Below are 144,179 nucleotides of genomic sequence, written 5' to 3'. Positions count from 1 at the left end.
AAAGAGGCAAGGGATGGGTATTTTTTTACAATACATCAATGAGAAGGGGGAATCAGAAAGCCCGGGTAGGCTTGGGATTCTTTTCTAATTTCTTCGGGAAGCACTCACTAAATAATGATTCGAACCTAATATAGGATGCACTGATTACAACCCACACTTTGTTTCCAAGCCTTAATTCACATACCTGAATGTTTCCCTCGTTAGCTGCGCGCATCACCCTCTCACTGAATCAGCAGAATTTAGCAAATTCAGACATCAGCTGTTTCTCTCCTGTATTTGACAGGAAACCTATTGCAACCCAGTGATTTCCCAGGGTTTATTTTTTCACAAGTGCCAGAGCAGCACCACACCAGTGGGATCCGTGTTGGGAGCATGTGCCCATAAAAACTGGTTTCTTTTTGTGGTCACTTTTATGTTGAATCGGCAAGTGAATGGGGCTCTCATTATCTTTGGAGGTAGAAGTCCATTACATTTCACTGGGCCTGTGTTATTTTGCTAATAAAACTAATACAGCCCAAGAAACAAGAACGGTGGAGGGTGGTAGGGTTAGTGCTTTCAGTGATATTCCCAGAGGCCTCCGAATCATCCTCCTATAAGCGACCAAATGGCCAGAATCCAAGGCAAGCATGGGGTCGAGTACAAAAACGGGAGAACCACCAGAGAGGGCAAAAGTAGAGAAGACTCTGGCCAGGGGGTGAAAGCAGGTAGGAGAATGTGTGAACCTAGTGACCCAGATTGGAAACAGGGCATCCCGTGTCACTCTTAAGGCAGGAAGCTTTACAGTGAGTGTCACGAAAATCACAACATAATCATGCCTTCTCGGTCATCTGCAAAGGACTTTTACATACAGCAGCTCAGTTCATCCTTACTGAATCGGTGAGAAAAGTGAAGCTCATAAAGGTAAAATAACTTCCTGTAATGCATATCAGAGGCAGTATTCGAAATCAGGGCTACTGAACACAGGACCGGGACTTTCCCACCAGCCCCAGCAGTATTTTACAAATGGTGTAAATTAATACCGGCCAAAACGTGGCCTTCACCCTCTTATCTACAGCCGTTGAAGTTCCCACCATTGGCATCCCCTTCGGGGTTAAAGAGGGAAGGAAACAAACTCTATATTGTATAACCCAGGTTAGGCAGTGACAGCGAAACAAAATAGGGACCAATTTTTTCTGGAACTTTCATCCTGGTTGTCATCTTGGAAAGCCACATTACCGTCATGGAAAGTGTGATTTATTGGCATTCAACCATTTGTTCATGCACTCATTCGTTCAAAAAGTGTATATTAAATTTCTGTTTGCCAAACACTGTACTAGCTACTGTGTGTTCAGCGGTGAATAAAAGAGAGGTGGTACTTGCTCTTGTGGGACTAAAAACATGGCGAAAGGGACAGACATTCAAGAAGGAGACAAAGGCCTAAGCATCTAATGACTGATTGTGAAAAGTGCTGCGATAAAGATAGGGTGTTTTACAAACAAAATACAGAGGTGGCTTCTCCAATTTGAGCAGGCCACTCTAAAGTGATGGGTGACCTGACCAGTGAGAAGGGATGCTCTATGTGAAGAGTGAGAAGAAAGAGCTTGAATAGAGCCCTGGAAGGGAGAGAGCTCTGTCCGCTCCAGGAGCTGGACCAAGGCCCCTGGAATTGGAAAGAGGTGAGGGAACAGTGAGAGAGAGGGTGGCAGGGATGCAAAGGAGGCAGGAGCACCAAGATCCATCCTGGGCTACTTGGTATAGCCAACAGCAACAGGTGGGTCTGGCCTCTGGGTGGAGAAGGGAGCCACCAGATGGGCAGGAGACACCAAAAGGATGAAGGTGAACTTCAACTTTGCCCTGTTCCCAGGTGTGCAATTCCAGGTGCTCATGGTGAGACTGACGCCTCCATTGGTAGTTTATTCCCCTACTTTGAATCCTCTGTCCACCACTAACCCAACTCAAGGTGCCCAATGCCACCTCCGTATCTACGTTATGGTAAATGGCCTTCAGTTCCACATGGAAACAGAGGAAAAGCACAGGCTGCCAACTAGGTGTGTCAAAAATATTTTCCCAAGCGCCAGATGGAGACTGTGCCCTAAACCGGAAAGTTTCTGGCCACCTGTGAAGGCTGTTCTCTGGTGCCAATCCCACTTTCTCCCACCGGCTCTTTGGGGCTGAGGAAATGCTTCATCAGTGCTGGGCGGAATCATTAGAAGTAACTGATTAACAGCGTGGCTATCGAAGTTCTGGAGTTTGTTTTTCTGCAACCTGAAAGGGTGCTTGCTTTATGATTTTTTAATTAGAGTGTAAATATTGCAGGTCCATAAACCTCTTGATTGATTGCTGACAGGTGTGAAAGTTTGCATTTGATGGAAAAGGCCCCGAGTCTGCTGTTATCTCCAGCTTCTGTTTTCTCAGGCTCCCCTGGCAGCTGGCTGGGTTGACACACAGGGCAGCACCCAGGAAAACTGCCAGATGGAGGGCTTATCCTCTGAATTCCCCAATATCACCTTGGGAGCTTCTTCCTCCCTATCACATCCCCCCCTCATCTTCTTTCAAAAATCACAGTGGGACCTCAGCCTGGTGAAGAAATCCCCACAATGTCTCCACTGTTTGAGTCATGCCCCATGTTCTGATTTTCCTTCTGACCTTACCACGCATTCTATGGCCCTCACTTCTTGAACTACCAAGAAACAGAAATTAATTTAAATACTTATTCATGGGTTCGTTCAGTGAACAAATATCAAGTGTATCCACGGCTCCGGTACACACATTATTTCAGGTGCCCGAGAGACAGCATGGAGCACACTAAAGTCCTTGCCATCACAGAATACCTTTTACAAGCGGGAGTAAAAAATACACACATGACAAAGTTTAAAAGATCATTTCGAACACTGATAAGTGTGATGGAGATGATAAAATTGGGACACATGGAAGAGAGTCAGTGGGAAGATGCTTTGGCCAGAAGAGCAGGAGATTCAATTATTTTTCTCCATCTTTCCAGCATGAGCCCCCCACTTCTGTTTGTCTTGGAAGATCTGTTTTATTCTTCTTGTTCTCACACCATATTGACTTCCCCATCCATATGACCAAAAATGACCATTTTATCTCTCTTTTCACGTTGATTCAGTACAAGCAATCAATGAAGACCAGTCATCCTCCCAGGGTCCCTACTCCTAAAAAGTATTTAGAATCTGATTGGTCCAGTTTGGGTCAGGGTTCCTCTTGGTGAAAATCATCTTTGAGCAATCTAAGCTGTGTCACATATGAGTGTGACCTAAGTCCCCATTGTTGTGGGTAGAGGGGCATTTATTATAGAGAAGAGAGAGAGCATGGCCTGGGAATATACCAACTACTAGTAATCTAGCTTACAGATAGTTGTTGTATTGCAGACCTATCCATTCCTACAGAGAGGCAGTAATCCAGGAAAGAAGAGATGGAGTCCTCAACTGAAGAGGGAGACTACGTGAAATAAAGAAACAGTGGGGTTTTTAGAACCAACATGTTCTGATATGCTGAACTAAATAATACAACTGCCTTTGCAAGCTTAGAATTTGAAACCTGGGCATCTAGAGAAAACTCCTGAAAAAAAATCCCACGGCTATTTAATATACTCTTAAAGTCCTCCAGAGAAGGAAGTCATACTGCTTTTCAAACTATTTTGAATTTTAAGACTTCTCAGTTTCTATAATCATGAATTGTTTCATGTCTAAGGCAAATGCTCCAATGTTAGGTGACAGCATTTACCTGCACCTGCAGTGTAATCATTCATAGTGCACCTTTCACTCAAATTACGGTCCAGTTTGGACAATAAATGAAAAGTCATCTTACTCCTAGGGCAAGCTGGATAAAGGAAATTATGTCCATTATTATTGCAAACATCACGAAACAAGATAGGACAACTTTAAAAACCATCTGAGGTAGAAGTTTCTAGGTGACCTGGAATTTGTGATATTAAGTCATGTGTAAGTTTCTAGGTGATGACAGTCACTCCTTACAGATTTTGAAGATATTAAAAAACTCATTTTGTACAGTGTTGGTGGTATAGTGGTGAGCATAACTGCCTTCCAAAATTCTTCTTATATTATTATGCTTCCTCTGATTCTTTCTCTGTCAAGTAAGTGGCCCAATCTTGATGCTTAAGTTTCTATTCCCAAAGCAAAAAAAGGAAATAAAAATTCACCATGGCCTTTTGGTAAAATGACAGTTATTACTATCTTTGGCCAGAAGAAACATATTTTTGACAGCAAACCAAAGACTGAGCAGGGTATTATCAGCTTTTCAAACACTAAAGTGAAAAAATAAATGGGTAGAGGATTTGTGTGTCATTCAGCAGAGTTTTAGTGTCAGTCATGACAGTTCTTACTGGAAAAATGTTTAATACCCTCTACTTAATCAAAACTAAATTCCTCATAAATGACTGTTTGATAAAAGGAAAGAATTATCTGTGAGTAACTTATCCTACAATGTAGAATTGCTCCCCAATTCCAAAGAATGAAGTAAAGCTGATTGAGAATATTCTAAGTACAGTGTTAGGGTTTTGATAAACACAATAAAATCTCAAATACTGAATTGCTCAGCCAGGAACAACAACTGGATAACCTTGGATAAGTTGATCCCCACTGATTATTTTTTCCCAGAAGCTTAAAGTGTGAATAAAATGTTCTGGCATTTCACTATCTCATCAATTTTTACATACTGGGGTTTTCAAGTTTCTCATATCCTTCTATCCTATTATCCTCCTTTATCTTCTTGGAATCTATTCCGGGAATTACTCATGCATAAAATTATGTGAGAAGCCTTCATCTCTAACGCCTTTTTCTAATTGTCAAATTTACAGTAAAAAGATAATAACTATTGAGTATCGATTGATCCAAGTTTTCATAAATGCTATGGCAATTTCTAGACACCAGGAGCAATCGTAACATATTTTGCAGTAGACTGCCCTAATTAACGACTAGGTGCTTTCCAAATTTTTCAAGAAAAAAAGGAGCATATCTAATTCTGTTCATTTTGATAATGGAGGGCAGGAAAAAATGTGTCTCATTGGAAATGCAAAGCTAGTCTTCAGTGGAAACAATTTCTTCATTCTCTTCATTGATTTGAGCTTTGTCTCCTCTTTTGAGTCACAGGCCACTCCTGAGGTTAGAGGTGATGGCATAGCTTAATGGTGAAGAGTGAATATAACAAAAAAGAAGCAGACTCACAGATATAGAGAACAAACTAGTGGTTACCAGTGGGAAGAGGGGAGTGGGGAGGAGCAGTATAGGGGTAGAAGATTAAGAGGTACAAACTATTATGTATAAAATAAATAAGCTACAAGGATATATTGTACAACACAGGGAATATAGCCAATATTTTATAATAACTGTAAATGAAACATAACCTTTAAGAATTGTGAATCACTATATTGTACACCTGTAATTTATATACTATGGTACTGCAACTATATTTCAATAAAAATAAATCAATAAATATAAATAAATAAATAGGAAAAAGTTTTTAAAAATACACGAGTTAGAGTTACAATGCCTAAGTTCTAAATCCTAAGCTTTGCCACTTGCTATATGGGCCAATCTCAACAGGATTCTTAATATCTCTTAGTCCCAAATTTTAATTTGTAGTATAGAGTATCCATTGTACCTATTCCTGTGAGTAAAATGCATATTAAGCATTAGCACAGAGTCTGGCATAGAGTAGAACCTTAATAAAATATCCTATTACATGAAAGAAAAAAATAACTAGACGATAAACAAAGAGCTTAGATAAACAGCTCCTAAATAATCACAGACTAAGCATTTCTCCTCCAGCAGATCTTGGTATCTGCTGACAACCTCTCTTTAATTCGTGGTACATTCTCCATCTACAAGCTTAAAATTCTCTATCTTTTTGGCACAGACTGAATATCAATCAACGAGGAGATTGTTAATTCATTCAGGCCAATGGAAAGCAATCATTATAAACAATTCAAAGTTCCCTTCGGACTTCCTCTGGGATGTGGATACAACCACTCCTTTATTATTTCCTAGATAAGGGCGACATCAACCCTGGTAACATATTAGGGTTGACCCGCAGTTAGAAGGAAATGTTTTCACAGTTACATTTATGACCACTATATTCATATCAGAAAGCTTTTCAGACACAGTTCCTTATGGTTCACTTTACCATGTATCTAACAGACAAGACTGGTTTGTGGCGCAATAGTTCAGCAAGTCCTACACTCCAGAATCACATTCTAGAATGTGTTCTTTTGATTCACTGAAGGTGATTGCTAACTCAGTTATACACAAGTAAACTTGTGGACACACAAATCTTGATCTATTTACATTGACTTTCAGTCCGGCAAGTTCTTTCCAATGTGGTACTGGCAGAGTTCTGGTTTTTACAAGCATTTCTGGGTTCAAGCCAGTTTTAGACTTAGAATTCTTAAAATTTTGCCCCAATGAAAAAGAATATCAGTCACTCTCCAGAGCATGAATTCTTCTGTAGATATAACAGCTACTGAAATCTAAGAGGAATTCATGCTTTTTTAAATTTATGGCATGACAGTGCTATGACACTGGTAGTTTTCGACAGATAGCATTTTCCATCTAGCTTCTAAGAATACTTTCTTATTACAGTTGCTCTTCTCTACAAACCCATCAAATTCCTCTCTGAAAAGCCAGATCTCCTTGTTCCTCTTGGGCAAACACTGTTTTATAGATAATGCAGGAAAGGCCTGAGTGATAACTGCCCTCCCCAAAACTGTGACGTGGTCAAATGTCTATTTGGGGTCTTTTTTTCACAAAGTCTATCAAAACTTCCTTTAAAAGTGTGGCTTTGTCCATTTTGCCTAGTATGCAAGAGGTCTCTTTCCTAGAAAGACTTCCAAAGTTACTCTAGCCTTTGAAAACATGAATACTATTCTTCCCCTACCATTTTAGTTCTATTCAACAAAATCAAGACTTTGGAGAGAAACATGAATATGTCTAAGAAGATTAGTGCAAGACTCTCTCCATGAGTATCAGTCACACACTAGGATCAGTGAGATAGTAGGTAGAAGACACTATTTTCAACGTGTCTTTATTTCATAAAGAAAGAAGAGTGCTGTAAAGTGATCGTGTACTTCTATTGCATTTTCCTGAAATCATGCATAAAAAAAGAGAGAGAGAAAACATTAGATCAAGCCTCTCAGGATGTTCTAAGTGAAAAGAAAGGTTTTTTGTTGTTGTTGTTTTAATCTTTCTGCTGACTGCCAGAAGAGTCACTTGATAGGGCACAATTGCTACCAGTAATAAGACTGTGCATGAGAAAGCTCATTTTTGGCACTACACTAAAGATGAAAGTAGAACAAGGGTGGGGGGGGGGATCACCTTTGTCAGACAGAAGGTTAGATGTATTAAAATAAAATCTTAATGGAACCAAAGTGAAGACCTGTATCATGTCCAAGATTTCTGGTGGAAAATTTCAGCAGTAATGAGCAACTTCCCAAATGGGATAATTAATGACCAGTGCAATATTTCACAATAGAAACAATATACTTTTGATAGACCCAGAGAGACACGGGAATATCCTTCACACCAACTCAAAGTGGTCAAGGTTTGTACTTGTTTGTTGCTTTAAATCCTTAATCTACTCCATCAACCTGGGAATGTCCAAGGAAGGAAACGGTGCAGGGTCTGAGAAGTTAACTGAAGAAATGACTTTTCTCTTTGTTACTTAAGTGCATATCGTGAAAAATTGCCTAACTCAGGGGGTTGTTTCTGTGTATTTCATTGAAATAAATCAAAACCACTTGCTTTTTCTACTTCTTTATTTCCTATTCACTGGACAAATCCTTTGAGTTTATTTTCAATCCCCCTGAACTGAATTTTCCCCTGTCAAGATTATCAACTTCATCCATGTGGCCAAAGACAGTGGTAGCCTTCAAGTTCTCATCCTAGTCAACATCTCAGAGGTAGTCAATACATCTGATCATTTCTTCCTTCTGGAAGCATGTGTCCTTTTGTCTTATCTGCCTCTACTTTCTCCTGGCTTCCATTTAATTTATCAAGTTGTTCCAATTCAAGCTCATCCTCCTCTGCTCTCTTCTATGTGTTCATTGCCCCAGGATCAATCTTGACCTGAACTCCTCTTTATCTATACTAAGTCCCTATGCAAATTCACCCCATTCTGTGACTTAATCTATACGCTATTCATTCAACTTTAGCCCTGATCACTTCCTTGAGTTTCAGGTTCATATATCCAACTGCTCCTTAACCTCTCCAGTTGTATGTTAATAGGGATCTCATCTTTGACTTTTTCCAAACATGTCTATTCTTTCCCTCCTACTCACCTTTTAACATACACACTCACACCCTACTTCTCCAAATGTGCTTCTGTCCTCAGTCTTCTCCTACCTCAATCAAAAGTGTACCATCCATTCAGCAGTTCAAACAAAAGCCTTAGGAGTCATATTCAATTCTTATCATATTGTCCTCAATGACTTGGCCCACCATGATCCCAATGCAAACCACCATCATGTCTTTTCTGATCCTGTAATGGCCTTGTTTTTAATCTTATTCTGCACGTAGCATACAAAATGATCTGTTTTAATGTAACTCAAATAATGTTACCCTTCTGTTTAAAATCCTACTGTGCCTCTGATCACAGAGTAAAATCCAAAGTTCACTGTGGCCTATAGAGCTTTTCATGATCTAGCTGGTGTCTAACTCTCCTCCCTTAACTCATACAATGTCCTATACCACTTATTCTACTACACCAAGCTTTTCCTTCAACACAGCGAACTTATTCCTGTTTCAGGGCCTGTGCACTTACACCTTTCCTTTGCCTCTGTGAATGGCTGTGTCTTGTTCCTTTAGATCTCATTATGAGTGTTACTTTCTAAAGTAGTCAACCCCACTCCACTCCCTCTGTTACCATCAGAATAATGGTTACCTCTGGGAAGATGAGAACAGAGAGTGCCTAGAAAGGTGAATGAGAGAACTTTGGGGGTAATGAGCTTCTGTCACCATGTTTGTGCATTTGTCAAAACTCAGTGAAGATCTGTATATTTCATTGTATGTAAATTTAATTTCAAAAGAAAAATGTAAACAAATATAAAACTCTAAAGCCATAAATGATGAAGTCTATAGGAGAAAATGTACTGATATCTGCACATCCTTTAGAAATATTTCAAAATTCAATGTACATTGATAAGTGGAAAAAATGTATAGGTGAAAAAATATGTGATAAAGCAAGTATAGTACAGTGTTAATGGTAAATCTAGACTGTAGGTATATAGATGTTAACTCTAAAATTCACCTCTGCTATATGCTTGAAAATGTTATAATTAAACCTTGAAAAATTATTTTCTTAAAAAATTTAAAGATAAATCAACTAAAAATGATTGGATCTGATAAGACAGTTCGAAATGTGGCTGGATAAAACATAAATAAACAAACAAAAGCTTTCCTTTATAAAAACTAAATGGAAAGTTAAGACTATTCCCAATAGTAACAAAAGCTATAATATACATAGGAATACATTTGACAATGTGTGAGAACAATACGAAGAAAATTATAATACTTTACTGAACTGTATAAAACCTGACCTGACATCTCATACATCTCATTGTAAAATAAGAGATATTTATGATAGAATATAAATGTTACCCAGACTACTATAAATTCAATGCAATTTCAATGAAAAAATCTAGTGAAACACTTATTAATATGAAAAATTGATTCCTAACTATATTTGGAAAAGCAAATGGGTAGGAATAGTCAAAATTTGGAATAAAAATTAAAATGGGAGGGAGAACACTTTTGGATGTTAAAGTAAATCATAACATTTTAGTAATTAAAACAATGTTGATTAACCAAATAGATCAATGGGACAAAATAGGCAGTGCAGACTCTTATAAATATGACAATTTAATATGTCATAAAGATGTCATTTTAAATCAGGAGGCATAGGATTTAATAAAAAAGTGTTGGCACAATTACATGTATACGGAATATTATAAGGTTTAATCTCTAAAATACATTCTGGATGGATTAAATTTCTAATAAACAGTACAAAATAATAAACTTACTAGAAAAAAGGAGAATATTTTCTATTATTGTGGTAGATTATGTCTTTCTTAAGAAAAAATGGATGAGCATAAGCCATAAAATTTAATAAAACTGACAAGTCTGACCATGTACAAAGCAAAAATCTCTCTAAGTAAACAGACATTATAAACAAAGAAGAAAACAAAGCACAGAGTGAGAAATTTATCTGTGACATAGATATATAACATAAATAGGGTATAAATAGATGAAGCAAAGGAATAGAGCTATTTATTGCATATGTAGCCAAGTTTTATCCCTAATATGTTAGGAGTGATTTATAAATGAATAATAAACAAGAATAGATGCTAAGTCTCATTAGAAAATCAGGAAGATACACATTGGGACAACAGACTATCTCTTTTATTACATTTAGTCTATAAAAATAAGGAAAATGAAATTTGACAGAGATTTGATAACAATTTGTGTTAGGAAAATTGAGGAGAAAAACATTTTTTCATATATAGGTGGTAGGAGTATAAAAGAGTTCTGAAAGGATATTTTGTAAATCTATCAAATTTTAAAATTTTCTTTTAATCACATGCTCCAAGTCTAGGCATACATCTTCTATACACAAGTACATAAAGATGAATGTGCAAGTATATTTATTGCAGCATATTTAATAATACCAAAAATTGGAGAAAACCTACGTTTGCAATTATCAGTAATGGTTAAATAAATGATACATTCATAATATAAAATACTATATATAAGTTAAAAGTTCTGACATGGAAAGAGATTCACTATTTATTGCTGAATGGAAAACAAATAAATTATAAAACAGTATGTGTCTGATTACTTACAATTGTTTAAAAAATATGTACTTTTTAAATGTGCAGAAAATGGCCCAGAAATATAAAAATTAAAATCTCAACAGTAGTTTCCTCTAGGAAATATGTGTATTGGAGGAGTGTAAAGGGAGGGAATCCTTTCACTTTTTTATATTCCATTTGGGAATTTTATATATTCCCCATCCCCAACTCCCAACACACAAACATTTTAGAAACAGTGTGCAATGTATTTCTTGAGAAAATTTTATTTTAAAAAGAGGTATTACAATGAAAGAAAAGGGAAGAAAGGAAAGGGAGTGGGAAAAACAAGGAAGAAAAGAAGGAGGTTTTAAAAGAAGGATGGATGGGAAGAAGGAATCAGTGTACCATGGAGAGGAGGAGAAATAGTGGATGTTAGAAAGATTTGGAGAAGGAATGGTAAGGCAGCTGAGTAATGAGATGCGAGGATGGCCAAACCTTCCTAGCTAGTATGCTTGGACCCTGGAAAGAGGGCCTTACCCTGAGCTCCACACTTAAGAAGGACAAGCATGGGCTTCCCTGGTGGCGCAGTGGTTGGGAGTCCGCCTGCCGATGCAGGGGACGCGGTTCGTGCCCCGGTCCCGGAGGATCCCGCGTGCCGCGGAGCGGCTGGGCCCGTGGGCCATGGCCGCTGGGCCTGCGCGTCCGGAGCCTGTGCTCTGCAGCGGGAGAGGCCACAACTGTGAGAAGCCCACGTACGGCAAAAAAAAAAAAAAAAAAGGACAAGCATATCACAAACACACACATATCAAATATGTTGAGGGACTCATGGGCATTCTGCTGCTCGGGATCCGGTGTCCAGTACTGGCCCAGCATGACCCTAAACATCCAATATTGCAACTACCATTGCTGAAGCCCTGGGGCGGGGAACAGTTCTCCACATCTATTCCTATGTCTTCAAAACAAAAAGCAGCTTGCATCTGAATGCCAGGAAGGTTTGTGGGCAATACTGTTGCTGACCTCAGAGGAGATACTGCATCAGATGCAGGACTATTTGAGCAACTAAAGCATTTAGTGAAGAGAAGGTAAGTTAATTAATTTGTCATGTCCTTCTTCTTAGACAGGATGAATGGCATATATTCTCACATAACAATGTGTCATTTTCAAGCATCCATTTTCTTATTTTTCTTCATTTTCCAATTTCCAATTCTTTCAACTTAACAGTTTTAGAAAAAGAGTGCAGCATTTGGAAGCTTTTGCACATCGTGATGGCTGAAGGAACACTTTTCAGCATTAAATAATTGACAATTTTCTTAAATATGTGTATGTGTGTGTATGTTCCTACATGTACCACGCATGAGATATTATACCAATTCCTTCTATTAGTGTGTAAATCTAGGTAATGTTTTAAAAAGTGATGAAAATTGCAATATGTGTTAATAATCTGTGTGAAGAAGCTAAGATAATTTATAATAACTTTTGATAATAATAATTTATCATAAGCAATCCATTTAAATGTTCAAACATGATATACAAAATTCTTATTTTATTTATAAATCTAAGTGTTGATGTAAGAATTTTATTGGCAACTTAAGATGCTATTGCCACAGGAGAGCAAAATTTCTAAAACTGAAATAAATGAAACACTGAGATTAATAAACTGAAATCAACTGAAATGAATAAAGCTACAATGACTCACAAAAGGCTGTCAAATTTGGCATTAGTACATAAATTATGCAAAATTCTTGATTATAGGAACATAATCAGTGATTTTGCTGAAATGAAGGTAAAATATATATTTTATGAAAAATATATAATAATTTATTAATTATGTGTTAGTATCATTGCTTATCCAATATCACTGTTCCATCGATAGAAGAGCTAGACATTAAACAATGATTGAATACATAGTCTCTTCTATGTTGCCAACTTTCAATGCTATAAAAACTTTAGCTTTACATCTTTCTGTTTTGTGTTATAAATGAATATAGTCAAAGATGGAGAGGTTTAGAAGAAATATATCTTTTTTAACAGTCTGCTAACTTGATTCAGATCCTTTAACTATTTACTCATAAAGTATATGGTTCTCCATTTGTAGTCCTGCCCAGGCCCTGCAGATTTTAGGTGTGGACTCCTTGCTAGTTTCTTCACAGTTGAAGCCCTCCAACCAGCCTTCTTCCTTTCCTCTGCCATTGTACATTGCACACAACCAACTGAATCATTAATCTACTAATGCTACAACCACTGGGCTGGATGATTTACAATTCTATCTCCTATTACCATATTAACTGCTGCAATGCGTAGGCATGGCAAGATCGTGACATCGGGCAGATAAAGTCCTTTGAGAAAATAACTGAGGTTTCTTTTCTGGACTACAGATTTATTGCGGGAGAAGTTGAGCTCTTTTCCCCTTAGCTTCCCCAGAAAGACAAACAGGAATTTGTATTCTGTTTATCTGGGATTTTTCCCAAGGAAAAGTTAACAGGCTATTGTTTTTAAGGTCTAATATCACTTAGAAAAACTATTTTCTAAACGTGGCCCTGTTGCCCGTATTCTTCTGCAATGTGATTGCTTTAACTACTGAATCTGGTGGAAGTGACACCGTGCCATTTCCACACAAGAGACCTTAACTGGCCTGGCAGCCATTTCACTGGTTGGTCTCCTGTCTCTCGGAATACTCAATCTCAGAACAAAGCCCCCATGCCGTGAGCAGCCCAAACCACGTGGAGAAGCCACACGTTGGCAGTCTGGTTGACAGCCCCAAGTGAACTCCCAGCTGACAGCCAGTATCAACTACCAGCCAGGGGGGTGAGTCATCTCGGACATACAGTTCAGCCCAGCTGAGCCCTCAGTGCTAACAGCTTTGTCATCTTTTGAGGGCAACCACATGAAAGACACCAAGCAGGAGTTGTTCATGGGCCTCGTCAACCCACAGGACCGTGAAAGAAATGAACATGTTGCTTTTTTAAGTTTTGGAGTGGTTTAAGCCATGCCAATAGATCATCGTATCACGAGGTTTTAACTGAGTATTGGAGTTAACCTGCAAGATGGGTTAATATTGAGTGCAATGGAAGGGAAGACTTGAGGCTGTTTCAATGGAACAATTCTGATGGCAAACCATTGGAAGCGATATGTACACAAGAAGCCAAACTATGTTAGTCTTAGGAAGGTAATGAGATTTTTATCAGCACAATGATGGGAAGAGAAAGCTTAGGTGGGTGATGGCTGGAAATAGGCGTGGCTCAAGAGCTGACCAGGAGCACCTCAATTGCAGAATGAGCTTTTGGTTTCACTTGCTGAAGGCAGAGCCGGGGATAGTTGGGTCTGACCCCCTGTTCCCTGTCTGCCGCACAATTTTGCCAAAGGCACAGCTTACCCGGAGAGAAAGGCTGAAACCCACAGTGGAAAGAAAAGATGAAAAAGAATGAGTTCATCACATAGGCATGTACCTGAGGCTTGTCATTCAAGGATAATTAGACCTTGGTGAGGGGGAATGAAAGGCAGGATCCTTATCGGACTGCTGTGGGTTTTTCACTAGAATTTGGTTTAGGGAAGAAATGTGACCTCTTCAAACTAATATCAACCGTGCTAGCATCTCTTTCAGATACGTAAATACCAAAACGAAGGGGAAAGACCTCAGGGTAGAAAAAATGCATAACATGTCATAGGGGATTATTTCCTTTTCATTTGTAAGAAGTCAGACATGATTAATATCTGCCTTAACCCAAAAGGAATAGTGTTAAGGAAGGGCTCTCCTAATTCTCCTGATCCTACCTGAGCTAAACAACTTTTCTGATGGACACTGATAAGGCCAAAATACATTTCTCTGGAATGTGAACCATTTTAGCTCACATCTAAAAAGTGTATGAGGGCTTCCCTGGTGGCGCAGTGGTTGAGAGTCCGACTGCCGATGCAGGGGACACGGGTTCATGCCCCGGTCTGGGAAGATCCCACATGCCATGGAGCGGCTGGGCCCGTGAGCCATGGCCGCTGAGCCTGCGCGTCCGGAGGCTGTGCTCCGCAACGGGAGAGGCCACAACAGTGAGAGGCCCACGAACCGCAAAACAAAAAAAGTGTATGAAATATGGTCTAAGAGGAAGAACAGTATATCCTTTAAGATGATGACAAGGTTAGGTTTATGTTAGGGTCTCACGCTCTTGCCTGAGGGGAAGAAAGAAAAGAGGAAGATGATATGGAAAATTTATCTGATTCCACTGAGGCCTTAACTAAAAATTCAATTCTTCAGATTTTCAATATGTGCTTACTTTTGTCCTCTGGATATTGGAGTGTGCTCAACACTCAATGAACATTCTTTGGTGTTTCATGAAATCTTAGTGACCTAGGTAGGATTGGTCCCCATCTCAATTCATTTGGAAGACTCGCACTGCACTTTATTGTGAAAATATCCTCTTATTTTTATTATTCTCATGGCTATATTTTTTAGGGAGTAGAAAATTTAATTTTACCTTCCCCTCCCCATGTGCACACGTGCACACACACACACGAGTCAACTCTGGTAGGGTTTGTGCGATATCCAAAGAATATGAAAGCAAAAATCTTTGGGAAGAAATATTCTACAGTGTATGGATGTGAACAACAGTATGATACAGTAATAAAAATATTTTCAAAATCAAGTGTTAACCCTCTTTTCCCCTTGTCTTTGTGCAAATGTCCTATCATTCTTGGATAGTGATTAATTCTAGTTTTGTCTAATTGACTGCAGAGCTAGGTTGCAATAGCTTAAAACCGATCTATTGAGCCAAATGGTCAATAGGAAGACGTCTCAGTCCTGGACTGAGCAATTTCTAGAAGAGTATTATTTAACTAAAGGTAATGAAAACTTCTTAAAGATATGAGAGTTATTCACCTATAAGCTATTTTATAATCTATTATACCACATTCTGTAGAACCAGACTGGAACACAACTGATGGTGTTTAAATCCCAGAGGTTACTAGATATATAGACTTGGGCAAGATATTTACTGAAACTCTCTGTGTCTCGGGTTTCTCATCTGGAAACAGGGGATGAGAATGATAGTACCAACCACGGAGTTCTGTTACATGGATTAAAATGATGACTGTATGTTTAGCATTTGGAGCTCTGTCTGGCATATAGCAAGTGTTATATGTTTGTTAAGTAAAAATTATACCGTGTAGAATTAGATAAATAAACTCTTGAGTGCTAAGAATACTGCCTGACATATAGTAAGTTCTACATGCATTCACCAATATTACCAAATTAGAAAACACTTCTTCCAGTAGCCACTCATTGCATTGGTGGGAGAGGGAGGGGTACAAAAAAATGAATACGATGGAAAATTGACCTTTATTTTGCACGTACTATGTTCCAGGTGCCTCATTATGCAACGATATTTATATTGTCTCTGCCAGTTTTCTCTAGAACTAAATATGGCATAACTGCAGCAATTTTACATAAGAGGAGATAAAACTCAGGAAGGTGAACCATAAGATGACCCATAAGAGCCAGAAGCAAGGGAGGCCTAGAGAACTCAGTTTTGTCAGACGCCAAAATTCAAACTTCTTCTGCTAGATTTCACTGTCCTTCAGAGTCTGGGTTTTCAGGGAGCTAACAACTTACTACAGTAGATAAATACACACAAATAATTATGGGCCTGTGTGATAGTGACAAATGTCTGAACAAAAATATAAGAAGTATAGTGAGCAGAGTGAGGGGAGGGGCATCTAATTGGAGAAGACAGAAGGAGGGCTTTAGAGAAAATATGGCACTTATTCCCAACATTATTCCAACCAGTATTCTTCCAATAACCATGCACTGACTACAGAGCATGCTCAGCTCTGAGCATCAGATCCCACAAAGAGCAGGATGTAGCAGTAAATATGGTCGGAGTAAACGCCGAACCTGGGGGTAGTGGACAAGGGAAGGGAAAAGACGAGGGGAAAAGCTGGAGGTCATTGTGGAAAATAACCACCAACATACAGCTCTGCCTTGGAATCCTTAGATATATATTTAAGTGAAGTCAGTCACACAGAGAAAGACAAATCTCATATGATATCACTTATTTGTGGAAGCTTAAAAAAATGGTACAAACGAAATTATTTACAAAACAGAAATAGAGTCACAGACATAGAAAACAAACTTATGGTTACCAAAGGGGATAGCAGGGGGGCAAGGAGAGATAAATTAGGAGTTTGGGATAAACATATATATACTACTATATATAAAATAGGTAAACAACAAGGACCTACTGTTTAGCCCAGCGAACTATACTCAATGTCTTGTAATAACCTATAATGAAAAAGAATCTGAAAAAGAACATATATATGTATAACTGAATCACTTTGCTGTATACTTGAAACTAACACAACATTGTAAATGAACGACGCTTCAATTTAAAAAAAGCCTTGGAGAATGGTGCTGAACACAAATTGCGTGTGCTTTCTCAGACTCAACTGCCTGCTTCTCTACAAAGGTGTGACTTGCCTCCCGGCCCGCCATGGTCTGCCTGACTTTGCTGGGCTCACTGAGCTGGCTGTAGTCTGAAATGAATGCCCAGGATAGTGTGGCCTTTCACCCCTCAGGCCAAGCCCCATCAGAGTTAGCATTCCATGGGGGAAGCATTGACCAATGAAAAAAGAGGAGCTCAGGGGAGTGAAGCAATTCAGTTCCCTTTCATACTGTCCTTCCATGGGCTATTCTGAGCGGCAGTTTCTTCTGAGGGCCTGCCAGACATGCCGAGGAACCTGCTGTGTCTCATTTCAGTTCACTGGGAAGCAGATGTCAACTCCGCTACTCATAGCATTGCATTGCTTTGCCTCTGCCCTTGCCTTGTTTCTCTCTTTCCTCTCCTCCACTGTGGGCTTCTGCCTCTCAGATATAAAGAACAAGCACTTTAATCTTTGCCTCAGGCTCTGCTTTCTGGAGGACCAGGGCTAAGGGAAGAGCAATGTGTTTTCCTCGATATCTGTATACCCTTGTATCTTTCATTCTCCGGTACTTCTTAGCACACCCTCTGAAAATCCTGAAACGTTTTGTAAAGATTGTTTATTAAAATTCAACACTTTGGACCAAGCCACAGAGTCGTCTGGAGTGTTCATGCACCACTTGATTCAAAACGCTGGTTAAAGATACAGAGTTCACAACTGAAGATGCTAATACCATTCTTGAGAAGGACCATAGTTAACCCTCTGTTATTCGTTTTGTTAGTGCTTTTTGTAGTTACTTTTCGGGGAATACAAACAGATTCACAGATTTATTCACTCATTCACCAATAATTTGTTAAATTCTTAGCATGCACGAGAACTACCCTAAGTATTGAGTTAGAGGGGTGTGTGTGTGTGTGTGTGTGTGTGTGTGTGTGTGTGTGTGTAAGTATGTGTGTGCACACACATGCATGCACGTGCTTACTTATATGCCAATCCTAGGGAATTTATAATCAGACAAAAACTAAAAAGAAGACATCAGTTCAAAATCTACATATAGGCCATGTAAAATCAAATCGTTGTTCATAACCTTAGCTTTTATATTTGCTTAAAAGTGGCAAAAGCAGGTACCAGTGATACTGCAGTTGTAGTTCTACCATTACAACACCAACATCATCAACTAAAAAGGGAAAAACATTCGATCACTTAAATGATAGTTAAAGAACATGACAGTAAGTTATGTGTCTAATTTCTAGCCTTCGTATTAGCTGATGAGTTTGAACTTGTGCAGAATCTTTTGTCTATACACATATATTTAGAGTATTTTTCTCTTTCCCCTCTTTGGAAAGTAGAACTCAGTCCCCTTGACTTGCCTCTCTTGATCGTCACTGAGTCTTTTCTGGAACTAATAAAATCAGATTCTTTGCTTTATCTTTTGTTTGTATTGCTAGCTTCCTGGCTTTGTGTAGCCCGGAATACTCTGATATTGCCACTGATCAGGTTATTATTACATTTACAGTGATTTTGCTAGAGGAGAAAAATACCTTTGATTCTAGAGGAGGAATGGGAATGAAAAAGACTAGCTCTGTTTCTTTTTGGGTAGGATGTGGGTTTCAAATCCACAGGAAGGCAAAATCATGAAGGCAGTCTCCCGAAAAAAATGATCTTGTCCATTTCAGACTGCACTTTTCTTTCCCTCTGTGAGTCTCCCTCAGCCTTCATGGAAAGGCTTGGGCCTAATGAGAGGCAAAAGTAGCATTAAAACATGTCAATCAACCAAGTAAAACAATAAAATACGAAATGGAACTACTTGAGGATATGTACCATTGTCCATTGCTTCTCAGAGTATGTCTGTGAACTATTCCTTAACAGGTGTGGTTAGTTAAAGAACCTGGGTCAGAAAACAAATCAACTATGTCACCAAGCATGCTGTTTGGTTTAGTTGACCTTTTTTCATGGTAAGACTTTCTGGAAGTGAGTAGCATTCTGATTTATATTCTGACACAAGCATCTTATTTCATCAATTACGGTGGCTTACCGAGTAGCACCAACTTAGCACATTAGTCAAGATTGTCTTTGTTACACTGCAGTAACAATCAACCCCCATATCTCAATGGCTTAACCTAACCCAACTGCAATTTCTCAATCATGCTACCATCCCAAGCAGGTCGATGGGGCTCAGCCCCAAACAGACTAGTAGGGATGGGCTACTGGAGACTCTACTATCTTATAGCAGAACTTTCTGAAATATATGGTCTCTTCATTTACCATGACAGGAGAGACAACAGAAAACGTGCAAGGTCTTGACTACAGATGTGACCCATGCAACTTCCATTTGCATTTCTTTGGCAAGAACTAGCTATGAGGTCCTACGTAAGATCAAAGAGGATGGAAAATGGAATTGTGGGGACAAACAGGATGGCTGGTGAGCATAGGATCTCTGCCATGTCCTCCATCCCAAATTATAGAAGGCTGGAATTATAAATTCACGAGCCATAGCTTTCACTTCATACGTTTGAATGTGGCCCTAAACAGGATTAGAGAGGTGTCTAGGTTACAGCAATTTCTAATTCTTTTCCTTCTTTTCAATCTCAAACTAGTAGTGTGGCATTCTCCATTCTTAAAAGCATTGTTGTAGATAGAAAAACTCATTATTGTGTTAAAATTTGAACTAACTCAATCGTGTCCATTGATGTAACTGCGTTCCCAAAGAGGAAAAATCCTCCTTGACCTCGTCTCTTGCCCAAGATCTTTCTGGACCTCAGCTAGCTCAAGGAAACCCCTCGAGTCTCAGGAGGGCAGCTCCATTTTCAGTGGACTCCTCTCCTCTAATATAGTTTTGATAGGCTGAGCATCACTGCGCAAGCCACCTGACTCCTCGGCCTTGTGCAGAATTTGCATTTCTAAAGATCACTCTGTAAGCTATGGTCCATTCGCCTTGGCAAATACTGTTTAAATATAGCATCCATAAATAAATGTTAAATAATTCATGAACATAATTTTGTAAATTCTGCTAAGCCACACCTCTCTGGGGGCATATTTATGAACATGCCTCAGCCTGGAATCAATGTGTCTGCCAAGCTCCTTGCCTCTGAGGCAGAATTCCCACATCTAGCCCAAAATGCTGCAAACAGCTCGGATTCCCCTTCAGTCGTCATCCATCATACTGTCACTTTAATTCAGATGCTGCTACTTGTTTTAATAACATACATCTTACACAAAGAATATTGCTAACACAAGAATCTTGGGGTAGATTTTTACAACCTCATAAAATGGTGTTAACCCTCTGATCCCTGATGTTCTTTCCACGCAGCACAGACCTCTGGACGCTTCCCTGCCTCCTCTACTCCCTTCAATCTCCCTGATGCTTATCAATAACCTCCGTTCATGGTGGCTATATAGCACCAGGACCTGTCATCAATCACTGCAGTAAAAATATTATTCCTCCAGCATTGCCCTGAAGAATTATGGAAAGGATAAAAGTGTTATTGCAGGAATTATTTAGCAAACAATAGATGGATAAAATGTATTACGGTAAGTGTTAAATTATATCACCTCATTATGAAGAGCTGACTTCAGTTAGCAGGAAAGTGGCTCGCTGCCTTCGCTAAGTAGTTCAGGAGAACAATGGGGATGACCACAAAGGATTTCAAAAGGCAACACCAGTCTATGAAGACTAGTATATATACTACTGAAGAGAAATTTGTTTGGGGGAATGATCTGGAGTAAAAACCTCTTCTTGGACTGTTTTCAATATTAAGCTGAAATTTACAGAAGAGCAATGGGGGTTTATACTCCGTTGTTGAATATAGGTTGCTATTCTAGGAAAGAGATTCTTTAAAAAAAAAGAAAATGGATGTGTGGTCTAACCACTCCCCAGCCATGCACCCTGTCCTGTAGCTCCTACACAGTCCTCTAAGCAAGGGTGAGGGAGTCGTTTTCATTGGTGAAGGAAATCTACATCTTGCCACACTTATGTTTCTGTCAGTTCTAGAAAAATGTACCATACCAATATCTGTAGCCTTTGCCAGGGCTGGAAAATAATGTACCTGAAATGTCAGATTAAGCCAATTCCTAAAATCAGGCTTGCATTTTAAATACTATTAAGGATACCTAAACAAGGTTGGAAACCATGTGTTTTTTTTTTTTTTTAACTAAGTGGTCTTTTATCAGTTAATGTAGATTTTTTTTCTTTTTCTTTTCTTTTTCTTTTCTTTTTTTTAGGCATAATGTTACACTGGGCTCCTGGGATTCATTTGATCAACATGATTAAATTATTTCCTTACTCAGCTAGAAGGAAATTACTAGTTACCAGACATTATGTGTCTGTTAATTATGTGCAATAAGGCTTTCTCCTATCACACCAGCTCCTGCATTCATGTTCTGTGCATTTTAAAAGCATTATCATTAAAAAAAATTTAAATATTGAAAAGGGACAGCTATAATTTTGTTTCATCTATTTAATAAATAAGTAATCTGTGAGATCAGTGGTACAAAGTGTCTCTTTGCTCTTTGTGTCAGCATAGACACTCTTAAGAAGAACATACTGAAAGATCCTTTTGATTTCTATATTCATAAAAGAATACTTCCCCATCAGCTTTCTAGGGCAACGGCCAGGTCCTCTATCACCGAATAGAATGAATATGAGCATTGCCCCAAAAGCAATCTACGATCACGTGGCGCCTCAATGCAGAATCTGCTCACCTGGGGCGGTGAGGGCTCCAAATTCACCTTCCCTCTTACAGCTCAATCTACAATCAAATGTTTCAAAAGATTTTTTTTTTCAAAAGAAGAGACAACATGTGGTAGCTGAGAGGTCTTATTTTGCCTCCTAATGAAATGATGTGCTTCTGTTTCATATTAAAGTGTTAATCGGTCTGAAATTAGGTCTCGCAAAAAGAATAGTGCTTTTAAAATGCTTAATATGATTCATTTTCCTCAGTCAAAACCAGATGACTTTTATTTTTGTATCAAAAAGAGAAAATGGAAAGCCAGCTCTTCGTCCACTGATGCCCCCACTTCCCCCGTCTGCCCAGGCTCCGGACCCAGATCCAATAACCGGCTTATAGAACAGAAAGCTCTTTAGAGTCGGGACTTGCGCCGAAGCCTAGAAGGTTTTGTTTGAGTTTGAGAATCTTCATAGGTTTATGAAATCTCAACAAATATTTCAAAGAAGGAAGTTTCACATTTGAAGTAGGTGATCCTATTAGGTGCTGAGAGACGGCGCCTTTGTTGTGGGCGCAGGCATCATTTTATGTGAGATAGAGCCGTGTCCCACTAATATGCCAAGACATCACTTTCATGCCAGAAACAGATAGGGCTGAACTTGTTTCATGCGCTTTGGCTTTCATTGTTAATAATGAATGACGAAAGTTCAGAGGAGAGGAGCTAAGTGGATACTTGGCTTTAAAAGAATGAATTTTAACTAGCAACATGCCAAACTAGTCAGAAACCACTTAGATGGGCAGGAAAGACAGCACAAAGAAAGAACTCATCCTGGAGGTCTATCCACAGCCATTAATTCCCGCAGAGCCCACAGGGAGATTGGTGAGTCTCCTTCCAGAAGATTCCAGCGGCTTCGGGAGTCACGTCACTCGTGCGCCACCAAGGCCTGAGGGTTTGCACCAGTAGGCGCAAAATAGGAAACTCTCATACTGTTTTCGAAGGAGATGGAGATAGAAACGGGGACAAGAAAGCTAACTAATAAAATCTTAAACCTCAATGAATACAAATATCGATTCAATATACTAGAGCCTCTTTTAAGTCAAACCAATACTTGAAACACCAGAATTTTTTAACAGCCTTCCTTGCTTTCCTCTTCCTTCTTACCTTTTTCTTCCTTCCTTCTTCCTTCTTTCCATTCTCATTCCTTCCCTCCTTTTTTCCTCCCTCATTCCCCTCCCCTTTGCCTCCTTTCTCTTCCTTCCTTCCTTCCTCTCTTTCTTTTTTCCTTTATTTTACCTTGCTTTGACTTTCTGGAGAAAGACCTCGTTAACAAGAAAACACACTCTGAAGCTCATGCATACAGTATTCATTTTTTCATTCAACCAACATTCATTGAGTGCTTGCTTCATGCTGGACTAGTAGGCACCCGGGATAAAAGAGCGAGCAAAACAAATCTAGCCCTTTTCTCATGCAACACAGAACCTAAGAATCTTAGAATCTACACTACTGGGTTCAATCACTTTTTTTCACCCCAGTTATCTACATCATCTACAATCACAACTCAGCAGGTTGAGAACTGATCATGCGTTCCATCAGCTTGATCATTAAAGTTTCTAGTACATTCTTTGGATTTGACATCTAAAACAAGAAAACAGATCCATGAGAAACTGACACTTTAGAAAAGATTCTCAATGATAAGGAGTAAAAGCATATGACTTGGGAGTTTAAATGAAGATTTGAATTATCCAGAAAGTCAAACTCTCTGAGCAAGGCATTTGAGGTTTGCTTATCTATGGATAGAAGGAAAAAAAAGCCCTGTACTAGTAATCAGGACAAGACAGCTCTAGCTTGTCACCACCCGTGTATTCTAAGTGACCTTGACCATGTCCTGTCTATGATCAATTGACTGATCCACCATAGTGGGTGTTTTGTTTTGTTTTTTAATTAATTAATTTATTATTTTTATTTTTGGTTGCGTTGGGTCTTTGTTGCTGCAAGCAGGCTTTTCTCTAGTTGTGGCGAGCAGGAGCTACTGTTCGTTGCGGTGCGTGGACTTCTCATTGGGTGGCTTCTCTTGTTGCAGAGCACGGGCTCTAGGTGCACAGGCTTCAGTAGTTGTGGCTTGGGGGCTCTAGAGCACAGGCTCAGTAGTTGTGGCACATGGGCCTAGTTGCTCTGCGGCATGTGGGATCTTCCTGGGCCAGGGTTTGAACCCATGTCCCCTACATTGGCAGGCGGATTCTTAACCACTGTGCCACCAGGGAAGCCCGCATAGTGGGTGTTTTACCACCTGCTTTCTCTACTTCACTGGGTATAGAAATCAATACAAATTCTCTACAAAGAGAATTAATTATGCTAGCATCTTCTGATAGTCAAGAGCCCTGCAAATTTAAGTTCTGGGCCTTTAAAGTCAAATTTTAGAAAAGAGCTCCTTGATCTTTGATCCCATGCAAATTAATACATTCTTAGTTTAGGAGAGGGCCCTAATTCGGGGCACTTCCCTGAGATGCTAAAGCTGTTATTCTAGCATTCAAATCAAAGCATTCTTCTTGAGAGCAGATTTTCTGGGAGGGAAGATTCCACTTGAGTTGCCAGAATTTGCTTTTGAATATTCTCCCAGCCTCATCCAGTCCATGGTGGACCAGCCTTACAGAGAGCCACACTCTCATGATTCCTAAAACTGTGATATGAAACTGACATAATCCTTCCATCACCTTAGAAAGTTAGGCTGGTACAGATGGACTGGGAACTGATTGTTAACTTGGACTTGTTGTAAGGCTATAAAATGTGGATATAACCCAGTTTGGCTTTGTTCACCTGTTAACTGAATCAACCAGTTACCTCAGTGCCACATCTGTAGAAGTGCCCTATAAGCCTTGCCAATTGTGCCTTTTACTTGTAAACCCACTCTCCTTTGCACAGTTTGATGGCTGAATGTCTTTCTACATCTGAAGTTGGCCTTCCAGTTCAAGCTTCCAGAAAGCAGGACTAGGTGCACAAGAATGCTGCTTTGTGCAGAGTCATTCTGTCCGGTGCAATTGGGCTCCCAGGTCGTCCCACCTCACATATCTTAACCAATCCTAGAGAGTCTTTCTCCCTGGCTCATGTATTTTCTGTCCTGTTTGGAATTTGGGATCTCGTGGTTCTCCCTCTCCTCTAGAGATTTATCTTGGAAATTTAACTGGAAAGTCCCTTTGTTTCCCTTGTTTGGCACATAATCAGATCTCTGTTCTCTTTGAACCATTTCTCCCAATTTGGAAACTAATTATAGTCCTTGAATTTTTGCTTTACAATCTTAAAATATCAACCCTTCCCTTTAAAGAACACTACTGGTAATCCTTTTTCTGTCCCTCTGCTTTTTGGTATCTAGGAAATTCCCTCAAGTTAACCCAGCCCTTAGTTGAAGATTCTGTTTATTGATTTTTAAGAAACTAAGAAGCTCTCAGGTGAGTGAGGGGGAGGGGACGAGACAGCCTCATGCACTCCTGGTGGGAGTATATATATATTGCGCAAACTTCCATGTGGGCAATATGCATTAAACCTGAAAACCACACAGGCCCTTTGCCCAAGTGATTTCATCTCTAGCATTATCCAAAGTAAATGTTTCTTCAGTGTTCAGAGATGTATAACCTATACGAAATAACATTTGTTTATAATAACAAAAATGTGAAATTTAGCTGTTTATCAGTAGATTAGTAAAATATTCTATATTAATGTGACAGAATAGTAGGCAGCAATCATTATATGTACATCAATGAGTATTTACTGACATTGAAATATATTGAATTAAATAAATGACTGCAAAACACTTCTCTGTGTTCATGTATTCAGTCTAGTATCTATCTCGTTATTGACATGATATCTACCTTTTTTTTTTGTGGTACGCGGGCCTCTCACTGTTGTGGCCTCTCCCGTTGCAGAGCACAGGCTCCGGACACGCAGGCTCAGCGGCCATGGCTCACGGGCCCAGCCGCTCCGCAGCATGTGGGATCCTCCCGGACCGGGGCACGAACCTGTGTCCCCTGCAGGCGGACCCTCAACTACTGCGCCAACAGGGAAGCCCATCTACCTATCTTTTTATCTATTTTGTAAGAGCAAATAATAGTTACTTATAGATGACTGAAGTATTTTATTTTGTGTGCGTACGATATACTTTCTGATCTTCTAAAATGAGTAGGCATTGCTTTTGTAATTTTTAAAAGAAACAACAAAGGTTAAAGGAAAATGAGAAGACCCCTGGCTAGTGCAGGTCTCATGGGCACCGTGGGCAATCACACGAAATCTTGACTCACTCAGCAATGACAGTAGGTCTCACCCAGTTCCCATGATTATCCTTTCAGGCACCAGGTACTCTATACACAATGTATACCTTTTGATCAGTTTCTTATATGGAGGAGGTACTCCATTAATGGTTACTGAATTAAAATAAATGAAACTATTTCTCTAGTGCACTTGGTACCTCTGTGCCATAGAAGTTCTAAGAATAAAGACTGCATCATTAAATGAATGTTATAGCTTAGGTCATTAACACATACAGTAGATTGAATTATGGTTCCCAGTTCTCCACCACTCACACGTCTGCACTGCCTGCCATATGAATGCACAGTTCCTCTTTTAGAGACAGAGTGCACATCTCTACCCATGTGACCATATGTCTTTCCTATGGGATATTAGCAAACATCATTTACAATCATCTACAGCATAAGAGCTGAGGCTTGAAATGTTCTTGTATAGTTCAGTTTTCTCTCTTGACCTTCTGTCACCACCATGAGAAAATAATGTCTTGGCTAGTTTACTAGTCCAAGAAAGATGAGAAACACATGGAGAAGATTTGAACCCAATCTATGATTTGGAGCCAGGTCCAGCTGAGCACAAGCTAGATCAGTCAACAAACCACCTCCACCCTCTTGCCAGACCAACAGCAGATGCATGAATGGGAACAAATGGTTGTTGTTTTAATCTACTGAGTTTGGGGATGGTTTGTTACACAGAATCAGTATGGAATTAGCTGACCAATACAGTACACTTACTAGATGTTAAATTATATTATAGTAACAGTTAGGCTTGAAGTATTAATGGAACTTGATACAAAGTGCACAATTCCAAGTATAGCAATGATCTCATCATTAGCTTGCAAGGGAAGTCAACAGTGATTATACATTTTGGGAAAATTGACAAGTCTAAAATTTAAGAGCAAAAAGGAAATGAGGAGCCTTCTGGAAGTCAATTTAGGCAAGGTGGCCCCCTCCCTCCCATTAAGTTTTAATCCTCAGAGGCCAAGATCAATTCTAAATAGAGTATGGTGTTTAAAACATGCTCACCATTTAGTCCTACAGACTCACGTTTGGGTCACCGAGAAAGAAGGTAGAAGCCATAGCAGTGCCTGGTGACAGACTGAGTGGAACACAGGGGAAGGTAACGACCGGTAATAACTCACCATGTTTATGTGGGAGCATATATGAGACACCCTCTAAGGTTTCCCCAAATTTTGAGACAGAGAACACTGCAGAAGATGTGCTTTCATACAAATGGTGTCAAGACGGGGGATGAAATGTGGTTTATTATTGTTTTACATGACTCTATTTAAGATGACTCCATTTGTTCTCATGGCTGAGTGAGGCATCAGGAAACACAAGTTATATGGGTATTGTTTCACACCAACAAGTGGAGACAAGACCTCATCATGTTGCTGCCAAACAGGGTGTTCCACTTGAGTTTAGAGCCAGTTCCAAACACCCAAACAGGCATTCAGGAAGTTTGAGCCAGTGAAATTCTCTTTTAATGATTTTTCAACCTTGCAATGAAAATTGCTGTTCACAGGATCATAGTGACTCAAAAAATGGAAAGTAGCATAGGGTAGCCAGAGAGAGAAATCAAAGTATCACTAAAGGTGTTCCGCATCTGAGAAACATCAAACTAAACATGGAAGAAAATAGCTGTCACTTTGGTCCATAAATTAAAAACAGATCTGATCTTCTCTATTTTGAAACACTTCTTATAAAATAGTAGCAGTAGACTGATTTAACATGCTCTCGTGGTTTCTACTGAACTCCTAATTTCCGAAAAGCAAAATTCTGTTTGCTTTTCGTATGATTTGAATGGGTCATAAGTATGTGGACACCAGAAATTAAAATGCTACTTAAATTTTGACCAGTTGTTTTAATATGCGTCAAACAATGTGCCTTCATTCTTTTATAGTCTTTTTGACCTACCCTGTCTGTGTCTTAATCATTTTCTTGTTGGGCCAATATTGTTTGCATAACAGTAGGTTTATAATTTATGTTTTTTATTAAAAGGTGTCTGTGGAAAAGAGATTTACCATGACTCTTCCGAAAATTATATTTTTAATCTGCTGTAGAAATTCATAGTACTTTCTACATATGGGGCACCTTATTACAATGATCCAAACAGACCAAAGTCAACAAATAATCTTGTCTGTCTATTGTTAATTCTTAGAAGAACAAACATATGTTTTGAGCATCGTTACTGCTAAATTAGCACCAGCAATCAGGCACTCTAAAAGAATAAAATAAAAATGCAGAGCATTATAGTATAATTACTATTTGCATTTAAATTGTGTGCTATACGTTCCTAGTACCGTGTAGTAATAGTAAAGCCTAACACTTAACGGAGTTTTTGTCTGTGTCAGTAGATAAGAGTATTTTCTCAGTTAATCTTCACAATAGCCCCATGATATAGATACTATTATTGTCGTATAATATTTTGTATATGAAGAAACTGAGGCTTGGAGAGAGAAAATCTCTTGCCCCAAGTTGCAGAACTACTTAGCAGAAGCAAAGATTCATGGGCTTTATCACCCATATTCTATGGTATGCTTTTATTATTAATCAGGTAATGTTAGGCTTACATGTTAATTTTGACATCACAGAGTTCAAGTATATGACTAGCAGAGAAAATCCCATTCTTTTGAAGGAAATAACTCTTCAGGAAATACTTCATGAATAGATTGTGAAGGGAGAAACAAAGAATTTATCTAAAACCAAATATATCATTTGTATTTTTCACCAAAATAATGATCATGGATATGCATATTGGCACCCCAAGGATTACTCTTTCTTTTGTCATTTAACACAAAAACAACTCTAAGAGGCAAGTGTCATAGCTTATTGGTGTTTAAATTTCCAGAATAAGAAGTGCTTGATTGATATGAAAAATACATGGAATGAGGAGAGGTACAAATTGCAGGTCACATGTCACAAAGCCTGAAATGCACATATTCATTCATTCATTCTATGGATATTCATTGAGCACCTCCAATGTGCATTGTTCTTGATATGAAGATACAGCAATGAACAAGTCAGACAAAACTCTGCCCTCATGGAGTTTACATTCTAATTGGGAGACAGAAAAACAAAGAAATGTTCAAGTTCTTATTGTACTAAATACTATGATGAAAAATAATGGAGGTGAAGAGATAGTGACAAAGGCAATAAGATTGTAGCTACTAGGTGAAGAAGGCTGTGATGTTAAGCCCCCTGTTAGTTTACAGGTACAAGCAGAGCCGTGTAGTGTCTATCTCAGTATTATCCTTATCCAAGGTGGTGCAGGTGTTTTAGTTGATTGACAAATCACATTATTAATTGATTTCTCCCTGTGAATGAGTATGTATAACTACTAATAGAATTCACAAGCCTTGCTCACACAGAGCTTACTAACAAATTGGAAGAAATAAGATACACATATACTAAAGTAAAAGGAGGAGGAAAGAGCATGTTTATTGTACCCATCTTGAAAATAGTGTTCAGTACTGGTAGGCAAGGCAGGCTTCCTGGAGAAGGAGAAACTTTTAAATTTGGACTTTAAAAACTGGTAGCATTTGATTAGGCAGAGATATGTTATCTTCTCTAGAAGACCCTGGGACTCCTGAGAACAGAGTCTACTATGTCTGACTTCTTACTACCGTCTGTTCATATCTATATTGCAGCAATTATCTTCTGTTGAACTGTAAGCATTTTCAGAGCTCTTAGAGCAGGCAGAGATATAAGAAATGTGATAAGACAGAGTCTTAGACTAAGGGCAAAATGTGACGTTTATGTTCCTTCTGGCCACGGGATCTTGGACATGGCACCCAACCTCTCTGAGCCTCAGTTTTTTTCATTTGAAGAAATGGCACAACAGTTATTGCTTTGCCTCCTGCTGAGGACTATCATGGGATTTAAAGAAGAAAAAGTGGAGATACAGAAACGTTCTTAGTAACCAGAAAATGCTATACACCACTGGGGGCTAATAGACACTCTTCCCTAACAATAAGCAACAAAAAATAGACATGCCTTACAGCAGTTTTAGAACTCACATCATCCACTTCCTAAATTCTGCACGGTAGGGAATCTCAAACTCAGGGAGGTTAAGGGACATTTATGAGATGACATTACTAGTTAGTGGAAGAAACTCCTTCCCAAGTTTCCGGACTGCCAGTGCATTCCCTACCATACTCTATCGGTCGGGCCATAGTACTGCACCAGCACTAAAGGAAAACTCTGCATTAAAGGAATGAAACCTGCAGAAATGCCTACTAGTTTAACTGCAGACATACAATTAGTTTTGTGATCCCAGCTGAAGCCCAGGACCCTGTTTGCTCCAAAGATAGTATTTTAGCCAGTGCCTGCGAGGTGTCACTACCTCCCAAACCAAGCACTTTCCATGTGGCAAGACAGTAAGACTTATAGCAGACTGAACTGAGAGAGTGTTAACCTACTTAAACTGTTTTTCTGACTTAATAAGAATTTTTCATCTACATCAAGCCATTTTAAAATATTGTCTATACACAAACAGTCACTCTGAATAATAGGTCTGCACACAGTAAATGTCACCTCTCTAAATCACACAAGACCTCGGCGGCAGCACAGCAGAGGAGGCTCCGTAACAGTTTAAACTTCTGCCTCGCATTTATTATGGATGTGTTTATAAATCTCAGAGGGCACTCTTCCTCCTCCTGGGAAATCCAAAAAACCGTGCCCTTGTTTGTCAGGGTGACTTGTCCAGGATGTTGAGGTCTCGGCCATCCTTCTTACATCCAGAGACCATTTGGTTCCAAAGTGGGTCAGCGAAGGTTGTTGTCAAAGATGCCATTTTCTCATCTTTAATGACAAAACCTCCATTCCAGAAAAAGTATAGGGGACTTTGAAAACTGGGGTTTAGAGAATGGATATAGGAGCTTTCTGTCTTTCTTTTTTTCTTTTTTTCTTTACCTTGAATAAGTGATCTTCTCTACAAAAGTGCTTTGAGTTTCTCACATGAGGGAAGCAAAAGACAGCTTACACAGCAATGGCATTGAAAAACTCCTTAGCTGCTCCCATTCGTCTTGGTTAGTATGAATACTCTAGCATTAAAGTGGAGAAAAGGAGAATCCATCAATAGTTAATAACTGACCTTAAGATGAGAATTCAAAGTTCACCACAATTACACCCAAGTGTCAGAGAACACACATGGGACATTATCAATATATTTGACTACAAGAGCCTGGGATGGCAAATTTAAATACCACCAGAGAAAGAAGTGAGCATGATTTTTAATGAGAAAATATTGTTACCATATCCAGCAGCCCGTACTAAGATACTCAACACCAAAATTCTCAGTTAGGAATGACTGTGGAAAGGTAAGCACAGTCTAAAAGGGCAAATACGAGTCAGGCTGAAATTCTGTCATGTGGTGAAGATTGTAAACAAAATGTTTCCTAGATCCAAAGGGAGGCAATATTTTAAAGTTGGAAATGAGATCAGGCAAAAGGTAAGAGAAAATATGCTTGTGCAAAGATTCTCCACATGGCTTGTCATCAAAGAAATGCAACTTAAAACCACAAAGATTCATGTCTGCACTTGAATGGCTAAAATGCAAAGGACTGACACACCGAACGCAGGACCACTGGAATTCTCTTATACCCTGCTAGTGGGAGTATAAAACGGTACAACAACTGCGGAAAGGTATTTGTCAGTTTCTTAGTTAAACACAAACATACCTTATGACCCAGCTATTTCATTTCTAGGTGTTTACCTTGAAGAAACTGAAAATATATGCTCATAGACAGATTTTTACAGGAATGTTCTTAGAAGCTTTATTCATAATGGCAAGATTTTGGAAACAACCCAAATTTCCATCAAAACGAGGAGTGATAAATATTATGTCAAATTCATAAAATGGAATACTACTCACCAATACAAAGGAATGAATCAGAGGTTCTTACAAGTGCATGCATGAATCTTATTAACGTTATGTTAAACAAAATAAGCTGGACACAAAAGAGTGTGTATTGTATGATTCTATTTATATGAAATGCAAGATCCAGCAAAACTAGTCAATGGGAAAAGAAATCAGAATAGTGACTCCACCTTGAAAAGGGACGAAAGAAAGACATGTGGAAAATCTCTAGGGAGAGAGTGATGCTTGGTGTTGGCTGTTAGTTACACGGTGCGTATATACAAATTAAACTTCAGACTAATTTCTACTCATTTTAGTATATGTAATTATACTGCAGTTGAAACAAAAAGAAAGTATATGTGGATTAAGAACTCTGAGGCTAATTATCTTCCTGGTAGTCACTGTTATAAAGCCTTACCACTCAAAGGGTGATTCACAGGGCAGCAGCATCACGTGGGTGATGCAGGAGTGCAGAATGTCAGGCCCCAGCCCAGATCTACTGAGCCAGAATGTGCAAGTTCGTAGGAAGCCCAGAAGAATCATGTACACATTAAAGTCTAAAAAGCATTGTAATAGTGGCTATCTTCTTTTTAAAGAAGACATACACATCTAATCATCTTATTTAAGGCAAAAGCAGCACACTTTGGGGAAATCACCTCACCTCCATTTGTATAGTCCTGAGGTTGCTGTTAATCAAACTGCACACCCTAGCCCTCCTTAGGCCAAGAAGTGGGCGCATTCCTTAGCAAGGCCAATCAGATTCTCTTTCCTTGAATGGAGGGAAGCAAACATCCAGAAACTACTGAAGCTCATGCCTTCATTGACGGTGGCAGATGAAACTGTTGTCTGGTTCCTGCCGCCATCATCTTTCCACTTCCCTTAGATTTGTCTGTTTAGGGTCTGGTTCTCCATTCCTGCTTTAAGCTCTAAAAACTACCTGATATTCTTCCAGTAAATTCACCTTTGGTTACATTATCTGGGTTTGGATTCTGTTGTTTGCAACCAAAATCCCGAACTGATGTTCTGTGCTGGAGCATCCAGAATACTTGAGGAATCTAAATGTAGCTTTTCATTGCACGGCAAAAAACTTTTTGTGCTTTTTTTTCTAAAGCCCAGAAAAAACGGATTTATGGGACACCGTAGGCCAATACAAAAGATCACATTCAAATTTATTCCCATGTCATCGTATTTTATTAAAATTATAGAACCCTCAGGAGCTTGAGTTCCCAAAAGTCTGTCCTCCATAAAATAATTCCACTGGGTAAGGCCATTTATATGTACTGTTCTCTGCATTTTGCTCTACACCCAAAAATGACAAATGGAGAAAATCAGTAAGAACTCTTAAAAAGTCAACTGCCACGAAGTAAAATTAGTTTGGAATAGATAGACTGACCAGCAGTTATCTGAGTGGCCTGCTCGTATTTTAAAATAAGACTCCTGAGGAGAATATGACATTGGCTAGATTTGGGGGGAACAAAATAGAAGACTCATCATTGTGTGACAGAAGTCCACAGATGACTTTCCATTTTTTATTGCACGCATAAACAATAGAGATCTTTACATGTAAAAAATAAAAGCTCATCAGCAAATTACTTTCATCCAAATGAACATTGGCAGATAGTAAAATGATTCCTCTGTTATTTTAATTCAATGAAATTAATTTTGTGAAAATCCATCTGATCAGTTTTTACAAATATACAGATGATTTTAAAAGAATGCCTAGACTTTTTTTTTTTTTAACATCTTTATTGGGGTATAATTGCTTTACAATGGTGTGTTAGTTTCTGCTTTATAACAAAGTGAATCAGTCATACATAAACATATTGACTAGACTTTTTGAACTTAGTGGTTTTCCATTAAATATAGTCTCTTGTTAACTTTGTATTCAGAAAAACAGCAGAAGTGCTTTTCTTTTCACTTTTAGTATCATCTAAAAATGGGAATTATTTTTAAAAATTTAAATGAAATTTGCTTTGTGATAGATTAGTAGGTATCAGATTGGATAGGACTTGGCCATCTGTCAATCAAAGCCATTATTACAAAATGAAAATGAATTATTTCTGTATGTTGGAGGGGCATGGCACAAAAATATTTTAAATAAAAGAGAAATAATGACATGGCAGATACTACCAGCTGTCTATTCAAAATCCATTCTTCTTCTCTTTCTTACTAATAGAACCTGGGTTTATTCTTGGCCACAATGCATGCAGTTAAAATACTCTACTAGAACCTGGGTTTATTCTTGGCCACAACGCATGCAGCTAAAATACTCTATTTCCCAGTCTCTCTCGCAACTACTGATGTCAATGAGATAGAAACAGAATTCACTGTGTGGGGATTTCTGGAAAGCTCCTTAAAATACTGACTTTGTAGGTGGTTCACACTTTTATCTCCAGCCCCCATTTCTCTTTCTGTGCAGAACATAGATGTGATGGCTGGAGGACCAACTGCCATCTTGAACAATGTCCTTTGAGGCTGGAAGCCCTCTGAGGACTACCAGTCCTGGACACAGATACAGATCTCTATTCTGTGTGGGGCTTTCCTGTTAGGTACAGCTTAATGTAATTCTAAGTGATACAGATGGGTAAAAACAGGCATCTATTTAGGTAGATTTACAAGTCTTTAACATTTCTTTATATCTCCTGGTTTGAGAGTCTGGCCCTTTAGAATCATAAATTTTAGAGCTAAAAGAAATCTTCGAGAACATCTAGGCAAAATCCCTCATAGTATAAGTCAGACAAGGCCCAGAGAGTTTCAGTGATTTGCCCAAGACCCTGTGAGGAGTAACTTACCAAGTATCCATTATTATCAGCACTTACCAAGTACACATAGTTATGTTTTCAATGAGACACTTGCCAGTATCCAGAAGGTCAGTCTTCTTTCCAGGACACTTATGTGCCTCTCGACACATTGCCTTTCCTTACGTAAATCTATAAAGAAGTATAGATCTAATATATACTTTAATAACAAAAATACTAGGGAGAGACGCTTGTCTTTTTAAGTTCTACCATACCTCCCATCATAAATACAGGCTGACAGAGAGTCAATGATCATCGTGATTCCATTCCTGTGTGTGCCTGTGTATGTGTGCGTGTGCGTACAGCAAGGGGAGATAGTCATAGTGTGAAAGCCATTTTTAGAGAAAGCATCTCAAGTTGCTGAAGGAGGATGATGCCTGACAAGCATTTTTTTAATTGAATAATCCAATTTACAAATGCTTCCAGACAGACTGAGGGGACTTGACTAGGTTAAAAGTATGAAAACCACAATCAAAGTCCTGATGGAAAGGGTGCAATGAATGATAAAGGTGGGGACGAGAAGGTTTCTCCCCAGTGAACTCAGCTGTTTTAGTAGATCCTCTTGTCTTCATATATCAACGTTCTCCTTTATAGCTAAATCCCATCCAGGCAAAAAGGAGAGGCTTGAATTGCTCTAAGTGCTCTGCAAGATCTGCCACTCGTGTGTTTTTGGAAGGTTCCGAAGCACTGTGGCCTGGGTGCAGACTCACAGCAGAAAGTAAATCATGAGAGCAGTTGGGAAAAGGCACTGGAGTAGCCCACTTGCCTGCTTCACAGATCCTTACAGGGTATTATAGGCATGCTGGGGCATTTTTGTCTTTGCAATTACTACTGAGATTCACCATTGCAGCGATCCATGGGGATTCGCTGAAAAGGTTAATGGCATCTCTCAGATTTACAGGGTACAACAAGGAAGTTGGCACATTCCCCCGATGCAAGGTGTGACGTCACCTGTGTGGGCTGAGCAGTCCACACTCATTACCATTCACTGGCCAAATGGCTTGGGTTTTAACCAGACTTGGAATGTAATCCATCAACAGTTGAGCATTCATAGAAAGAAAAGTAGCAAGGAAGACTCTAAGAGAAAAGACAGCAAAATTGGTATATTGTGCTATCAGCTGATGGACCTTCTGAGAAACTTGAGAGATCGGTGCCTGCAATGAAAAGCTGAGACAGTGTAAGACCAAGGTGAAAACAAATATCCAGACCCTTAATGCAACTCTTTTAAATATAACTTCATTAACACACCCACAGGCATCCTACTCTGTCTCTGTGTAAAGCTGTTGTTTCTCATCCATGCATTCTTACACGGAGTTTTCAAAAAGCTGCTCGGATTTGTGTAAATATGTGACTATAATTGGCTTTCCAATTTCACAGCTTATCAAAGGCAGAAAGGGAGGGCTTGCTGACATTTCAAAGACAATAAGCACATTTGATGCAATGGTCTATGATTCTCCCCAGCGTTTTTAACCCACGATTGGAAAAACAGATGGTTAGATTTTCTAGGAAGCTTAAAACAGAAGCTGAGCTAATACAAAACTGCTCAGCTATCAGACGGGGCAAATCCATTCTGTCATCCTTTTTTTTTTTCCAAATCACAACCCATCAGAGGAAGGATTTAGCTTCACAAAAAGATATTTACCAGGAAGCTTTCTGCAGAAGAGAAGGGCATGCTTTGTTAAATCAGATGCATTTTATTTTTCCTGGAAACAAGATTTATGAAAGCAGTATGTTCATATTTCTCCATATACAGTAATTGGAACTCATTATGCTAATTGTATTTCCATTATCACTAACTAACAATCAGAGTGACCTGACCCACAGTCTAATTTGTCTTTAATCTGTTTTTGTATAGGGAGTTTTACCCTGTAATTTCAAGGTGATAATTCTATTCAGTGCAACTTTATGTATTGCAGAAGGTAACACTTTTGATGCTCTGTGCAATCCCCTTGAACTGTTTGGTGTAGAATGGGGAAGCAAATAGATGTACCTGCATGTGCCTGTGAGAAGAGTATCCTTTATGATTCTTGCTCAGATTCAACATCCAGTCAAAGCAATGGTAGGGTTGCCCATACTCAAACTCCAGCTTCTCAATTTACAATACGTCGTACATTGTCTAAGAAGCAGTTGACATTTGCTGTTATCAAGAAGGAAAATGGGTGTTCCCAGTACCTTCTAATGCTTAGTTAACACCTTATAAAAAGAGAAGTGACAGGTTTGGATGATCATGAAACTTCCTTTTCATAAAAATGAGATATTGAAGGGAGAGATGAGATACATTCATGGTATTCTCTCTCAAAGGATATTATTATTTATCGGGCAAATATACAGCAGTGGGATGGTACAGGGGAAAGGGAACTGGATTTGGAGCCCAAAGTTCTGAGATCAAGTTCAATTCCATGGCTTATGGAAAGCACCACTCTCTCTGAACTTCAGTTTTCTCTTGATCAAAATTGAGATAATACATATCAGGCAAATCATTGAGACAGCATCAAGCAGTGGGCAAGAGGAAAGACTTGGGAATTAGACTGAGTTTAAATTGGGACTCCATCATATATTAGCAGGTGACCTTCAGGAAACCTTTGGTTTCCTAAACATACTTTTAAATGGGCATAATAATAGTTCCTTCTTCATAGAGCTGTTTTGAGATGAACTAATAAAGATTAATGCATATAAAATGCTTTGCCCAATCGCTGGCACATGGTAAGCATATAACAAAGGCTAGCTCTGATGTGAGAGAAGTAGCAAACAAGAAAACATTCTACAGGGATGGGGTTGTGATGACTGCCAATCACTGAGATGTGTTGTTTCATTCTGGGGATTGAAGTGATCATTATCACCCTAACCCATTGGGAAGAAAAGACTTCTGTTGAGAAGAACTGAAAATCAGAGACAGAGGATAAAGGAGAGTAAGCAATACACCAAATGGCTTCTAGTCTTGTGGGTTCCATCAGATCTATCTTCTTAGCCTGATTGACCTAGAGTCCCTTTGTGTGTCTTTCAGAGTGCCACTCAAGTCAGCAATTTTTTTCAAAAAAAAAAAAAAGATGCCAATTTGTGATATCCTGCTGCCACTGGTACCTAGTCCTCTGCCAACACTTGAGAACCAGTTGGATCACCATGCCTCTTCTTCCACAGAATGCATAGAGTTTTCATATTCTCAGGAAGCTCTCTTTCTTAACCTGGCCTCCTCTTCTGCTTGACAGGGAGATTTTTCCAAATCCAGGGTCAGATACAATTGTAGCTCTATAGCATACTCTGACTTCATACACTCCAAAAAAGTATTTGATTTTCTTTGTCCTAAGCATAAATCATAGGATATCACCTAATCAACAAAATAATCTTAATCAGGGCTTCACCGTCTGGCTTTCCATAACAATCCCAACTCTCTGTTGACATTTTCCATCTTCCCTTCTGTTAAACCAGATGGTGCATGTTCTAGCCTCTTTATTATCCTATTCTGACCATTGTACTCTGTCCAAAGATCGTTGTAGGAAACCCGCCACACTGTCGGCAGCAGTGGCCCTGCCCTGACTGTTAAATGTTGTGATGGTTTAGGCAGCCTTTGCTAATGCCTATCCTTTTCTAAATCTGAGCTTTCTTCCAAAGTCACTGACTTACTAGTCCATAATTTTTAGATAACACAACCACTTCGGTTTCACACGTCAAGTGTGAGCTTTTTTTCTTCAGTAGAAGCAAAGTCTAACTGGAATTTTTCCCACATGTCATGAATCTCTCTCACAAGGAGAGTTTGCAATGAGCGTCCACCAATAATCACAATGTCTTCTTTCCTATTGTGCTAAGAAAGGGAAAGGAACCATCTTCCCTCCATGCTGAAGAAGCTGGACCATTAGGTTTTTCTCACACACAACATGATCTCTTAATTATATAAATCTTCCTAGACCTTTACCCTCCATTTATCTTTCTATATGAACCATGCTGCACATTTAAAAAATTAAAATATCTGAACATCAGCGGCACTGTGGCTTGAAAAGAAGACAGTTGGGAGTCAATTAAATCTGTAGGTCATTTTAAACAGTGATCATCAAACCAACTCTTTTCCTGCCGTGTGTGTGTGTGTGTGTGTGTGTGTGTGTGTGTGTGTGTGTGTGTGAGTGAGAGAGAGAGAGAGAGAGAGAGAGAGAGAGAGAGAGAGAGAGAGTGTGTGTGAAACTACCAGGACCAAATACCCAATTCATTCCATGATAGCAATAACCGTTTTATAGAAATCATTTTAAAAATCTTATCGTCAAACAAGCTGGTTTTCTGGACTTTATTCTGGTCTCTCCAAAACACAAATTCACATAGTACAATGAGTAGGAAATATAGCAGATACATGGAGTTGAAAGAAAGCATCAGTATCTAAATTCCAAAGAATAAGCATTGGTCACGGAGTGTATAGCTATGCTAACTTGGCACCATTATTCTACAGTATCTGAAAGAACTGAAAATCACAGCATGGAGAGATTTTATCACAAAGGATTTTCAATTTGTTGTTTAGGAAGATAGATCGGCAAGTATCCTCTTTATCCCTAATGACTACAGAATGTAAATAATCTTGTTATAACCATATTTCATGTAAATTTTATCTTTGGAAGAGGTAGATTTCCTTCTAGGCAAGTTCTTTTATTTTTTTTTTTCTCTGACCAACCAGCAAGCACAACATGAGCGTGGTCCCCTGTTTAAAATGGAGCCCAGTAAACCCACGACTTTGCTCCTTGTAAGCCATCTCATCATGGGGACACATCAGCTGTATTGTCTTCCCAGAAAACATCTCTCACCTTTCCATCCTGACTCCATGTAAAGAATTTCCTAGAGCACCCATAATCTAAGATTTCCCGCCCTTTTTAAAAATTAATTACTTAATTTTTTATTGACGTATAGGTGACTTACAATGTTGTGCTAGCTTCAGATGTACAGCAAAGTGATTCAGTTATACACACACACACACATACATATATTCTTTTTCAGATTCTTTTCTCTTATAGGTTATTACAAAACATTGAGTATAGCTGAATCTTAAAGCGTCTTCCAAACCACAAACAAAAGATGTAATCATTAGGCTATTGCTAAAGCTTCCCATTTTCCACTTACCCACATGATCGTAACTCAAGTACCTAAGGAAAAATAACAACCAGGGTTTTTTTCTCCTCTCCAGAAATTTAGGCCAATACTGTAGAAGGCAAATTTTACCCCAAGCACTCTATCAATAGAGGCTAATGTGGTTAACTGCTTCCCTAAGTCTTAGCGAAGACTTTACATAATTCTTACTTTACCGGTGAGGTTTCTAGGATTTGGGACACTTTTAGCTGTTCCTTTTCTGTTCAAGAGAAGGAATGGAAATGTTTCATGCTGCAATTGCTGAGTGTATAACTGCTCTCCATTTGCATACTGTCTGATGATTTGCATGTGGGGTCAGCCAAAAGGTCTCAGAATCATTTCCCTCTAAAACCATTCCTTTGCTGATAAGGCTTCCCATAAGCATAGCTAAAGAAAATGGGTCACACTGGATTTCTGAAACTGTTTCAGGAAACCTCTTCCAGATTGAGCAATACACTCCAGGCTTTCATAAAGCACCTAAAGGGCTCATTTTCCTCAAGCCATACACGAGAAAAACTCCAAATGTCTCCCCTTTCTCCTGTTCTCCCTGATATCTGAGCATGGCCTTCACCCTGCACACCCTCCGTGATCTTGCACATAACTATAATGGGAACCCTTCCAAAAGACGTTTATTGTCCTTCTTTCTTCTCTTTTTTGTTTTTAATTGATGTACAGTTGTCTTACAATCTTATATTAGTTTCTGGTGTACAACATAGTGATTCCATATTTTTTATAGATTCCACACTGTACAAAGTTGTTATAAAATTTTTGTCCTTCTTGATCTTGTATACACACAAAGTGTAATTGCATATCATCTTTTTTTAATTCCATTTTTAATGTTTCTTTCAATGTCATTCTTACTTTAAGTAGAATGAGAAACATAATTAATTGACCCAAGATTTCAAAAGGTTTTTTAGATATGGTCTATAGGTTGTTTATAATTCCAGATCTTTTGTGCTTTTTATGGTTTCCTTCTTACCCAAAATAGAAAGCAAAACTGACAAGTAATATAGCCAGGACCTCTATTTTTGCAAATCCTGCAGTTTCCATGTTCTATTTAATACGCCCCTTTGGAATCTTATTTCTTGGGACCTTCCACCCTTCCTCTCTGCCTTGCACATTGCCTATGAACCCTGATCTTCCAGATTTGAAAACAGGGTGGTGTTAGGGTCTCCAACATGAATCTCATGGGATGGTGTGTGGTGTGTTTCTAAAAAGGGTGGTTGATTTCAACTTCACTCAAGATTAGCTGGTGCTAACCTATTTGTGCCTAGTGAATACAGGTGTTTGTTTCATTCTCTCATTCATTTATTCATTCACTAATTTCATATTTATGAAATAATCTCTGAGTTAATCCCTTTGTAGGCTCTTAAGATATTGGGCTGATTAAGATACAGTTACTGAGCCCAAGGGACACATAGCTGAGATGAAGAGACCACACCTAAATGACTGAATATAAGTTTATGGGAACAGAGACTTGTCAGTCTTAATAAGCAGCTGTCACAATGCCTAGAAGTGCCTGGCACATCAAAGGTGCTGGGTGAATGTTTGTTGAATAAACCAGTGACTAATAAGGCATAATAATGGCAAAGGCTTACTACCTTTCCACTGTTACATCCCCAGCACCTAGAACAGTGCCTGCTTATAAAAAGAATTCAATAAATGTTTAGCACTAGCAATGTGACTGGTTTGTAACTAGTGTATGCTGCACTTACTAAGTGCCAGAACATGTCTGAAAAAGTTAATTGAATCTTCATAGCAATCTTCTGAGATAAGAACTATCCCCATTTTCAGATGAGGAAAAGTTAAGTGACTCATACAAGTCACAGAGCTAGTATTTATGGAACGTAGATTTGAAAGCAAATGGTCTGCTTCAAAAACACAGCCTCTTAAATACTTTACTATCCTGGCCAAGGCATGTTTGCTCAATTGATTTGGATTTAAATGTGGCCAGACTTTTGAAAGTCTTGAATAACAGGATAAATGGTCTAAATGCTATTCTCTGTTTTTTTTCTGCTATTCTGAATCCTACTACTCCTATTTCTCTAACACTTCACAGCTTTAACATAGATTACTCCATAGAATCCTCGCTTCTTGAATATTTCTGAGATATATTGTAGGAGGACGACTCCATCTATGGCTTGTAAAAGATAACAAAGAAGGAAAGAACTAAAAACAAAAGAGCAAGTAAGAGTCTGGAGAAATAGCTTAGTAATAGGACTTCCCTGAACCAAGGTGAGAGGAGTGGGAATAATGTGCTCAGTCACAGACAAAGATTGTCTAGCTATGGACAGTAAGGAGGGAAAGATCATGCCAATGGTTTAAGCACTGCTGACTATGGGACTCAAGGTACCATTAATTGAAATTTAAAAATTGTCCTGGAAGATACCATTTAGGGAGGCACAGTAAAGTACAGTTTTTAAAATGTTGGCTCAGATGCAGGAGTCACTGAGCTACAAATCAGGGACCAGATTAGGCCCACCACTTATTTTTGTAAATAAAGTTTTATTAGAACACAGCTTCATCCATTGGTTTACATATTGTCTATGGCTCCTTTCTGGTTATAAGAGTAATGTTCAGTAGTTGCCATAGAGATCATGTGATGCCCAAGTCTCCAGTATTATCCCTGCCCAAAAATAATGGTTAAATTCAACAGACTTAGAAATACTATACTGGATCCTATGTGCGTGTCCTTGATCTGTTTTTGAAAGTGTGCAAGTGTGTTTCTAAATGTTTAATTAATTAATCAATGTTGCTGAACTCTGAAACTGAGATACACACTTTCAAAACAAATCCCGTGACACATGAATTACCCATACATCAACCTAACCTAGGCAGGGTCCCAAGGCACCCACTCATAATTGAATCAATTTAGTTCATGACGACTCAAAAATATTTATTTAACACTATTCTTGGGGTTAAATGGACAGTGATAAGATGAGTGCAGACAAAAACGGTAATTGGAGGAATGAAATAAAGTCGTGGCTATAACATCATGGAGATATTAAAGTGGCCAGACAAGGAATGCCATCAAATCAAGCCCATTTTCCTTCTCCTACCATATTCTCAGGTTTCTTCCCCTCTTTCCTCTCTGACCTACCCCTAAAGTCACCTTTAAGTTCCCCTTTCTCTACTGAATAAGGTGGTGTGAAAAAAGTACTTCCATTCTGGCTCTTTTTATCACTTCCTGGGTGATCATACTTGTCAAATTATTTTGCTTCCCTGACTTCCATTGTTTTTTTCCTGTTAAGTGTTGATAATTTCCTACAAGTTAAATGGCTGGAGGACTCCTGCATTGCCTCGGGAGATCATTTTCAGGTCTAAGATCTCCATTGCTAAGGCCTTAGCCTTATTTTGACATCTCACCTCTCTGATTCCTTTGAAATGTTATATTTACATTAATATATTATGTCGTGGGTTGACTGTGTAACCCAAAAGATATGTGGAAGATGTGATCTTATTTGGAATAGGAGTCTTTAAAGATGTAATTAAACTAAGGATCTCAAGATGAGATCACCCTAGATCAGAGTGGACTCTACATCCAATGACGGTGTCTGGATAAGAAGAAGAAAAGGAGGAGACACAGACAGACCCAGGGAAGAAGGCCACATGTAGACAGAAACAGAGATTGGAGGGAGGTGTCATTAAGCCAATAAACATTAAGGATTGCCCACAGCCACCAGAAGCCAGGGGCATGGGACAGATTCTTCCTCAGAGCCTCCAAAAAGGAGCCAACCTTGCCAACACCTTCATTTTTGAATTCTGGCTTCCAGAATTATGACAGAATACATTTCTGTTGTTTAAAGCTACCAAATTTGTGGAACTTGTTATGGCAGCCCTAGGAAATTAATATACCTTATTAAATAATTTTGGTTATCTAATTCTCTATGCCACTCAACATGGGCCATTGCTATCTGCTGCTTTATTTTTTCCTGCCTTATGGACTGCTATAGTATTTTGGAATTATCTGTTAAGTACTAAGTCCCAGACCTTGAGGGAACTCTATTTCCCCCAAGAATTCTTCTTTCTTTCTTCTTTAATGTAAGTTCTGCATTTTCTAGAAAATACAATTTTAGAGCGGAAAATATATATTGGAAAACACATCCCAAAGCTTCTATGAGAAAGCTTCTATCCACCAAAATGTTGTGTATTAAACACACACTTGCTTTTCAATGGATACAGTTAACGTCATCTACTTTGTTTCTGGACTCCAAAACAAAATGATTCGTGTGTTCAGACATTTTTTCCCCCTTGGAATTAGGGTCTTTAAATAAGGTTTTTTCCTTTTCAAAAAGAGGCTGATGGCTGGCTTTATTTTGGACTTTAAAATGCACAGAGTTTATGGATGTTAACTCACATTTATTAGCAAGATTTCATCAATTATGTAATGGATTGCTGAATGCCACTCTTGTGCTTTATTTCCAAAGTAACTACATGCTTTATGCTTAGGAAAATATCATATAATTATAAAGTAATTCTATGTTCTAGTAGAATACTTAGTAATTATGCTTAATACTGTAGTTCCAATAGTGATTACTATGAAAGCTCATTATAAAAGGCAGAAATAGTCACATATGTATTCTTAATTATATCTGCCACAATAGAAGTTAATGTTAATTGAAGTGAGTTATAGTTATTATGGTAACTCAATTAAAAGCATATACTAGCAGTGATAACCAACCTTCAAAAGAACCTAGTGTCAAATTAGTGTCAGAAAACTTAAAGGAGAGTCACCCCCAACATAATTCTGTTTGGTTTTCTTTATTCAGGAAATGCTTCCACCACTTCCTTCCTATGAGCTTACCCATCTTTATCTCGCTAACACCTTGGACTGTACTTGTCATTTGAAAACACTCCATGAGTATATACTAAATGAATGAATAAATAACTTGTAATATTTATTTTCACTCTTCTAAAATTAAGCGATGAGATTCATCTAAAATTATTTGCAAGTAGCTCGTGAGATTCTAAATTGATGCTCTTAATATTTTAGGGTCATTGACCTCTTTGAGAACATGATATAAAAGTGCCTGCCCTTCCTTAGTAAAGTGTATATAAACACAAAGTTTTGCAAACATTTCCAGGATGTGCAGGGATCCCCTGAAGGTCATTTATGGAGCTCAAAGTAAGAACAATGGCTCCCAATGAGCAGCATTTTATGAACCGTACTATTGGCCAGCAGGATCTGGAGCTAGGCGCATTCCTGGAGAAGCTGATGGTAGACGGCTTTCCTAGTTTTTCCTTTCTCCACTATTTAAAAAACAGTATGCAGAATATTAAATCATGATTTCACTCATAGTTTATTTTGCTTCACATTCATTTTTAAATTGTTCAGCATAAGAAATTATACAAAATCTATTCCTTTGATAGGAGACAACAAACAGCATACATTTCTAAACACAAATACACAGCCCATTAAAAAGACAAGTGTGAGATGTGAAGTTTCCGGTTCACAGGAGATATTTGGCCCTACTACTGAAAACTTGTTCATCATACCCTCCTAAATGCAGACCCCAGTAAGATGACGCTAGTGGTAAGCCATCATCCCAAATAATGGGAGTCCTGGAGCGCTCACGGTCTACACAGTCCTGGGTCAGAGCTTGAGTGGACCCTGGAAGTGCCAGACAGAGGCAACACCCTTGAAAAGAAACAATGACCATGCTCAGAAAATACCACGTGGCAGTATTAAAGTGCATGACCATAAATGCTACAGAGAACGCAGAGAAAAGACATGTGGAAGGTGGGAGTAGTTGATCAACTTCAGAGTCAAGGTGGCAAAGAAATGTTTTCTATTCCCCAACTTTCTTTCAATGTAGACATAAGAGTGTGACTAGGGGCAAGAATTAAATTATTATAAAGGTCCTACTGAGATCTGAGTTACAAAAAGCCTAGGAGAAAAATGTAAGAGCATATCCTGTTGGTTTCAAGAGGCCTGAAATCTTATGTATTTTGGAATTTCTCTGACAAGCCAAATACCTGAGCCCTCAGAGCATTTCTCATGACCTTTCCCCCACATATTTGCATAGGACCAAGGTGTGGCCTAAACTCTAGTGCTGAAGAGTTAACTAAGAACAGAACACACCTGTCATGTTATTCTTTATATCAATAGTGAATTTATTCCCATTCCCCATTCCTCAGCAGTACAGAACACTTCATGCATCTTTCCTTATCTACGTAATCACTTGTCAAGATGAGTGATTTCTATCCACTTGTCAATGTTGCTGGTCTTTTTTAACATCCCTGAAAAATCGGTTTAACCTATTTTAACTGACATACTTTTCTGTGCAACTGGATACCAGGGATAGATATATTTGATAGTCATTTCTCCCTGTCTCCACTCCCCAAATGAGTTCAGTGCTCATGAAATGAGCTGAATTGCCCTAGAGAATTAAATTCATTACATTCTTGCCTCACAGATGTGGGTGATGCCTAGATATACAGGTAACCCTACACAAACTCCTTCACCATACCAAGGAAAGTTATGGTGAGAGGAAAAGAAGTCTGTTTCCATTGCTGGCTATGCAGCTTAAGACATTTCTTCATCCCAAAGTAGAATATTTTGTAAACCCTTTAGCCACAAAACACCAAGAAATTATAGAAAAAATTGATAAAAGCCAATTCTTTTAAAAATTGTTTATGGTCATCTCTCGACCCAGTGGTGAATCATAAGACAGCTTAAAAGTCAAATCCAAAGGTACTCTCTTGGCATTTGACAGGGAGAGAGATTTATGAGTTACAGTCATAGACTTTTATTAGAAATGGAATTGTAGACCAAGTGCAAATACATTTCTCCTCTTTCTATTTTTTTTTATTCTCATGTTGGAAGTCCTACGGCTGTTTTGTTTCTGTTTTAGTTCTAATTTCATATTATGATATGCTCAGATCAAATTCCTAAGGGCTTGAAGAATACATTCAAACTTGTTCAAATATTAGTTTCTTTAAAAAAGCAAAATACCTCCATGCAGGGAAAGAAAAAAACACCCAGTAGAATCAATCCTTCTTCACCTGCTCCTCCCCCAAGATACAGTCAACATCTTCCTCCAATTGTAGTTTTTTCCTGCCCCAGACAGGAAATGTGCCTAAGACACATTTAAAGGGAAACCCCCCCCCCCAAAAAATACAAGTAGTTCCTCTGTCCCGCAAGTAGAAATCAGAATTTGGGATTTTGGCAGGTCCTGGATAGTCAGACAGTGTTTTCTATAACCAACCCAAGGAGTGACATTTGATTTCTAGTGGATGAAAAATATTTTCTGTCTGTTTTTAGGTTAAAAACTGTTGTCAAGTTAAAGTGAACATTTTGGTTTTTTGAAAAAAAATTCTTTCTCATTCTCCCTGGACTCCGTACTTAACAACTGAAATCATGTGCACAGTAGTAAAGTTTCCTGAATTCAATTATCCAGTAAGTGCTCATTAGCACTTAGTTGGTGTCAGACTGAGTTCTGGGCACTGGAGATGGAGCAGGGAACATAACAGAGAGGGCAGAGCCCGAGGAGGGCATAACATCTGAATGACGGGACTAGCCCAGCAACACTCCCTGAGAAACCCATGGTCTTGGTTTCCAAGGCCAAAGAAAACACAAATTCTGGGGGGAGTTTGTCAAACTAGAGGTTTTTGATGAAATGACTTTGTTGCATGTTTTCCTTTAGCTAAGAAAGTCTCCATCAATATGTACATTATAAGTTCTTTTTGGTTTCATCACTTAAATATTTTTAAATTTTAAGTAGGTAATACTTTCATGTGATTATATAATATGGAAGTGTTCAATCAAATGCTTTCCTCCCACCCAATCGACTCATTGCTTCCCTATTCATCCAAAGAACACTGCCCCTCCTCCACTGTTATTGTATATCTTTTAGAGTTGCTTGTCACATATATAAATAAATACAAATATATTTGTAGTTTTTCTGCCTCTTTCCCTTTTTTAAAGAAAAATTAGCATTGATACATACTGTTCTACTGTTTTCACTTATTTCTTATCAAGAAAGATTTCTTGAAATCTTTCTATGTCATACATAGAGAATTGCTTTATTCTTTCTTAAAGCTGCATAATATGTCATTATATGGATGTACCATAAATAATATTTGCTCAGCACCTATTTATGGATTTTGGGGGTTTTTTAAGTCATTTGCTATTAAAAAATATCACTGAAATGGGTAAACTTGGCATATGTCATTTCTTACATGTATACGTATATTTGTAACATAGATTACCATTGTGAAATTTCTGGGTCAGTGGGGATATTCATTTGTAATTTTGATATATCAATAAATTATCCTGCATAGAGTTATACCAGTTTATATACATAGTATCATAAGTGCCTGTTTCCACACAGCCTTACCAAAGAGTACTTTGTCAAACTTTTATAGTTTTTTCATTCTAGCGATTAAAAATGTTGTCACTACAGGGTGCATCTTTCTTTTCATGAGAGAAGCTAACATTTCTTTATATATTTAAGAGACAATTGTGTTTAACTTTTGATCAACTTTCTTTTTCCCCTCCTCCTAGTGGATACGTGAACATTCTCTTAATTTTTAGGAGCCCTTAAAAGTAGAAAAAATAATCCTTTGTTATCAAATGAGTTGCATATATCTTTTCTGAGTTTGTCACTTGTCTTTTAACTTTCTTTTTTCTCTTTTCATCTAAAAAATTAACCTTTTAACTTAGAATCGTTTTAGATTTACAGAAAATCACAAAGAGAGAATTCCCATACACCTCACACCCAGCTTCCCTGATTACTAACATCTTATGCCACATTTGTCACAATTAACGAACCGATAATTGATACAATATTGTTAACTGAGGTCCATAATTTATGCTAATTTCCTTTACCAAAGTTTTTTTGTTGAGGTGAAATTCATGTAACCATAAAATTAACCATTTTAAAGTGTAAAATTTAGTGCCATTTAATAAATACACAGTGTTGTGCACCTCTATTTAGTTCTAGTACCTTTTTATCAACCACCTGCTACAATCTCATCCTCATTATGCAGTCACTGACCATTCCCCTGTCTTCCCAGCCTCTGGCAACCACCAATCTGCTTTCCACCTCTACGGATTTACCTATTCTGGGTATTTCATATAAATGGAATCCTACAAAAAGGGACTTTGGTGTCTGGATTCTTTCAATTATCATAATATTTTGGGGATTCATCCATGCTGTAGCATGTATCTGTATTTCATTCCTTTTAACAGCTGAGTAATATTCTATCATATGTATAAACCACATTTTGTTATCCAGTATTCCTTGATGACATGTGAGTTGGATCATATGGTAATTGTATGTTTAAATTTTTGAGAAACTGCCAAGCTATTTCCCACTGTGGCTGTACCACTTTACATTCTCACCAGAAATTTATGAGGGTTTCAGTTTCTCCATATCCTCACCAACACTTGTTATGTTATTCTTTTGTTTGTTTTGTTTTGTTTTTTTTTATTTTTATAGCCATCTTAGTGGGTACGGAGTGATATCTCATTGTGGTTTTGATTTGCATTTCCCTAATTGCCAATAATGTTGGACATCTTTTCATGTGATTGTTGATTATTAGTGTGTGTGTGTGTGTGTGTATGTATATATATATATATATATATATATATACACATATATATATATATATATATGAGTATGTATCGGCTGTGCTGCTTGGCTTGCAGGATCTTAGCTCCCCAACTAGGGATTGAACCCCGACCACGGCAGTGAAAGCGTTGAGTCCTAACCACTGGACCGCCAGGGAACTCCCGTTATTAACGTATTTTTAATGGGAAAATTGCCTACTAAAATCTTTGCCCACTTTTTACTTGGGATTCTTTTATTTGTGTTTTTGAGTCGTGGGATTTTTTTTATGTGTTCCAGACACTAAACCCTTATTATATATGATTTACAAATATTTTCTTCCATTCTATAGGTTGTCTTTTCACTTTCTTAACGATATCCTTACAAGACCAAAACTTGAAGCACCAAAGATTTTCCCCTATGTTTTCTTCCAGGAGTTTAATAGTTTTAGTTCTTATATTTTGGTCATCAATCCATTTCACATATGACATGGTAGAGATCCAACTTCATTCATTTGCATATAGATACCCAGTTGATCCAGTACCACTTGCTGAAGAGACTACTCTTTCCCTGCTGAAAGATCAACTCTTGTCAAAAATCTATTGGCCACAGAAGCTTGGATTTATTTCTGGACTCTCAATTCTCGTTCATTGGTCTATATCTGTATCCTTATGCCAGTACCACACTGTTTTGATTACTCTAGCTTTGCAGGAAGTTTTGAAATTCAGAAGTATGAGTCCTCCAACTTTGATCTTCTTTTTCAATATTGTTTTGGCTATTCAGGGCCCATTGTAATTCCATATCAATTTAAGGGTCATCTTTTCCATTTCTGCAAAAAAGACCATTGGAATTTTGGTAGGAATTGTACTGAATCAGTAGATTCTTTTGAGGAGTATTGTCATCTCAAAAATATTAAGTTTTTCAATCCATAAATACAACATGTCTTCCCATTTGTTTAGGACTTCTTTCATTTTTTCATCAATGATTTCTGGTTTTTAGTGTATAAGTTTTTCACTTCCTTGGTTAAATTTGTTTCTAGGTAGTCTAGTCTTTTTTTTTTTTTGTCCTAAATACATTTTTTGTATATTACATAACCAAAACTATCAATATCTTTTATGGTTTTAGATTGTGGGTCATAGATAGAAATGCCTCCCATATTTTAAGATTATAAAGAAATTTCCTTATGTTTCTTCCTAGAACTTTTATGGCTTCATTATTATCATTTAAACAAACCTTCAATCAATTTTGAATTCATCATGATGCAAAGTGTGAGGTATAGGTCCAAGTTACTTTTCTCATTGGACTCTTCGATTGCTCTAACATCAGTTATTGTACCGTCTTTCTTTTCCTATTTAAGATGCCATCTTGAATCATATATTAAATTCTATACATGTTTGGAATTTTTACTGAACTTTCTATTTGGCTCATTGTTTTGTCTCTCTAATCATATTCCACCATCACACTATTTTGGTTTTTGAGTCTGTTTACTTTTTTGAATCTGTTTTAACATTTATTGATAGGACTAGTCTGCCCTCATGTCTCTTCTTTTTCACAGTTTTCATTGTTATTCTTGTTCTTTTTTTCACAGGAACTTTAGAGTCAGCTTGTTAGGTAAAAGAAAACTTTCTTTCTTTGTTACTGGGATCAAATTAAATTTAGAAATTAACTTAGAGAAAATTTATATCTTTATGATGTCGAATCTTTCTACTCAAGAATATGCTGTGCCTTTTTGTTTGTTCAAGTCTTCTATTTCAGCTGTTAATAAGACTTAAAACGTGTCTTCAAGGGGGCTTCCCTGGTGGCGCAGTGGTTGAGAGACCGCCTGCCGATGCAGGGGACACGGGTTCATGCCCCGATCCGAGAAGATTCCACATGCCGTGGAGCCGCTAGGCCCGTGAGCCATGGCCACTGAGCCTGCATGTCCGGAGCCTGTGCTCCGCAACGAGAGAGGCCACAATAGTGAGAGGCCCGAGTACCGCAAAAAAAAAAAAAAAAATGTGTCTTCACATAGGACTGTCTCTTATTGTTATGTTTATTCCTTGGTATTTTACCATATTCATTACTCTTATAAATGGGACATTTTCTTTCATTATATCTTCTAACAGGTTTCTGTTTGAAATCAGTCTAATTCATGAGAACGGCAGTAAGTGTATATTCTCAAGAGAGGATTGAATAACTTCTAACTCTTCCAGCTTTGCCCACAAAGCCTTATCTTAAATTATAGTTTTTTAATACTGGTATAAAATTTATCCTCTGTTATAATTATAATTTATGCTCTGGATTTGAAATCAGAAAGGTTTAAAAATTATAAATGGATGACATTGAAACAATAATGTTCTATGCTATTTCAATATTATTTAACTTTAGCATTAATGTTTATATCTAATTTATGTACATATGAATATACGTATGTGTATACATACATACAGGTATGCTTCTACACATACAAAACCGACACATATATTTCTAGAATGAAAATATCTTCAAATTAATGTTCCTTTAGTTTTTGCTGATAGATATATAATATCACTTCAAAATTATATTTGTGGATCAGGGACTGCTTTGGAAATAACTTTGAAGACTGAAACATGAGGACTTTCCTCGGCTGTATATTTCGTCACCAATTGTCTTTTATTTCTGCATCAGCTAATGGTATAAACTAGATACTTCCTGACTTTCAAAGAAATGGCTGATTTGTGTCTTTCAGCCCTGCAGTCTTCATGACAAATTTGGTTTATTCTTTTTCTGAGTAATGTCAGATTCACTTTGTATTCTTCCCAAAGAAAAGAGAAGACTTTTCTAAACAATGTGGAAACAGGCAAAGTAGTTGTTAGCACTTATACTTCAGAAGAGATTTGCCTGCCACTTCTGGCTTTATATCACACACAAAATTTGGAACTTAGGAGCTGAGCATGGCTATCCAACAAAGATGGCTTTATTTAATTTATTTATTTACTTACTTGTTCGTTTATTTATTGGTATTCACCGAACCAGCTCAAAGGCTGTAAAATATAACTTTATACATACATATATATATATATATATATATATATATATATATATATATATATTCCTGGAAGATATAAGAGGCTTAAAAATTGAACAGAACCATGTGTAACACAAATAAGAAGGCAACAAATGTTTGGCAGAAAAGTGAGTAAATGAATTAAGGATTCAGTAAAATGATGCACTTTCAAAACCCATTTTCAATATTTTAATTTGGCTTTCTCACCAAAAGGAGGTACTTTTCTCTACTTCTGCTAATAAAACCTGGGAGGACAAGAGCTCTGCCAGTAATGCCTTTAGGGTTTCTGCATATTACCCTCTCCCCACTTCTGATTGTCAGCTGTGATGGATAATACTCCCACTTGGTCATGCTCTCTTTGATGTGATATATTCTAAAATAACCAAGAAGTTCTCAGATTCCAGAGGTGGAAGAGACAACCCAATGCAGGAGCATTTGTAATGGTGGATTGGATCAGGGTGGTGATAGTCAAAGAATAGTTATCAGACTTTCACTGACTGCAGGAAGGAATATGGCCTGGCCCTAGATTACCAAGTACACAGTAAACTTTAAGCCCACCATCCATAAAGCCATATGAGGAGAATATAGGCCAGAACTTTTAGTCAAGAGGAATATCATAAATACCCACTTTATATTTAATCTCTGAGAAAGAGTCAAAGGATGAGGACAGTCATGGAATTTGATCCTCAAAAGTTCAGATCTAATTGGGAAAACTGTGACTAACAGATAGGAATCAACAAGAGAGCTACAGAAAAAGTATATAAAATTCAAAAGATGGCATTCTACCAACCCATAGTTATTCAGAGAAAGAACGGATCTTACTTAGACATTGAAAAGTAGATACTACAGGCACTGATTTTCATGGCACAGTTACAACTGAATGCCTGAGAGCCTTGAGATTCATGGTTTCTGTCTGTCTTCTGAAAACAGTCAGTATCCCTCCAAAGCCTTGAGGTCAGGTTATTAACCAACATCTGTGGAGCACTTACTGTCCACTTGGCACTGAACCAAATATGTACCATACATCATCTCATTTAACCTCAATCAACAACATGAAATACTTCCTCTAATTATCCCTGTTTTATAAATGAAGAAACAGAGGCAAAGAAAGACAGAACCTTGGACACCAGTAAATGGTTGATCTGGGATTTGAACCTCAACCCTCTGCTCTAGAATCCAAACTCTTCAGTTACTATGCTTTTATAACTTTTTTTCTGGAATGAAGTTGAGGACTTTTAAGCAAGATGAACAAAGAGGCAGATAAGAGAACTTTTCCTTGAGTGCAACTCGTTTTCTTCTTTTTTCTCACCCCCAGCAGAAACTCTAACATCTTCCCCACCTCCTGCCCCTTTCAAAGAGTCTTAACACAAAATGCAATGAAACTATTTCATTCCAACCTGTAGACCCTACAGGTTAATTTTCTTGCAGGCTTGCTCTAAGCATGCACACAATGGTGGGCTACGAGGGGAGGGATCAGCTTCCCTGGGGCAGTTAGAAGGATGCTGCATGCCAGGGCCTGGAGGTCAACAGAAAGGCTGCCCCTGAAAAGCAGAGATGACTGATGGCCTGAATGCACAAGGGGCCCTGGAATGCTCTTTTATCTAAGGTCACTGTTCTCCCCCAGCCCCCAGCTCTCCATTCCTCCCATACCATGTTTCCCATCCTTCATGCCTACAGATTTACTCTTCTTCCTGGCTTTGATTAGCTTGCCCCACCACCAACCTTCACCCTGCTTCCCTGTTCTCCCCAAGAGCCCAGAGTGCTCCAGACATGAGGGAAGCACTCCATCATCATGATGGGAAGTGTCAGGTGCACAAGACAGATGCAAATTTCATGGCACCACTGCCTCATTCAGCCATGTTTTATGAGATTCAGAAAACTTGGAACCTTATGCTGTGGGGCCATTTGGTTGGCAGGGAACAGAACAGACTTTATCCGACACTGTCTGTTGGCAGCCCTAGTGCTAGATTTATACAGAGAAGTGGAGATGGCTCCAGCTATGAAGCCTGCTGCTTAGCCAGCTGGGGGCCTCTCAAGTGGTGCAAGAGTGATGGCGTAGATCCTGGGACAGAGCCTTCCACCTAAGCGCTCCCAATGGCATCTTCAGGATCCTACCTCAGGCTGGAGACACGAGTCCCAATGAGACTGGCCTCTTGTACAGAGGCAGAGAATTCCTAACATTTTTAGCCACTCATCTCCGTGGCCCACTATGCTAATAAAACCTGGCATCCACAGCAGAGCTGGAGCTGGATGAGAAACGAAGTCTGTTTTATATGTTTTCATTTGAGTCTGTGGCTTTCTATTTTAGAGGATGTTGTTCCATCTGCCTCCAAATCTATTATCCTGAGGGGGTGTCCACCTGGGAGGGAAAGTTTGACACAGGCCGAGACATAATGGCAAAAAAACCAAGTTCGGGAGCCAGACTGCCTGACTGAATTTGAATCCAGCCTTCTTCCCTTACCAGCTCTGGAGGACTGAGGGCAATTTTTAAAAATCCTCTTTGCATCTCAGTTCTCTCTCTTTGTCAAGGAAGCATAATAACAGCACTGACCTCATAATGGAGTTGGGCAGATTGAGTAAGTTAATAAAATACAAAAATGTAAAGCACTTAGAACAGGGCCTGGCCAATGGTAACTCCTCAGTGAAATTTGGCTACTATTATTTTGGCAAATGCACTTTCCCACTTCTTGTACGGTTTGTTTTCCAGCCTGTAGATGTCAACCTGAAGACCTGTGATCACAACGAAAAATTTCAAAAGGTATCCCGAGCACCTGCTGAAGGTTTGACATGACTACAAGACAGCACACTGAGGAACTCAGCTCTAGATGCTAAGGTCTTTGATGGCAGGGCTGAAGAGGGGGAAAGAAATGTGAGTAGCTCTGTAATCTTTCATGAGGAATTGCACAGATAGAGCTATCACAGATAGAGCTTCACAGACAGAGCTGATCTATCATCGAAGGTTAAGGAAGTAATAATCTTTTCTGATCCTCAGGTATTCAACAGTAGCTGAGACCCAGACCAAGTCTTTGAAAGTGGAGTGAAATTCTCTGTGGAGAAAACTCTAGATCTTAAGGACCTTGGCAATTACTTGCCAGTGAGAAAACTTAGGTCCAAAACGACTGCGTTCCATAGTGTCCCAGACAGACAAAAGAAGAGTCAAGATTAGAACCCAAACTCCAGACTCCTAGTTCAGTGCTCCTGTGATCTAGTGGCTCGCAAGGTAGTCCTTGTGGAACCTTCTACCACCTTCCAGTGGGCTGGGTTCTCTGTGAATTGATGTTCTTTCCCTCATCGAAATCCCCCGTATATGCCTTCAGGGCACTCTTCTCTCAGTACTGTCTGGACAGTACTGGGTCAGTTATTAGGGTATAAATTTAGGAAGCCTATTAAAGTCTGTATGTGAGACACTAAGCTAGATGCTGCCGAAGAGTATTGACCATAATCCCTGCTCTCAGACACCTTATGAACTAGTTGGCCAGACACCATGGAAGGGCCAGGAGAACGAGGTAGGGTGGGAAAGGGCAGTATTGGAGGCCTTATCACAAGTGGGGGTCGGGAGGCTGTGTGAGCAGATTGGACCTATGTTTAGCTTTCCAAGTATTTCAACATAGCCTATGGAATTACTGCTTTAATAGCTTGTATGCATTTACTTAATATGAACTCTCATGATTTTTCACTCTACGTATTTTAAAAAGAATCATCAGAAAGGCTCTTATTAGCATATGCAAACAATTATATATAGGATGGACAAACGATAGGCTCCTACTGTATAGCAGAAGGAGCTATATTCAATATCCTGTGATGAACAGTAATAGAAAAGAATATGAAAAAGAATGTACATATATATGTATAGCTGAATCACTTTGCTGTACAGTGGAAATTAGCACAACATTGTGAATCAACTATACTTCAATAAAATTTTTTAAAAGGCTCTTATACTCCCTAGTACAAAGATTGTTTAAACTTCATGACTTAAATATAATAGTAATAATAATAACAATCATTGGTTGAACACTGACAATGTGTCAGACCCATTGGTAAGAACTGTGAGTTAACAGATGATTCATTATATTCCAAAAGTTCGGAGACAGCCCTGTCTTTCAGGAGTTTTCGAGTTCCACGCAGGGAGGTCTCTCATTTAGCCTTGCTGAACTTCCAGCTGAGGAGGGGGCTTGCCTCGGGAGTCCCAAGTGAGTGTTACAAAGCACGATTCATAAGCTTGTCCTACAACTTCCTGAGGAAAGAGCCTTCCAAAACTCCCACACCAAATAAAATAGTTAAGGGGAAAATGAGAAAAAGGGGTTTTTATTTTGTTTTTTTTTTAAATCAATTATACTTTTAAATTATTTTCTTCACAAGGATTTATTAGAACAAGAAGAAAACCCCCTAAAGTTCTGAAGAAATATTAACATAACATGCCTGTAACTCATGCTGTGTTTAATGAGAGGTGCTGTTTTTCCTGCCATAGGGGCTGTAGCCCAATGACTGATGGCTCTGAAAAGGGTCACATACATATTCATCAAATTCGACATGCACATGTAAACTGGTTTTAATAGGCCATGACAGCAGAAGTTGTGTCGGGCAAATAGCTGCACATGTGCTTCTTCCCACAACTGGCATATTTAGCCGTTAATGCTCTGGTATCCATGGATGAAATATTAGCTTGTTAACTTAAGACCATCACTTGCTGTTGATTCTCAGTGGCAACCAAGGGAAGGAATCCTCTCAGCTACTTTATTAGGGGTGAAGCTTGAACTTCAACATGCTCATTTTACCTTAATGGTGCCATTAATACCATTCTGTTCCCTGATCCCAGAGTCCATAAAATGCATGCAAAATATCCTGACCGAAATCGATAATACACTCAGCCTCAAATGAAGATGGGTCCTACTCTGTCACTACCACAGATGGTGTGGGGTTTAAAACTTTTTCTTAATCTGTTTTAATGCAAGATTCATTTTATTCAAGTACCAACCGGTTTGAAGGTTGCTGAGGCATGTATGGTTGGTTAAGCAGATATTAGCGGCAAATACATACAAACCCTTCTAAGACTCTCTCCTTGGTTATCTGATGAATACATTCTCAAGCTCACAGTGAATTAAATGATCACAAATCAACTGAAACCACAATTGAAAAAAGGCCATCCAGTAATAAAGTAAGATGTTTATGCCTTGTAGAGGCTACCACATAAGATTAGGACTCCAAAGCTCATTATTTTAAGACACTCAGGCCCTGAGTTGTGGTTGATAAATTGTCTTATTGTAACCATCTGGAGGCCTCTGGCTACCTCAGCCATCAACCTCTGGATACCTATATTTTGTTAAACACAAGTATCTTTAATGACCTATGGACATTTGGCCTTGTCTGTCAGTCAAGTTTCTTCTTGGATTGAATTGGTATTTTGTTCTATTTTTGTAAGACAAACAAACAGCTGTGCGTTTGAATCACCTAAAGATTTGTTCTAACCAAAGTGATTTGGGACATGTTGTCTTTATTTTTTACGTCTTTATTGGAGTATAATTGCTTTACAATGGTGTGTTAGTTTCTGCTTTATAACAAAGTGAATCAGTTATACATATACATATGTTCCCATATCTCTTCCCTCTTGGGTCTCCCTCCCTCCCACCCTCCCTATCCTACCCCTCCAGGTGGTCACAAAGCACCGAGTTGATCTCCCTGTACTATGAGCTGCTTCCCACTAGCTATCCACCTTACGTTTGGTAGTGTGTATAGGGACATGTTGTCTTTAAATGGCATGCTGAGGAGGAGTTTTCTAGCAAATGTAATCTATCATTCATAATAGATCACATTTTTTATTGCTCTCTTCCCCCTCATCCCTCTTTTCCTGCCTCTTCTCCAAATCAATGATTGATCTTTGGGAAATAATTTTCTGCCCTTTATTACCAAAAAGAGTCCCCAGATCTTTATAAACTTAAAATAGGATCAACTTTACCAAAAAAGTCACCATAATAGTAAAATACTTTATCCTTTAATAAAGTTACACTATATGGTAAGAAAATATCCAAGAGCAATTAGCTGAACAAATTCACTGGCTATTTGGTTCTTCCTCATGAATATATTTTCCTGTGCAGAAAGAAGTATTATGCACGATGCCTTTCTCTTAACCTCATAGTAATCAGTTATAAATAAAGAGTATGCTGGATTCAAACCTGAGTTTTGTACAGCCAACAATTTTCTCAAAAAAAAAAAAAACCATCAGGTATTGTACTTTCCAAGGTAGACATGTCAAATCTATCCTTAGCTTTTTAAAAGAATGTATTTGTCTTCATTCTCAGACTTGGTGTCTTGGGATGAGATCATTTAAGGGAAAATATGATTAACATGGGCCAGCTCTTCATTGTAATATATTAGTGGGCTCAAAACAATTTATCCAAATGCTGCGTTTCAATACAATGATTTTAATGCCCCGTATCCCATATACTTGGGAGTTCCATGACTATGTTCTCAGCCTATGTTCTGAGATAGTCTCAATTGAAAAGATTATCACCATACGTATAGGTGATGTGATGTGTGTTCATCATTTTTCCAGTTCTGGCTTAAGCCCACTAGACCACTGCTGCCAAAGAACACAAGGCACAATCTGCTCGATTCTGCTTCCTTGGAAAAAAACAAAAAAAGGACCCTCCATTTCAAACTATTGTAATTACATTTCAGTGCAATTAAGAAACGCACCCCTAGAAAGCAATGTTGCTTCCGATGACCAGGGAGCTGAGGGAGGAAATGGACAGCCAGCTCTCCTTTGGCATCGCTGCCCATCACTACGAGTCTGGGATGACTGGTGTACTTGACTGATTCAAAAAAATACCATCTGGTATAGATTTCCTTTCAACTCATTGGGAGGAATTCAGGCTCATGGGCAATAATTGAAAGCTGTTGTCTTTCGGGTGCTATTTTATTTAGCTCTTTTTTTCTAGTTGGCTTCTGGAAGCCAGGCTGTCTGAACTAACACACATCTACTTATTCTACCTGTATTCACACTCCCGACAAATGCCCCTTCAGCTAAGACTGCACACCCATAAATAATGTGCGGTTTGCATTTATTCTGCTCTAAAGTGCTGTAAACATCAAGGCCTACTTATCAGAGGAGTATGGCTGGTACAGAGGGTCATTGAGAACTAGAGGCAAATGAACTGAGGTAAGCAGAACGAATGGCGTGGCTGGTCCTAACTGAACTCTGCGTCTGAACTGAGGCCATTCAAATGAGATCACATATGACTTTAATCCACTCTCTGCCCAGCTTTCTCGGGGAATAAATCTGTCTACAGTTTTTATTTACATATTATCATTTTACCGTATGTCACTGTCATCAGAGTTTCAGACTTGAGTAAATCCACATTTAAACAGCGATTTGTCTCCTTTTGATAGTAAATATTCTCCTAAGTGGTGGTTAGGATTAAAGGGAATTTGTCGAAAATAGGTAAAGGGGGCTATTTAGGATTAAATGAAATTATACACTCAGCCTAGACAGCCTTCCCTGGGAAGCTCAGTCCGGCAGGTGCCAGGCTGTCCCACAAGTTCCCCCTTTGAAAGTACAGTGATAATTCCCTGAAAGGAGCAAAAGAAAAGGAGGGGTGGAGAAACACATACAAATGTTCTCAGCTCTCCAGACTCCCTGGGAGGGGGGCAAATCCTGCCTGAAACAGCCCTCAAGACGCCACCACTTAAAGGTTAGCCAAGAGCTCTTTTGAGGTGACATTTAAACCTTTAATAGCTCCCAGCCAGTTTGGGCAGGAATAATTTCCCCTCACTGGAGGCCCGGAGCCGGGCACTGCTCAGTTACCTGTCTACAGAGGATGCGAGGGTGTGGATGAAACCCAAGCAGGGTGATTTGGGAGCAGGGCATGGAGCCCGCCAGTGTCTGCCGGCCTTGCCCTCCCGCCCTAATTGCACCGAAGGCCCAAAAAGCTTCAGCTTGCACGTTAGGCCCTTGCTGCGATTAGTAATTATAATATCAGTTTCCCCCAAACAGGGCTGACAGAATGGCTGGGGGAGCAGAGGTGACTCAAAGTTTAGTAAGTCTTGGGGAAAGTGTACTGGTTCCTGCTGTTCTCTGGCTCACAAATTTGGCCTTTCTAGTCCCCAGCACTGGCCACAAACAGTAGGAATCCTTTTCAATCACTATTAGCAACACTTCATTTCTGTCATATTTGACCCCTGGCAAACTGCAACTCAGCGAAGAACATTCTTTCCAGAAAGGAACCAGACATCATTCAGCTAGAGACGATTTACTGCGGGACATGGAGCTGATTTGCTTTTGCTGTCCCCCTGGAGCTCCTCAGTCCGTCAAAATGAATTGTCCTTTTGCACAGCAGTGCTAGTGGGAGGGTCTTTCCTGAGAGACAGAGAGAGGGGCGGAGGTCGGCTCTGGACTCTACTGACTTGTCATCCTGCCTCTGCCTCACTGTTCTGAGCCAGGATCTTTGGTGTAGCCTATCTGTCCAAGTATCATATTTTGTAGCTTTTCTTTTTTTTTTTTTTTTATTGAAGTATCGTTGATTTACAATGCTGTGTTAGTTTCAGCTGTACGGCAAAATGATTCTGTTATACATATATATATATATATATTCTTTTTCAGATTCTTTTCCCTTATAGGTTATTACAAGATATTGAGTATAGTTCCCTGTGCTATACAGTAGGTCCTTGTTGGTTATCTGTTTTATATATAGTAGTGTATATATGTTAATCCCAAACTCCTAATTTATCTCTCCCCCTCACCTTTCCCCTTTGGTAACCATAAGTTCGTTTTCTATGTCTGTGGGTCTATTTCTGTTTTGTGTATAAGTTCATATGTATCATTTATTTTAGATTCCATATATAAGTGATATCACTTACTACAGTGATATTTATCTTTCTCTGTCTGGCTTACTTGACTTAATATGATAATCTCTAGGTCCATCCATGTTGCTGCAAATAGCATTATTTGCAGCACTATTCACAATAGCCAAGACGTGGAAGCAACCTAAATGTCCACCGACAGAGGAATGGATAAAGAAGATGAGGTGGGCTTCCCTGGTGGTGCAGTGGTAGAGAGTCCGCCTGCCGATGCAGGGGACACGGGTTCATGCCCCAGTCCAGGAGGATCCCACATGCCGCGGAGCGGCTGTGCCCGTGAGCCATGGCCGCTGGGCCTGCATGTCCGGAGCCTGTGCTCCGCAACGGGAGAAGCCACAACAGTGAGAGGCCCGCGTACCGCAAAAAAAAAAAAATAGAAGAAGATGGGGTATAGATATACAATGGAATATTACTCAGGTTTTCTTGAAAACAAGACCTAAGTTACTTAGTGAAGAACAGCCACCTCCTCCTCCATGTCAGGGCCATAGTGTGGCTCCCTCCAGCCTTACTCGGACTGAAATTGCCTAAACACAAAGGAAAAAACTAAAAAACAAACTAAGTGAAACATTACAAGATTGAAAATCGCTTCCATCAGCTAAAGGCACAAGCACCCGTCCGGCCCTCTAGTTATTCAAGGAGAAAGCATTTTGGACTTTTAGTCTGTTGTTTCTTCCCCATCCAATTGTCTATCATGGAAATTCCCAAGCAGGACTGTGACTCAATCATTTCCTCCACCATCTGGGTATCTTTCACTGTTATTAATATTAATCTTATTTGAGGGGAGGAGACCTTATTGTTTAATGGAACAGAGTTATTGTTGGGGATGATGAAAACATTTGGGGTCTTGATGGTGTTGCTGGTTCTACATCACTGTGAATGTATTGAATGCCACTGAATTGCACACTTATGCATGGTTAAAATAATAAACAGTATGTTTTGTATATTTACTACAATAAAAATATGAATCTAATATTAATAATTAATATTAAGTCAAATTACATATGGCTGAGCTGTGCTTCCTGTCTTAGCTTCTCCTCCTAAGATGTAGTGTTTGCATGGACTGACCGTGGTAAGGAATGGTAAGCCTACTACACAGCACAAATCTTGCCCTGCTTCAAATGAAACTGGAAGCAGAGATGAAAAAGCCAGAGTCAGAGCACACAGAACTGGGCAGAACCTTGGATGGCCTACTAAACACATGACTTCATGGGTATGGAATACTCAGATGGTTTACAGGACTGCAAATTAGGAATAAGATGGGCCTAGGTAAAATGATGGGAAGTGTCTTCTCACAATGACCCACAGACATTTAAAGAGGCAGGAGATATGGATTTCCAGAAAAAAGTCACACATACTGGGGGGAAAACAGAGGTCATTCTCCAGAGGTTTTGATCCATTAGTTTGCATTTCACAGAAGGCATCCAGATTCGACAACAGCAGTGCATGATGGGACCAATTAATTTACACTGCTTCACGTTGGAAAGGCAGCAAGTCCTGGTATGTCCACTGCTAATCTTAACCAAAGTAATTGTGAGACGTTAAAATAATTTATAAATTTATGAAATCAATGAGTGATTTGCACCCAAACTCACTGAACAAACATTTGTGAATTGCCTTCATCAATCTTTTTGGCCCTGTGTTTTAGGCACCAAGGACAGTATAAAATTTGATATCCAAACCATAATTTTTTCCCACATAAGAATTTAAGCATTGGGGTTATTTGGGCCCTTAAACTCTCATTGATTCTGGAGTCAGTCATTAATGTCTTGGTTTCATGGTCAAGCACTAGCTTAGACCTTCTAGGAGACTCGTTAGTTGGTTGAGACTCATTCCCTAGAGCTATAAGCAGGATTCAAAAAATATGCCCCCAGGACTTCCCTGGTGGTACAGTGGTTAAGAATCCGCCTGCCAATGCAAGGGACACGGGTTCAATCCCTGGTCCAGGAAAATCCCACATACCGCAGAGCAACTAAGCCAGTGTGCCACAACTACAGAGCCTGCGCTCTAGAGCCGGTGAGCCAAAACTACTGAGCCCGCATGACACGACTACTGAAGCCCTCACTCCTAGAGCCCGTGCTCCACAGCAAGAGAAGCCACCGCAATGAGAAGCCCATGCAACACAATGAAGAGTAGCCCCCACTCGCCGCAACTAGAGAAAGCCTGCACGCAGCAATGAAGACCCAATGCAGCCAAAAAATAAATAAATAAATTTATTAAAAAAAAATATAGCCCCATCTGAGCAAAACCTTCCATGACCACTTCAGCCCAGCCTTCATTTTTTTCTCTCTTCCAAGGGTGTTCCAATTCATTGGCAATTAATATGCTGAATCTAAGGGGCTTTCTGAGGTAGGCCATAGAATGTATTGGAGAGAGACACTTTGGATTTCCTAAGGCAGGAGTGAGCTTAAGGACCATGCTTAGAAGTTATACCCCTCAAGCTCCATTGTTCCGAAAGTTCAATAAATTGCCTCTTCCTACCTGAGATAGAGGAATGAATTAAATGTTTGGTGAAATACAACTTTCAAAGGGCACTATGTATAAAGGACAACATTAAGGGGAAACATGGGGGAAGTGATAAATTAGTAGATTGGGATTAACATATACACACTACTATGTATAAAATAGATAACTAATCCAAGGGCATACTGTATGGCACAGGGACCTCTACCCAATATTCTGTAATAACATATATGGGGAAAGAATCTGAAAAAGAATGAATATATATATGTACAAATGATTCCGTTTTTATACACCTGCAACTAACACAACATTGTAAGTCCACTATACTCCAATAAAGATTTTTTTAAAAAAAACAGAACAACATTAATAGCAGATAGACTTTATTCAAGAAGAACAATCTCTCCTCTATATCAGCTAAGTTAAATCACTAATTTCCCATCACCCAACGCTACTGAAAATGAAGCTAGACTGGGACTCTCCCTGCCTCAGTCTTCACTGAGACACATATTAGATGAGCTCAATACATAATATTAGATAGAAAAGTGGGAGACAGACCATATGTCCTGTGCAGGAACTGTTCCAGGACCCTGACCCCTTGGTCAGATCCAAGAGATAAAAGGGATTCTATGAAAGAGAATTTGGGGGGCAAAGCTGGGGAGAATTCCTTTTCTTTTTTTGAGGTAGAGTTTCCTGTTGTCATTTCTTCTTCCTTCTCCATGCAGGGGGGAATGGGGTGCTCCTCACACAAACCAAATGTGGGGAGGGGAGGTTAGGAAACTCCTTAAAGCTTGGCCTGTGTCCCCTGACCAGTGCCTGATTCTTGTGGCAATGAACTGACTCCAGCCCCAGGAATCTGGAGGACCAGGGAAGGCTGGCTGCCTGCTTTGGTGGTGAAAGAGAAGAGAGTGGCCAGCACTCCCTGAGTTGGCAGGACAAGACGTGAGAGTGTTTCCCATGGATTACATAAGGCAGGGGTCCCCAACCCCTGGGCCACAGACCGGTGCCAGTTCGTGGCCTGTTAGGAACCGGGCCGCACAGCAGGAGGTGAGCGGCAGCCGAGGGAGCGAAGCTCCATCTGTATTTACAGCCGCTCCCCATCACTCGTATTACCGCCTGAGCGCCGCCTCCTGTCAGATCAGTGGAGGCTCTGGATTCTCATAGGAACGTGAACCTTACTCTGAACTGCACAAGCAAGGAATCTAGGTTGCGCTCTCCTTATGAGAATCTAATGCCTGATGATCTGAAGTGCAGCTGAGGCAGTGATGCTAGCACTGGGGAGTGGCTGCAAATACAGATTATCATTAGCAGAGAGGTTTGACTGCACAGAGACCATAATAAATCAATTGCTGGCAGACTCATATCAAAACCCTATCAGTGAGTGGCAAGTGACAACTAAGCTGCATCTTATGGAGTAGACTGGACATAAGCAACACACTTCAGGTGTCACTGTCTCCCATCACCCCTAGATGGGACCATCTAGTTGCAGGAAAACAAGCTCAGGGCTCCCACTGATTCTGCATGGTGAGTTGTATAATTATTTCATTATATATTACAATGTAATAATAATAGAAATAAAGTGCACTATAAATGTAATGCGCTTGAATCATCGTGAAACCATCCCCCTCACCATGGTCCATGGAAAAACTGTCTTCCACAAAACCGGTCCCTGGTGACAAAAAGACTACAGACTGCTGACATAAGGGATATGGAGGTAGAGGTGGGGAGAGGACCAGCATCATGACAAGAAATTCCCCCAAAGGGAAAGAAGCAGTTTAACCATTTTCCAGGTCCAGAGGGCATGATACTCCTCAGCTAAATGACATCTGTCCTTTTCCCTTACCTCTCCTCATTCTCTGTCACCCCCCACCTTCAGCTCTTGGAGATGGAGAAAAAACTATAGCTGGAGAGTACAGGGAAGGAGGTAGGCTGTGGCAAAGCAGAAGGCAGAGGGACAAACTGTCCCCATGTCCCCTTTCCCACTGCAGACTTTCAGCCTTAAGCAGGTACCGGGTAGAGTTGAGAAGCAATTTAAAGCCGAATCAAGCTCTGGAGTTTGGACGGAATGGTGTCTTGGAATTACCTTATGACTTGACTCTGTGACTTAATGACTTGAAGTGACTCAAGAAGTCTTTGTTATCAGAGAGTGACCAGAATCGTTAAAGGCCAAAATGTTTATCCAGGGCAGATTAAGTGAAATAAAATTGAATGGAAACTGCCATTTCACTTCAACAGGCCAGTTATTCTACCAACAGCAGTGCCATTAACAAAGATGTACTGCCTGGGCTTCCCTGGTGGCGCAGTGGTTGAGAGTCTGCCTGCCGATGCAGGGGACGCGGGTTCGTGCCCCGGTCCGGGAAGATCCCACGTGCCGCGAAGCGGCTGGGCCCGTGAGCCATGGCCGCTGAGCCTGCGCGTCCGGAGCCTGTGCTCCGCAACGGGAGAGGCCACAACAGTGAGAGGCCTGCGTACCGCAAAAAAACAAAACAAAACAAAACAAAAAAACAAAGATGTACTTCCCAATAAGGATGTTAGGGTCTAAGAAGCTAAGTTAGGGTACGACAGAGGAGGGGAAAGAAGACATAAGAAGAAGAACCAAAGCACTGACCAAGCCACAAATGGCTCTGAGAAAATGTGCAAGTCCTTCAGGGAGCAAACTTGGTTTCAAAAGGATTCCTATACTAAGAAACGTACGCGAAGTTATAAATGACTAATTATTAGTAAATTTATGGATAAGTCTACCTTAAGTATTTGAGTCATTTTCAAATAATTTTCATTTTTCTGAAGTGGCAATGATATAATTCCATTCAAGCGTTGCCAAAATAGAAATAAACTGAATGACGGCAGTTTAGTGATTCTACCAGTACCAGTTAGGGATGACCCAGTAGTCAATCTGCCTGATTCAGGTAATAATGAGCACATAGCGGTGATATCTTACATATGTACCTAGTCACCCTAACTCCATCATATGCTTTGTAAGATGAAGAATCAGGCTTTACCCTTTGATAATTAATAAATATTTGTGAAATTAAGAAATGAATATAACAGGCAGTCAATTATGCATACCATTTTGATTCCCATTCTCCAACAAGCAGAATCTTACTTTTACCCAAATTACCCACGTAATTGTCTCATTTTATTACCTAGTTACTAGAACACTAGCTATATAAATGTTTTCTGAAATCAATTTATTTGCCAATTGTCAATTTTGTTATATTACTCCCCATCTTTATTAGTAAATCCTACTGAAATAAATTTAAGCCACAGAGCCATATGAAATAAAAATAAATCTGCTAGGCATATCTTAGCTAATTATTACACAGAAAGGAAAAATGTGACTTGGCTGTAAAAATTATGGCTAAACACTTTTAATTTTGTTAATTTCTGTTCACCTAACACTGGAATGATAGGAAACACAGAGAAACAATTCACATTTACAAGTGACAAAGTCATCTTCCTAGCTCTGGAAACAAGAAGTCAGTTTCCCCATTCTCTGGACTAACCAGCCTCCCAGTGGGCGGGGGAACCAAGCAACCAGTTGCCGCCCACCCAAGATAATTGTTATTGGGAGATCTAATGGGTAATTTTGTGTTCTCAGAGGAGGACTGGTGTTTATACTATCTTTTGCTTTCTCTGGTGGGATCTCCCTTGTATAGATAAACCAGAATCTCCTTTTTCAGAATAGACCTTTCCAGAAACAAAAATATTAAAGTGAAGAATGAAAACCTGCCAAGTATAATTCCTGAAAAATCACTTTAGCCTCAGAGAATTGTTTTTCTCTCTTGATCTTTCTCGGTTGTACCATTATGGTTTTGTCAAAAACAACATTGGCCCAAAACTGTAAGAATCCTTTCGGGTCACCGTTAACAACACTTTCTTCCCACCAAGCTTGACCACAGCAGACTGCAGCCCCACTTTCAACATTCCTTTGAGAAAGTAACCCAGCATTCAACTACCTCAGATTTATGGTGAGAAAAATGACATTTTTAAAGACCTTTGAAAAGGTTAAAAATGAACGTGGCTTTGCTATTATTTCCCACAGCAGGAATTTAAATTTATAAACACTACTCCTAATCAATTTGGGAACTGCCCACAGAGCTAGAGAAAAAAAAGTTCACATGAACATTCTTTAGATATTATTACATGTTACAACCGACTTTCCACATTGAAGCCTTGCCACTGTAAACATGTATCTTTCCACACGTTTTTGTTTTAAATTTCCAAAAGATCTTCTTGCCACCCTATGGCTAAGAGCTAACACATTTGCGTCCAGCATAGAGGGCTGTTTATCTTTCTCAGAGCAACTTCTGTTGCAACGTTGTGTGAGTGTAGATGGTTTTCAGATTGGTTATTGAAAGCCAAGAAATATGTTTTAAAGCAATTTGTTTCTTAGAACATTTTGTCCACCTCATCACAGCGACGGCTATTAATGCTCTATTTGCCATACTTAGCAAGATAATTTATATTCTATTAGTACCTTTATCCGTTTCAGCCCTCTATTACCAATGTAGGTCAAACATTTGGCACTTAAAACGTTTAGCACTTAAAATTCCAGATAGAATAGTGATAACATGTCTTAAACACAGACATTCTTTCAAAAAGAACTACAAGAAAAAAGAAAACTTTAAAGTTTCAGCAACACGTCGTAGACATGAAATTGATCCCCAACCCAAACAACTCTATGCTCCATTATCATAGAGTAAATTTCAGAGCTATTTAGGTAGAGCATAAAGTTCAGGGAGTCATGTGACCAAAAACTCCAAGAGCAAGTAAATGCATCAGGGGTCGAAGGGCACAGAGCTGAGAGAAACATCTGGATTCCATCTTTTGAACTTTTAATGGAAACACCGATCACTGGGCGCACATCTGGGGGTTTTGACAAGAAGAAAGGGTGGTGTTGTTTTTTTTTAAATGGAGAGTTTGCTCTAGTTTACTATAGAAGTTTACTTCACTTATGTTGGATATGAATCTCTTCACATAGTGTTAGTTTAATATTTGAGACATCTTAGAATATTACTGAAATTATGTTGCTTGATTATTTCTTTAATAAAGTAGGTTTTTGCTGTTTGAGTTTCTTTCAAGTTTGGCTTACAAAGCAGTATCCCAGGAAAAACTTAGGAGAGCCGTTTAGCTATGCAAACTGCACTTTCCCTAGGGAAACTGTTCTTATTACTTAGTGGGAGAACCATTTTTAAAATCACCAAACAGTAACCAAGGAAGAGCCCTGTAGCACTTGGCCATGCTGGTTCACTGCCTCCACCCCAGATTAACTCTCTGACATATCTGTGTAAGAAAAATGTTGCTGCAAAGTATTGAAGAGCCTTTACCACGCTGTTAATGGCTGAAAAATGTGTCCAAAGCACAAATAAAAATAATGCAAATCTTTTTGCTGGAGACTTGCATGGTTTAGCTTCACATCTACTACTAACTGAGGACACTATAAGCACACTATAAGTTCTTTGGAGCCTAGTTTTCTTTTTTGTAAAATGACAATCCTAGACTATTTGTTTTAGCCTAGTTTGTCTTCAGCAATGATGTTTTATATGTGTTGATCATCATCCTGGTTCTTGCAATAAAAATAAATTTTAAAAATCTTGATTGTTCAAAAGGTACTTTTCAATTTCTACAGCACACTCACATGTCTTATTTCTCTTGATCTTGTGAGGTAGGAGTGGCAATCATCCTCCCTATTTTGCAATGAGACCACCAAGGCTCAGAAAGGTCTGGTGTCCCTTAGTGGCCACAGAAAGGCAACGCATTTCCTCCCAGGACAGAAATGTTTCCTGGACATTGGGAGACTCTCATTCCCTGTGATTAATTCCATGAAAAAGAGGTTCCTCAATCAGCAAAATCCATGCCACAGAAAAGCTGATCAATGGTATGGATGGTAAATAGGGATGCACCCCCAAAATTCAGAGCAAAAGGGGCAGTTGCTATTCCTTAGGAAGGAACTAGGCGAATACATGAGAGCAGTAATCAAGCTGTAACAGGACACTTTTGTACACTGGAAAAGGGCCACTGTTCAGATAAAGAAGGCTCACTATATACCAGTCAAAAACAATGAAGAAATGAACATCTAGAGATAGCTTCAAGATGGCGGAGGAGTAAGACTTGGAGATCACCTTCCTCCCCACCAATACATCAAAAATACATCTACACGTGGAACAACTCCTACAGAACACCTACTGAACGCTGGCAGAAGACCTCAGACCTCCCAAAAGGCAAGAAACCCCCCACGTACCTGGGTACAGCAAAAGAAAAAAGAATAAACAGAGACAAAGGAATAGGGACAGACCTGCTCCTCTGGGAGGGAGCTGTGAAGGAGGAAAGGTTTCCACACACTGGGAAGCCCCTTCGCGGGCAGAGACTGCGGGTGGTGGAGGGGGGAGCTTCAGAGCCAAGGAGGAGAGCACAGCAACAGGGGCGCGGAGGGCAAAGTGGAGAGATTCACGCACAGAGGATCAGTGCTGACCAGTACTCACCAGCCGGAGAGGCTTGTCTGCTCACCCGCCGGGGCGGACGGGGCCTGGAGTTGAGGCTCGGGCTTCGGTCAGAGCGCCGGGAGAGGACTGGGGTTGGCTGCGTGAAGACAGCTTGAAGGAGGCTGGTGTGCCACAGCTAGCCGGGAGGGAGTCCGGGAAAAGGTCTGGAACTGCCTAAGAGGCAAGAGATCATTGTTTCAAGGTGCGTGAGGAGAGGGGATTCAGAGCACCGCATAAACAAGCTCCAGAGACAGGCATGAGCTGTGGCTATAAGCGTGGACACCAGAGACGGGCACGAGATGCTAAGGCTGCTGCTGCAGCCACCAAGAATCCTGTATGCAAGTACAGGTCACTATCCACACCTCCCCTCCTGGGAGCCTGTGCGGCCCGCCACTGCCAGGGTCCCGTGATCCAGGGACAACTTCCCCGGGAGAACACACGGCGCGCCTCAGACTGGTGCAACGTCCCGCCGGCCTCTGCCGCCACAGGCTCGCCCCGCACTCTGTACCCCTCCCTCTCCCCGGCCAGGAGAGCTAGGCTCAGATGGTGGCATCAGAGTGGGAAATTGGGAATTCAGAGCTCAGCACAAAGACATGGGCGCTGCCTGTTTGTAAATGCCACCCTGGGCATCGAGTGATAGGCCCAGACCCCAACAACACTGGGCTTCTCTTTTACTAGAATATACATGCTCTGACATGCCATTTTCACCCCTCTACTTATGGTGCGCTTCTGCATCTCCTTTCGTCCTACTCAGCTCAAGTGTACCTCTTTTGAGATGTCTTCCCCATATGCCTAGGCAATCAGTCCCTCTCTACTCTTAGCAGCTATAGCATTTAGTAAGCATCACTAGCTTAGTGTCCCTCATCACTCTGTGACTATTTGGGGATCTGATCTCCCTGCTGGAGCAAGAACAGCTATTAAATTAATTCGTGTAGGGCTTCCCTGGTGGCGCAGTGGTTGAGAGTCCGCCTGCCGATGCAGGGGACACGGGTTCGTGCCCCGGTCCTGGAGGATCCCACATGCCATGGAGCGGCTGGACCCGTGAGCCATGGCCGCTGGGCCTGCGCGTCCGGAGCCTGTGCTCCGCACAAAAAATTAATTTGTGTATTCCTAATCCCCGGTAAGGGCCGCTGATTCCCCAGGGCAGAATTTAGCAAGTTTCTTGGATAAAAGGAGTGTTTATATTTGTGAAGAGGAACAACTTTCTGTATGGATGTTCCCAATTACAGATCATGGGACACAGTGGGACATGACTGTAATAAGAAGCTATCCAGGAGAAAGAGAAGACAAAACGCTCTATGGTGAGAATTGGGCTGCTACTATTGTTTAGGATTCTACACACTTTTTTGAAACTCAGAATTCCTCCAAGAACATTACATCTTTAGGGTACCTTGGCAGAGTGTGCCATTAGAGTTTATAGCCACCTTAGTCCTTAGAAATGTTCAGCTGAGCAAAAGGAAGGAAAAGGAGGACACTCTAAATATGGGATAGTCATCTTCCGATATTTAAAGGACAGAGACGTGAGGAAGAGACCAGACTTGTTCTAGACAGTCCCAGGAATGGAATAAGGCTAACTGGTGGAAATTCTGGAAGATTTCAGATATATTCTAAAAAGCAATTCAGCAAACATTTATTGGCATGTACTATGAGTAAGCTTTAATAAAGGGAAGAAATTATAAGAGTGGAGACTTAAAATGAAATGACAAAAGAAAAGGAAAATGAAATGAGTTGCCTGACCCACGAGAGTTCAAAGGAGATCATACTCACTCATCCATTCATTCAAGATTTCCTGAGGACCTGCTAGCTGTCACGTGTTGTTCTAAGAGTGTGGGTCACCCCATCCCGGCACCTTACACTGCCAAGTACATTGACATTGATGGGGTGATTGATCTAAATGTCTCATCCTGAGATGTTCTTCCTAAACCAACATCCTTTTGCAATTTATGATGAAATTAAATGATCAAGCGACTTTTTCAGACATCACAGTTTGTGGAAGAATTGAAAATACTATCTGTGCCTCCGAGTGGTTGCAGTGTGTGTGGTGTGTGTGTGTGTGTGTGTGTGTGTGTGTGTGTGTGTGTGTGTGTGATCTAATTGACTCTTGGTGAACACAAGCTTTTGCGATTATATAGAGCAGAGTTACCTATGGTGGCAGCAGAGGCTGTAGACAAAAACACGGGGAGGGAAAGCAGTGAAGAAATCAAGTAAAATCAGATGCAGAGTGGCAGTGACTCTCTTCTAAACATCCCATAAGTGTGCATTTAGCTCACATTTATTGTTACATACTTCACCAGAAAATAGCAACTGCGGCATCTTATTCCTGATGGTAGCTTCAGGCAAAGAGGAGGCATAAAGTGAGAAAGATACACAATAAACAAACAAGCAACAAGCCCCTTCCACACAGTGCAGATTTCAAAACTTTCACTCCAGTTCTCAGCCTCAACAGCTGAAAGGACTTGCAGCATACTTCGGGTGAATGTTAATGCTTTTTCCTGAATATCAAGTGTGTGTGAGGATAAATTTAGGGTCACTTAACCAAGAAAATAGTTTTGTTCCCAAACCAAAAAATATATTTTTACACTTTATTCATTACAAAGTCTCCTATGATAAAAAGCCTCGATTTCCTCCCCCACTGATTTCGCTTAATCAATTATTGACTATTTCTTTTTTAGTTATAGGGAATATTTTATCTCAACTTAACTAATAACAAAACTGAACATATATCATGAGAAGGTAGATACAATTTGCCTGATTCAGGCCATCTTCACAAGTTTTCATTGTAGATTATTCCTTTCGACAGGCAAGATTTGTAAATGCTGTTTGACTGCTTCCCTTGATAGCGCAAAAGCTTGTCAATCTCAAAATGTAAAAGACTAATCACATGGTGCATCCTTCTGTCCAAAAGATCTCAGAAGATCCCAGTTCAGTGAATGAACCACCAGCCTCCATCTCTAGAAAACCAGGGGCATTCTGCCTATCTCCACCAGCTCAACTCCTTTACCCAGCCCACCACCGATACTATGATTTCACTTCCTAACAACCTCTTGCATGTATTCGCTTAACTCCTTTTCCATCATGATGACTGCTATAGCTCCTACTTGATGTCTCATATCCATTCTTATTTACATCCACTCTACCCTCCTTACTGAAATCAAACAATATTTTAAAAATGAAAATCGGATTTTATTGCTCCTCTATGTAAGTACTATATGGTTTCGTTTTGGTTTTAGTAGTAAATAAGCACTCGAAAAGAGTTCATCCAAAATGATGATCACAACTTTATCATCATTCTGGTCTGGGTTCACCACTCCAACCTGTGCTGTATGGTCTTACTACTCTCCCTTTTTTTTCAGTTCCTTAGATGGGATGTTCCCTCCTGCCACAGGGCCTTTGCACAAGCTGACTACGCAGCTTGGAAAGCTAAATCCACCTTCAATTCTTTTTGCCTCCTATCCTTCCACTTTCTGATTAATTTTCCTTTATTTAGGGGAAGTCTTCTCTGACTTCTACAGATGGGATCAAATATTCCTATCATAGATTTTGAATATTTGCTATACCTCTCTTTCCTAGTCCTTACTACAATCACAATAATGTAATATTTGTTTTCTTATCTGAGTGATTTTAGCCTCCTTGATTTACTTCTCTGAGGGAAGCGCTCATATAAGTTTTTGGTTATCCTTTATATCACTAAGGTCTAACGTTATTTCTGGCATAAAAGAAATTTCAGTAAATACTGGGTAAAGGAATGAATAAATGAATGAATGAATGAGTAAACGGCACATTCAGTGTGTGAGTAGTAAATAGACACAGTGAGAAAGGTCATCCAAAACAATAATAACCATTTTTCTCATTACAATATCCATGCAGATGGAAACAACCACATACATCACAGAAGCAGCGGCTATGAAGTCAGAACATGTGACTTCATGCTTATGTCTCCCCCTGGAAACTCAGTGATCTTATGAAAGACCCTTAAAGCTCTTGGGTACCAGTTTCTTCATCAATAAAACTTGGGAAAAAGCCACTCACTGGAGTAATGTGAGAATTGAACCATATACATTTGAAAAGGCTTGGAGGACTATAAACCCCAGTAAGTCTGGTTTAAGAAGCCAAAGGGAATATGGAGGCTTGTAGGAAACGGTAGAAAAGAAGGTGAGTACAGCCTTGACTGCATCAACTTGTTCTCCGGGGTTTTATGGAACATGATTACATGCATTCATCTATGGACTGTTCATGGCTGCTTCCATGCTGCAGCAGAGTAGCTGGCACAGAAAGAGACCACGTGGCCCATAAAACCTGACATATTTATTATCTGTCCCTTTACAGAAAAAGTTTGCCAACTCCTGCTCTAGAATATTGCTATTATCACTGTCTCCGTGACTGGTTTCAAATAAGCTTATCAGTGAGTCAGTTCGATCCCTCCCTCCACCCCATCCCCAATATCTAATCCCTCCTACCCGTTACCTGAGGCCTTTGTTTTGGCCCTCAGATTTTGTTTTCTAGCCAGCACCTTTAACCCCATACAGTTCTTTACTTTCACAGGTCATGCCATGTAATGACACAGGGTATTGTGTTTTATTACAACTCATTCCAGAGGAAGGAAGAATAGAGACCTCCATCTTACCACCATGCTCTCTGTTAGGAAAATGTTGTCTAAGTGAAACATAAAAGTAAGGATGAGCCAAAAAAATCATTTTATTTATTAGAGTTACTTAGTTATATGTGCCTCACTTTGTAAAGCAGGGAAAATAAAAGCACATATATTATAGAAATGCCTAGTGGATAAGAGTGATGATTGCACAATACTGTGAATGTACTTAATGCCACTGAATTGTATACTTAAAGATGATTACTTTGCTAACTTTCATGTTGTGTATATTTTACTGCAATAGAAAAAATCTATGAAACTTTTGGCTTACTTGAATAATACTTTGGCTATAAAAATCCACCTAGACCCCAGAAGTCAGAATTAATCAGTTCTTCCTGTATACCCAGACACATGTTTATTCTTCCATCAGAAATCTTATTTCACTCTCTCATACTGAAGTTATATCCATCTATGTTTTATGCTCCTCTAGGTTATATGTTTCTTGAGGGCAGGCACTAGTCATTCATCTCTGTATCTCACACTGCTGAGCACACACCAACTGCTTTATAACTATTTGCTGCAGGCAGGCAGGGAGGAATGGAGGCATGCGGAAGGGCCTCCAGTGTCAACTCCAATGTCACTGAGGGCACAGTAGAAACAAGGAGGTTCCTTGATTACCATTAGGCAATACAAGTTACTCCAAATAACTGCTCTCCATTCAATTCTGCTTTCATCTGAAAAGTGATATCTGTATCCTTCTCAACAAATAAATATACTCAAGCTCGTAGCTAATGGTCCATACTCATCATTATAGGAGTCCCCGCTCAAATGCCAGTAGGGACCTAGGAGGCAATATTACCAAGCAAAGCAGGCCAGAGAGTGACTATGGCAAACTGATGTCACAGACTGTCAAAAGTCTGTGGCTAGCTCTTCCCGCAAGTCACTTATTTCCATTCCAAGTGTAGGCCCCGTGTTGCCAGAGCTTCTGAATTTCTTTAAGCTGGACATTGGCTCAAATTTTTTAAAAACAATATTGCAGGCCAAACAAAACATATCTTTGGGAAGTTTGTGACCTTATTCTAACCCTTCACATACTATCACAAATACTTTCGAGAACGTCTATTGTAGAAATTCCTGAAAACTCATTCTTCTGAATGAGGAGAATACTGTAATGTGTACCTAATGCAAAGAGCTATTTTTAGGATTAAAGGAGATCACATGTAAAAGTGCCTAGTAAAGTCTATGTTTCTGTGTAGATGCTCAATAAATATTATTTTCCCCTCTTCCTTTCCTCTTTCCTGCCTTTTTAATTGAAAGAAGGGGTTACTTTATTTACTGGAAAACATATAAAATGAAAAAGATGTATTCTTTTTTATAAAAGATGTCATTTTAGAAACATAAGCTCAAGAATGTATTGTGCAACACAGGGAATATAGCCAATATTTTAAAATAATAACTGTAAATGGAAAGTAACCTTTAAAAATTGTATAAAAACATTTTTAGAAGATGTCATTTTGTTACATCAAACTCCGTATCAGGGCTTCCCTGGTGGCGCAGTGGTTGGGAGTCCATCTGCCGATGCAGGGGACACGGGTTCGTGCCCCGGTCCGGGAAGATCCCACATGCCTCGGAGCGACTAGGCCTGTGAGCCATGGCCGCTGAGCCTGCGCGTCCGGAGCCTGTGCTCCGCAATGGGAGAGGCCACAACAGTGAGAGGCCCGCGTACCGCAAAAAAAACAAAACAAAACAAAAACAAACAAAAAAAAACTCCATATCATCCAAGTCAATGTATTCCACACATTGGAACCTTTTCCCAGGATAGATCTCTGTAGACTTCTTTAAACCCAGATGAAGCTGACTTGTAATTGACAGTTGGATTTTTATATAAAAATGATGTTCCAAACAGGCTTAAGACTGCTTGAATACAGATTTTTCTCTTTAATGATTTAAAACGTTCTCTCATATTTTATTTGTACCATAAAGATTTATAAATAGTTTTTTTGGACAAAATAAAGCTTTGATCCAGTTTTTATCTGACTTATTGTAAATTTTGCATCCAATTCCATATAATTGTATGCTATTTCTTGTATTCTCAAAAGCACACAAGCTCACGTATTCCCAAACCAGTCCTTTCCCAAATCATGAATTTATCGTAAGTCATGAATCAGGTCTATGGGGGCAGTATAAATAAGGAGAGAGACCACTGGACTTGGAGCATAAGACTCAAGTTCAAGTTTATTTCTCTTTAAGATCTAGTTAAATGTGGGCAAGTTATTGAAGCCTAAGGAACTCGTTCCTCATCTGTGAATTGGGGCAGTTAAGCACTACTCTCACAAGCTTATTGTGAAGGCCAAATGAGATACTGTACTATTTGCAAAATCATATAAACTGCAGAGGGATAAACCAATACATATACCACTTTGAGGGGGAAAGACAGTAAGGAATTGGGATGGGGACACAATCTAGCTATGTTAGTGGCAAAGTTTTTTTTTTAATGGTTAAGATGGTTAAATTTATATTATGTGTATTTTAGCACAGTTAAAATTTTTTTGTTATACATATAAATGTATCTACTCTTACTCAAATTCTTTTCCCATTTAGGTTATTACAGAATATTGAGCAGATTTCTCTGTGCTATACAGTAGGTCCTTGCTGGTCATCTATTTTAAAATAACTGTGTGTACATGTCAATCTCAAACTCCCAATCTATCCCTTCCTCCCACCCTTCCCCCCTGTAACCATAAGTTCGTTCTCTAAGTCTGTGAATCTGTTTCTATTTTGTAAATAAGTTCATTTGGATCATATTTTTAAGATTCTGCTTATAAGCAATATCATGTGATATTTGTCTTCCTCTGTCAGACTTACTTCACCTAGTATGATAATCTCCAGGTCCATCCATGTTGCTGAAAATGGCATTATTTCATTCTTTTTTAATGGCTGAGTAATATTCCATTGTATATATGCACTACTTCTTTATCCATTCATTTGCTGATGGACATATAGTCCACATCTTGGCTATTGTAAGTAGTGCTGCAATGTCTTGACGTGAGAGTGAGACTCACTCTTTGTTTCACCTTTATTTCCACTGAGTGGCCCCTTCAAGTGTCATAGCTTCCCCTGACCTGCAACTTCATCCCTTACATCTGTATGAGGGAAAAAAATTTTTTTTACATTATTGACAGCAATTTTCTATATTCTAGGCATAGAGCTAAGCGTTAGACACATGTCAAATCAATCCATTAGTACTTAGAGCATCCCTATGTGGTAGATATTATAATCCCCAGTTTACAAATAAAGAAACTGTGGTTAGCAAAGGGCAGTACCTTGGCCAAAACCATTGACTAATACATGGTTGATGCAGGATGGCAACCCCGGCAATACCCAACCAAGATATCACTGGGGCAGCAGCATGCAATACGGTGTTCCCAGGAATATAGTTTTCCAGATAACAGAGATAAATGCTTCAAGTGCCAAATGTACTTTGGGGAGAAAACTCCACTTTTTCCCACCACTTCTAAATATGGTCTCTGCTATGAAGACAGCAACAAAATTTTCCTTTTTTCCCTCCTTTTTTGATGGAGAGGCCTTGGAAATTATCTAGACTGTCTAAATTTTCAAATCACATGACTGACACAAAGCTCCTTTGGTTATGATATACATCAACAATTACGCCGAGGGCTATAGTGATATGTAGACGCTTCCCTACACCAAACGATAACACATCACTGTGGTCTATTTCATATTAAGTATCTTTATTTTTTTGTTTGTTTCATGGTTTTCTTTCTTTTCCCTTACTTTCACGTTGTCAGGCATCACTTTCCCTGGTTATAAACAAAGTGCCTTTCGTTAAACACCCCTTTCACACCTTGAGCTGTGCTGCTTATAATTTGCTACAAGCTAGGCGACCAGGTAACTCTCTAAGATTGGGTGTCCAATAAATTCTGAGCAGGGACTTAAGAAGAACTCTTACAGGTGAACTGCGTAAGATTTTGTGAATATATGCAACCTCCATGTTGGCTTCCCTGATGACTGTCAACTGTATCTTAGATAACTGAGTTTACCAGAGAAATGAATGCCAAATGAGTGAGGAGCTGAATACTTTTAGTGATACACATCCCAAAAGAAGGCATAAGTCAGACTTCCAAATAAATCTATCCCCTCTTCTAGTCCCCCACAGTGATCCGTAGAGCTAGCAAGCCCCACCTGCTTCCTTTACATTACCCTGCCCTGTCTTTTTTATAAGTATAGTCAAATCATCCTTTACCCTTTAACTTCAGTTGTCATTTTCCAGCTGGAAAACAGCAAATTTGATCATTCGAACAGAAACAGCATCTGTTGCTAATCCCTCAAGCTGGTGTACTGGTTTCTTTTCTTGCAGCCAAACATTCAGTAACATGTGTTTATATGTATACCTTTTCCTTTATATTAGTAATAAGTCAGTCACTAAGGGCTGTCTAATGAGAGAATGCAGTTTTCTGGCCTGATAAGTCCCCAAGCTTCATTACCAAATTCATCTTACATGTCAGCCATTAAATAGCATGGCATTTTCCTCTCTCACCCATGTGGTATCATTTAATTTCATCTAAATGGAGTTTTCTCTATGGCCATAACCATCATCTTCTTCATTGCCACTACAATCAAGAAGCATTTATTACCTGCTGCAATGTACATGGTGCTATATTCAGTATGGTTCTACAAATTCCACCATCATGGCCCTCACCCATGGGAGGTCGAAAAGTACAATGGGATTATTGAAAATGGTGAAATGTGAGTTCAAGTCCAGACCTCACCACTGAATAGCTGGGTGAGCTGGAGTACTGCATCTTCCTTCTTTGTGCCATGCCTCACCTGAAAATAAGACAAATGAGTTGCATTTTCTCTAAGATCATGTCACACTGTCGTATCAAGTCCTTTTCCAGACTCAGCTGCAGGCATTTCAAGTGGAAGGAAGACCAGCAGAGGAGAAAACTGCTCTGGAACTTTAAGCAGGTGGCTACATCCAGTGAAATAATTAGCCTCTGGGTCTCGGATCAGAGTTGTCTACTCTGAATACTGTTTCTTTCCCTGGTCCTGATTTCTCTGTGTTCTCATTATCTTCTGCCACACTTATTCCACTCAATGTTTCTGACCTTGGCTCTTCTCCCATTTTCTCCAACTCCTGGTCTTCTTCTCCAGGTGGCAGCCCACACCAAGCCCTCAACTTCTGTTCTTTTACTTTTCCCAACCACACACAGGAGCAGTGCCCCAATCAGAACATCAGCTTTGAATGGTTTTAGGCGGTAAATCCCGAGCCCCCTGGTTCCCTGTTATGCAGGTTATGTCTGATCCCCTTGAAAGACGGGGATAGAGCCTGAGGGTAGGTTTCCAATGAGCGTCCCAGGAACTGCAGATTGAGGCTCATCAAATAGGGAACAGGAGGAAGAACGCAAAATGATTTCAAAGAGAATAAAGGAGGAAACTCAGAAAACACAAGTCTAGATGGTGATCACAGAGACAGACATGGAAGCAAACACCCCAAAGCCATGCCTGGGCTGGACTGGACACACAGGAACGAACAAGACGTAGACAGTAGGAAGGAAAGGTACAAGGATTTAATGGGATCCAGAGGGGAGCTCTGTGATTTATGCCCTGAAATGTACCCATGGGTCAGGAGAACCATCACATCCCCTCCCAGCCAGTGCATTAATTAGACTGAGTCAAAAGTCATCAAATCAGATAGGTAGGCTGATATATGGACAGTAGCCAAAAAATCCCTCTAATCATTATAGTTACTTGTATTAGCCATTCATGACTTTGTGCTAACTGCTCGACGTGCATATTTTCTCATGGAACCTGACAAACTACCTTTTTTGTTGTTATTATAGTAAAATACGCATAACATAAAACTTACCATTTTAATCATTTGTAAGTAGGGGCATTAAGCACATTTATAATGTTGTGCAACCATCACACAATTCATTTCCAAAACTTTTTCATCATCCCAAACAGAAATTCTGTACCTATTAAACAATAACTCCCATTTCTCCTTCCCTCCAACCCCTCCCTAGTCACCACTCTTCTACTTGCTGTCTCTAGGACCCAACCACCTTTTAAAAGTAGCCATATAAGTGGAGTTACATCTTACCACAGGGTGAAATTCTAAAGTTAACACATAAGGCAAAAAAACATAGTCTGCATTCTTACTGGAAATACCTGAGGCAGAAAGGCGCTGTAGTACTGACAGGAATACCATCTCTCAATAAGTGTGACCCAGCCGGTCTTACCTCCTGCAATGCTCAGCTGAGTCCCAGAGGAAGTGGCAATGTATACATTAGGATATTATTGTACAAAAGAACATACTGTTTCTTTAAACAGTGAAAACGCTAGGTTTGTTGAGATGCTCATTTCATATGAGGACCTCAGGAATTAAGACCAAATGAAGGAAGAACAAGTTCATTCCTTCCATTTCACATTTACCTGGGGAAATTCATTGAGTAGAATAGTAGATGGGATCATTCTTGCAATTCAAATGATTTTCCTCCTCTGCCCTTACTTTTCAAACAAAATGCATTATGCTGCATTCTTGTCCATTGAGTATGTACGAAATAATTCCTTCCTATGATACCCTCTTTGTAATGATGAGGCTTAGAGAAGTTAAGGAGCTTGCCCAAATCACAAAGCTTTGTAAGTCATTGAATTACTGCCTTTAAGCACTACCCAATGGCTGCCGTCCAAATGGTTCTTTCTTTCAAGCAGAGACTTTTTTTCAATATTAATTTTTTCCTCTTCTTTTTAAAGTTAATCAGGGGGTATATTGACCAGGGAAGCTCCTGAGAGGCACTTTTGAGGGTTACTCTACAATTTCCAATCCATTTTCTCCTAAATCTCTGAATTCTAGGGGCCAGTTGTAAGTTGGTTCCAAATACCACAGAACACAAAAACATTTCTCCTCCCTCCTTTCTCCCCCGCAACCCACAATCTACTCACTCTTTGACCTCCCCACAAGAAGCATGACTGCCTTAAATTTAGAGTTTCCCTTTCCATTAAACAATGCGCGTGTTTCACCCTAATCATATTTCAGAGATGGAGTCAATCAGACTCTTAGTGAGCTTTTTGCTCACTGCCCCAGGTGAGGAACCGCCTACAAGTACAGAAACTGCCAGGGGGACACCATTGATTGGAAGTCAGGAGGTAGAGCTTTCAAGAATGATTTAGGAATGCAGACCACTTTTACTAATTTGAACTAGCAGAGGGGAAGGTCAGGCCAAAACCATGAAAAAAATCTAGATAAGGAAATATTTTTGAAGAAATATTGTTTTACGACTCCCACCCACCATAATTTAAGTTTCTCTCAGAGTTTATCCATTCATCCTCTGCTGACTAAGAGGCTCTTAAGGATATGCTCTCAGGAATAGATGAGACTAGTTTCTAATTAGCATAATTATTATAAATAAATGTAGATTATTCAAGTGCTCGAAGATAATTTTTTTCGAAGTAACATGTTCGTACCACTAATTTGTAAATATTTCTTGTAAGAAAAGAGTATGCTGAATAAAGGTAAATTTTAGCCAAAAGTAATGTAGTTTCTTCTCTGTATCATAATTAACTTTGGTCCAGTACAGATTAGCCTTGATCAAAATTTCAGTCACGTTATGGCCAAAATAACACAAATAAACATATGATTCGTTGAGAAGCAGAATTCATTTTCATAAAATAGTGACTTTTTTCTGGAGGAAAATAAAACAAAAAGAAAGGTGGTTCAAGGCATGGGAGGTATACAATACGAAGAGTTGGTAATTACAAAAGGAAAAATCTCCTTTCCAAAGCAAGAATCCTGTCTTAAGCCAAAATGAGAACAATATAAGAGAGTTTAAGCATACTCATTATTTTCCTATTTGGAGAAGTCCTCTCTTTCATATTATTTATTCTGTTTTCAAATGCCACGCTCCAAACATAAAAGTGATTTTTCACTGATGCTCTTCAACTTGGTCAGGCTACCCAAACCCCCTCCCCTTCCTTCCTAAATTTAATTAAAACCAGCATTCCGCCATACTGGAGAGAAACCCTATTTACATAACACAAAGAAAAACAATTTTTAAAAGCCAACATTAATCATGGCTTTAGAGAAAGTCACCATAAATAGGATGTATCTAGCCAAGCAACAAGCTCCAGCCACTTAAGAAAAATACGTCTTTCTGGCCGCAAGGATACAAGTGTTGCTATACATATGCATATATCTCCATATCTCCTCCCTCTTGCATCTCCCTCCCACCCTCCCTATCCCACCCCTCTAGGTGGTCACAAAGCACTGAGCTGATCTCCCTGTGCTCTGCGGCTGCTTCCCACTAGCTATCTATTTTACATTTGGGTATACACTTCTTTTGTCATTGTTTTATTTCAACCATTGCACGGAGAAACACTTTCATCAAAATGAATAGAAAAGGATAGAAAGTTTGCCAATGGCAGAAACCTCAAATGGGTGAGCAAAATGGAAAGAAGAGTCCAGATGAGTCAAGATTATTCCAGAAGGCTGCTAATGAGCAGGGATCAGAATTAACTATGATGGAAGAATTCACCCAACTCTCTACCTCAGTTTACCTCAAATATAAAAAGCTAAAGGCCTATACTGTCTGCCCAAAAAGTATGAGAAAAGGTTACAAAATTGCCATACACAACTTTGTCAAAAATAAAAGAAGCAAAATATAAATTATTGAATTTTTGTTATAAGTTAGGCCCTTGTAGAGGAATTTGTATATACTTTCTTACTTAATCTGCACCACAAACAGGTGAGATGGGTATTCTCATCCACATTTTACAGATAAAAAATCTAAAGCAAAGAGTGTTTAAACTTTTGACGGAGGTTACACAGCTAATAGCCGGTAGAGCTAGAGTTTAAATCCAATTTTCCTGATTCCATTTCTCCATCTACACCTGCTCTACCTCTCATCAGAAGTGGTCCAGAATAGAATTGTTATGGTCACGTCACGGATATACCGTGAGGAGTGGATGGAGTGGCCCGGATTCCGTTGCTGACTCTCATCTATGATTCATGGTTTTTTTTTTTTTTTTCTTTATGCCTTTTTAAAACTTATTTTATTTCTATTTAGTTTTGGCTGAGCTGAGTCTTCATTGCTGCACGTGGGCTTTCTCTAGTTGCGGCGAGACGGGGCTACTTTTCATTGTGGTGCGCGGGCTTCTCATTGTGTTGGCTTCTCTTGTTGCAGAGCACGGGCTCTAGGAGTGCAGGCTTCAGTAGTGTGGTGCGTGGGCTCAGTAGTTGTGGCTCGCAAGTTCTAGAGCGCAGGCTCAGTATTTGTGGTGCACGGGCTTAGTTGCTCCAAGGTATGTGGGATCTTCCCAGACCAGGGCTCGAACCTGTGTCCCCTGCATTGGCAAGCGGATTCTTAACCACTGCGCCACCAAGGAAGCCCTTTTTTTTTTTTTAATTTTTTGGTCACGCCATGAGCTTGCAGGATCTTAGTTCACCAACCAGGGATAGAACCCAGGCCCCCTGCAGTGGAAGCACAGAGTCCCAGCCACTGGACTGCCAGGAATTCCCCTGATTCATGTTTATTTTGACTCCTGAAATGCTGTGAATATGTTGTCAGCTTCTTTGACTCCTCACTAAATGCAAGCTCCAAAAGGGCAAGGATTGATTGATTGATTGATTGATCCATTGATCTTTTTGTTTACTGACACATCCCAAATCCTGAGGACAGTGTCCCGCACTCTGTAGATGCTCAGTAAATATTTGTTAAATGGATGTAGTGAATGAAATCCTGGTCTGGCCTGAGCTCTGAGATAGATGTTCTCTCTGATCATCCAGCTACACATAGGCTGGCTTTACCCTGCCTAATAATGTGAGCTTAGCCAGACAGTTATGTCTCGATAGCTTTGGCGACCAGATGAGTTGGAAAATACCTGCAATTACTACTCCCTGGAGATTATAGAGACACCAGCAAGGTGAAAATTGGGAGAAACCCCACTGCATTGCACAGAATCACCCTGGTTGAAGACCAGGCTGCTTGTCTTGATATGTCCTTCTGCCCAGGCCTCATGGATTCAAAGCATTTCTCCATGACCCTTCAGGGACACTCGGGGGGGTGGGGTGGGGTACATCAGCCAGACCGCTGGGCTCTCTGTCCTACGTCCTCCTGGCCAGTTCCAATCTCAAGTTCAGTACTGACTCTCCCTCACCTTATTTTTGGATGTATATATCTAAGTCTGCTTCTACTCTGCCAGAAGTGCTCTATTTTGCATTTCCAAAGCTCATATTTTTGTGGGGCAAAACCCCACAGGTTTCCTAGTGGAGAGTCTGTGTTGTTCCATCACTTGTTTTTAGTGGGCCCTTTTCAGCTCTGTAATTACTGAAAATCAACAGAAAGTCAGGTTCAACAGGCAACCTTGCCAAGTGGCAAGTTCCAGAGTCACAGGTTCACAGCTCACTGACGGTTGAGACTTCAAAGTCCCCTGACAGACTGGGATGCCTGGATCTGACTCTACTGACTGATTAAAGAGGGAGGCAGTAAACAACTTCTGCCAGAGTTGCTTTCTCTTTTTTCCTGCAATTGAATGATTCGCCCTACAGAAGTGCCAGTACTGAGACCCCCAAACTAAAGCCTAGGATGGGCCTTGCATCTTACTCTGAACAGTGCCATAAACCAGACCCAATTGTCTCTGCTATTTCCAAGAACTACTTGAAAAAAATCTTTTAAAATCTCTTATTTGATACTGGTCTAAATCACATCGGTAACTTAGTCATTATATCTGTGATCACTTGCATTCTTGATCTCGGCATCAAGTAAGCTATTCCTCAGCAGCCTCCCTCTTTCCCTCTTCCTAAGCTTTCCTACAAATTCCATCAACCTTGTTGTGAATGTTTAAGATGGTTGAAATTCCAGATTCAAGACTGCACTTGTTAATATCCATCAGCAATCTTTGAGCACCATGTTTCCAATGGGATACAATCTTCCCAAAGATGGATGTATATCAAAGATTTATGTACATAAGTGCAAGAACCCGGATGCTGTCTTGGGTAAAGGCACACACATTCTGCCTTATATAAGCATTACACAACTAACTTGGGGTCCTATGATACCCTAAACTTAACCTCCTTCACTGATGACCTCTAAGCCTTAGCAATAACAAATTACACCATCTTTGGAGAGCAGCTAAATATCTGGAACCCTGAGCCTCCCCAATCTTCCCTCCAAACTTTAGTCCATTATTTCTGATGCTAGCCATTTCTTTGCTGGTCTCCTCTAATCTTCCTTCTCCCAGGCATGAAATTTCTCCTATTGGTCCTGTGAGAGAGTCCCTTGTCATTTGTTTTCAGACATAACTCTGTATTTGATTATCTCACATTTATCATTTGCCAAACATACATGTGTTTGCAATGAATAGTAGAGGTAAGAAGATCAAATATACTCAAGTAGAGAGAGGCTGATCTGACATAGGTAACTCTAACATATGGCCGTATGTTTGGTTTTTCCCAACGATGTGCCATGTGGACTTACCACTTCCAGGGTGAAAAACACAATTTATAAACAAAAGCATATGAACAGCTAGTGCTTAACATGGAACCTAGCATACAGTAGGTGCTCGATACTCAATTAATAAATTTATGAATGTCAAAATATTTGACCAAAATTTCAGCCCAAAGTTACATGCTATATTTGTCCAAAGAAGTGGTCACCAAACTTTTTTGATTGGATTCCTAACCCATACATGTTTGAGCATGCAGCACTATATGTACAACTGGACACAATATGTCATGTTCTTTATAAAGCATATGCAGAGTAATGAAAGTGGAATGGAACTTTTTAAATATATAAATAGAAGTTCTAATATTGGAGCCAATATATTAATTGTTTTAAATAGATGGGAACGTCACACCAATGCTTGAGCCTCAAAATTCATTGTTGGAATTTCCAAATCAATGGAAGAGAAACACATAAGAAATCTAAACTATCAAATTGACTAAACATGTTATATTTTGTTTGGGGCTATTTTAAAGCTAGCACTTATATTATGAGTACAGCCTCGAATTCTAGAAATTTTCCTCAAATGAAACAATAAAATAATATTGAGAAATCTTAATTTAGAAAGAACTTGTAAAATGACAAATTTTCTCTATTTCTCTCTACTTTGTTCCTCTCTTTAAGTCATTGATTTTTTTAGGAAACAGAAAAGCAAAAAAAAAAAGTAAAACTTTTTTTTAAATCAGTATTTTTCAAGTATAAGTCAAATTAGTTTTTTTTTAATTTATTTATTATGTATTTATTTTTGGCTATGTTGGGTCTTCGTTTCTGTGCAAGGGCTTTCTCTAGTTGCAGCGAGCGGGGGCCACTCCCTTCACCGCGGTGCGCGGGCCTCTCACTGTCGCGGCCTCTCTCGTTGCGGAGCACAGGCTCCAGACGCACAGGCTCAGCAGTTGTGGCTCAGGGGCCTAGTTGCTCCGCGGCATGTGGGATCTTCCCAGAGCAGGGCTCAAACCCCTGTCCCCTGCATTGGTAGGCAGATTCTCAACCACTGAGCCACCAGGGAAGCCCCTCAAATTAGTTTTTAATCTTCCTTCAAGCATGGTGGAATTCACAGACAACAGGAATACACTGAGGAAGTAAGATGTCAAAAAAAGAGGAAATTGGCACACTGTCAGAGGTCAGAGGGCTGCCAACTATAAATCATTTCCAAAGCCAAACCTCTCAGGGGTCCATTACCCAAATAGTTCAGAACTCCTTAAATTTGTTAGACCTAGAATCACCTTCACAGTCATCTGGTCCAACACCCCCTTTCTACAGATCGAGGGCCCAAACTCCCAAGCAGTTCACGGACACACCTAGTGGTAGAAGTAGGACTATAGAACTCACATGCCTGATGCTTATTTTAATTCACTGTGCCATGCTGCCTGAATAGTGACTTGATAAAAAACAAATTGCCTAACTACACATCTTTTCTGCACCAGGCACTTTTCCAAGTGCGTCACAAGTTTCAGTCTCATTATCCCAACAACTCATTAGTTGGGTTCTATTATTTTACTTTTTCCCTGGCAGCGATTATTTGTTTATCAGCTTTATTGAAGTGTGACTGACAAATAGAATTATAAGATATTTAAAGTGTACATGATGACTTGATATAGATATACATTGTGAAAGGATTCCCATCATCGAGCTAATTAACACCTCTGTCAAATTAGCTTATAGTATTATTCCCTCTTGTAGAGATGAAGAAACTTAGGCATGGGGAGCTTAAGTAACTTGTCAAATATCACATGACAAGTGGTGGAGCCTGGATATTTACTACTGACCTCATCACTTCATTCCTAGGAAAAGAAAGGGAGATTTCCAAATTATACCCAAGTCAAGAGTAAATAAAAACAAGGTATCAGAATAGCTATTTTCATTGGCTAAGATACGGCCAAGTTACTTTTATTCCTTTCTGACAGAATAATTTCATTCTCCACTTATTCAGCAAGCATTTCATAGGGACTTTTGTGTGCCTGCAACCGTGCCAGGAGCTGGGGACTCAGAGTGGAGAATTCAGGCAGGCTGTGCTCAGAGGGAGGCTTCCTTTGCTGGCAAAGGCTGAGAAGGACATGATCACAACAACTGTGACCAAGCCGAGCTAGGGCAGAGCAAGCCCAGACTGTGGTGGAGCGCCATGTGCGCTGCTCTGGCCCTCTTCCATTGAACTAGGAGTCCAGAGCAAGACGATACCATCAGGTGACAATAAGACCTGAAAGCCTTCTCCCTTTTCCTCTTCCTCATTGTGCAGGAGAAGCTATGCTGGTGCTGAAGCAGGCATAGGTAAGATATTGTTATCACCAGAGATATTCAGACAGACCACCATCCCGGGTCCCTCTGAAGAAAAAAATGGAAGCAGGGTTTTCTCTTGTGGGAAGAGTATTGCCTCTGAACTACTTCTGTCAAGGATTTGGGATTATCTTATATCAAAAAAAAAAAATCTTCTACTCATGGATCAGTGCCAAAAATTCTATCCTTAGCTTTCCCCTATTAACCTCAAAGCTTGATATAAATATCTGAGGTGAGGTGAGGGCTGAAGGTTCTCTTATCAACTATTCAAGTATTCCTTAATTTGAATTTAAGAAGTGTGAAAATATTTCACAAGAGGACGTTAACCTTCTCTTGGTCCCTGGGAACCCAGAGGGAGAAGAAAGTGGAGAAAGAAGTATGTTGAGCAGAGAAAACAAGGCACCAAAGACTCTCATGGCCTTCTACACTCAGGACTGACTAGAGTTTTAACACAATGAAAGACATCCGTATCCCAGGGAGGGGAGGACGGGGGAGGTCAGAACACTAGAAGCTGTCCATTAGCAGCAGACCAGCACTGCAGAGCACCTAACAAAACTTGGTAGCTCCAGTAGTTGGTTATTTCTGAAGTTGTTGGGTGTGTGTAATGGTTGCTCTTGTTTTCCCCCAAAGCCACTCAAAGGGAGACCAAAAAATCTGAGTATTGATTAAGGCTTTAATTATTATGCCAAACCATTCATCTTATGTTGGGGAAACGAGAACTCATGGAGATTGAGAGACTTGCCTGTCTCCAGACTCTGAAACCAGCACTCTTCCATGTTATCAGGCTGCCTTCCATAAAACTGACCTTCCATATAACTAGCATGTGTGGCTTTGGGTATGATGAAGACGAGTGAGTGAAAAAGGACCTTCCATTCATGGATCTCTCAAGACCTATGAAAAGGAATTAAAAGTTTTCTTTTACTGTTGAGGATACTGAGGCCCAGAGAGATTAAGTACCTGTTCATGTTCACTGTACATCCAATGAGTAGTAGAGTTGGGGGGAATTTGAACTTTGAGTGTTCCCTTCAACTCAACAGTCCATACTCTGTCTACTATACATACTGCTTCTAATGGGTATCCTTTTGGTTTTCCCATTAGACACTAATTTGGGGCATATTTTTCCTTCTAGGTCACATCTTTAATGAGTTAAATGGAATTTATCAATACTTCATTTTATTTTATTATGATTATCCAATAGATTTAGCCTGTTTTTAAGCAGGATTGTCTAAAGCACTTATATATGTTTTACGTGTTTTCCTCAAAATACCAAGAATTCTAAAATATTTTTTAAATATTTTAAAGCGCCACTGTCACTTTCATACCTAATGATGACCCTGCTGATGGTGGTCATTCACTGTGTCTAGCTACAGCACTGACTGGAACTGCAAGCAGTGAGGAAGACACATATCTGAAGAATCTTGGTGTGTACAGTACTGAGGAAATGACTCAAGGCTCTAGGATGTCATCCATAATCACCACTTTTGAAACAGAAGTTGCAAAATCGGAGGGTGGCACTACTACTGAAATTCTACCATGTCTCCTCCCACTGTCACATCTGCCTGTGTGACACTATCAATCAAGACTTGGATATCACAGCCTGGCTCTGAGCAATAGCATAGTGTAAGCATGATCTTTGATGCCTAGTAGATTCAGAAAGGTTAAAGAACAGCATCAAGTTACCTAGACTGTACTCCCTTACTTTCTACAAGCATTCGGCATATTAAAAGAAGGCTAATTCATTGTTTATTTCAAGTAAACTTCATAATCAGCTTCACTAAGGATACTGACCAATAACATTCTGATCTGTAAGGACCACTCGTCCAAACATCTTCTTATGTCAGAATGGGATAAGCCTTTCCCCGTGTTAAGTGCAGAAAATACTGAAAAATAAAATCAATTCCCCTTCTTTCATTCAACTAGGACAGTCGTTCGGAAACTGTTTCTTTTAGTTCCCAGCACCGATGGCTGTAGCTCAATGGCCACTGGGAGGGGACTAAGGGAAGGACTCTAGGTCTCCCAGCACCTCTAAAGAAGTTTCCTTTGAAAAATGAATATGGGGGAAAGGAGGGATGACTAGGCAGAGCACAGATTATTTTAGGGTGGTGAAACTACCCTGTATGATACTGTGATGGTGGATATATGTCATTACTCATCTGTCCAACCGCATGGAATACACAGCACCCAGAGTGAACTCTAACTAAACCATGGACTTTGGGTGATAATGATGTGCCATTGTAGGTAACAATGTAGATTCATCAACTGGAACACTCTTGTTGGGGATGTTGATAATGGGGAAGGTTATGTGTGTGTAGGGGTAGGATATATACAAGAAATATCTGTATTTTTTCCTCAATTTTTCTATGAACCTAAAACTGCTCTGAAAAATAAAATCTGTGAATAAAAAAATGAATGTTGCAAACTCCTAACAGTCCTTTGGAGTCTTCACCCCCCTCAGCAGTTAAATTGTACTCTTCTCACGCCTGAATCTCTCCTTTAATGCACTTAGCACTGTCCTATATTCATGCCCCTTATGAGGAAGCAGATGTTGGGCTGGCATATGGTGCCCACTCATAAATTTCTCTAACCTTTCCCTGGTGGACAAATCACAGGCAATGATGGGTTCCAGTGACCGGCCTTCTTAGCTTTCCCTGAGGAGCTTGGGAGCTCTGGTCCCATTTGTTCACCTCAGGTGGGTGAGCTAGTGCCGTGGGCATCCATCCACTGACAGCAGACCCAGATGGAGGCAGCAAGAGGCCGGCAGTGTTGATCTGGCTCTGAGAGCCGCACCCAGCATTCCACCTGGGAAAGCCAGGACTGGGGAGTTTGTGGTCCTTTGCAGCCTGCTGGCAGCCACTGGAGGGACTGAGCCAAGGGCTTCAGCTGCCTGGAGAACTCTGAGCTGAGTTGCCCTGAAGAAAGGGGATGAATGGCAGAAAATGGAGCTACTTATTGGTAGATCCCGATGCAAGTGCCAACTGATTAGATCACGGAACACCCAGAGGTGTCTATAAAGGTCAGAGGAAGAGAGGCCTCTCCCGACATAAACATCAGAGTGTACACTCATTAACCCTTTTCCTTCTGACACAAATGGTCTGCAATGACACAAACGGTCTGATCACCTATGACCCTGCATTTGCACACATCTTGCTTGTAGTTGATTTGCTTCAGTCATGTCTCCTGATCCATACTGCAAACAATTTGAGAACACAAACCACGTGTCCTAAAACTTCCCCTCCCTTCTAAATCACAAGCCTGAGCACATTCTATATGCTCGTAATCAATTATGGACTAAATGACAGCTGGAAGGCCACCACCACGGTCCTTTCTCCCATCAGTAGCAGCAACTAACACTGATGTTGCACCCCATCGTGTTTGTACAGTCACAGTGGATCACCTGCTTTCATGTGCATTGCCTAATTTTCCTATTACACAGAAAATAACACTGAAACTGTTGTTTCAATGATTTGTCAAAAGCCGTAGAGATCTGAAATATAAAAGAAGGATAAAATTCATGTTTCCTGACTTATAGTCCAGTTTTAGCTAGAGTTAACCTGAACTTTAATTCTAGAATAAGACAGTTGCTTTTTCTTTCCAGAGGAATTCAGGCAGGTAAGCAGTCACATTGATGGTACTAGGGTAGTATTAGAAGTGCTCTGGAAATGATGCTCAATGGTGAGTGTGGAGCCCTATCGAACCCTCTGTCCTGACACTCAGCCATACTATTAAGTGCCTCTCTGTTCTAGAAGCTGAACTTGTGCCATCCCACAAGGAGCCTGGTTAATGATGGAGAACTGGAAGTGTACACGTAAAGATAATAAACGTGTCACACATTACATGAAATTTCTAAAAATGTTATATGTTCTGGTATAATGTTATGTCATAATTCTAGTTATTACTTTAAAATGCATATCTCAGAAATAACTAAATTTCCTTGTCAATTGCATTATCAACTTTCGTCAAATCTTTAACCATGGTCCTTTTTAAGTCTTTTGTCATTTACAGACAGTTCTGGGTGTACTCTGATACTTTTGCAAAAATGTTCCTATAAAAGGGTTGCATCTTCAAGGAATTCATGGAAAAGACTCTTGACAAGTACAAGTTTCTGGTAACTGACAATACTGCTGAACTGAATGAATAAGCATTTTCAGAACTCTAATGGAAAACTGATGAATTCATAAAACTGCTAACAAAAGATCAAGATAAAAAAATTAATTACATGGGACTGAGTGAACTGATGAGGATGATTATAATTATTGTGACTTTCTGTTTGAATAAAAAAAAATCCCACAAGGACTCAGAGGCAAAAAATATACAAATCAATTTTCACTGCAAAGTAAAGGAGCTGTTACAGTGGAGGATTCCTGGACTGAATGTCAATATTATCACATAGTATGAGTGTGTTTCGTGTTTGGTAATTGCAATCATTGTTGCTTTTGTTGTGGTCATCCATTTACAATGCTTGGTGTCAGTTTATTTATCTCTTGTAAAAATAAAATACAGGACTAAATGCTCCCACCAAAAGACACAGATTGGCTGAATGGATACAAAAACAAGACCCATATATTTGCTGTCTACAAGAGACCCACTTCAGACCTAGAGACACATACAGACTGAAAGTAAGGGGATGGAAAAAGGTATTTCATGCAAGTGGAAACCAAAAGAAAGCTGGAGTAGCAATTCTCATATCAGACAAAATAGACTTTAAAACAAAGACTATTAGAAGAGACAAAGAAGGACACTACATAATGATCAAGTGATCAATCCAAGAGGAAGATATAACAATTGTAAATATTTATGCACCCAACATAGGTGCACCTCAATACATAAGGCAAATACTGATAACCATAAAAGGGGAAATCGACAGTAACACATTCATAGTAGGGGACTTTAACACCCCACTTTCACCAATGGACAGATCATCCAAAATGAAAATAAATAAGGAAACACAAGCTTTAAATGATACATTAAACGAGATGGAGTTAATTGATATTTATAGGACATTCCATCCAAAAACAACAGAATACACATTTTTCTCAAGTGCTCATGGAACATTCTCCAGGATAGATCATATCTTGGGTCACAAATCAAGCCTTGGTAAATTTAAGAAAATTGAAATTGTATCAAGTATCTTTTCTGACCACAATGCCATGAGACTAGATATCAATTACAGGAAAAGATCTGTAAAAAATACAAACACATGGAGGCTAAACAATACACTACTTAATAATGAAGATATCACTGAAGAAATCAAAGAGGAAATCAAAAAATACCTAGAAACAAATGACAATGGAGACACAACGACCCAAAACCTGTGGGATGCAGCAAAAGCAGTTCTAAGGGGGAAGTTTATAGCAATACAAGCCCACCTTAAGAAGCAGGAAGCATCTCGAATAAACAACCTAACCTTGCACCTCAAGCAATTAGAGAAAGAAGAACAAAAAAACCCCAAAGCTAGCAGAAGGAAAGAAATCATAAAAATCAGATCAGAAATAAATGAAAAAGAAATGAAGGAAACAATAGCAAAGATCAATAAAACTAAAAGCTGGTTCTTTGAGAAGATAAACAAAATAGATAAACCACTAGCCAGACTCATCAAGAAAAAAAGGGAGAAGACCCAAATCAATAGAATTAGAAATGAAAAAGGAGAGGTAAAAACTGACACTGCAGAAATAAAAGAGATCATGAGAGATTACTACAAGCAACTCTATGCCAATAAAATGGACAATCTGGAAGAAATGGACAAATTCTTAGAAAGGCACAACCTGCCAAGACTGAATCAGGAAGAAATAGAAAATATGAACAGACCAATCACAAGCACTGAAATTGAAACTGTGATTAAAAATCTTCCAACAAAGAAAAGCCCAGGACCAGATGGCTTCACAGGCGAATTCTATCAAACATTTAGAGAAGAGCTAACACCTATCCTTCTCAAACTCTTCCAAAATATAGCAGAGGGAGGAACACTCCCAAACTCCTTCTACGAGGCCACCATCACCTTGATACCAAAACCAGACAAGGATGTCACAAAGAAAGAAAACTACAGGCCAATATCACTGATGAACATAGATGCAAAAATCCTCAACAAAATACTAGCAAACAGAATCCAACAGCACATTAAAAAGATCATACACCATGATCAAGTGGGGTTTATTCCAGGAATGCAAGGATTCTTCAATATACGCAAATCTATCAATGTGATAAACCATATTAACAAACTGAAGGAGAAAAACCATATGATCATCTCAATAGATGCAGAGAAAGCTTTTGACAAAATTCAACACCCATTTATGATAAAAACCCTGCAGAACGTAGGCATAGAGGGAACTTTCCTCAACATAATAAAGGCCATATATGACAAGCCCACAGCAAACATCATCCTCAATGGTGAAAAACTGAAAGCATTTCCACTAAGATCAGGAACAAGACAAGGTTGCCCACTCTCACCACTCTTATTCAACATAGTTTTGGAAGTTTTAGCCACAGCAATCAGAGAAGAAAAGGAAATAAAAGGAATCCAAATCGGAAAAGAAGAAGTAAAGCTGTCACTGTTTGCAGATGACATGATCCTATACATAGAGAACCCTAAAGATGCTACCAGAAAACTACTAGAGCTAATCAATGAATTTGGTAAAGTGGCAGGATACAAAATTAATGCACAGAAATCTCTGGCATTCCTATATACTAATGATGAAAAATCTGAAAGTGAAATCAAGAAAACACTCCCATTTACCATTGCAACAAAAAGAATAAAATATCTAGGAATAAACCTACCTAAGGAGACAAAAGATCTGTATGCAGAAAATTATAAGACACTGATGAAAGAAATTAAAGATGATACAAATAGATGGAGAGATATACCATGTTCTTGGATTGGAAGAATCAACATTGTGAAAATGACTCTACTACCGAAAGCAATCTATAGATTCAATGCAATCCCTATCAAACTACCACTGGCATTTTTCACAGAACTAGAACAAAAAATTTTGCAATTTGTATGGAAACACAAAAGACCCCGAATAGCCAAAGCAATCTTGAGAACGAAAGAAGGAACTGGAGGAATCAGGCTCCCAGACTTCAGACTATACTACAAAGCTACAGTTATCAAGACGGTATGGTACTGGCACAAAAACAGAAAGATAGATCAATGGAACAGGATAGAAAGCCCAGAGATAAACCCACGCACATATGGTCACCTTTTCTTTGACAAAGGAGGCAGAAATGTACAGTGGAGAAAGGACAGCCTATTCAATAAGTGGTGCTGGGAAAACTGGACAGCTACATGTAAAAGTATGAAATTAGATCACTCCCTAACACCGTACACAAAAATAAGCTCAAAATGGATTAAAGACCTAAATGTAAGGCCAGAAACTATCAAACTCTTAGAGGAAAACATAGGCAGAACACTCTATGACATAAATCACAGCAAGGTCCTTTTTGACCCACCTCCTAGAGAAATGGAAATAAAAACAAGAGTAAACAAATGGGACCTAATGAAACTTAAAAGCTTTTGCGCAGCAAAGGAAACCATCAAGAAGACCAAAAGACAACCCTCAGAATGGGAGAAAATATTTGCAAATGAAGCAACTGACAAAGGATTGATCTCCAAAATTTATAAGCAGCTCATGCAGCTTAATAACAAAAAAACAAACAACCCAATCCAAAAATGGGCAGAAGACCTAAATAGACATTTCTCCAAAGAAGATATACAGAGTGCCAACAAACACATGAAAGAATGCTCAACATCACTAATCATGAGAGAAATGCAAATCAAAACTACAATGAGATATCATCTCACACCAGTCAGAATGGCCATCATCAAAAAATCTAGAAACAATAAATGCTGGAGAGGGTGTGGAGAAAAGGGAACCCTCTTACACTGTTGGTGGGAATGTAAATTGATACAGCCACTGTGGAGAACAGTATGGAGGTTCCTTAAAAAGCTACAAATAGAACTACCATATGACCCAGCAATCCCACTACTGGGCATATACCCTGAGAAAACCATAATTCAAAAAGAGTCATGTACCAAAATGTTCATTGCAGCTCTATTTACAATAGCCCAGAGATGGAAACAACCTAAGTGTCCATCATCGGATGAATGGATAAAGAAGATGTGGCACATATATACAATGGAATATTACTCAGCCATAAAAAGAGACGAAATTGAGCTATTTGTAATGAGGTGGATAGACCTAGAGTCTGTCATACAGAGTGAAGTAAGTCAGAAAGAGAGAGACAAATACCGTATGCTAACACATATATATGGAATTTAAAAAAAAAATGTCATGAAAAACCTAGGGGTGAAACAGGAATAAAGACACAGACTTACTAGAGAATGGACTTGAGGCTATGGGGAGGGGGAAGGGTAAACGGTGACAAAGCGATAAAGAGGCATGGACATATATACACTACCAAACGTAAGGTAGATAGCTAGTGGGAAGCAGCCGCATAGCACAGGGAGATCAGCTCCGTGCTTTGTGACCGCCTGGAGGGGTGGGATAGGGAGGGTGGGAGGGAGGGAGACGCAAGCGGGAAGAGATATGGGAATATATGTATATATATAACTGATTCATTTTGTTGTGAAGCTGAAACTAACATACCATTGTAAAGCAATTATACTCCAATAAAGATGTTAAAAAAATAAAAAAATAAAATACAGTGTGTGTGTGTGTGATTAAAAAAAAAAAGGTACAGAATCTATAACTAGATTATCTGAGTTTGAATCCAGTTCTGTCATTTACTATCTGTGAGATATGGGCAAATTACCTCACCTCTCTGTTCTTCAGTGTCCTTATTTATAAAAAGTAAGGATAAAATGAGTTAACATATATAAAGCATTAAAGTATTGACTGATACATATTTATGGATAAATAAATGTTATAGAGTCAAAAAAAAAATCCAAACAATGGAATATTATTCAGACCTAAATAGAAATGAGCTATCAAGCCATGAAAAGCATATGGAGGAAACTTAAATGCAAATACTAAGTGAAAGAAGCCAATGTGAAAAAGCTACATACTGTATGTTTCCAACTATTGTGTATGACATTCTGGAAAAGGCAAAACTACGGAGACAGTTAAAAAAAAAAAATCGTGGTTTCCAGGGATTAGAGGGAAGGAAGGGATGAACAGGCAGAGCACATTTAGGCAAATGAAACAACCCTGTAGGATACAATACTATAATAGTGGGTTCACTGTCAAAACCAATAGAATGTACAACACCAAAAGTAAACTCTAATGTAAACCATGAAAAAATAAAATAAAATAATAAATAAACGTGTCACATGCTAGAATAGTCTGGACCATCAGTGAGGCCATGAAGGAAGATGCCTCCAGCTCTGACTGACCAATGGGGAAAAGGCATCACAAGGGAGTGGCTGTTAGGCTGAATCTTGCAGGATGGAGAAGGGGCACGAAATAGAGTTACAGGTGAAGGAACAACATAAATAGGAGGTGGGCGTGAAATAACATGACATTTTTGATGAACTGTGGGTTTCCTCTCATCCGCCACTTTGATATTTTTCCTCTTCATCCATCATTTCTTCCTAAAATTCAATCAGTCAACAAATATGTATTGGGCATTATTTTACACCAGATACTGCCCTTCCCTTGTTTCCTGTCCCAATTTCTGGTTACCTCACACCTGTAGAACTGCAACTACTTTTCTGCATTAGATCACAGCCCCTGGTCATTCAACACTGATTTGTGAGCACGTGTTGATGTGTACTTAAGTGAGAGGCACTCTTTTGGATGCCGTACAAGGTCTAAAACTCCATAAAGCAATAACCCTGTCTTCAAGGAGTTTGAATTCTTGTAAGGAAGACAAGACAGGTATGAAAATAACCATAATTTATGGCATAATATAAGTGCGGCATAAGAGGTGTAAAATGAATTATAGAGATTTGCACAGTGTAATAGAACTCCATTATGACATGGTTCATTAGTACATGCATTTGGATATACCATAAATCAGCTCTCGATTCACACAGAAATAATGAATGGATCAATTAGGAGGAGGATGGTTGTTTTTCAGATGAAGCTGAGATGGCAGAACTAAGACCCAGGCTTCAAGTTCAGCATCATCTTTAATGGCTTCATAGCTCTCCTCAAAATCCAAGACAACCGGATTGTGGCAGCTGACACTGGAAGAGGGAGCTGAGACTTCAAGGTCAAAATCCAGTGAGTCATTACCACAGGCAGGGTCAAAGGAGTATGTGGAATTTTTCTATAATGTCACGCAGGAAGATGGGAGGAACACTGAAGAACCAGACCACCATTTGGGAGGACCATCAGTGCCAAGGTTCAGAGAACCTAGGACACGGTCAAATTCATTCTAGTCTAGGGCTTACATCACCCCATACATGCTCATGACTTCATTTACCATCTTTTTATAGCCTACCCTGACTTCCTCTGAGACCTAGGTTTATATATATGCCTGCTCAACCCTCCCCGCTGGATATCTATTTCAACATTCCCAAGACTAGTGTCACTCTCCATCCATCTAAACCTGCTCTCTTGTGTTCTTTACTTGTTCCATCATCCACGACTTACCTAGTTATATAGTGAGAAACCCAAGAGGCATTCTGGCCAGTGCTTTTTCCTCCTTCCCCATGGCCAAACTATCACCAAATGATGTAAATTTACCTCTGAATTATCTTTTGATTACATCCATTTGTTACACCTCTGTGGCCACTCCTCTGGTCTAGGAAGGCTGTAGTTGCCTCCTAGCTGGTCCCCCACAGCCATTCTGACTACTCTACAATCTATTTCCCACCCTGCTCTCAGAGTCATCTTTGCAAAATGAAATATGACTATGTCACCCCCCTGGTGATGATATTTCCATTGTTTCCCATTGCTCTGAGAAGAAAACCAAAATAAGTAGCATATGTCAAGAGTCTTGCTTTATCTAATTTAACCTGCCTCTCTAATCTCATTACCCCCATCTTTCTCCCAAGCCTCTTATAATTCAACCACAGTGGGCCCTCCTTGGTATCAAACATGCCAGGCTCCCTCCTTGGTGGGCTGCACCCTGCAGGCCTGCAAGCCTTGTAGTTGCCCAGCCTCGAGACTGAAGAAAGAGCCTGGAGACAGCAACAGAGACAACAATGGTGTTTTGGGCAGGGCGTCTTACACAAAGGGTTTTAGAAGACACCTCACCATGAGAGGTCATTTGGAGAACGGACTCCTGACAGAGATGTTTTATCAGACATTTCAATACATGTAATTATGATCCATGGGTCTGATTGTATCCAGGGTGCTGCTAAACTCAGGTGGTGAGGAGTCACGGGTCCTGGTACTTAACAGGGAGAATAAAAGCAGTCAAGGCATAAGCTGCTAACATTCATTTAACTCTTTCTTCACCTGAGCCCCAAGACCCAGAAAAGATACTTCTTTAGCAGCAGCTTGCTACTTTATATAAAAATGATCAACATTAACTCTAAGAAATTCAAACAATAGAGACCATAATACATAGGCAAAAATCATACTGCTCAGGGATACTACTGGTAATATCTTGGTTAAACATCCCCCCTAGGGATATATGCAATTTTTATTACATAAATTAAATCACATTTTACATCCACTCATCATGCTCACAAGGGAAATGGTTCTCGACGTTGTCATGACATCACAGGTGTAACGATAGTTGAGGTAACGTTCTTATCTAAGACAAGGAAGTGGTAGATTTTCTAATGATTCTGATTCAAGCCCTCCAAATAATGCAACTTCTAAAGAGACCCAAACTCTTAAAAATGGAAACCCACTGAAGTGATATAAGAGATCATAGAAAGGTAGGGAGATTCTGGATGTCACCTGTGGCTGGCCTTCTGTTAACTCCTAGACTGGAAAACCAAGGCTCGCAGAAGAGTGGGGGCAGGTGGTTAAGGAAGGCAGAGACCGGAACAAAGTCCTGTGTGCTTATTCAGTTTGGACATTCCCCATGATTACTGCAGAATTTCAAGGCGAGAAGCTTGAAGTAAGATTAGCAATTCATTAGTGGCAAGTTTGAATAGTCACCGTAGTCACTGTCTAATGAGGCTTTACGGTCTAAATCTCCAAGAAAGAAACAAAACATCTCCATTAGCTGGTGACAAACATCCTTGTGCAGTTCTGGAACTGAAGTTTTGTTGATTGCTCAGACCCTTGAGAGAGGGTTGTGATTCGTATTATGAAAAGAACTAGATTTTTTTTTTTAAGGAGATGCAACTCGGTAACTAATTTTTGTCTCTCTCTGCCAGTCTAACCGTTTGAATGTTAATTTAATTTTACAGAATATCATTTATGTAAATGTAATTAGAAGGGAAACATGATCTGGAGATGCATAGCACCAAAGAAAATTTATTACTCCAAGGGGTATTGCTCTAATCATTCAACTGCAATATTGAGTTTCCCCAGATTTAATCTAAAAGCAATAAATTACAAAAGGCTAATGCCCTGTCCAACAACAAGCTGTCACGAACCCAGGTTTCAGGGAGGGAAACCAGAAAGAGAAAGAGAGGGAAAAAAGCCTGAACTTGATTTCAGCAACAGGCTATCAGCAGCTTCACATTTCCTGACATAAAACTCAGGAGAGACAACAGAGCTACGGGGAAAAGAAAAAAAAAAAAAGCTTCATTTCCTAAATGAGAATAAAATGGTGACTTCCAACCCCCTACTGCTTTTCCCGCCAGAAATCTGACCAGGGCTCTTTACTTGCTGCTAAACATTATTATAAATGTTCCAAGTTCAGGGCCCCATGTTCCCCAACAACAGAGGGAGAGGAATCTAGCCAGGATAAAACAGCCCCGTCTCTTCACTTTATGGCGAGGCTGTTCTTTTGCAGAGACAAGGAGAAGACCCAGCCTGATTAATGTCAAGGTCTGTATTGCATTCCGTTGCGTGCATGCCAGAAAGCCAGTTCTCCCAGGGCACCCTGCCAACACAGATAAGCCAAGCCTGTTAAAAGGAAACACTCTTCAGTCTCCAGCTCTCCTGTCCATGACAAGTGAGAGGTCGTCACTGGAAGAACTTGGGGTTGTAGGTGGTCTCCCTGTTGCATAAGCCCTATACCTGAACTTAAACGTGGATGTGGCTACCTGGTCCTTTAAATGTGCTCAACAACTGCCACGATGGAAAGAGAGGAAAAAAAATCAATCAATCAAACAAACCACCTGGCTCCAAGAAAGAAACCCTTGGTGAGGTGCTTAAAAATTCCATAGGCTGGGTTCCACCAAGGAACGATGAAATTCAGATTTCTGTGTTTAGGAATCAGGTATGGGCATCTTTTCAAAGCTCCCTGCTGGTGATTTTAAAGTGCAGTCCACAATGAGGACAGTCCTGGAAAAAGGTTGATGGCCTGCAGTGGGATACCCGTGTTCAGTAGGTCACGGTATCATAGAACCATTCTCACGGATGGGGATTTCTTGGACGGAACAAAGGTGAAGGAGAAAACGTATCTACTCCCAGAGAACAGAGAAACGATTGCAGCTGGCCAGGTAGGCAGCAGTAACTATCAAGTAAAACCACATCATTTCCCGTGATTTTAAAACCTAAATAATAAAAGGCCTTAAGTTGTTGCTACTATTTTCTTTGCCTAAAAAAACATGTTAAATAATATAATCTACCTCATCTTCTGCAAGTCAAGGAGTTTGAACATTATAACCAAAAGGCACTTCTGGGAAAAAAAAAAAGCCAAATCCTAAAATAAGTTGCACATTTCTTTCATTACTCAGAAACATCTTGACTCTGTTTGATTGTTTGTTTGTCTTTTGTCCTGGAATTTTGTTCATTGGTTGGGCTGTTTCATTGAAAAAAGGGTGTAGTATCTGAGGCAAACGAATATTTTCAGAGTTCAAAGACAGAATGGAGGCTATGACTCTATCAGTATTTCCAAATTTTACATATGCAATTAGCGGTACATGAAAGATTTTTAAAATCTTTAGTTTTTTGTTTTTATTCAAATGTTCAGTTGAAGAAATATAAGTAGCACTTCAAACCTGTGCTTCAATGGAAAATATTTCTTAGAGTGGGACTAAGGAAAATTTGACTCATTTAAAACAACTTAGGAAAGATATATCTAGTACGGATGGTAAAATTCATGAAAATGGCACATGAATAAAATTTGTCTGTAAACACCCTGATTAAATAACAGGAGAGAAAAACTAACTATAACCACTGAGCATTCAGTATTTTCATTGTTTCCTCTACCACCCCCAAACCCCCCACCACAGACATACACTGCACTATTTGAAAGGATCTGTCTTTATCTTCCTCTCTTCCCCAAATTAGTGAAGATACTTTAGTAGGATTCTTTAAAAGATAAAGTACTTGTTGATGATGATGTTCTGAAGTATTTAAACAATGTAAAAAGGCAATACCTTTATGTCCATTGGTCCAGCACTTACTTCACAGAAAAATCAGCCACAGACTTCAATGACTGACACAAGCTGTCTGGGAATCGATAACTTTTTGCCACAGGAAGACAGACGAGAGAGAGAGAGAGAGAGAGAGAGAGAGAGAGAGAGAGAGAGAGAGAGAGAGGGAGAGGGGGAGAGAGAGAGAGAGAGAGAGAGAGGGGGAGAGAGAGAGAGAGAGAGAGAGAGAGAGGGAGGGAGGGAGGGAGAGAGAGAGAGAGAGAGAGAGAGGGGGAGAGAGAGAGAGAGAGAGAGAGAGAGAGGAGGGAGGGAGAGAGAGAGAGAGAGAGAGAGAGGGAGAGAGAGAGAGAGAGAGAGAGAGAGGGAGAGAGAGAGAGAGAGAGAGAGAGAGAGAGAGAGGGAGGGAGGGAGAGAGAGAGAGAGGGAGGGAGGGAGGGAGGGAGGGAGGGATACTCGTTTCTGACTCCATTTCTTGGAACTATGTCTCTGCTGATTCTACTACTCTTTAATTGCACTTGCTAAACAAAACATGCTGATGGGTCAAGCAGAATTAAATTACCCAAACAAGTCAGGTGGAAGAGCATCCTTTGTTACCTGATCTGTGGAGGCTGTGTTTCAAGTCTCTTCTTCCCCACTTGTGAGTACCCTTTTCCTGTCTTAAAAACCATTATATCTCATGTCTCACTAAACTTTTTCTTCCAAATCACACATCTCAAGAGTCTTCAGTTAAGTGATTCATTATCACAACCCCCCAGTATTATACTACAAATTTAATCAGCTAATTATTTTTTCACATAGCAGATATTTAATTATTAGTTCTTCTCTTAGGAGTCAACCAAACTACATAAAGATGGGGCATAGTACAACTCATCTTTCCCTACTTGTTTCAAAAGGTGCTACATAAATGCATCAAAAATCAGCAAAAACAAGACAAAATAAACAATATAAACTGGTTTTAACAGTCATATCATGAGGCAATGGTAACAGTTTTCAGCAGCATGGTTGGGTTGCAACAACTCATAGAGAAAAACATAGTTTTTCAAATTTGTCTGGTTCACATATCAGGTCACAGCTGAAAATATAATGTTCTCAACATCACCAACCAATGACACCAAATAATGTCACCAACCAATAACCAACATATCTTTTTCCATTGAAAAACAATTTAGAAGTCACTCATTTCCAGTTACACATAGGATTTTCAAATGAAGTTGCTCAAATATTCCCAATTCTTATAAATTCCCAAGTAACCATACTGCTGAGATAAAATGAAATGCTGATCAATTCTTTAAATAATACAGCAACACAGACCATCTAGTCTTGGAAATGCAGGCCATGTTTTCATATCCCACCTCCCTTTATTTTTAGTTACAGTTATTTGCCTAGATTGTCTAAACTTTGATTTCAGTGTCTCAATTCATTTAGCCTATTGAGATAACCTTTGCTGACTAATGTATAAATTCTCACTATCAACTTACCAAGAGGAGTAAAACATGGTTGTGTTCTAATAATAAAACGTTTGGGGAAAAAAAAAAAAGTAGAAGTTAGATTGTCCCTAGAATTAAATTAGGACAATTGAATAGACTAAAAGGGAAATATCAAGGTACTACAAATGGAAAACACCTGAATAATATAAATAGACTTGGCTGCCTTAAATCCTTTTTGGAATAATGAAGGGTAAACACAAATCCATCTATCCATACTTGTAAACATACAGAGAGGTTCAATAAGTTACTTGCCCAAGTACACACAGCTAAATACACTAGTAAATACACTAGTAAGTAGTAGATCGGGGATTTGAAACCAGAGAAGTACATCCACCCAAAAACCAAAAGTAATTGAAAAGTTTAAATGAACCATCACAGAGGATGACAGTGGGTCAAGTCCTTAAATGAAGGAGGCCATCCATGTGAAGATCTGGGGATAGAACATTTTAAGCAAAGGAAACTCCCAATGCAAGGACCTGAGGTAGGAAGAGGCTGGAAGTGAAGGTATTGAATAAATGGAGAATCCAGCTGGGCTGGAGCAAGCTCCATTTATCAAGGACATTGTTGTCCAATTGCATTCTAGCACCAGAGATCAGTAATGGCCACATCTTCTAGAAACGTGAGGTGACCACTTTTCATTCCAAAAGGAAAGGAACTTTGATTCTTTTGGCATTTCAGTCGTTAGTGTTTCAGGCAATTACTAGCTGGCTAACATTTGAGCAGGATTGATAGATTCCATTCAGGTCAATGTGTGACTTATGCTTTCCCATCCCAGGAAATTTGCCAAGATCAGTAGGTTATAGGGCAAATAAATGCCACGATATGTCAGAATTTCTTATTCTTTTTGCATTCCTCTGGTCTCCTTGTTTCAGGTAATAGAGCCAGGCTGGGAAGTGGATGGTGTAACCCCTAGCCCAGTGCCGCACATATAGGCACTTAGTAATACTTAGAAACTGGATCAAGGTAATAGCAGCTATTTAAAACATCAAAAATTTCCTCCAAACACTTAATTTACTCAGAAATGAAAAAAAAGTACCAAAAAAGCTGTATTTATTTTATAAACTCTATTGTCTTTTTTGTTCTTGTCCTTCTTTGATTATTGACATACAAAAAAGGCTGTACATATTTAATGAATGATGGGCTTGAAGATAATTATCCACCCGTGAAACTGTCACCATCTACAGCTCCATAAACTTAACCATAACCTCTAAAAGTTTTCTCCCTCCTGTCTATTTTCAAATAAGCATAATTAAATGTATTATCTTTTTAAAAGGTGGAATTAGTAAAACAAGGTGAATTGGGGGGGATGGGGTTGGGTGGTGTTTCTCAGGAGCCAAAGAGCCATTTTGGTAGGTTTTTTCCTTCTACCAAGAAGACACATTTTGGTATCATATAAATACAGTCTTAAATCTCAAAATATGGACAAAAGCAAACTAGAAAATCTTTAACTTCATGGTTGATATAGGCAATGTGTTCAATTCAGGTCCATAAGCACGTTTATCCAAAACTACCTACAATCTAAAAATTCTGCCTGGATTTCTAGAGCTCATTTTACCTGAGCTCAGGAAGCTCAAGTCTAATAAAAAGTTAAAATAATTCTTAAATTCAAGTACAACTGTTAGAGTCTAATCAATCAGTCTTTGTGAGGTTATGAAAGCCGCCATGGGGAATGCATTTGACCCAGGTCTAAGAGTTAATTACTACAACTTCTGCCAAAGATCGCTGTTTTCATTATGCAAGGGCTTTCCTATAGCATAGCCATTTATTACAATTTCTTAATTATTCAATCCAGCAAGGTTTATAATTATAATCCTGCCACTAATGACAAGGAAATATGTAATTCCTTGGGAATCACATTTTTTATCTGATGTTAATTAATGCCCACTGATAAATACTTAACCATAAAACCCACTTGGTGCTTGAATTTAATCTTTTCATATTCATTGTAAAACTAAAAGGAATCTGCTCCAAAGCAGCCAGGTGAGTCCAATGTGCTAGTTTTATTAACATTCGAACATACAACAGGTTTATTTCTTGGTGTGAACTCCCTCCATAAGTACTATTTGGGGCACAGCACCAGCTCAGAGCTTGAAGAGGTGGGGGGGGGGGTAAGTCTCATTCTTTTCTTCACCCTAAGAGGCAGCTCTCTGTCAAGATTTCAACATTTTTAAATGTTGAAAAGCATGCACACTCTTAAGATGCACTTTTTCCCTGGCTCATTATGTAAATTATATTCATGTAATGCATCACTTGGGTATTCAAGTGCAAGCCCGTGGTGTCTAATACATGTCCTCCTTGTCAGGAGCAACAGCACTGTACATTTTCACTAAAGATAACTGTTGAGGGGAAAGAAAAAGAATAACTGCTGTTTTCAATCAGAACTTATAGAAAGTGCCCTTAGTCCAGAAAAGATGCGATGCCAGGCTAAGGCTGTAAAATACATTTCTGACCTTATTAGCCAGGCTCCTGTGTTAAATATAGTGGCTATAATAGAATTTGTATGCCCTAGTTTCTGACAGGTTGAATGTTGCTTAGTGATCCAGGAGTGGAAACTGGCAGCCTGCATTCAAAGGAGATTACAGATTACAGACATTTCCTGGGTATTGCAACAAAAGGATGCTGTTACAATGGCTCCCAAAAAGAGAGACAGACTCCTACTGCCTGTAATTGGAAGGGGGCTGTATTTGTTATCTGTTACTGTGTTATGAATGACTCCAAAACTATTTCTTTATCTTGAAACTGTTTATTTATCTGTGTGCTGGGAATCTGGGCTGGCTCAGCGGGTTCCTCGACTTCAACGTCTCTCACAGGCTGTAATCAAGGGGTCAGCCAAGACTGTGGTCATCTCAAGGCTCAACAGGGGAAGGATCCTATCATGTGCGTTAGAAGTGAGTCACTAGGCTCAGCCCACAGGCAAGGGGTCAGGAACATGCAAGAGTGTGAATATCAGGAGGCAGGGATCACTGGAAGCTATTTTACAAGTCTTCCTACCAAAAGAACTGAGGTTTCTCAGGTACCCAAAACATCCTTCCCCTATTATTATGACATACTTATCATGGCACCTAGTGAAACCTACAAGCCAACAAAATGAAATGGAAGCACTTTGGATCTCCTCCTACATCATGGTGACTGGCAGGAAATTTAGTGATGTTATTCACAGGAAGTGCACGGCATAGTGCAAAAAATGAACTTATTTTCAATTCCAAATATAAGCAAAAAAATATTCTTTCTGGAAAAAATAGGTGTTAATGTGCTTTTCCTTCATATCTCCAATACACACAGAGCCTCTTCCAACAGTCCAGAGGAGACCCTCAACCCAGCAATGGAGATGGGAGACATAGCAGCACAGCTGAGAGAGCTAGGGAGCTGCAGCACCCTGGAGCCAGCCACAACCAGTGTTGCACAGAACATAGTGGATGGAAGCAAAGCCTTCAATGAAAATCACCTGATGAACACTCTGAGCTGACGACTCTACTCTTGTCAAGGGCCTAAGCAAGAATAACATTTAACAATAAAGCCACTAAAACTAGAAGCAGACCTTGCCCAAGCAAGAAACACAAATGATGTGTGATAGCGGCCATGTTTAGGGAATAAAGGAGAATATAGAGCAGATCAGGAACATTCCTTTGGCCACGCTGATAAAAAGTTATCACTAACCTTCAATGGTGAGGAACTGGAAGATTGTCACCAACATCCACTGTGTGTTTGTTACATTTTGTGAAGAGATGGGTAGGATTTTCTGATGGATGATTTTTGAGCTTTCTCTGGCTTGCCTGACAATGCCCTAACTAGGACTGATGGCTTCCTTCTTTGGGGAAAGGTATGAGACTGCAACTTCCCATGGGTTCATGAGGTACTACTCAGAATCACTTCCCAAGTGACCAGAAATTCTAAGATTTCCAGATGCTGGACATCTGTATTTCTTCAGAACACCCTTAACGATTTTGGTTCTAAGCCAAGACTTCTTTGAGCAAAGCAAGCCCAATGTGCTTATTTCCCCTCAAGTCTGCTCTCACAATTGCCTTATAAAAAGGAATACTAGCAGGGCTGAGGTTCCTTGAAGGGAGGAATAGCCTCATAGTACACCCCGTGGTGTACTGCCCAAGCACACTGTCCTGCAAGATGAGCAGAGAACTGAAGACCTCCACGTCTGCTGACCCTTCTTCCCCTAAGGTCCAGCTGCACCAAGCGATGTTGCTAGTGTCCCCCTGAGAACTTTGCCCCAAGTAAGTGTATGTGTATCAATACCTTTAGAAAATATCACATTATTTTTGTTATAGAGTAAGTCTGGAAATAGCTAAGAATCATAATAGAGAAATCTATGTCTCCAGTGTGGAAACTAACTATGAGAATGAATGTTTCAGTGCTCAAAATTGACAACATCTGGTAAGTCACATATTTCATGAAATGCAATCTTAACCAGGCTTATTGAAGCCTGTGTGTTTTGTGTATAACACTGAAATTTTATCATCGGTCATTTATTGATTTAGTTCTTTTTTGAATCATTAAAGCTTGAAGGTTGTCTTAGCCCAGATTCCACAAGAAGCAAAATCTAAGAAAATGGCCATGGGTGAGGAGTTTATTTGGGAACATGATCCCAGGGAACCAGAATGAAACGGGAGGAGAGAAAGGCTGAGCTAGGACATCACCATGGTGATGGGTTGCTCACTCCTGAGGGATCATCTGAGAAGCAGAATGAAACGCACCTCCAAATGTTCCTGGGGTAGAAAAGGGGACAAAGGAAGAAGCATTTTCCCATTGACTTCCATTCCTCATTGGTGAACCTTTCTCCCATCCTGGATTTAATTCTTCCTACTTCTAGGTTGCACAGTCTTGGGCATAAAGTGAGTTCCTAAAGCATCCCATGCAGTAGTACCAATAAAGAAGCTTCCTGTCTGCCAGAGGCAAGAGGTGTATAGCACTAGCCTGAAGCAAGGCTGTACCTACTGGAAACTGGCTGGAGCCTGCACAGAACTATTGTTTGCAATAGTGGCTGACCTAGGATTTGGGAATGGCTTAGAAAATCAGAAATGGTGCTTAAGCGTTATCTATTAAAAAGACTTTCAGATGGAAAATTCTTTTGGAAACACCATCAACCCTCAGAGAGCTAACACCTCAAGTGCATAATAGCTAGTTTCCTAGTGGAAATTCAGAGATAGTACTGAAGCTATGAGACACAATTTCCATCTTCGAACCATCTTGAGCTTGTAGGTTTCACTAGGTGTCATAATATGGTCTCACTGGAGTGGAGGAATATTTAGGAATATTTTGGCCCCTGAGATACCTCAGTTTCTATGGTAATATGCCTTTAAAATAGCTCCCCCAAACTCCCACCTCATGGTATTCAGGCCCTTGTGTAATCTTCTCTCCTTGTTTATGGGCTGGACCTATAGTGATTTGCTTCTAATACAAAACAAAAGTCATAGAACACTGAATCTAAAAATTATTTTATTTAAAAATTTCTTTAGGCCTGACCCTATGAGAGTGTAAGCTCCAGGAAGGCACAGTTTGGCCAACAATCCTATCACAAGCCACGGGATAGTGTTTGGCACATAAGAGATGCTCAATGAGCATTTGTTGACTGAATACAATTGGATGAAGAGGGAGAGAGGAAGAGAGTGGTGGCCAGTATTTAAATCAAGGAAGGATCAAGCCTGATTTATTTTTGAGTGGTGGCATGAGTAATCAGGACTTTTCCTAACAACCAGAATGAGAAGAGGCTACAAATCCCCACATTACACTGGAAAGACGGTGGGATGAGTACTCAGAAAACCTACTAGCTCTTTGGCTAAACTCCTTTGCGCTTTACTGTTTTGTTTTCTTTTCTTTCTGTCAAAGGGAAGAGTAATAATCATGATCTTGCAAAATTAGGAGAACGATTGTTTGTACACAAAAGCGTTTGCAAATTCACAAAGCACTGAGCAAATATTTGTTGCTATTTGTCCTGCCTCCTTGGGTACTTACCTACAAGGTGTCATCCCTCTCCTTTGAGTTAGAGCCATAGGAAAAATTCCAAAGTCCCAGGATCCATTTCTCTCTTTTCCCTATCTTCCAAATGAAATAGTTTGGCTTTCATTTGGTGAAATTCAAGTTAGAAGCCAAGGTGAAACCGACGTAGAAACAGAGGTGAGAACAAAGGGAAAGGAACCCAGATGGAAGCAAATATAACTTGCCATGAGGACTTAACATGAAGACTTAAAATGTTGCCAAGAACAAGAATGTGATACTTTCTCATGTGACACATTTATTGATTGATTTCTTTTTGATGTGGTTTGATGGAGCCTGAAAGAGAACATGAGAACCTTTCCACCCAAGTTCTAGAATGTCCGGTATTGGCTTAGGACTTCACATTCCTCTTTGGTTCCCATGGATTCACTCAGCTCTGGTAAACCCAATCTCTTTCCAGAAAGCAGGCCTGCAGAACTGAAGGGCTTGAAGAGAGCTATCAGCACAATGTCTTGGAGGGAATCTCTTGAACAGCAGTAGGAAGAAGGCAGTTCATTTTGGAGTAAGAGGGAATAGAATTGGGAATAGGAGATGTGGGTCAGCCAGCAATCTCATAAGTCCGTGTCCTCAGAGATGCTCAGCTATGAATGGTAGGATTATATCAGCTGCTCAATTATTGAAATATAGCTGTTCTGCTTGGTAAGAACATGCTACCACCTGAGGGTCCACCTCCTGCCCTGGACACTCTGGCCACTCCCCCAAAAGTCTACTCTGTTGAACAGCCCCACAATCCAACAATTGGGTGGTTAGTGCCTGGCTCAGCATAGCACCTCCTGGACCATGCCTTAGTGGAAAGATCTGCTTTTGAACTTGCACCAGTTGCTCAGGCTGCCCTCTATCTGTGTTAAAGATGGCTAATACTGCTCCTGACTGTGCCATTCTACACTTCCTTCCCATCCTCGTTTCTAGTCTTTGAACATATGTGCACACACGTGCTTGTGCACACAAATAGCTACACTCACTGTGCACCAACTTCAACAACTGCCCCCTGCTCTTCATTCTGTTAGCATTTAACTCTCACCCTGGGGTTCAGCTTCTGAGTCTCTCCTTTGTTGTAATGATGGCAGAGGCTGCAAAGGGTGACTCACTCCATTGATGCATTTCCCCCATGTATGCCTTATACCAAATTACTCCAATATTTCTGGAAATATTTAACATTTACCAACTGTTTAATTTCTGCTGCATGCCAAAGTCTTTGTAAACCTCACTTTTCTAGTATGTGAAATGATACTAATCATATCTAGCTCACAAATTTCCTACGAGGAATAGTTAAGACAATGTGTGCAATGGATTAGCTTAGTGCCTGCACATGGTAATTACAATAAATGACAGCTATTGCTAACATGGTATTTATTATTAAAGTTTTTATCATTAGGTTTTTGAGTTTGAGTCCCCATTTCCTTCCAGTGAACCCATCACATTTTCAAAATGGTGTCTATAGCAAAGGACAATAAGAAAATGTTTCTTCACTTCTTTTGTTGCTTATTCTCACTTTAGTTTAATTTGTAAAGAAAAGGAGAGAGGTAAGTATTCTTAGAAGTATTGGGTTAAATTTAAACTAACTTAGCAGCTGACATTCAGAGAAAATGAAATAAGCTAAGACTCTTTAAAATATATTCCTTCACAATTAAACCTCAACTAACAATTAAAATAATTCCAAGAGTTTCAATTAAGGAGCAAGAGTATTCAAGTTACACTCTCCTTTCTGGAAGGTCAGTACAGATTTTTCTTGCACCTCTTTGTGCAACAGAAAGGGCATGTATGACACACATTACACTTCCAGGGAGGACATTATGAAAATCTAAACTACATCCAAAGTGTATTTTACTCGTAATAATTAGAACTGGATGAACAGCTAGAAAAAAAAAAATGAACCTGCTCAAACTAAATTGGTTCAGCTCGAACTGATCTAATGCAGTTTTCTGAAGAATAATTGATATTATATAATCGTAACTGCCAGTTTATGTCACAAAAGTGACATTTGACACTTTCCTGCTAACCATCCTAACATCATCGATCAAAACATCACTTGTGTAATGACATTTCACCAGTCAGCTTAACATCATAAATTATGACATCACCTCTTTTATGAAACTAGAAGATTGAAGAAAAGAGACTGGGAAGACATTCCTATTGAAAACCAGCATTCATCTTTGATTTGTATGTTCAGAATCTTTTATGTTCTAATCATGTTGCCAGAATGCTTATTAGTCAGTGAGTATATTAGGAAAGAAAGAAAGAAAAAAGGAAAGAAAGGAAGGAAGGAAGGGAGGAAGGAAGGGAAGGAAGGAAGGAAGAAAGAAAGAAAGAAAGAAAGAAAGAGAGAGAGAGAGAAAGCTCATGAAATTATACTGGAAGTCAAAAACAAATAATACATTTTCTAGCTCCCCTTAGTTATGGTTTCACATCCCTGGATGGTGATAACAAGATTTTATTTCACAACTGAACTGTAAAATGGTTATTCTTGGAAATCCCTGGAAATAGGAAACAGGAAAGAAATTTTTGACTTTTGGTTTGAATATGGAAGAGTATATTCGTGTCTGACCAAACACATTTAGAAACAATTTATATGTCAAGAAGGTTACATATTACCTATAGGACTTCCAAAAGCTAACTACTTGTTTTTCACCTGAAGCTTATAAGTATGTGCTATAGAAAATATGACAGGAAATAGATCTAAGATGGAAGACCTTAATCCCAAAAAAGTAACATTCATTTTTGCGCATCTGAAATACTGGATTTGGGGAGAATTCAAGAAGGCGGAGGAGTAATATGTAGAGATCACCTTCCACCCCACAAATACATCAGAAATACATCTACATGTGGAACAGCTCCTACAGAACACCTACTGAACGCTGGCAGAACACCTCAGGCTTCCCAAAAGGCAAGAAACTCTCCACGTACCCGGGTAGGGCAAAAGAAAAAACACAGACAAAAGAATAGAAGTGGGACCTGCACATCCGGGAGGGAGCTGATGAGAAAATGAGAAAACAGAGAAACACACAGCAGATGATGGAGCAAGCTAAATGCCTACTAGACCAAATAAATGAAAAGGAAATAGGCAGTCTACCTGAAAAAGAATTCAGAATAATGAGAGTAAAGATGATCCAAAATCTTGGAAATAGAATGGAGATAAAACAAGAAACATTTAACAAGGACCTAGAAGAACTAAACACCAAACAATGATGAACAACACAATAAATGAAATTTTAAATTCTCTAGAAGGAGATAGCAATAGCAGAAAAACTGAGGCAGAAGAATGGATAAGTGACCTGGAGGATAAAATAGTGGAAATAACTACCACAGAGCAAAATAAAGAAAAAAGAATGAAAAGAACTGAGGACAGTCTTAGAGACCTCTGGGACAACATTAAACGCACCAACATTCGAACTATAGGGGTCCCAGAAGAAGAAGAGAAAAAAAAAGGGACTGAGAAAATATTTGAAGCGATTATAGTTGAAAACTTCCCTAATATTGGAAAGGAAATAATCAAGTCCAGGAAGTACAAAGAGACCCATACAGGATAAATCCAAGGAGAAACACGCAAAGACACATATTAATCAAACTACAAAAATTAAATACAAAGAAACAATATTAAAAGCAGCAAGGGAAAAGCAACAAATAACATACAAGGGAATCCCCATCAGGTTAACAGCTGATCTTTCAGCAGAAACTCTGCAAGCCACAAGAGAGTGGCAGGACATATTCAAAGAGATGAAAGGGGAAAACCTACAACCAAGATTACTCTACCCAGCAAGGATCTCATTCAGATTCAATGGAGAAATTAAACCCTTTACAGACAGACAAAAGGTAAGAGAATTCACCACCACCAAACCAGCTTTACAACAAATGCTAAAGGAACTTCTCCAGGCAGGAAACACAAGAAAAGGAAAAGACCTACAACAACAAACCCAAAACAATTAATAAAATGGTAATAGGAACATACATATCGATAATTACCTTAAATGTAAATGGATTAAATGCTCCAACCAAAAGACATAGACTGGCTGAATGGATATAAAAACAAGACCCGTATATATGTTGCCTACAAAAGACCCACTTCAGACCTAGGGACACATACAGACTGAAAGTGAGGGGATGGAAAAAGATATTCCATGCAAATAGAAATCAAAAGAAAGCTGGAGTAGCAATTCTCATATCAGACAAAATAGACTAAAATAAAGACTGTTACAAGAGACAAAGAAGGACACTAAATAATGATCAAGGAATCAATCCAAGAAGAAGATATGACAATTATAAATATATATGCTCTCAACATAGGAGCACCTCTATACATAAGGCAATTACTAACAGTCATAAGAGGGGAAATCGACAGAAACAAATCATAGTATGGGACTGTAACACCCCACTTTCAACAATGGAAAGATCATCCAAAATGAAAATAAATAAGGAAACATAAGCTTTCAATGATACATTAAACAAGATGGACTTAATTGATATTTCTACGTCATTCCATCCAAAAACAACAGAATACGCTTTCTTCTCAAGTGCTCATGGAACATTCTCCAGGATAGATCATATCTTGGGTCACAAATCAAGCCTTCATAGGTTTAAGAAAATTTAAATCATATCAAGTATCGTTTCCTACCACAATGCTATGAGACTAGACATCAATTACAGGAAAAAAATCTGTAAAAATTACAAACACATGGAGGCTAAACAATACATTACTAAATAACGGAGAGATCACTGAAGAAATCAAAGAGGAAATCAAAAAATACCTAGAAACAAATGACAATGAAAACACGACAACCCAAATCTATGGGATGCAGCAAAAGCAGTTCTAAGAGGGAAGTTTATAGCAATACAATCTTACCTCAAGAAACAGGAAACATTGCAAATAAACAGCCTAACCTTACACTTAAAGCAATTAGAGAAAGAAGAACAAAACAACCCCAGTGTTAGCAGAAGGAAAGAAATCATAAAGATCAGATCAGAAATAAATGAAAAAGAAATTAAGGAAACAATAGCAAAGATCAATACAACTAAAAGCTGGTTCTTTGAGAAGATAAACAAAATTGATATACCACTAGCAAGACTCATCAAGAAAAAAAGGGAGAAGACTCAAATCCACAGAATTAGAAATGAAAAAGGAGAAGTAACAACTGACGCTGCAGAAATACAAAGGATCATGAGAGGTTACTACAAGCAACTATATGCCCATAAAATGGACAACCTGGAAGAAATGGACAAATTCTTAGAAAAGCACAACCTTCTAAGACTGAACCAGGAAGAAATAGAAAATATAAACAGAGCAATCACAAGCACTGAAATAGAGACTGTGATTAAAAATCTTCCAACAAACAAAAGCCCAGAACCAGATGGCGTCACAGGGGAATTCTATCAAACACTTAGAGAAGAGCTAACACATATCCTTCTCAAACTCTTCCAAAATATAGTAGAAGGAGGAACACTCCCAAACTCGTTCTATGGAGCCACCATCACCCTGATATCAAAACCAGACAAAGATGTCACAAAGAAAGAAAACTACAGACCAATATCACTGTTGAACAAAGATGCAAAAATCCTCAACAAAATACTAGCAAACAGAATCCAACAGCACATTAAAAGGATCATACACCATGATCAAGTGGGGTTTATCCCAGGAATGCAAGGATTCTTCAACATACACAGATCAATCAATGTGATAAACCATATTAACAAATTGAAGGAGAAAAACCATATGAGCATCTCAATAGATGCAGGAAAAGCTTTCAACAAAATTCAACACCCATTTATGAAAAAACCCTCCAGAAAGTAGGCATAGAGGGAACTTACATCAACATGATAAAGGCCATATATGGCAAACCCACAGCCAACACCATTCTCAATGGTGAAAAACTGAAACCATTTCCTCTAAAATCAGGAAAAAGACAAGGTTGTCCATTCTCACCACTATTATTTACCATAGTTTTGGAAGTCTTAGCCACAGCAATCAGAGAAGAAAAAGAAATAAAAGGAATCCAAATCAGAAAAGAAGAAGTAAAGCTGTCACTGTTTGCAAGTGACATGATACTACACATAGAGAATCCTAAAGATGCTACAAGAAAACTACTAGAGCTAATCAATGAATTTGGTAAAGTAGCAGGATACAAAATTAATGCACAGAAATCTCTGGCATTCCTATACACTAATGAAGAAATATCTGAAAGAGAAATTAAGCAAACACTCCCATTTAACATTGCAACAAGAAGAGTAAAATACCTAGGAATAAACTTACCTAAGGAGACAAAAAAACCTGTATGCAGAAAACGATAAGACACTGATGAAAGAAATTAAAGGTGATACAAACAAATGGAAAGATACACCATGTTCTTGGATTGGAAGAATCAACATTGTGAAAATGATTATGCTACCCAAAGCAATCTACAGATTCAATGCAATCCCTATCAAACTATCAATGGCATTTTTCACAGAACTAGAACAAAAAATTTCACAATTTGTATGGAAACACAAAAGACCCTTTATAGACAAAGCAATCTTGAGAAAGAAAAACAGAGCGGGAGGAATCAGGCTCCCAGACTTCAGACTATACTACAAAGCTACAGTAATCAAGACAGTATAGTACTGGCACAAAAACAGAAATATAGATCAATGGAACAGGATAGAAAGCCGAGAGATAAACCCACGCACATATGGTCACCTCATTTTTGATAAAGGAGGCAAGAATATACAATGGAGAAAAGACTGAGTCTTCAATAACTGGTGCTGGGAAAACTGGACAGCTACATGTAAAAGGATGAAACTAGAACACTCCTTCACACCATACACAAAAATAAACCCAAAATGGATTAAAGACCTAAATGTAAGGCCAGACACTATAAAACTCTTACAGGAAAACATAGGCAGAACACTCTATGACATAAATCACAGCAAGATCCTTTTTGACCCACCTCCTAGAGAAATGGAAATAAAAACAAAAATAAACAAATGGGACCCAATGAAACTTAAAAGCTTTTGCGCAGCAAAGGAATCCATAAACAAGACAAAAAGACAACCCTCAGAGTGGGAAAAATATTTGCAAATGAAGCAACTGACAAAGGATTAACCTCCAAAATTTATAAGCAGCTCATGCAGCTGCTTATAAGCAGCTCAAAAAAGCAAACAGGCAGAAGACCTAAATAGACATTTCTCCAAAGAAGATATACAGATTGTCAAAAAACACATGAAAGAATGCTCAACAACACTAATCAGTAGAGAAATGCAAATCAAAAGTACAGAGTATCACCTCACACTGGTCAGAATGGCCATCATCAAAAAATCTACAAACAATAAATGCTGGAGAGGGTGTGGAGAAAAGGGAACACTTTTGCACTGTTGGTGGGAATGTATATTGATACAGCCACTATGGAGAACAGTATGGAGGTTCCTTAAAAAACTAAAAATAGAACTACCGTACGACCCTGCAATCCCACTACTGGGCATATACCCTGAGAAAATCATAATTCAAAAAGAGTCATGTACCACAATGTTCATTGCAGCTCTATTTACAATAGCCAGGACATGGAAGCAACCTAAGTGTCCATCGACAGATGAATGGATAAAGAAGGTGTGGCACACATATACAATGGAATATTACTCAGCCATAAAAAGAAATGAAATTGAGTTATTTGTAGTGAGGTGGATGGACCTAGAGTCTGTCATACAGAGTGAAGTAAGTCAGAAAGAGAATAACAAATACCATTTGCTAACACATATATATGGAATCCAAAAAAAAAGAAGAAAAGAGAAAAAAATTGGTTCTGAAGAACCTAGAGGCAGGACAGGAATAAAGACACAGAGGTAGAGAATGGACAGGGAGGGGGAAGGGTAAGCTGGGACGAAGTGAGAGAGTGAGTGGCATGGACTTACAAATAATACCAAATGTAAAATAGATAGCTAGTAGGAAGCAGCCGCAGAGCACAGGGAGATCAGCTCGGTGCTTTGTGACCACCTAGAGGGGTGGGATAGGGAGGGTGGAAGGCAGATGCAAGAGGGAGGAGATATGGGGATATATGTGTATGTATATCTGATTCAGTTTGTTATAAAGCAGAAACTAACACAGCATTGTAAAGCAATTATACTCCAATAAAGATGTTAAAATAAAATAAAATACTGGGTTTTAAGGCAGAAAAGAGACATTTCCCAAACTATTTATTGAGCACCTCTTAAGCCAATAATTACATGAGTAAGGAAACAAGTCCAAGAGGAGGGGGAGAAATAAGTCTCATTTTCACTTCTGTGGTCTTCCCATGATCAAACATGAAAAATGCCAGACATGGTACTTCATTTATAAGAGCTAATAAACAAGAGTCTGTTGCCTTTCTCTTTAGTTCACAATTTGGTAGTAGAGGGATAAAGGTGAGTTTTCAATGTCTTAATCCATAATTTTCAAGAAAGTAATCAAATAGATTACTTTAAAATCATTTATACAATTATGTATATGAATATCACAAGAACTTATGAAAAGATATTCTTTCTTTTTATACCTTGCAGCTGAGCAGGGTAAACTGTAAGCAATATGGTGACATTCTTAACTTCCATCAGCATTGGGTTTGGGGCATGCTAGAGTCATACATCTCCTTCCTGGCTAACCTGTGCTTAAAATAAAAAAGAAGGGCTACTCAAAAATGTGCCATGAGGCAGATCATATTAGAACTCTCAAAATTCTATCTGGTACTTGAGTTTTTAGTTCTTAAGTTCTGCCTTTAAATTCATTGAATCAATGGGGTTTCCCACATCAGCTAATGGTAAAACAAAGAAAGAAGTAAACAAAACTTAAGGCAAAACAAAAAAAATTCTTTGTATTTGAATATTTTAACTGCTTTGCATAGAATTAACAAATTCTGCCTTATCCTGAAATTGATTAACTGTGACAGGCAAGTTCAGGCTTTGACAGTCATTGGGCAAAGTCCCGTGATACCAAGCCACAAGCTATGGCTGCTGGCACTGTTTGGTGATCGAATACCAAAAAGTACCAAAAGTTCTCATTCATCTTGGGATGATTCTTGATGGATGACTTACCCTGCCTGACAAGGGAAATTTTTAGTAGATTTCTCAAAGCTTAAGAAGATAAAGTGCAAGACTATATAAGGTCTTCCTTTATTTATTACTTTTGCAATTGTAGTCACATCATGAGATTTCTGTGTGTTGATTCTTGAAGGAAAGGTAACCTTTTGACAGCATCTTTGGGTTAAATGAGATAAAAATTAAGTCTGATATTTGTGATAAAAAGGTAAATTGCTCTTACTGCTAATTAGTGGTTCCCTTTATAATAAAAAATACCAAAAGTCTTCATATATACACATATATTTTGGATGGGAGGGCAGGGTTATTGACTTTATAGAATTTATATTTTTTAGAATACATGGGAATCAATGTTTGAGAGCTATTTAGCCAGTTTTGATCATGAATGAATTCAATAGCAGACTTCAGAGTATAGAACAAATCCCGTTTCCAAGTAATTGTATATAAGTTGAGGCATGTTTGGCTGCATTGGAACATGAATATATCTTTGAATCTTTTTTAAGGACCAAAGTTTTGGAGAAGGAAAGCTGTGTCACAAGGAGTCAGAAGAGCTTAAAAGGCTCCAAATGCACTTGCTTTCTTCTCCAATGAGCAAAGCATGAATGAGGCATCCAAATACTGGCACAGAGGTGTGTCAGTTGCCATGAAGAGTTCTTAAATAACAGAGGAGAATTTTAAGCAAATCTATGTAAATTGTCATAGCATATCTTAGTCATCTCTGTAGTGGGCTGTGATTTACTTAGTCTCATTCCTTGACTTTCTTTTTTTTATTTTTGGAAAAGTTTTAGCTATGAATATTTATGCCCAGACTTCATTTACTGACTGAATTTCCACTCTGTTGGAATTATGCATCCCCATAGTGCACCCAAGAAAGGTGAGCAGTTAGAGGTGAGGAAAGAGATTTCCTGACTTTTAGAAATAACAAGTTGCACTGGATTAAGTACAGCCCAAGCGAGGTTACTTGCATGTTGGTGGAGTGTAATTATCTCAGAAGTATCTCAGTGAAACCATTAGTGCTCAATAGATTCAGTGCCAGACCTGACATTGTTCTGAACTTTCGTTAAAGCATCTCACCCTGTCCCCAAATTGGGTAATTTATAATTCTTACGGTAGGTGCTAGTGAGAAAGTCCATGGATTCCTACTCCTGAGTGTAAACTTATTTACAGCTGGTGCTTTTCAACTGAGTTGTAAGTGCAAAGGTGCTAGACTTGATGTGATGGGAGTGTTTCCTTGGTGATGAAGCATTCACTAGCCAGGTTTCCTGAACCATCAGATGTGCAGCCAACAGGGAAGACCATTCTCATTTCAGTCCTCAAGTGTGTAGGCTGAAGGTCCCAGACTTTTGGCTCTCAATCTCCCACAGCTGGTTCTTTTTAAAATGGAACCTTAGGCAAAAGGAACTCAAGTTTGAACACACTGCCAAAGTGTACATTTTTGGAAGTCATTTCCATTTCCTCTTTGCATTTTGACAAAACTGCCTCAAGTGGAAGGGGCAGGTTTATTTCATCTTGTTGATGTTTTTGACCAAACTTAGAAGGTATTTCTTAGGCTAAGCTACTGTCTAAACCTCAAGGATGGGTTAGTCATAGGTAGGCTGGTTCCTGTGGCTGCAGTTTAAAGGAAGGCTGATGTTTTCTTTAAAGATGCTTTTAAGCAGCTATTTCTTTAAATAGTTAAATAATTTAGAAGCAGGTGAGAAATCACAATGAAATGGGTTCTTTTTCAAAATTATTTTTTCTAAACTGATTACATATTATAGAGCCTGAAGGTAGTATCTGTGTAGAGTTAGGGTAAAGGGAATGTACTGAATGAAATAAGATTTATATTTCATAAGAGCAACTGTTTCTTTTACTCTGTAGAAAGGAAACAGTATTTGTCTTAAGTAGTAAACAGATACATGCTGATACATATACAAGAGCAGCTTATTCTGCCACTTAAATAAAGTCATACAAAAAGAGATCACCCAAAAAGGTGTTTGAAGGATGGTAGATGATTATAGTTGTTGAATAAAAAGGAACACAAAATTATAAAATACATTTTTTCTTGTTTTTCCTATCTATAATAACGTAGTGAATAAAACGACCTGGATATACTACAGAGTAAGCCAGGGTAGGGAAGAAAAATGTCTAGACAGGATTATTCACTAGGAATGGCATTTATTGGCATTTGCTAAGTACCAAGTACTGTGTTAAGATTTTACATATCATAACTAAGTTGTTTATTTTACACAACCATCTTTATAAAATCATTCTGGTTCCCATATGAGATGTCTAAGCCTCAGAGAAATCAAGAAACTTGGAAATGCCATACAACCAAACCATCGTAGGGCTATAGCATAAACCTAGGTTCAATTCCAAAGTTACAATTTCTTTTCACTCTTTTATTGATTGATCAACTTTCTACCGAGGAATACTGGCAGAAAGAAAGAGGGTTCTGTTAACATTCATTACAGGGGTGCTATAAGTTTAAGCCAATACTAAATAGAGACTGGAAGATATTGATATAGGTTAAGGGTTATTCATAAGGAGAAGGGGATGATCATATTCTTTGGGGTAAAAAAAAAGGTCACATTTATATGCTCAATTAATCTATTAAGATTAACTTATTAATTATCAAGACTAACTGAATACAACTCAGCATTAGTCTTATGGAAGCCTTTTCAATTTCCAGCTTTGCTTTCACACAAATCTGCCATAAGTGGAGGGTGCAACTTTACTACCTTATTTTTGTTTCTGACAAAATTGAAATGGGATTTCTGAGGCTAAGCTACTGTCCAATGCAACCTCCCAGATCAATGGTATATCAACATGCAACTGCAATCTTTATACATTTTTACTTTTTTGTTAGAATAAGACTTTGGCTGATGTTTAAGTTATGACTTTTCTCACAAATTCCCTTTATTTTTTTAATTGTGTAGCATGGCAGGTACACAAGGTATAAAGTATGCTGAACTTGAAGTGAAAGGACTCTGCTAGCCTTGATTCACTCCCTTTTAGGTGCGCCATCCTGGTTAGGTTATTTTCTTCATGGCTCCAGGCTTCCCTTTGCTGAGCTGTCAACAGAATGATCTAGAAAACCTCTTTTGACTCTAAATTCCATCACCACTAGAAAATGTTACTTTTGGAAAATGTACTGTGTGACTATATAATCCAAAACATGTTCATAAATGATAAACAAAAGCCTAATCCCTTAAGGTTCAACTCATTATCATTACGCAGAGGCCATGCCTATTATTTTTTATTCTTTAATGAGTTTTAATGAGATGCACTACTTAAATTCAGCACCAGCTCTCTAAATGTGTTTTTCAGAATGGTTTTTATTTAGACAAACTGAATTAGGAATATCTACTCAGCACTATTTTCTTCTGAAACAATCATTTTGAAAAAAATAAATACAAGATTTTCTGGGGTTGGCAGGCTCATTATGTTTATACTATGAGTTCCACCTACATGAGAAACTAGAACACATCTTCCCAATATAAGATGTTGACATTTCTTCCACTGTTCCCAACTTCTAAATTACTTTAGATTTTATTTTTTTTATGCTCACTTTTGGGTGATCTCACCCCATCTTATTTATACCATTTATAATGCTGATGACTCCCATATTTTTGTTTCTAGACCAAACCTCTCTCCTAACTTTAGACTACTTCACTGACATCTAACTATTCACTAGACTTCTTTACTTGGAAGCTGTTATGGGTTGACTCATACCCCCAAAATGATATGTTGATGTACTAAACCCCAGTACCTCCGGACCTTATTTGGCATTAAGGTCTTTACAGAAGGTCATCAAGTTAAAATGAGGTCATTATGGTGGACTCTAATCCAATATAACTGGTTCCCTCTTGAAAAAAGGAAATTTAGACACAGAGGCACACACACACACAGAGGATGATATAAAGACACACAGGGAGAAGACAGTCATGAGACTGCCATGATGTTCCTGCAAGCCAAGGAACGCCGAAGATTGCTGGCAAACACCAGAAGCTCAAAGAGGAAATAAAGGATTCTTTCCTAGAGCCATTGCAGAGTATGCCAAACACCTTGATTTCAGATTTCTAGCCTCATATGTGTGAGAAATTTATTTCTAGCCTCATATGTGTGAGAAAATAATTTCTAGCCTCATATGTGTGAGAAATTTATTTTCTCATACGTGTGAGAAAATAAATCTCCATTGTTTTAAGCCACCCAGTTTTTGGTATTTTTTACAGCAGCCTTTGAAAACTAATACAATTGCCCAATAAGCATCTCAAACCTAAAATGCTCCAAACAGAGCTCCTGTCCTGTCCCACTCTCCTGCCATTTCTCCTCTTCTCTATCAATGGGAGCTCTATTTTATTGGTTGCTCAAAACTCTTTAGAGTTATCCTTTTTTATTATTTTTTTATTAAGGTATAGTTGACATATGATGTTATGTTAGTTTCAGGTGTACAGTTTAGTAAATCAACATTTAGATACATTAAAAAAAAATCACAGTAAGCCTAGTTACCACCTGTCACCACGCAAAGTTACTGCAATATTATTGACTATATTCCCTATGTTGTACATTACATCCCTGTGACTTGTTTATTTCATAACTGGAAGTATGTACCTCTTTCACCTATTTTGCCCAATATCCCTCCCCTCTGGTGACCTCCGGATTGTTTTCTGTATCTATGAGTCTATTGTTCTCTGTATCTATGTATCTGTTTTGTTTTGTTTGCTCATTTGTTTTGTTTTTTAGATTCAACATATAAGTGAAATCATACAGCATTTGTCTTTCTCTGCCTGAATTATTGCACTTAGTATAATAATCTCTAGGCCTATGTCCCTGTTGTTGCAAGTTGCAATATTTCATTATTTTCCATGGCTGAATACTATTGCATTGTGGATAGACAGATAGATAGGCCATAGATTCTTTATCCATTCCTCTTTTGATGAACACTTAGGTTGCATCCATAACTTAGCTATTGTAAATAATGCTGCAATAAACACAGGGTGTGTATATCTTTTCCAGTTAGGGTTTTTGTTTTCTTTGGATAAATACCAGAAGTAAAATTGCTAGATCATATGGTAGTTCTGTTTTTAACTTTTTAAGAAACCTCCATACTGTTTTTGATAGTGGCTGCACCAATTTACATTCCCACCAACAGTACACAAGAGTCTCCTTTTCTCCACATCTTCACCAACACTTGTTATCTCTATTCTTTTAGATCATAGCCATTCTGATAGGTGTAAGATAATATCTTACTGTGGCTTTGATCTGCAGTTCCCTGATGGTTAGTGATTTTGAGCATCTTTTCACATGTCTGTTGGCTATCTGTATGTCATCCTTGAAAACATGTCTGTTTCAGTCCTCTGCCCATTTTTTAATTGGAGTGGTTATTTTTATATTGAGTTGGGTGAGTTCTTTATATATTTTGGATATTAACTCCTTATCAGATATATCATTTGCAAATATCTTCTCCCATTCAGGACATTGACTTTTTGCTTTATTGATGGTCTCTTCACTGTGCAAAAGCTTTTTTAGTTTGATGTAGAATAATTTCTTTATTTTTGCTTTTATTTCCCTTTCCTGAGGAGACAAAACCAAAAAAATATTGCTAAGTCAATATTTTGACTTAGCAGTGTCAAACAGTGCATTGCCTATGTTTTCTTTTAGGAGTTCTATGGTGTCAGGTCTTACATTTAAGTCTTTAATCCATTTTGCATTTATTTCTGTATGTGATATAAGAGAGTGGTCCGGTTTCATTCTTTTCCATGTAGTTGTTTTCTTTGCCCCAGACCATTTGTTGAGGAGACTATCTCTTCCCCACTGTATATTCTTGGCTCTTTGTCACAAATTAATTAACGATATAAGTGTGGGTTTATTTCTGGGCTCTCTATTCTGTTCCATTGACCTATGTGTCTGTCCCTTTTTCTCTCTTTTCTCCTTCTGGGACCCCTATAATGTGAATGTTAGTATGTTCTATGTTATCTTAGAGGTCCCTTAAACTATCCTCATTTTTTAAATTCTTTTTTCTTTTCACTATTCCAATTAACTGATTTCCACTATCCTGTCTTCCAGATCACTGATCTGTTCTTCCACATCCTCTAATCAGCTGTTAATTCCTTCCAGTGTATTTTTCATTTCAGTTATTGTATTCTCCAGTTCTGATAGGTTGTTTTTCACACTTTCTCTTTGTTGATGTTTTCACTGAGTTCATCCATTCTTCTCCTGAGTTCAATGAGTTTGTTTATAAATATTACTTTGAATTCCTTATCTGGTAAATTGTTTATCTCTATTGTGTTTAGTTCTTTCTCTGAGGTTTTGTCTTGCTCTTTGAGAGGTATTCCTTTGTCTCTTCATTTTGCCTAACTCATTCTATTGTTTTTATGTATTAGGTATATCAGCAACATTTCCAGGTCTTGAAAGAGCGGCGTTATGTAGAAGGTGTCTTGTGGGGCCCAGTGGCACAATCCCCCTGGTCACCAAATCCAGGTGCTTCAGAGGTATCCTCTTGTGTGCTGCGTGTACCCTCCTGCTGTGGTTGGGCTGTGATTGCTGCAGGCACAGTGGTGAGTGGGGTTGGTCCCCAGGCCAGCTGGCTGTGAGGCTCAGCCACAACTACTGCAGGTGTACTGATGTGTGGGGATGGCCCCCAGCAAGAGTACCTGTGAGGCCCAGCCATGAATGTTGTAGGTGTGCAGGTATCCTGGGCTAGCCCCTGGAGCAAGAGATGCTTTGGAGGGGTGCCAGGTCAAGCCAAGGCCACTTGCTGGGTGGGGTGGAACAGGAGCCACTCTGGAGAGTTGCCAGGACAGGAAACAAGGTGTTAGCTAGTTGTGGAGAGTGACAGAATGGTGCCTGTGAGCACAGGGCCAGCTAGGTGGACGGAGAGTTAAAAAAAAAAAAAAAAAAGATGCCCACTGGTGCTTCCATCCATGGAAAAAGTTTCACCAGATCTCTGACTCTTCAACACATGCCCTAAAATTAGTCAGTGAATCTTCTCTGGTATGACCCAGGCACTTTTCAAGCTGCTGCCTCTCTGCTGAAACTCAGAACAAGTGAGTTTGTGTATGAGCCCTTCAAGAGAGGAATCTCAGTTTCCCATAGCCTTCTGGTTCTCCCATTGACTTTCAAAGCCAGACATCATGGGGGTTTGTCTTCCCAGCACACGTCCCCAGGCTGGGGATCCCAGTATGGGGCTTGGACCCCTTACTCCTCAGGAAGGACCTCTCTGGTTGTGATACATCTCTCACTTATAGGTCACTGCACTGGGGGTGTGGGTTCTGACTAGACCACATCTCTGCCCCTCCTACCCTTCTTAATACATCCTTTTCTTTATATCCTTAGTTGTGGAAAATCTGCTCTGCTAGTTTTCATGTCATTCTCAGATACAGTTGTTCTACATTCAGTTGTAGTTTTGGTGTCTCCATGTTAGGAGGTGAGCTCAGGATCTTCCTACTCCACCATCTTGATCTGGACAAGAATCATCCTTGATTCCTATTTCCTTCTCATTCTCCTCATGAACTCTACCCTCAAAATACAGGTATTTTATAGAACCTAAGATGCCATCAATTGTGAGATACATGATTATAGTATTCATCCATAAGAAAGAAAAATAATCTGGCAACAATATGACTCAGTGGCATTGCTTAGAATTTTTATTTTATACCTAAAGACTTCCAAACTTACATAGACTTTTTACCATGTTTAATTCTTGTTAACACTGGGAAAGGAAAATGTATGTGAAATAAGTTGGTTAAGACACTAGAAAAGAAAAATGTATGTGAAATAATTTGGTTAAGGTTTCAAAAAATATTATCAACTTCAGAACCCACTTTCTTAATTGCTTTGACTCAGAGTCATACAAATACATGTTTTTCCACAACACGTCATCCATGGTGCCACTAAGAGTAGTGATGCAATGCTCTACTTCCTACAGATTTAAAATAGAATCTGCCAAACTGCTAGTAACCTGTGACTCAAATAAGAAAGTACAAAAGCACTAAACCAAGTGTGTTCATGTGCAGATAAATGGCAACTACATCTCTATGCCTCCCGGTCTGTAGTGATGGTCAGAGGCCATCAATTAGAAGACATATCAATTTCAGAGGCATTAACATGTAAAAAAAGGTGGGGGAACCTTCAGACCAAAATATGTATATTCTCTACCACTATCTCCCTGGTCCTAGCCACCATCATCACATGCCTGCCAGCTTCTCATAGCCTCCTAATTAGTTCTATACTTGCCCTTCTACAATCAGTTCTCCTTATAGCAGGCCATGTGATTCTTTCACAATGTGAATTTAGTTTCCTGAACACACTAAACATAATTCTCACTCAAGGTCTTTACTTGCTGGGCCCTCTTTTACGTCACTGCTCAAGTGTTGCCTTGTCAGCAAGGCCTTTCCTGACCATCTGATTAAAAATTCCTCCCCCGAACATACTCTGTTTCCTTGCATTTTTTTTCTCTCTAAAAGACTTATTACCATAGATATTTAAATAAATGTTTATATATACACATACATATTTATTTATATGTTTATACAATATATTTATATGTATAAATATAAAGCACATTTAAACACTGATAGATAGTAGACAAACGTTTATGTCTGCCTTGTCTCCTCTCATCATAGAATAAGCTCCAAGAGGACACAGACATTGTCTGTTTTTGTTCTCCATGCCCATAACACTGACTTGCATATAAACAATACCTAGTAAATATGTTACATTTTTTAAAATGAAAATGAGTAATGAAAATGAGTTAAATATAGTGAATTAACTAACTAAATTGCCATAGAACCTGATGAGTATGGTAAGAGACACTAGGTATATTTCCTTGGATAAATTTTGTTCAAACTGCAACCATGCTACAGAACTAGTGTTGGACGAATAAACGAGATGACCATGAAAACAAATGCACCTCCACCTGCTCTTCCCTGCTACTGATTGTTATTAAGACTCTAAGGAGAAGAGCATAGGGGAAAAACAGAAATGAACGCTACTATTTCTGGATATACTGGATTTCTGGCATTATGTTCAGAATGAAAGGGTGATGCGGTGTCAGCATTCAGAGTGTTCATGGTGATCAGAAACCTATCAGCACACCAGGACACGCCTAGTATCAGCTTTTCTAGGAAAACTTTCTTGGTCCTCCTAGCTCACATCTTTCTCTTTTTATGAATTCCCACAGGCTACAGAACACCGCCCACCTGATTCTATTACTCCTCTACATGCAAATCTTTCTCTCCACCATACTGTACACTTCTGAAGAGCAAGAACTTCATCACCCATATATAGAGTGTCTTCCACCACTCCTAGCACAGAGTTATATCCATTTGGAAAGGAATAAAGTTTCAGGGAAAAATGAAGCATTTTAGCAGTTAATGAGAGGGTCTTCACACGGATAAGCCTCGGACAGGGTATTTGGAAAGTTTGCTTGCCAAGAATCTCATTGATTGGAGGCTATCAGCTCTATGGATGAAGTTGTGAGTGTCAATCAAATTACTTGTGAAGAGTTAAGTCTGTCCACATTTGTCTCCCATTTGAGGGTGCTGAGAAAGGGTGGAGGGACCTACCTTCAACACACTTACACTTAGAGGTACTCTGTAGGAGGCAGTAATTTATAGTTATGGAATAAAGTTGGGTAGGTATTCAATGAAACTCTATTTTGGGGGGTGCTGTGTATAGCTGATTGTTCATTATAGGTAGAGCCAGCTTCATTTGGACAATACTGTCAACCATAATTCTAGCTCTAGAGAACTTCTCCATTTTTGGCTTCAAGATATACACTTAGAGAAATTTCCTAAAATCCTTCCTGGAAGAAGCATCTATTGGCAGCTGCTTACTTTAAGGTAATATGAGTCATTATCAAAATGAAACTTAAGTGACATACGCAATTTCATTTTTATTGTTCACTCCGTTCTATATTTTATCTGCTATTCTGCATTTTATCCATTTTTCAAAAATAAAAATATTACATTTTTTAGAAATTATAAACAGCATACAATTTTAAGTAATAAAGGAATTATCTGACTCTATTTGGCTGGAACCTTCCTAACCAATTTCTTCCTTTGTTATGCAACTATATAGTTACCTGATGCTCAGTGGTTGTACTGAATAGAGATCATCAATTTAAATAATTCATATCCTTAGAAAGGGGCTGGATGATTTGTGATATAAAAAGAAAACGCTGTTTCAATGGTTCAGCTGTACAGTGACTGCATGTGGGATTAATGTAATCTTTGAAAAGGGAGACTGGCCAATGCAGCTATTGTTTTATTCATTCTAAAAACTTTAGAACTTAGTGTACCATCTTTGTAAGGTGAACAGTATCACTGTTGCCCAACTTCAGGGAGCATTACTCACATTTATTACTGTGTGTGAATGGAATTCCTGGAGCGGTTGCCTTCTGACATTTACATAGAACACAATTTTGAATGGTGCCTCCTGAAGAATGGTAGCCCCGAGGAATACTAGGGTGGGTATGAAGAGTCAACTAGAGAGAACTAGAGGGGGAAAAGTCTTCCAGCCACACTGGAATCTATAAAAAGTTCTCACAGATGCTACCCTCCAATCGATGATTCTTTCTCACAATTTTAAAATAAGCTAAATATAAACACAAATAATAAAATCATTATATTCAAGACTGAACAAACATGACAAAAATTCTCCTAAATGAAAAGTTTTTCTTTTCAAGTTTAAAGTAAATAATGGAAAACTAGCTGACATTAAATACAAATAAAAGCAAAATTTCCTCTTGACCAATAAGATGATAAGGTCAATAGCAAGTAGCAATGGCATAAAATGATAAACTAATTAAATGATTAATTAATTAAAAAATAGAATATTGGCCAGCTCATGGTTCCAGAAATCTCCTAGATATTGGATTGGAGGCTAGAGGGAGTAGTGACCTATGCTCAGAAAGTTTGCAGTACTCATTTCCTTTTCCTGATCAATATCATTTATTGCAAACAAATATTAACTTAAAATGGATCATAGACCTAAATGTAAAAACTAAAACTTCTAAAGAAATAAAAGTAGAAGAAAATCTTTGTGAACTCGGTTGGCCAAGACTTCCTAGATATAACACCAAAATATAATACTCTTAACAAAAATTTGATGAATTGGGCTTCATTAAATTAAGAAATTCTGCTCTTTGGAAGACACTGTAAATGAAAAGATAAGACACAGACTAGGGTAAAATATTTGCAAATCACATATCTGACAAAGAACTTGTATCAGCAATATAAAAAGAACTCTCAAATTCTACACTATAAAAGAAATCAAATAAATCCTCAATAAAAAAATGAGCAACAGATTTGAACAGACACTTTAGCAAAGAAGATATATGGAAGACAAAACACATGAAAATGATCAATATCATTAGTCATTAGAGAAATGCAAATTCAAGCCACAATCAGATACTAATTTACCTTTTAAGATGGCTAATATTAAAAAGACGGATCTTGCCAAATGTTGGAAAATATGTGGAGCGACTGGAATTTTCATACACTGATGGTGGAAATGTAAACTTACACAACCATTTTAGAAAACAGTTTGCCAGTTTCTTAAAAAGTTAAACATACACCTACCACCTGACCCAGCCTTGCCGTTCCTAGGCATGTATCAAGAGAAATGAAAGCATATGACTAGACAAAGACTTACACATAAGTGTTCACAGCAGCTGTATTTGTAATAACTGAAAAACTGGAAACTTAAGTGTCTATCACCAGGTGAAAGAATCAACAAATTGTGGAACAGTACTCAGCAATAAAGAGTAATGATCCATGCAACAAAATGGATGAATGTGAAAATAACTATGATGAGTGAGAGAAGCTAGAGGAAAAAAAAAGTACATACTGTATGATTCCATTTATATAAAATTCTAGAAAATACAAACTAATCTATACTGACAGGAATATATCAGTGGCTTTCTGGGAATTGATGGAGCATAGGATACGGGGTGGAGCTGGGGAGGGGTGAGAATGAGAAATCAGGAAGGAACACAGGGAAACTTTTGGAAGTGATGGATATGTTCACTATCTTGATTATGGTAATGATTCCACAGGTGTATATATGTCAAAAATTATTATATTGTATACTTTGAATATACGCAGTTTATTTTGTCATTTATACTCCAATAAAGCTGTTAAAATTTTTTTAAAGGTGTTTAATTAGAGGAGTAGTATGTTCAAGTCATTCAGTGAAAACTGACTGGATTCTAACTATAGATCAAGTTTTTTAAAAGAAGAAGTTTAGAAAAATTATCTAGATTGGTTATATGCAGATAAAATTTGAAGTTGAAGAAACCAGAAAAGGAGTAACTAAAGGAAAAAGCATAGACTCTGGAGTTAGAAGGACATAAGCTCAGATCCAGGATCTTCCACTTAATGCCTGTGTGACCTTAGGAAAGTTGACTAACTTCTCTGAGCTCAGTTACTTCATCTGTAGAAGAAGAAAGCATGTATCTGAGAGTCATCATGATGTTTAGAAATCACAGACACAAAGTATCTGGTGCAAAGCAGTCACCCCTTAACAGGAGAGCAGGTATCAGTTGTATTTGTTAATAGATAAGAAATATATTTTTGTTGGTCAGACATGAAGTTATAGAGGCCAAAACTAGGGAAGGGAGACAAAGTGAAAGCGGTGAAATATCTTGGATTTTATATAAAAAGACAAGATGCTTCTAAATTAGTTTTTAGAAGCAAGGGAAGCAAGAATCAATCACTAAAAGAATGATAGCTCCATCACTAGAAGTTTTTCTAGTAATCAGGGGGGAAGAGTCAAGGATAGTATAGACTAGTATACATCCACACAGATAGATCCTAAAAGTGGTTTTTTGATGCAAGTCTGAAGTTGAGTCTAATATATGTTATTAATAATTGGAAGCCTCACCAGCTTCTGTGTTGCAGCAATGGCTATCAGGGTTCAGTTCCGTACCCAGCATTGACCAGGGCTGGAGTCCCTGGGAAGGTGCTTCACTGCTGGGGCTGCTAGAGACCAGAATCACCACATTCTACTGCTGTCATAGAGACCACCCGTACCTGTGAGTGAGCGCTGCACTGAGGGGACTGGCAGAAGGAGCTTCTACTTTTCTCCTGCTTTCTGACCTCCCCCGGTGCCTCTACTGCCTGAGTTAACAGCAAGCCAGCTAGCGAACAAGCCCCGGGAAATAAGAGTTTGCTGGCCCCCAGCCCGGGCAGCGCAGAGCAGAACGTAAGAGTGCAGGACTGAGAGGGGACAGGTAAATAACCAGCACAGTGTTTACAGGAGTCACTGCAGAGAGAGAACAGGGATGAAGGTGAAATGGAAGCAATGAAGAAAGAAAAACAGAAAGAAGTGAATCAGAAAAATTAAGTGCCCCAGAAGTTCAGTGAAGAGAGAATTTGAAAAGGCAGACATTCAAAGGTGTCCACTGCTAGAGAGAGGGCAAGGTCTAAGAGAAGGCCACTGGATTTGACGATCAGCAGTCCTACTGACCTTGAAAATCTAGTGTTAGCTTCTCAACTATTGCAGGAGCGGGTGCCAGATTTCAGAAAAGGATCAATTTCAGCAAATAAGATTGTGGGTATAAACTCATCGTAAACTTCAACTCATCATCGAAGTTTAGCAGAAAGTGTGAGAAGTCAACTGACTCATACACCTTTCTCAGAAATTGGACTCTAATAGGGTGACCAACCTGTTCCCATTTGTCTAGAACTTTTGCAGTTTTAGCTTGGAAAGCTCCTGGTTCCAGGAACCACTTAGTTCCAGGCAAGCTGAGATGGCTGGTGACCATGACCCAGAATGTCTTAGAGAATGTGCACAAATAAGCTATATTCAGATTTCAACAAAGGATGCGGATGATGGTAACGTGTAAATTCTAACGTATTTCCAGAATAACCATCGTTTTGCTCCCTGGTTCACTAATAATGCAGTCATTCCACTTGACTTTAAATGGGATTCTTCTTCATCCAGGTCTTACCCTTTTTAGTCTGTCTACTGGCTGCAATGACATCCCAAGAGAAATATTCTCCTACTTGGTTTTTTTCAAGCTCAACCTTTTCACAACACCCCAGTTAATTAATATCTGCCCTGGGTCAGCCTGGAGGGAACCGTGTTGAGCTTGGAGATTTCCATTTGAACAGTGAACCCCAGGAAGGAACAAGACAAATTTACCAGTGGGTCTAATTGCTAGACAGGTAATTCTGTAAAGATGGAAATCAGCTGAAAGATTAACACTGCTATACCAGCTTGAGTGCCCTGGCTAACAGAGAGAAAATAATGTTTCAATTAAATGAAGGGATACTGAATTAGGTAGATTACTCAGGAGACTGGTAATGGAATACAGAGCCTTTCACCTCCAGGTCACCATGACCAATCTGGTCCAGGGCAGTTCTAGACCATAGTTTTAAGGAGCTGAGGGTTCACCCCAGCCCTTACTGTCTGCAGCACTTGATGAACTGGTCTCTCAAAGCACGTGCACCAACCTCTCAAGGTCACTGTGGTTCACTGAAGATGTACGAGGAAGCAAAGCCCCTCTTTGGAAGGGAGGGGCTGGCCCCGAGGATAGCCAAGGGCCACTACAGGGAAATTAGGATGGGGGAAATGATTCAAGATGGGGAGCCACACAGAGGGGGGGTGGCAGGAATCATGTTTCAACTCACATAGGAGGCAGTTAACTGATTCACCTTAGAATTGAGATAGAAGTGAAAGTGGTGATTAAGCGTTTGTTCTCTGTTTGGGGAGGGAGTGGCGAGCGAGGAGGAGATTTGCAGTAGAAGTCAAAACTTCATTAGAGCCCAGAACAAGATGAGCAAAACTGAGTCATGATATCGCTTGTTACCACTCACGTTTGAATATGTCCCAGGGCTTATCTTATTCCACAAAATATTACCACAGATGGATAAAGTCTGATATAAGGAGATTAGCTTAATTCCTGATGCCAGTGTAACAAAAATCCTCTCCCATAATGGAACCCATATGTCAGCTGGGATCTCCCAGTCATTTATGATCCAGATAAGACTGTCTCAAACTGTACATTCCATACTTTGTAGGAGTCTAAAAAGTCCCCTAGATTCCTGCAAATTCTCAGAGGTTGTGTGCTTATGGCTACCTCTGCATTGAAATTCCTGCTTTTCCTAAATACATTCAGTGGATATGTTATCTGACCATTTGGGGCCTGCTCTGTCTGCGAAGATCTAAATGAGAAACTCAGCTGCTTCCTCCATCTCCACGATCACTGTATTAAAATGCACAGAGACTTCAGTCAAAATGGGATGTGGGGTGCGGAAGGGTGGAGGCTGTTTCTGTCACAGCAACACAAATGGGGGCAGTCCCTGATTTTAAAAGTCTCAGAACACCCCACCACAGGGACATTCTCCTGGCCCCTTCCCTCAGCTTGTGACTATCCAACTGCCCTCTCTTCTCCCCTTGACCTTCTCGAGTGCCCCAGAAACCCCATATTCTTATTTCCTTTGCAATTCTCACTTCCAAAGTCTCTGGGACCACCTTTTTGAGCATCTTGGCAAGGCAAAAGGGCTTCCAGGTCAGGAATCCACCCTCTAGAGGAGGTGGTCTGGGTTTTAAGAAACACTTTTTTTTTTCCTCCCCACTAAAGAAATACACCAAAGAACTATTTCAACAATAGCCTGAGAGACAAAATTCTAATTCAAAGCGATACACGCACCGCTATGTTCATACGAGCAATATTTACAATAGTCAAGACATGAAAGCAACCTAAATATCCATCGACAGATGAATGGATAAAGAAGATGTGGTACATATATAAAATGGAATATAATTCAGTCATAAAAAGAATGAAATAATGCCATTTGCAGCAACATGGATGGACCCAGAGATTATCATACTAAGTGAAGTAAGTCTGACAAAGACAAATACATGATATCGCTTATATGTGGAATCTAAAATACGACATAAATGAACTTATCCATGAAACAGAAACAGGCTCATAAATATAGAGAACAGACTTGTGGTTGTCAAGGGGGAGAGGGGGTGGTGGAGGGGTGGATTGGGATTTGGGGATTTGGGGATTAGCAGATGCAAACTGTTATACATAGAATGGATACACAGCAAGGTCCTACTGTATAGCACAGGGAACCATATTCGATATCCTGTGATAAACCATAATGGAAAGGAATAGGAAAAAGAACATATATATGTAGAACTGAATCCCTTTGCTGTACAGCAGAAACACAACATCGTAAATCAGCTATACTTCAATAAAATAAATTAAAACAACAACAAAAAAGTTTGAGAAAAGGAACTTCCCAGTTCAGCTCATTTCTCAGGATATAAAACAAAAACATGGAAATGTAGTACCGTGCAAATACATTGGCAGATTGAGTTCCCCCAAGTAGAAGGCACAACTAGAATTTTGGCACCTTGATGAAGAATTACATGGAATACTGAGCAGGGACGGGCTGTGGCCATGTTATTAGACATAGACATGAGTGGTCCTACGATAATTCCAAATTGATGAACCAAACCTTTAATAAAGACAGTTTGGGGACATTTGGTTTGAGAGGGACTACTTAGGGTTGAGTGCCTTGGAATGTGTTTCTGATGGGGGCAGAGGAAAGATGTGTAACTTCACTAGAGAATGCAGGTTTATCATCACCGGCTGCTGGAAAAATCTATAGGCGTCAAAGTTGTTTCTAGAAAGGTAACTGTGGTAAGTACATAGTTTTTCACTTTCCTATTAAATATTATAGCAATGTGCCCTTTAAGCAGAAGATACTTCTTAAAATACCTTCATTCCCATCTAATTCAAGCCATCATTTTACAGGTAAGGACACTGAGGCCCTAAGAGGCTGGTGGATCTAGGGCAGGAAATGGGAGCTTTTCTCCTTGTCCTCCCATGTTACCATCCCCTGGTTCTCATGCATTAAAGCCATGTAGATTTATAAGAGCAAAAATGATTTACGAATCCTGGGGAATGACAACAAGGAGAATTTTTTAAACATATGTTTAAATATTCTGTGCCCTCGATTTGATGGGAGATGTAAGAGAGCACGGGAAAGTTGACCTATAGATCATTGGGATGATCCAGCTGAGCCAAATAAGACAGCTTTTCATTAGCTGGGTACTTTGGAGTAGCTGGGATATTTTTATCTGGTAATGGAGAGATAGATATGGCCTCTGGGAACACTTCTTGGAAATTGTACTTTCTCCAGATGCTCAATTTGGGTGTGGGACACATTGGCTTCAAGGCCAAAAGCAACAAACATTACCACAATCCCACTGGTCAGAGAGCTGAGGATCTTCAAAGGTTTGGAGGCTTGCCACGAGACCCTTGGGTTTTTGTCATCAGTCTCAACAGCAACCTTAAAATTCTTTGGACAAGCGACAGTCATCAAAGCTGATGGTCGATAGAGCCTGCGCAGGCAGGAGCGAGCCATGGCTGCTGAGCTCTGGTAGTTAATGCCCCTCTCCAGACACTCACTCCATCAGGCTCCAAGACAGGCACTGAGCGAGGTTAGCCATTTACCTAATGGTTCCCTACCACTCAGTGGGAGGTAATATAGTTCCTCCTGCCCCAGGCTGCCACACTTACTGGCAGAAACTGGCTGAACAGAAAATATCTGGGAGCATTTTTAAGTACACAATCTGGTCCTGATAAGTAGTTATCTCCATAAAGCCATCTAATATTAAATTTTATTGAATCTTTTCAAAAGCACACTTGGAAATCTCAAGTTTGGAAGTGACGGGGGCGGGGTGAGTAAGCCAAGACATCAGAAATCTATTATATGGGCAAATATAATATCAACCTCAGTAGTAGATATCTATGAAGGTCCACACATTGGAAATATAGCTTGGAAAGTGTAGACAGTTCCTACCCACATCTGTATAGCAAGTGTGTGGGGAAACAGTCTATATGCAAGTCGATAAGAAACAACCTCTATGTGCAGCAAAATATGCACTCACAAAACATGTCATTCGAGTGTCAGAAAATGTCAACAGATAATTGCTCTCTTTCTTGCCTGACTTTCATATGCATCACACCCTCCCTTATGGTATGTTGGCACTTGCCTTAATCTGGAAAAATCTGAATTCCAGAGTTTGTTGGAAAAGAAATGCTGTTTCACTAGTTTTAAGAATGTACTTATCTGTGTATTTCAGTAAACTCATCTGTATTTTGAATTTTTTTTTAATTGAGGTAACACTGGTTTATATCATTATGTATATTTCATGTGGACAACATTATATTTTGACTTCTGTATACACTACAGTGTGCTCACCAATAGTTTAGTTTCCATCCGTCACCATACAGTGGAGCCCTTTAACCATTTTGCCTAACCCCTTAACCCCCTTCCCCTCTGGTAACCACTACTCTGTTCTCTGTATCTATGTATTTGTTTTTGTTTGGTTCAATTTGTTCATTTATTTTTTTTTTAGATTCTACATATGAGTGAAATCATACAATATTTGTCTTTCTCCATCTGACTTATTTCATTTAGCATAATACCCTCAAGGTCTATCATGTTGTCACAAATGGCAAGATGTTATCCTTTTTTATGGCTGAGTAATATTCCATTATATATTCCACTCCATTACACAAACACACAAACACATATACACATATATAACATATACATATATATACCACTTCTTCTTTATCCATTTATCTGGGGATGGGCAAGATATAGACTGTTTCCATATCTTGGCTACAGTAAATAATGCAGCAATGAACATAGGGGTGCATAAATATCTTTTCAAATTAGTGCTTTTGTATTACTTGGATAAATACCCAGAAGTGAAATAACTGGATCATATGGTAGTTCTAGTCTTCGTTTCTTTGAGGAAACTCCATACTGTTTTCCACAGTGGCTGCACCAATTTTCATTCTTACCAACAATTTATGAGGGTTCCCTTCCCTCCACATCCTCCCCCAAATTTATCATTTCTTGTCTTTTTGATAATAGCCATTCTAATGGGCATGAGGTTATATCTCATTGTGGTTTTGATTTGCGTTTCCCAAATAATCAGTAATTTTGAACATCTTTTCATGTGCCTGTTGGCTATCTGCATGTCTTCTTTGGATAAACGTCTATTCAGATCCTCTGCCCATTTTTAACTGGGTTATTCATCTTTTGTTGTTGAGTTGTATGAGTTTTTTATACATTTTGGACAATAACCCCTTTCTGGATATGTGCCTTGCAAATATCTCCTCCCATTTGGTAGGTTGTCCTTTTGTTTTATTGAGGGTTTTCTTTGTTGTGCAGAAACTTTTTAGTTTGATGCAGCCCCATTTGTTTATTTTTGCTTGCTTCCCTTGCCTGAGGAAACATATCCAGCAAGATATTGCTATGACTTATGTCAAAGAGTGTACTGACTTTATTTACTTCTAGGATTCTTGTGGTTTCAGTTCTTACCTTTAAGTCTTTAATCCATTTTGTGTTCAGTTTTGTATATGGTATAAGAAAGTGGCCCAGCATCATCCTTTTGCCTGTAGCTGTCCAGGATTTTTAAAATTTTTCCTTTTATTTCTTCATTGACCCAGTGGTTGTTCAGTAGCATATCCTTATAGTCTCCACGTATTTGTGATGTTTAAACTTTCTTCATGTAGTGATTTGTGGTTTTATACCATTGTAATCAAAATTTAAAAATAAGTTGCTCATCCTTAAATATGGATTTATTTGAGGTTATTCCAGCCATTTTATAATCTAATTTAAATTCTTAATTTTCTTCTCATTGATATAAAATATAGGTCTCAGTCTATTTCTTAACCAAAGATATATCAATTCCACTGAGATTTCTACTGTTTCCCTGTTTTCACTGCATTTCTAAATGTTTTTCATCTTTCTACTTGACTTACTTTTTTCTTTCTTTCCTTTTTTCTCTTTGTTTGTTGTATTTTTTGAGGAACATCTTAAAATTGAACTGAGATGATTTAAATGAAGAATGTCAAAGCCAATTATGGATTGACTGGAAATGACAATTGAAGATTTGATAGCTATGATATAATAGGACTTCTCCCTCACAAAGTGCATGCATTTTTTCCAATTGTTCTCATTATGAAGATGGCACAACTTCTATATAATTGACTTATTTTATAGGAGAGATGATGAGCTGAACCAAAGGACTAACTGCTTTCATCATTGTCAAGTCACCACATATATTCCCCTGAAAAGAGGGAAATAGCCCTACCGAATTGGTTTGAAGGAGAGATTAATAGGGAATTAGGGCTTGGTCTGGTCCGATGGCCAGTGTAGTAAATGCTGGGACCCAGTCTGCTGTAGTAGTGAATGCCCAACAAACGAAATGGTCGCATTACTACTCTTAGACTGTTCATTGAACTCCATACCTACCAGAAGTCGAGGGAGAAAAGACCACTGACTGCTAAAGATCACAAACTTTTAGCAAACATGCATGTGTACATGTGACCAAAACATTTTGGCCAATGAGTTCACCTAAAACAGAGCTCCTATTTCATGTACATAGAGTACATTTCATTCACTTCAAAGTTTGGAAAGAGTATGGGGCTGAGACCCACAAGATCTGTGCCCAGTCTGGCCCTGCTAATAGCTAGCTGTGTGACTCCTGGTTTGATAGCATCTACATCTCCAGGAGTTGCATCCATGGCACAACTATTGGGAGAGGGAAGGCATTAGAGCCTGGGAGGTAGAAACTTTGATTTCCCTTTTCGGTTGTTGGTCTGTCAGAAAAAGATGTTCATCATCCTGAACCCTCCCCTGTGCCTCCCTTTTTCTCAGTTTCACCTCCCCCCCAAATCTTTCCTTTGCTGTCCACAGAATTCTAAAGTGATAGGCTTTCAGGATATATCACACTAATACATCATCAACATTGTCATTATGATGTATTAACACAATGCATCATCATAGACCTGTCAGAGTCGTGATTTATGACTCAAAAATGTGTTGTAGTGTAGCAAGGCATCGGGGACCCAACTGACTGAATACTTGTTTATTTTTACACTTAAGGGCTTTGAAAGTAAGTTTCACACTACTTCTCCTCAAAGAAGAATTAGGGGAAGACTTTGAAAGGAGGACTCCATTTCAAAACACTGTAGGGGCCATGGGTCACACTTAAGATATAAGGGTTTATGTTTTCCCATACCATTTTAAGTTCAGAATCAAACTTCCACACGTCAAGTCATTTGGCTCCTGCTGAAGAAATGTAGCCTTTTCCATGCCTTTCCACCCCTCTATTTAGAACTCCCTTAATAGTAAAGTGTCAGAGGTGTGGTAGGAAAGGTATACATTAGAGGCTTTCTTTTACTGCCAAAAGTAATAAGGATAATGTTATATTTTATGAGAGTAATAAATGTGATTATGCAGGGAAAATCTGCTTGTGAGGTAGCTGGGTGCTGGCATTACACATTTTCTGTCTGGGCGTTAAGTTCTTTCACAATGTCCTTGTCGAAGTATTAAGCACATACTGCATGAAGAGCATTGAGCATGGTGCCAAGAGAAAGGCAGAAGAGGTGGAGCCATTGCAGAGAAAGAAAGAAGGGAATTAAAGCCAGCTAAGAAGAAATATTGTATGATTTGAATTATAATAACCCCTTGGAAATGACTGAGATGGAAGAAGACTCATCAGGAAAGGCTTCTGGAAAAGATGAGTCATGGGGCAAACTTGGAAGGACGGACGCTGGGGAAGAGCCGAGAGGAATGTCTGATTGTCCCCAACTCTAGGATAACAGTTCTTTCCAGAATACAGTCATTCCTTGGCATCTGCCATGGATTGGTTCCAAGACCCCTGCAGATACCCAAATCCGTGGATGCTCAAGTCCCCTACATAAAATGGCGGCATACAGTCAGCCATTGGAATTGGCATCTCTACACTTGACCCCACTTGCTCCCTAGAGCCTGGTTTCTTAAGAACTAAAGGCATATTAAATCTGCAGTCTGCGAACTTGGATTGACTCAGGTCCTTTCAGCCTCCTCTGCATAGCCCACCTCCACCCTTCAATTTGTCTAGACAGCAGCATTATCACTTTCACAAATGGCAAAATCTGCAATCATCAAAAATGTAGAAAGTGCCTTTGGCCAAATGTTATTATCGGATCCAAGGACCTAGGGCACAGCCCCAAACTTGAAAGATCAGAGCAAATGTCACCTTAAGGATATCTGTACACTATGACACACATTTTCTTATTGCAAAAAAAAAAAAAAAATGCTTAGTGTAATTACAGCCAGGCCTGGTTTGTCCAGGCTTATTCATCCCCATGTCTGGGGAGCCGGAAATGTAACTAGCAAAGAATTCACCAACAGGAGAGGCAGGGAATTTGCCAAGAGTTTGTTAATCTCAGGGTTTATTTTTTTATCCAAATGTAAAGGGAGTTTGCAAACTGGTTCAGATTAACCTGGTAAGTTGTATATTTTATTAACTTTAAAACATTTTTTAAAACCCTTTTCACATTAAAAGAAAGTACTTAGAGTTAGACAGGGCTGGTGAGGGCGAAGGAAGGTTGTCTGCTTAATGAAGTTATAAGGAGAGATGCGTCAGCAGCTTCATTGCCACTTTCTGGTTTCAGCCAGAAACAGCTGCAAAATGTCTCTTCTAACTCAAGCCTTTGTATGATTTTTACTAACTTCTTATTCAAAAATGTCTTTTATTGATTTTCTAAGGAATCTTGCCACCGTGGAGAGAAGAAAGAACATATATGAACATTTTATGCCTCATTCACCATCACAGGTGAATCAAAATCTTCAAGATAATTTGGTTATTGGCTTCAGGTATTTCTGTTGACTTTTTATATTTTCCAGAAAAGCAAAATTACCCAGTTTTCCCATGTATCCTACATTCTAATCACTGAAATGGCTGCCATGATTGAAATTCGTCATTGGAGCCCTACTGTCCCCAAGATAACATCTAAGCTCCTGGGCACGGATTCAAATATCTTCATGAACTAGTCTTTCTTTACTTCTCTACCTGTATCCTCTATTACTTCCATGCCTTAAATTCTAAATTCTTGCCATAATGAACTATCGACTATTTCATACTTTGTCAGCCTCTCCCTTGTCTCCAAGCCTTGCTCGGGCTGTTCCCTCCATCCTTCTTGCCGCAGCCTCCTCACATTTTGTCTGGCTCACTCCTCATCCTCTAGGTCTCAACTTGGGCATCATCTCTCCCAGGATGCTTTCCTCATCACCTTAAGACAAGGGTTAGCTGCCCCATCTGTGTGCTGTCATGTCAAAGCTTGCCAGGATGACTGATTTTTCCACAGTACTTATTACGCTGTCGTGGAATCATCATACTTGTACTTGTGTCCCTGACCACACAATTGGCCCTTCAGATGTATCTGAATCTCAGTTATATCTCCCAGAATTTAACATGGTGCCTGTAATATTCATCCCTCGTATAAATATTTGTTGAATAAACGAGCACAAATAAATAAATATAATATGTATATCGATTCCATGTCCTGCTGCAAACCTTGCATTAATTTACATGACTTCTTAAGTATATTAAATTATTTTAAACCCTTTACACATTAACAAGATCCCTTATCTTCACCCCAGCACAAAGCTTTAGACATAGCAAGTGCTCAATCAGTATTAAACAATTGACTAATGAATAGAAGCTCTTTGTGCCCAAAGGAATAATTGACATCTTTGTTATGCAAAACCAGAGACCATGCCCAGCCTAGTACCCCATGTTGCTGCTGTTTGTATCATGTTGGAATTCTTGATTACTGAAACACTAAAATTCTTTTTTTTTTTTTTTCTTTCAGTTAAGCCAACTTAGACATAGGCTCCTTGGGCATTTACCGTCTTGATCAAAAATTGGTTCATCATAAGGAAGACTTTGGTCTAGTGCAGTGTATATTTTAAGAGACCCCAGGAAAAGGCACAGTTATCCCTTTATTGACCCTCTTAAACTCACTGGCTTTAAATGTCTAATGAGTGTTTTACCATTTGAGTTTAGGGCTTTGATCTCCATAAAAATGTTGATGGCCCCTGGCAGAGAGGTTCTTAGTCTGCTTAGTCACCAAGACCCTGACATTGGCAACAACACTCTAACCTCTCTTGAATGATCTTAGATGGATCTGTATCTCGATTAAGATCCTTTGAAGGCTAGACAATTAATCCAGTAGCTGGCAGTGTCTGCAAAGCCACGACCTCATAAAACCATCTGGCCGAGAGCAGAGTCTAAGGAAATGGAATTGGGTTGGGTAAGATTTGACAGGGGGAGGATTCTGGGAGAATGCTGGGATGATTGCCCTGACCAAGTGTGGTGCTGTTAAAGCCCATGAGCATCTACTGAGCAGTCTGGGGATACTGATGTCTAGAGTAGAGTCAGATCTTGAAGGGTGAAGAAAAAAAGAAGAAGGGAGAGGAGAATCAAACACAAGCTACACAAACTTTACAGATTTTCCCTCTAACTATGCCTCAACCAGAGGTGGCATTTGGGAAACACAGCCATGTTAACCCTGGTAACCATAACTACCTTCAGCTAACATAAGGGTATCTTAGTAGCTCAGTGGAAAGAGTGGAGACATTTGAATCAGAAAGATTCAGGCTCCCTTTTGTAGTTAGGTGATCTTGGACAGGTCATCTCAAAGGCTCAGTTTCTTCGTCCATAAATAGGAATTGCAGTGCTTATGCCGTAAGCCATTCTTAGGATTAGAAGTAATATATGCCTGGAAAATAGTGGGTGTTTAGTGATTTTCCTTCCCCTTCAACAGGATTGCAATGCCTTTTCAGTTTG

The sequence above is a fragment of the Leucopleurus acutus genome (assembly GCF_964270905.1).
Source record: "Leucopleurus acutus genome assembly, chromosome: 12".
Taxonomy (NCBI): Eukaryota; Metazoa; Chordata; class Mammalia; order Artiodactyla; family Delphinidae; genus Leucopleurus; species Leucopleurus acutus.
This window is presented reverse-complemented; position numbering follows the sequence as displayed.